The sequence below is a fragment of the Oxyura jamaicensis genome, chromosome 1 (assembly GCF_011077185.1).
Source record: "Oxyura jamaicensis isolate SHBP4307 breed ruddy duck chromosome 1, BPBGC_Ojam_1.0, whole genome shotgun sequence".
Lineage (NCBI taxonomy): Eukaryota > Metazoa > Chordata > Aves > Anseriformes > Anatidae > Oxyura > Oxyura jamaicensis.
Window position 1 is genome coordinate 93345680 of NC_048893.1, and position 124592 is coordinate 93470271.

A 124592-nucleotide genomic window follows, 5' to 3' on the forward strand; every position below is an offset into this window, starting at 1 on the left:
GACAGAGTTGTGTATCTATTTGTGCATGGCAGCTGTGAAAAAGAACATTATGAACCTCTTCTTAGCCACCAGTTTTATGTAGTGGAAGCTTTAAATGATACAGAAAAGATAATACTAAAAAGAGATTTTTGTCACAAAGAAATAGTCCAACATCGTACCTTGTCTACTTTCTCATAAGTATGCATATTATCTTGAAACTTTTCAAAGACTTGACATTTTTATGGTTTCATGTTCATTGACCAGATTAAGCCTAATCTCATTCCATTACATATTTAAAGTGGGATTTGTGGCTTTGGCTGCGTGACTCCCATTGAAGTTAATGGGAGTCAGTAAGCTAAATCCTCACATACTATTTTGATAGTTTTTTCCCTGTGTGTTTTAATCTTCTAAATAAATGAATCTCAGACTAATAAATAATAATAAACAAAATCCACTTTGCTGTTTGACTAATAAATTATGCTTCCAGTGACACCTGATGAGATTTTTAAAACCTTTGAAACAAGATCAGTAAAAAATAAAAATGCTAATTTTAAAACATCATTGGCTCTCAAAGATTAATAAAGCAATTCCCCTGACTTACAAGTTCATTGCAGCTAGTTTAAATATGTGAATGGTAGTGCTGGTCAGGAATCTTTTGCTATTTTTTTTTTCGTTTTGCTAAGAAAGAACAACTTCTTAAAAAATGTATTTTTCTTTTCTAAGAACATTTTAATTTTGACTAAAAATATCATTAAATATTCAGTATGTGATTTCTAAAGGAATAGGATAAAATTTGGAAACATCTATGCTCTTCACAGAACACAACAGAAGATGGCTTGGTGATTAGGTGATGGACAAAATTTCTGATCTACTATGTAAAAAATAAGTCGAGCATCCTAATGAAACTAAATGTCAGGAAAAAAAAATAGACATGGTGGTCTTTCAGAGTTGTTTTTGTTGAAAAACTTTGTAAAATTAAGAATAAACAGATTTTGAGAACAAACTATTGTCATCCCCTTATCCCACTGACAATATTCCAAAACAAACTAAAGGGTTTGGCAAATACCTCTGAGAGCAACAAAACCATGCTTATCTTGTGTGTCAACTTGACTTCATCCCTGATCAAAATTCAGAAATTCTGTCAAGCCTTCTGGATATCATGTCACTGGAAGTATTTCTCCTTCCTGACTTCACAAATAAACACTCAATGACTACAGGAGTATGCATCAAGGGGGGAAGGAAGGGAGAGAGGAAAGCACTATGTTATATATCCTAGAAAACCTTCTGATTGTCCAGTAACTGTTATGTCCTACTGTGACATGGCATTTAGTACCCTCAACAGAATAAGGTTTTACTTTGTGGCAGAAATAGTGAAGAAAAATATTCAGTATTACAGCTTCTCAAAATCAGACCTTTCAGTGGCACATGAGAAATCAAATAGTAGCATACTTACAAAGGAATGGCAAAAGTCCAATAGGAAATGGGCCAAACATTATTTGTGAGGCTTATAGTAAAACCTCACAACATCTTTCAAGAAACCCTAAATGAGTTCACCATGGAAATCAGTACAGTTTAATGAAGATGGTTAAGGGTTGGATTTGCTGATTCTGTCATGTCAGTCACTTTGATAACTAGGAACCAGCTGACATATTCTCCAGATCTGGAGTTGTACATCATCAGAAGTATACACTGAGAGACAATGGTACATACAATGGGCTATCTGAGGCAAATTGCACATGACTACTCTCTAGTGTTCTGGCATTTATTTTGGCACGAGTGAAGGAACAGCTCACTACAGTATGTAAAAATGGCTGTCTTGGTTAATATATTTGATTTTGTCCGCATTATGCTAGTTTATTATATTTTTATGTATGTTAGACGTTTTCCATTCTTCTCAATACAATGCCTAGGCCATTACGAATGATTTGTGTTGATTTGGTATTAATGTGTACTGTATGTGATCATTGTGCTGCTTCTGGAATTAAAGGTGTAAAGTGCTGCTTAATGTTTTTCAAACCTTTATCATTGCTGCTTCACTGTGCATAATCTTTACTGACCCCCACACTAATTTCATTTTAGAATCTGCCTGAAGGGAATAGCTAGAGGTGTGAAATAGCTGGAGGAGGATAATACGACATCTTATTATGAGGCAGCCATTTGAAACTTGTCAGCTTGGTCCTTGGTTTAAAAAATACAGCATCATGAGATAGCTGTATTTTGAACAGATGGACCTAGTTAGAGTATGAAACTGAGAGGCAACCCCAGGCAGACTTAATAAATATGATCCCTGTTCAGATTTACGCATATTATTATTGTTTACATTGCCATTTGTATTATAGTACTGTGGTAGATAGCAGTCCCAGACATAAACTAGATCTTCATCACAAGAACCAATCCCAAAGCATTCACAATCTATGAATGAAATTTAAAAAAAAAAAAAAAAAAATCACACCAGAAGGCTATAGACAGAAGAGTAAAGAGAAGCACGAATACAGTATTGATCACCCTGACCAAACAGTTGGTGGTTGATGTACCCACAGCCTGAGTGTGTATTTAGTTCCTTCTGGACAACTAATACACCGATGTTAATCAATTGCTGCACAAAACCACATTAAAGGGCAAATCTCTTTTGTGGCTGCATATTTCTGAATGAATATGTTCAATTTCAACTGTCAATACTTGAAGATCTGCAGACCATCTAAATAAAAGAAGTTTGCCATGGACACTTTGCATAGCTATGTGTCTTTGTCATGTGAAGAAGCTGAATCCCACAAGATACAGCTGAAATAAAGATCTGCAAAATTCTGTTCAAGACCAGTGACTGTCAGCTCATGTCAGCACCTTGACTGAAAATCACAGTTCCATCTCCCTCCTTCTGTCCTTCCCTCCCTCTCTTCCAAGTTCTTTTCTTCCTTCCCTCCCCTCTCTTCCCCTCATTCCCTCTTACATTATTAAAGATTTATAATGTTTATAATTTTTAATAGTATCCTCCGAGAAACTACATGAAGGGCAAGACTTGATTAGCAGGAGTCTTGGCCATGAACAGTTATGTCATTGCAATTTTTCTATGATGCTTTGTTAACCTGGTAGCCAGAAAGAGGTTTATGGTGTGAGATAGCAATTTATTGGACCACGAGAAGCAGCACAAATGGCAGATATTTTGTCTCTTTAGCATTGAAGCATTTTTATGCCATTTTCCCACAGTGCAGAGTCTACAGGGCTAGCCTCGCGTATGATGCACTTGAGGATAAAACATAAAAAATGACTCTTCACCCTGAATGGAACAGTTTACCAGCCTCCATATTCTCCAATCTTAACACCTAACACCACTTGAAAGAATTGTAGCACAGTAGCTCAGAAACATTATTTCTGCCTATTTTACATTAATTTCAACAGTTAAAACAGCAGCTATGAGATGTGCGTTTGGGATCCATCTCTTAAACTCCACTCAGAGCATCATTGTGAGCTATTCTTAACATTGGCTTTGAAAAACTAAAATAGAATTGTAAGCCTTGTCCTCCAAAGGTGAACCCAAACCTCATCCTTTACCCCACTTTTTGGAGCAGGGATACAATTTGCCAGTTACTGTGTAAATCACTGTTGCATACTGGTACAGAAGAACAATTTGTATTTCTTTTTTTCCCAGAAATAACATTTGACAAAACCTGATAGTTAAGGAATAAAATCCTTAACTAGAAAAGATCCCTGAAGTCTTGTAGGAGGAAATAGAAAAATACATAACACAAGCACAAATATGGAACAGTAAAAAGGCAATCCAGAGAGGAACGGATTTATTTGATTAATACCTCATGAAAACCAACACAGACAGTGAGCTGAATAATAAAGTATTGAGAAGGAAAGCACTTAAGCAAATTATTTCTATTAATGGCAACAGGGATGTGTTATGAGATACAAAGTCAGGAAAATCCTGGCATAGATAGGATTAAACATTTAGATGGCAACAGATTTATTCTTGCCATTTAAAACACAACAGATAAGTTACTTCTAAACCCAAGTTATCTGTGCAGCCTCCATTCTGTTCTGAATGATAGATTATACATAAATCATATTTTACTGCACCCATCACTGCAGCATATTACTTAAATTGGAAGAAGGATCCCTTACCACTGAGGAAGAAAAAGTAAAGAATCACTGAAAATTAACAAGGCTTCTACAGCTTGGGTGTGCAGCTGGTATAAAATGGATGCCTACTGACTTCACTAGAACTACACCAGGAGATGTGACCCCTTCCTGTCCAGAGCTTTAGAATAAGTTGCTTACAAAGAAATTGCCATTTTGCATGACCTAAACTTGAGCTAAGCCCCTCTAATGCCCCAAAGGCCTGAACAGTAGAAAAGCATATAGTGTTCCTTCATCTGCCTCAGTTTGCACCAACTTTCTTCAGACATCTCATCAATGCTCTCTGGAAAAACAAACAAACAAAAAACCACAAACAACCAAACCAAACCAAACAAAAAACAAACAAACAAAAACCTTTCCTATTACCTGAACTATAAAGTATTTATTTCAAACACTGGGACAAAAGGAATACTTGAAACCAATAATGCACATACTCAACCTGACGAGTGGAAAAGGCCTTTCATATTGAATTTAAAAGACATTTACAGAACTCCAATTGACCAGAAATATTACTTTTTCATAAATCCCACTTTTGTTTCATAAATACCCCTTTTTTACGTGTGCAGGATGTCACCATTCAGATGCACCAGCCACAGATTCATACAAGTAATTAACCATGATAATAAGGTAATACTGAAGTAGCCACACACTTCTGTTACCTGAAAACGTGTGAATGGGAGACTGCCTAGAATTTTACATATTGGATCAACAAGACTAAAATGTGTAAGCAAAACAGGTATTTTCTGATGGCTTGCAACTGTTCCAGTATAAACCTGGCTCATGTTTGCCATCACTCAATATGGAAGGGAAAAAAAAAAAAAAAAAAATCAAATAGATCTTTCCAGAACAAAATTCTACTGCTCTTGTAGGGTCACAGCCATGATTTATGCTGTTACGTGGACTGGAGAGTATGCAGTAGCTGCCCAAGAGCTATGTATCTACTATTCCGCACTCCTGCATGTCACAGAGGGCAAGTCTGAAGAGTCATACTTTCTGACTTCAGCAATAGGACAGCCTTGAAAATAAGTTAAAAACTAGTGTTCAGTTCTGTATCTGGCATGAACTTGTGCTAATGTAAGAAAGGGCCTTCTAATTTCCCAGTTTTTGCCTGAGCTGTACGGCTGGTAAGCTGCCCTAAGCCTTCATCCTCTGCTATGGCTGATGGGTTGACCTCAGACTTACCTCAGCTGTCACAGGGCATCTGCTGTCAGCAGGCCTACTCCGATCTTCTTCACTAGGTCCCATGTAGCCACAGGCATGGTCTGTCTTGTACCTTTGGCTCCTCTTCCTTAGGCTCCTGCCCTTGCTACTCTGTCATAGCCAGCTCAGTCATGGACCCTACCCCAGACAGAGACTCTAGGCCAACAGGTCGAACGTGTGTGTGTGAGGCTGGTCAAGGCAGCCAGTGCTTATAGGTAGGTGCACTCAGTCCTGATGGTTTTTAACAATGACCTTCTATCTGCTCACTCTCCTGGTTTCATCCTGTTACTATGCTTCTACTGTTTTAGTTCCAGAGTCGGGAATACATGTCACTTATTAAGATCTCTAAGGATATCCTATATGCAAACCACTCTAATAATTCAGTACATCCATCATCTGGCTAAATTTCAGCTCTTTCCTTCTCTTTGCCAGTAACACCTTCTTATATACAGTTTGCCGCAATTTATGCAGAGCTGTAGCAAATTCATTAATGCAATTAATGAGCATTAATAAAAGTAGTTCTGATTTCAGTTTGTCCCCCACGTTATTTCTATTAGTTTCAGCGAACCTTCAGTTAGTCAGACATCTTCTAGCACTATGGTTTTTTGTTGTTGTTGTTTTGTTTATTTTTTCTGTTGTTTGTTTTTTAACTTATACTAGTCATCATTTCTTTCCAAAACATTCAAAAGTTATTCTGGCACTAACAGAATTTCTTTGCTGGGAATATGGAATACTTATATGACTTGAACTTGGTTATTGTTATATTTTGATAGCTGAAGACAAACAGGGTCTAGCATCTCCAACTGGGATAGGAAAATATTGTAGTACCATAGATGTTCTTCCAAATTAGCAGATTTAGGGCTACCAATAAATACATCATTAATACTTAAGAATGAGGAAGGAAATTTCTTCTCAGTTACAGACACAGATCCTCAGGAATATACATTCATATCACAGATTCCCACAGAACTTCTGTATGTTTCTAAGCACATTGTTCAAATATATATATATAAATATATTCACCCCAAATAAAGCTGCTTTTCTGATATCTTGTGTTTTTTTGTTTTTGTTTTTGTTTTTCTTAATTACAAGTTAAGCCTTTAGCGATACCGATCTTCTTTCAGTAGGTATTATTGTAATAAGTATTAAGGAGCACATAAAAGGACAATAATGCCAAAAGGTCCAGTTGGGCATTTAATTTTGTCAGCAGGGATAGATTTTGCTAGTTATCATAGCAGCAGGCTACAGCTACAAACCCTCTGTGACAATTCTCATAGTTCTTTATTATTATTATTTTAAAGAAAAAATAATCAGATTTATGTTTTAAAAACTCTTTAACAAGTTTTTACTGACATATCTGTATTGGTCCAAGATCATACAAAGAGTTATGTAAAGAACAATGTCAATTTTTACCAGCTTTTGCAAATTTGAAATCCAGTCATGCAGAAGTAGCAGAAAGATGGAAGTAAGGCATTGAAATAATGTCTCTTTCTTTATGCTGTCCCTTTGTAACAGTTATCCTCTTATTACCTAGATATTTCTAAATCCTGACATTTCACATGCATAGACATTGATTTGCTCTCATGAATCATGAGACAGGTTGCCTTCAAGCAGCTATGTTTCTTCTTTCTCAGACTAGTAATAGGATAGACACTTTTTGAGTTACTGCTACCTTTACCAGCAATCTTGCTAATGATATCCCAAGCATCAAAAATCAATAACATTAAATTATTAGAACTGATACTGTAGTTAAGGATAATAAGGTGGAAAATATCTAACCAGGAAGACTTATCATGAAGGTGATATGACGCTTAGCATAGCCAAGGAAAGAAATATACTTAAAGTCCTGGTGAATTAGAAAGAGAAACATGCTGTGTTGCTTCTCTGTATCAAGGTGCAATAACTTATGATATACATTCTGCAAATACTTACATCTTCATCTATACATACAATGAGTGGCTTTTTTGTTTTTGTTTTTCCTCAAAGCTTTTAGACTTTTTTACTTCATGTTAAAGAAAAATAAAAGAATGAAGAACATGATCAAACCTAAGCTTACTGTTTATATTATTTACTAATCAAATCTCATTTTCAGGCATCTTAGGGGCAGGAAAGCTCACTTATCATCCAATTTGATCTTCTGTTTACAAGGAGCATGTGATTAAAGAATAATGTGTGTCTGACAAATGCATTTGCTGGAAAGGCACCCACCTTGAAAAGGCACCCACCCTGAAGAATTGATTTTCAGTATAAAATCTAAAGTAAAAATGTAAAGTATTAATTTACCCCTTTTATTTACCTTTAGATTGATGTTAGGGTGTAGTAAGTGGTAGGCCAAGTATTTTCTCAAGTAGCATTCGATTTTCCTCTCATTTCAATAAAGTTTCTTCCTTGTCAGCTACTTTAGGATCAGCCAATTAGCCAGTTCTTTAGTAAAAAAATTCATTCCCTATGTCAGATCTAAGTATAGTAACTGTAGGAAGTTATTTTTCTCAGCCAGTTTAATAATCAAATCAACAAATAAAATCCTATTTATTTATCTCTCAAGAATTATTTTCATACAGCCATCCTTATGTCAAAATATGCTAGCAGGGAATATCGTCATTCACTGACAATCAAAGGGAGGCTGCAGGAAGAGAAGCACTACAATCTGATCAGCCTCACGTTACTGAGCTAATGACAAATTAATGCATGTATCTGGAGGACAGCTAGCCATATAGTAAGAATATTTGCCAATCTATGAGCATGACTGCACAGTTTTAAAGTAAGCTACGGGTCTGGTGTTTTAGAGAAATATGTTGGGAAACCAGGGGAAGGAACTATGTCAACACATTCAGTAGTGACTATCTATATAAACAAATACACTTTAAAGCAGATCAATGAAAAGGTGACTGCTACTGCATCTAGTATTCACATCTAAAGTCAGAATATTAATACACTAAAGCTCGAGAGTTAAAAGGGCATAATGGTTGGGATTAATTAAACAATTAAACTCAGGACTCAACATGCATCCAGTGATGTATTAGAAGCTTTGTTGCAGATATTTAAAGAATAATGTTTGTGTGAGGATTCTCATGGAGATTTTATAGAACAGGTTTTACAGGGTGACACAATATGGTGAAGTAGACGACACAGTGAATTAGTGAACAAAATCACATTCATTTGAACTAAATCACATCTTCAGTGTAGAGCTGTATATTTCTGTTATTTTTGACAAAGAAGCATATCTATCTCACTATTTCATGATATTAATGATAGCTCTTAAAACAATTTCAAAGAAGATAGATGAGTACTCTGAAAACATATCAATTAAAGCTTCTGAAAAAATTAAAACCAAGGACAACTTATTCTCCTCTGAGTCACTAAACTTCTTCAGCAGAGTTAGACGTGAATAAAATCAATGCACTGCAGAGGAAAGTCTGGTGGTACCTATGTAGTTTGCTGGTGTAAAGCATCACAAACTTTCGTGTGTAATCTATAAATTCAGCCTGTTAAACTACCACCTGCCACAGCCCATCATAATTTGGTTCTACATTCACATGTTTTCTAGGGTAAATCTTTAAATTTAAACTTCTGTGGATGACCTCACAACTGCTTGAGTATTAAATGCAACAAAAATAGACAGGGACAGCAGAGGAAATCAAATCAGTTTTGTTAAGAATCACATGTATTAAAAATTTAACATCATTTAGAAAAAGAGTAAACTATGTAAAGTAAACTATGTAACTTTTGAAAAAAAAAAAAAATCTGTCTCTCTATCCAACCTTTATGGAATATCTTGGAAGGGATGTAGAGAAAGGACCTGGAAGACACTGGGAAGTTAGAAAGGTAAGAAAGAACAAGCCTGGAAGTCTGCACTTGTAAGCAACTCACCAGGCATACTGCCAAGAAGGTGATTAGAAATCTCAGAAGGCAGAGTCCTCAGCTCCATTTGGACAACGTGGTGATTCTCATCAGATTTTCCATCATCATATGTACTGTTTGGATTTTAATAGACTGGTAAATTTTAAGCCTTTATTTTTTTTTTATTTTATTTTTATTTTTTTTTTTCTTCCTTACATTTATTTATTATTTGGTGGTATCTCTATAAACTGTAACTTAGATGTACTTTTTCAGTGTACTTTTTAAACAACTGGACATCACGCTAATCTAAAAGCAAATAAGGTGGTTATGGTTTTGCATGGAGTTTAGGGCGTAAAGATCACGTAATTAAAAAAATAACAGATCAGCCTTTCAACGTTAAAATGCTGTCTTTTACCATTAACTCCCTTATTAGACATTAAATAAGCAAAGTAAAAAAATATGTTTAAAAACTTTTCCTTTTGAAAGATCCATTTGTAATTCATCTATATTGTAGAATAACTGTTTAAACAACTCTGAAAGCTACTAATGGTTCTCACTTCTAGAGGATGACTGTCACATTAATACTCTATCAACTGCTTTTGGCAGTTTGTTATAGCAGTGTTGACTCAGAGAACATTCTTTAATCACATCATGGACATTGTATTCTTGAGCTATTTTATTTGTTGGTTTCCACTGAATCTTAAATAAAGAACTACCTATATTATACATATATGTAATGAGATAAAAAAAAATGCAGACTGCAGTCATTTGTTGTTAGCATGAATCCAGTTTAAATTAAGTGGCTACACTAACAGTGTTATAATGAAACTGTTCAGAATGTAATTCTATCCTAGTGTACTGAAAAAGTGTTTGTCTCTCCCCGTTTCCTTGTGGCTCAAATTCCTGTATCTAAATATTTAATGGGGAAATGTATAGAGGTGGTCTGTAAAATCTAACAACCTTTAAAATCTTTTCAGCACATACAAAGAAAGTTTTGGTGCAGATAGAAAATAGTACTCCTTATTAGCTGACACGAGTATGTAGTTTAATTTTTGTATTACACAAATATGCATATACAAGGATGTAAAGTTTTAGTACTGATATAGGGCTAATTACAGTGTGGTGTGGGCCCAGCCCAACTCTGTTGAAATGAAGTACAACACTGATTTTGTTCTTTCTTCTCAGAGTAAGATAAACAAAGCATGAACTGAGAAAGGACCAGAGAGTGGGTTTGAGGGAAGGAAGTAAACAGTTTAGCAGATTTTCAGTGTCAGCAACATCTGTTCACCTCTAGTTCACCTCTACTTTGCCATGACAGAAATGTTAAACTTTTTTTTAATATAAAATAATTAATACTGCTCATATAGGTATAATATTTCATTAGTCTACCCATATTAGTATTGAATTAACTTTATGAGGCAGATAGAGAGTCTGAATTAAAATTCAGATTCTCCTGCAATAGCAGAAAACAGACTCCTCTAAAAATGGGCCACAATCTGACTGTCAGTGGAATGCATGTGACAGACTCTCTTACACAGGCACACTTGTGAGGACACTTTTCCGCCTATTACCAACTAAGGGAATTTGCACTGCATTGCAAGGACTATTTGATTTTACTTCCATTTGGAAGAAACGATGTGGCAGCTACAGAAGAATATACTTCTATTAGATGATTACGAGTCATCTACTTCTACAGTATTAAAAAATTATATATGGTGCTACCAATTATACTTAAATTGGAAGAAGAAAGCATGAAGAAACAGGATTGAAGAAAAATCTCAAGGTGTAAAGGTAGTGGGGTAAAAAGAAAAATGTCTGTGATGTAAAGCAGATATAAACACTACTGCTCCAGGTCAGCATTAGAAATAATCAGAGCATTTTACTACCCTTGTGTCTGAAACAAAGAAAAGGAGATGGGAGAAAAAAAATAAAAAATGTTCATAGATCACGAGAAATGTATAGCAACATGTTTTACCTTAAGCTTACTGATTGAGGATAAGTTTGAAATTAAAGGACATCAAAACATGAAAACAGACTATAGTTATACTGCCTATGAGTAGAAGACCTAATAATTATTGTTCAGTTACTATAAGGAGAAGGTAAATCATAGGTTTATGATGCCAGAGGGCCAAATGGCTTCTTGCCACAGGAAACAACTGGTCTACTAGGTGCTGTGAAATGGCAACAGGAAATAATTACAAGGCTAGGGTTGGATTATAGGGTAGGGTTCCTGCCACCAAAAGAGGTCACGCTCCTCTTCCAGTCCCTTTGCAACCTTCTTCCTTCTACTGCTCCCAGACATGAAGTTCTGCAGCCACTCTCTCCCACTCCCTCCTGGGACACTATCTTCAGGAACATTTGGCTGGGCACAAAGAGACTCTGAAAGCAGAATGTACACAACATGAAAGCATAAAGCAATGATTTATTGGTAAACCCACAACAGATAGCTAAGACATAAAAGGAAAAAACAAACAAACAAAGAAACAAAAAACATTAATTATCCTCTCCCCTCGACAAAACACCGGAATGGTGTTTTGTGAGGCAGACATCATTCAAGAGGGAAACAATGGACGTGTAATGCTCACTGGGAAAAATCTGTAATATTGCTAATTGCTATCTCCCATCATATCCACACTGCCAACCACATACACTTTTTTTTGTTTGTTTTTGTTTTGTTTTGATTTCCAGTAGATTTTATACCTCTCTACATGGCTGGTTTTTCTTCCTGAATACCTGAGCTGTTCAACAACTGTAACTTTTGCAGGTGAAGCCTCAGGGTAGTGAGGAAAGATTACAGAGAAAGTTACAGACTGTAGTCTCTGGTATTTGTTGGACATCTTAGAGGTTTGATTTACCTCACTGATAAGGTAAAAGAGATGCCTGGCTTTTTTCCTCTTTTTTTTTTTTTTTTTTTTTCCCTGGGTTTATAAGATGTCTCAGAAGTGCTGTCAGAAGCGTTTTCCTAGTGCAAGGTTATTGGGGAGAAAGGGGAATAGGCAGTGGGAATTCCATGTTGTGGTAGCAGTACACCATAAAGTCAGCTCACATGTCACAAAGCCAGATTTGCAATAAAGAATGTTCAAACTGATGGAGTCCTAACTCCCTTTATGCTTAGGGAACTGTGTGAAGGAAATTCAAAGACATTCAATTATCATGATAATTTGTGGGAGATTAGTAAAATTCCAGAAGACCAAAAAAGGCAAAAAATACTACCTACTTTTAGGAAAGGGAATAAGGATAAATGGGAATAAAAGACCAATCTGTTTAACTTTAGTTTCTGCAAAAATACTGGGATATATCAGACAAATGAATCATAAGAACCTTGAAGGAAACAAGGCTAATAAGCGCTAACATGCTTTCGTCAAGAATAAACAGTATTAAAACAATTTCATTTCTTTATTTGAAAGAGTTCATTGAGAACTATTAGGACTCTCATGTATCTTCTGATTAGTAAGGTTTTCCTCACTCAACATTCATACAATCTAAATACAAACCAGACAAAATCTACTGCAAGAGTGAAAATGTGATTAGAAATGCTCCTTTAGTGTCCAAATTAAAGATCATTTTATGCAGTTATCTGCACCCGGTATTTGTCAGTATTTTTATTAATGGCCTAACTGAGAGTATATTTATGAAAGGCCTGCATAAACCAGCCAGTAAAGACCACAAATATGTTAAATTTAGTAAATGGGGGAATGATTTTTAAAAACTGGAAAAATATCCTGCAAAACATTGAAATAAATAAGCATTAGGTTCTACACTTTAGCAGAAAAAATAAGCTGTACAAATTCAAAATGACTAATAACTGGTTAGGTAGCAGTTTTCCAAGAGAGATCTAGAGGTTTTAAAGGATCATAAACTGAACACTTGTCAAGAGTGTTAGCCATTATGAAAAAGTATACAAGGAGGTATAAACACAGCCTTCAAAATATGTAGCACAATCCTTTCCTCTCAACATTGGTAAGACCAAACTGTGTGAAAGATGTGGGCTAACTGGACACCAGAGGAGAGCAATGAAAAGGAGAAAATGTGATTTGGCAGAGATGTTTTGTCTAGTAAAGAAATGACAGTGCTGATACTGAACAGCTTTCAAGTAGAAAAAAAGCTTTTGCAAAACTCTCCATGTCCATGGCAATAGAACAAATAGTAATGAGCTGAAGCTGCATTAAAAAAAGATTCTGGTGAGACATGATGATAAATTGTCAATCACTGGGACAATGAAGACTACTAGAATAAAATGCCTAGGGAGTCAGTGCAATCTCTAGCATTAGCAATTTTTTAAAGAACACACTTAAATAGATAATTATCAGGAATAACACATGTTGGGCAAGGAAAGGCATTAGATGTCCTACCGATGCCCTTTCATCCCTGTCATTTGTGATTCTACTATCAAATTTCAAAAGAACCATATTCCAAAGTAAGTATGGTTGTAAACAAAATTAGACTACTGGTTGGTCTTAACCGTTCACTCCAAGACTGTAATGCACTTTGATTTCTGATTAAGTAACCTTGACATTTCTCTGATCTAGTAGGTTGAAGTGGGGATTAACATCTGTGTGTAGTATATTTCATCTGTCAGTCAGTAAAAGGTACCATCAATTACTTCATCATAATGCAAATGGGAATGAAAGCACTGAGACTTTTCTTTAACTAAAAGCTGTTTGTTCAAGACATATCACTGCACCATGAAGACTGTGCCATGTGTTTATTCGGTGGAATGAGTGTTCAGAAAAGTGTGTCAGGAGTAAAGAAAAAGAGAACAACCAGAGAAATCACTAAAAGTTTTTTTTTTTTTTTTTTTTTTTTTTTTTGCTAAAATAAATCATTAATGAGATCTGTTAAGTGTTTCATGATTTCAGCCATGAAAGTTATTGTTAAAAAAAAAAAAAAAGTATTCCACACTGAGAAATATCCATGTGTCATTGACCAAGAGGTTGATAACTGCAACAAAAGCAGATGTTTCATTTATTTATTTATTTATTTATTGCTTTGGGTAGAAGAATTCTTTGAGGCTGAACCTGATGCTGTAAACTGTTACTCGTTAAATTTCAACTAAAGTAGTCATATCAGCTTTATAGTGCATTAAGTCCCTATCTTTCCAGCATAAAAGGGCCACAGCAACTAGGCAGGGTGGCCATTTGCCACCTCCAATGGAAGGAAGAAGTTGGATGGATAGTGAAGAGTCTGTGAAAAGTCTGTGGATAGTCATAACAAACAGTCAGGCTGTAAATGTTGATAAGGAGACATTTAAGACTCTATAAGAGTTTTGTTATGAACCAGCTTTGGTACACTGGGAAAAACATGTATTTATTCACAAATACTGGGTATATAATATAATATAATCATTTTCCTACTGGGCAATGGGGTTGTCAGTTCTCTGAACTTAGCTATACAAATTACAGATTACTTATTATATCCTTTTAAAGCAGCAGACTGGGGGGCCAGGCCCCTTGCTTCATTAAGTTTATACTTAGCAAATGAGAAAGGGAGAGGCAGTCAGAGAAAACTGTGAGAGTTTCCTGATCCACTGTCCAAGCCTTTAAACTGGCCCAGGACAAAGAAGGTGCCCTTCAGGTAACCACCCCATAGCTCAGCACTGCTGGCAGACCGCCTGCTGCCTGCAGCCACCCTCGTTGATCTGGCCCATTCTCACAACAGAAGCTCAGGAAAGTGGTGTATGATCTAATTGTGCTAGCTAGATCAATGTCGTAGTTAGACCACCTTCTGGGAACTGGTCTATGTCTTCTTCCAACTTGCTATTGTCAGAGAAGAAGAAATTCAGTCTTCAAAACAGATCACCGATTAAGTGAAAATGCTAGGAGGAAATCTGCTGAAGAATCAAACAAGTGCAGTACCCTGGACAGCTCCCACTTTTCAAACTTTTTTTTTTTTTTTTTTTTTTGTCTGAAGGACTCTGGGAGATTCCCACAGTTTTGCAGTGTAAAACAGACTTCTTTTTTTATTTAAACTCAACAGAGTCGTGTTAACTATATTCTACTTCTACAAATTCAAGGTGTTAAAACTGCCTATGTACAAAGAAATACATAAGAATACTGCAAGTAGGCACACAAAGAAAATGACTAACTGGTAAAAAAGGAAATGTAATGATTTTTGACACAAGCTTCCAATTGATATTACTTAAAATGTCCTAAACTCTTATTTTTCTTTCTTTAATTAATCAAATATTATCTCATTCTTAATAGATATTTCAGATAGTAAAACACAGTATTTTAGTGTTTCACTAGTTATCACCGCAGTTTAATTTACTATTTAGCATCATTAGAGATGGCACAATCTCTCCTTGTAAACAAGTGTGCTTCTAAATTTAAACTTTAACTATGCTTGTGAAATGATCACTTTGTGACCGTCTGCAAACTACTGAAGCTGAAAATTTGAAGTTTCCTGTTTGACCTATTTGACAAGTCACTTAATCTAACTTTGTTTCTTTCATGAGTTTCTGTTCTGAAAAGCTTAAATTTTTAGACAGAGGAGGATGAGGAAAAAACACAATGCCTTTGATTTTTCAGTAAGTATGTGGTTCAGGGAAGAATTATTTTGGAAGAAGCAGACCTAGGTTTCTTCATGATGTCAGAAATGTCTTCCAGGATTTGGGTGTGTATATTGTTCCAAGACATGAAATATTTTGGCTAATATCTACAAGTATCAGACTGATAATGTGTCACTCTGCTACGCTCCTAAAGCGCCAAAGCTGCAGCAGAACCTAGAAGTTCAATACAAAATGAGAAAGTGAGATCTTTTCTCCTCTACCTTGCTCAATTGCTTGAATTTTAAGGCTTGGGAAATTTCTCCAAAAACAGTAGTAAAATAAGCTGTCTTGCACAAAGACACAATGTTTTTTACATTATTATACAGCAATCAATTCCTGACTTTTATTTTGAGAGATACCAGTGCATATCCCCCCACCCATAAATACATATAAATGAAGGAGAAGATGATGAAGAAGATGACAATGAAGAAGTAAAAGAACACAAAGAAGATTAAGACAAAGAAGACAATGAAGAAGAAGTAGACAACGAAGATGATGAAGATGAGAAAAAAAGAGAAGAGAAGAGAAGAGAAGAGAAGAGAAGAGAAGAGAAGAGAAGAGAGAAAGAAAGACGCCAAAGGATTTTTCTGAAGTCTTTCAATTCAGGCCTTTTGTTTGTTTGTTTGTTTGTTTGTTTTATCATGCAAATGTCAATACAGTGTGTAAATAGAGCAGGAGAAATAGTATCCATTATTGTTATCATTTCAAATGATAAGGCACTGCAGGTCACAAAGTGCTGAGTAAATACTGAATCACAGAGAATATTTTGAAATTGTATGATTAGACCAACATGGCTTTCTACCTTTTAACCCATTAGATTATCTTTGGAATGAAACTTGCAAAATAAACATTGAACATTCATATTAGAAGTAAACACAGACTTTTTACATTCCATTATTCCCTAACATGCAGTTCTTCCAATTGACATTTTATGAAGGACAAAATGTGGATTTACATTCTTTCTGCACCAGGGTTTTCAGAGAGAGGCAAAACACTCAGGCTAAAATTATTCAGAAACAATATAGTTGCACACATTTCAGAAAAAGGAAGAATCGGAGATGATTATTACCTTATATTTGCCTTGGTTGTGGAGGCTAACCATGGCCTTCAGAGATTTAAAAAAAATATGTCAATCAAAAACTTATAGGATAAATTCAGCCTGCAAATGAGGATACATTTTCTGACAGCAACAACAGAGAGTTTCTTTAATAAGGTGTTCAGTTTGAGATTACATGAGAACATAAGAAATATTTTATAGTTCTTTGATGCAATTAAAGAGAAGGTAGATTAACCAAAACCAAAGATCCTTATTACCTCAGTGATATAGTATATGACTGACCTGAATTTATGCTGATCTTGGATATTGTGTTGTGCATATGTGTATCTTCCTTGTTCACCACAAAAATAGAAATCCCAATTACTTAGCTTTTGATCCTAATTGTTTACTGCCTTGTAACAAACACACGCCTCACTGCACTACACATTGTTGAGCAAATGCAAAAGAGAACTCTACAACACAAACAGAAGAAAACTTAATAAGGTTTATAACACCAGAATAAACAGTGAGTTTTGTTGGCTTTAAAACATATCAAATATGACATATTTCTGAGAGAGATTCACAATAAAAGATCAAAGACAGGAAGAAGAAATACATATGAAATATAAGAAAATTAAATAAAAGAGTACCACTGATAAAGGAAAAGATAAGCTGCTAACATAGACAAATACTAAGGAAAAAAAAAAAAAGGTAAAATATAAGGTATAAACTATTACACTGTTAAAATATAAGCTATAAACTATTACACTGTTAAAATATAAGCTATAAACTATTACACTGTTAATATATATATATATATATATATCTTTTTTTTAGAAAAGAGACCAGTGAGACCAGAACCGTAGAAATTATACGTGTAAATACATATAGAGACAACAGAGCAACAGAACTCAGCTGACACATCTGTTTCCAAAAAGACAGACTGCTGGGGGTTTGAGACTTGTTGGCTTATGGCATTGGTCATATGCTTATGGCATAATGTTTATGGCATTGAAGCAGAACAGACTTGCAGCTCACCCAATGTGTGAGACAATATTAAATAGGATGAATCACTGCTAAATGAGATTTACTAGCCAAAAGAGACCTGTTGGTAACTGTCAGAAAGAAATATTTTAAGTACTGCAGGCTTCCAGTCTTTTAATTCCTGTGCTGAAATGTGACATCTTTGGAACACCCAACTTGTACTTCCTAGCATCTGATGTAGCCCGAAGATGTACTTCTCTTTCCACCTCTCAAATTTGTTCTTTAATATTTACTATACTTCAGCTGACATGTTAATGACTCAAGTGGCCAAACTGACTTCTCATTAATCATAACATAGTAATATCAGAAGGTGAAACTTTGTTCAGTATAAACACTGCTATTACTGCTAAAGTACAGTTTTCAACATAGCATAAAAGCATACAGATGTGTGTATTCTGATTGTCTCACTTTAATGCTTATGTAAAGAAGTTATACAGATTCTTAAATGCACTGATTTGTGTAATTATGCTAGCATTAGATTAACTGAAAATAGTACCATCAAAAATGAAGATAGCATAGTTATATAACTTTTCCCCTCTCTTTCTTTAGAATAATATACAAATTTCTAGATAAATGCTTTTGAGAAGTAACATTATCAACTCAAATTTAACCTAAATTTGAAATAATACTTTAAATCCTACTACAGTAAAGGAATGTCAGTAATAAGTAATACCCTTGATGTCAGTTCTTAAAGAAAAAGCTAATCATAAAAATTTGCTCCAGTAAAAACTAGGTTAGAGTTAAGGATCAACCTTCCCTCTCACCACGACTAAACTGCTCTTGTGACTTAAGGCTCTTAAATTAGAGGATGTAGGAGAGCTGTGTCATTACTCATAGTTTCTATATTCTGCATGATTTACAAATTTCAATTTTTGTCTCAATTTTATCCCTGTTTTATTTTTCCTTTGCATTATGTCATTGTAAAACTATTCCCCTATAACAGTATTTCTACTTGTGTAGCAGGATCTTCCTGCTTTTTTTCTCCTGCAGGCAGATATGCAAAATACCTAGATGAAATGAACCAAAACTAGGAGCTAGGAGAGACTATATATTGTAACAGAAAATTCACTCTGTACTAGGAAAAAAAAAAAAAAAAAAGTTGTTTTTTTGTTTGTTTTGTAGGTCTGAGAAATTTGAAAATTTGTTTGTTTGCTTGCTTGGGGGGAATGCAAAGGTTCCTTCAATTTTTTGGACTGCAAGATAATGGACTCCAAAACAATTTATGAATTCTTTAAAGTTGAAGCCATCTCCTGCTGAACAGAGATTTCAAATCCAGCAAATATGTTTTAATGTACCAATGAATTCAATATCACAAACTAGGAAAAACAAACAAACAAACAAACAAAATAAAAACAACACCAAAAACAAATCAAGCTAAACCAAACCAACACCATAATGCTCTGCATATTTTAACACAAAATGTAAAAATACACATCAGAACAACTAACCAAACCTAGTTACACATTGCATTTTCTGTTACCTAGTCTCTACATCAAGATCAGTGTCATTTAAAAACAGGCATGTGTGGCTTTAAATTCAAGCTGTGGTCTTGCAGTACAAATTAATTGAATCAGGTACTTAGTGCAGCTAATGCAGGAAGTCAGACTTAATAATCAGCATGCTCCCGCCTGCCCTTAAAATCTATGAAATGCCAAATAAATACTTTAACAAGAGATCTACTACACAGGATGTCCCCAGGAGAAAAATCTGGCCTTTGATTTTATGTATCTATCAATACCTTAAAGAGATAAGTCTTTAATATATGGTTGTGGTCAAACTAAAGCAAATCTCAGGCGTATAGAATGCAAAGGTCAAATGGCACTTAATAAAAATTCCAACACAGGAAAAGTACAAAAATTAAGGTTGCTTTATAACTGGCTTTCTCCTGTCTGAAAGAACAGTTGGATTCTAAACAGTAAATCTGCGTATTAAATGGCTTTGCCTTATGAGCTCTGACAGACCACAAATTTTTGAAAACTGGGCTGAACACCCCAATAAAGTAAACTTATAAAGACGTGTTCTGCAATGACAGGGAATTTTATTTCCAACATACTAACTCAACATAGTTGGCCACAAAATTCAGGAATAAGTTTTTAAGGTCAAGATCAATTAAACATACTGTAGCATTTAATTTATGAATATAGGATAGTCTTGTCATACCTCTTTAAAGTGTAAAGATATAGGAATAGCATTAACTACAGATTCTTTGCCTCACAAATAGGTGACTTCCCAAACTAATTTCTCTTGGCAAGACAGCATTCTTTGAATTGTCTTTCTGATGTTAAACCACAGAGGACTTCTACACCTTCTATCTCAAGATAATAAAAGAGTATTGTTTTCATTTATATGTAGAAGGTGTTAATAGCCAAATGAAAAAATACATTTTTTTTTCTAAACATATTTTTAGAAAGAATGAAGGGAGGCAGTAAGAGGGGTCAAGATCCCAAACACTCACAAATCCATCCATGCTTCATTCCTAGTATAATCCTATCAGTTGAGGATTAATCTAAAGGAAAACTTCCACACCCTTTCATCCCTTCCCTCCACCTTGGGCAGGAAACTGAAAGAAAAAAGGCAAAATATTTTCACTTCCCTCATGGGCCAAATGGGAGAACTGACTATGCCTGAGAAGAGTGGACACTTGAAGCATAAACAGGCAAGATTTCACCATTATAAAGCAAAGGCTACAGTGTGTACGCTGTGTAGCAAGACATAAAACTTTGCATGTGCGTCTCACATGTGCCAGACAGAATAAGCTGCTTAAGAGTCTCATATCAGCTCAGAGACTGTGTCCAGACCTCCATCATACACACTCTCCCAAGTGCTGAGATGATGCAGCTGTTGGCAAACCTGAAACCAGAGTGGCTAAGGTATGAGTAGCAGCATGATGCAGGGCTAGTGAAAACGGCGAGTATAGCAAAGGTTGAACCATGGAGAGGAGGTCAGAGATGTCAAAGATTTATTTATTTATTTTTATTTATTTATTTATTTTAGAATAGTGACTAGTAGAGCCCTGCAAGGTGTGTCCAGAAGAAGTGGAAGCAGGTAATGGTAGCAGTTAGTGAAGAGAGGCTAATGGAAACAAGCCATAGTAACAGATCGGGTCACTTTAAACTAGACCTTTGTATTCAGCAAGTCTTAAAAATCTTTGAACTGTAAATAAGTTATTGAAGCAATCTAACAACAACAAAAAAAATAGCTGGTCTCACCAAAGGAAAATCTGTGAAATTGTTTTGATTAATCTTTAGAAATATTAATTGCTACTGCTTAGTTGCCTTGCATGATTTTCTTTTCTCTCAATAAAAATGTGGGTTTTAGTCATTTGATTCATGATTCCAAGAAAATTAACTCACAGAGTGATAGAAAAGTTTAACATAATTTTCCCCGTGGTAATCAGTATTTTGGGTTAATCTTCTTAAACAAGCCCTGGTAGAAAGCTCAGAGCAGTAACAGGTATAAGACGGAGAAAAGATGCCTGTATGACAATATGTATGACAATGCTCCTTTCTGAATCCAGTAAACCTCAAATGAGTAGGCAGGCAGTATGCAGAACCTGCTTACCTGCATATCAGCAATGGGAAAGAAAATGGAGCTTACAGAAATTGGTCACTTTCTTTTCAGTCAACTCATACAAGCTTCAAGACAATCAATATGCAGCATTACAGCATATGCCAAGTGATGACATTTATGGAAAAACAAAACAAAACAAAACCACAAAACCCACTATAATTTTTTTCCTTACTGAAGTTTGGTTTTTGAATAGCTGGAATAAAGGACCTCTTTTTCATCATGGTGATAGGACCATTTCTCTTTCAGGAAGGTTTCAGAAGAGGGCAATTCATAAACTGCTCATTATATGACAAATTAGAAATTAACTACCCTTCTCATGGCTTTAGCCAATAAAGGAGCAGAAGAAAGTATGTGATAGCTTTTCTATGCTGCCAGCTCATGACAACATGACAACCATGATAACTTCTTGAAAATGCCAGTCCCAGTTTTCTCTCTACCACTGATAACATTAAATGTTGGCTGATGTCACACTTGGTGGACTGCTGCCTGCTTGGAGAAAAGTAACACCATATAATCTGTGCTGATACCCTGCACATATACACACACATCTTGTTAGAAATATAATCACAGTGTATTTCATGTTTAAAATAGTGTAAAGTAAATGTGATTATTAGAGTATGATTGCAGGTGATAACATTTTCTAAATGTTTTGTTAGACTGTATAGATAGATATATTACTCAAATGTTTCTGGAAAACCTTGAAGAGGAACAGAGAAGAAAAAAAAATCACTATTTGAGGACAAATTCAAATAGGAAAAGATGAGAGACAAAACCAATTAGAGCTAATATGGATTTAGAAAACCCATTTTGTGATTAGGAGAATGACCTGTAAGTTAGAAAAAAAAACAAACAAACAAAAAAAAAAAAACTGTAACCATGTGATCAGATGAAAGTTAATGTTTCTGAACTGAATTTTAATAGGAAATTGTATTTACTAAGTGCAAAGAAAAGTCCTTATTTTAAAAAATGAACATTTTACAGTTTTTCTCTAATGCTGCCTTCATCTTTTCACATTCCTTCATCTTTACTGAAATACATAAGGTGCCTGCATCTACAGGGTAACCATTAGGAGCACACTGACCCTGTGCAGTTAAGACTTCCTATTTTGTTGTTTGAGTACTTCTAATAAGTTTAGGAAAAAAAAAAAAAAAAAAAAAAAAAAAAAAAAAAAAAGCTCAATAGATTGAACATACCAACAGATATTTCATGACTATATGAGCAAAACAACAGTCAAAACCAGTGACCCACATTTCTATCATTACTCCTAAAATGGGCAGAGGTTCCTACAATTTGTTATAATTTATGAAACAGAATGAAGCAGTTTGTTTTCAAATGTGACCTTAACCATGGAGAGATGTTTTTGACCTGAATTTGATATGGAATCAGGGATGACAAATAACCAATGAACAGAAAGATGTTATTTTTCAGCATGAGTTGACCAATGTTTTGCATTACCAATCTTCTTTTCATCGCATCAAGACTGAATCATGTAAAATGTACCAGTCCCCTCAATGAAAGTAGTAGCATGTTGTCTACTTTAATCTAAGGAGCCTCAAAAAAAGAAATGTATTTCATTGTGCTCAGTAGTGTCTTTCAAGCTGGACAAAGGCTAGCAGACTTAGTTTGAAGAGTAAATACTTCATTTGTGTGCACTGATAGGATCATTACTAACAATATGCCTGTAGCTCCACAGACTACAGTAGTAGGTGCTTGCTCACTGTCTTAAAAAATACTATAGTAAACATAAGGGTATTATTCCCTTTAATTAATTAGAGGAAGGTTTCATTTATTATACAATAACATACTGGCAAGCTTTCATGTAACATTTAATGCCCTGCAAAATACATGTTAAGCTACATATGTGAACTGAATAGTACTGTAACTGCTTAACTTCAAATATATTTTATGCCTTGGAAAAGAAGTGGTAAAGTATGCATGTTCTTTGATTATTTACAAAGATTATTTCATGTGCTTTGTGATGGAGCAACAAAGATTTTTTACTCACTTTATATCACAGATTCACAGAATTGTAGGGGTTGGAAGGGAGCTCAAAAGATCATCGGGTCCAACCGCCCTGCCAAAGCAGGTTCCTTATAGCAGGCTGCCCAGGTAGGCGTCCAGACGGGCCTTGAATATCTCCAGAGAAGGAGACTCCACAACCTCCCTGGGCAGCCTGTTCCAGTGCTCCGTCACCCTCACTGTGAAGAAGTTCTTCATATTCTACGTGGCCTTAGTAAACTTAAAAAATGGTACTTTTGAAGAAATGGGAAGAACTACCTCTCTATGTTGCTACACAGAGGGCTCATAAACAGTGTTGGTGTCACTATAACATCTATAGCTACACTTGCTGCCTGTTTGTCTAGCCAGCCCAATTCCACACTAGAGATGAGGGATCCCTGAGGAGCATGGCAAGTCTTCTGGGAGATCCTTCTGTGATATGCTATATGCAATATATGCCTCTTGGATGCATGAAAAATACTATGTAGCTGGTAAGACCAGGAATATTTTCCTGCCTCACCTTATCACTTATTGGCATTTTAAAGCAAAGCTGCAGTGCTCCAACCTGAAAAGCAAGTATGCAATCAGAAGTAATTAAGACCTCAGGAGGCTGTCTCTTTCCCATAGGAACCCCACTAGCTCCCCCTGGTAGGTAGCACAATTAATATAGGCTATACTTAACTGACACAACCAATGGTGAAATCCATTTTCTTGTGCCAGTGTGTCAAATAACAAGTTCACAGGGATACACATCTTTCATTACCTTTGGTGCATAATATGGGGTTAATCATGGAATTGATTAACTGGGGATGACATAACAAAAAAGGGCACCATTACAGTTTCAAGGCAAGATGAGTATCCTTTCTGATTCTTCCTCAGCCTTCATTTATGAATGACAGTTTAATTCCCAGATTCCATTTAAACTCATTATTAGAATGCAGTTATTTGTACAATGCATGCCATTCAACCTCTAATATATTTTCCCACAAAATACTGCCTGACACAAGACCGACCGGAATCTAGAGATCAAAATAAAGAGGGTCATTATTTTTTCTTACATTTTGCTGATAAGAATATTCAACCTGATTAAAGAAGTCTTTGAGTAAGCTAGCTAAAATTTCTTCCTCAGATGTTTGAAAAAAAATGCAATTTCTTTTTACAGTGGTAATCTATTTAGTCCTCAATTAATCCAACATCACTGAGATTTTCATTATGGAAAATCATAATTTCATATTTCTGAATCAGTATATAAAGTGACCGACATTAGGCATGCAAGCAAGGAGAACATGATTATTGAGAACAGCTGAGGTCAGCAAATACTGAAAGGGGGCTACTAACTCTCTGCAGCTCTATATGGCTGAATTTGTTTTTGTAAAGGAGTTTAAATATTGATTTAGTTATATAAGTGCTTAAATTGGAAATGGTTGGTATACATCTCAATAAAAAACTTTGAAATGAAACACCAAGCAATGGGTTAAATGTAAGCATGTGCATTTTGAGGACAATCTGTTAAGATCCTAAATAAAGAAGAAAACCTTCTTTACATTCATATTTAACTGCTCTAGGAAGCAATTTTTTCTTTCACATCTGTTTTACATGTATCAAATTCCATTTGCATAGGACGTCATTGTGGTAAAATTCAGAAATCTGGTTAAACTATATAGGCAGCAGTATTTCTAGCACATACATTCTGCAGAGTTCTTAAATATTGCTCTCTTTGTAGAGCAGTACTTTACAGAATACATAAATAAATCAGCATACAACCATTTGTTTAATAACTGCTTTAGGATATTACTATAGAGTGCACAAATACTATGTAACCTTACATTTTATTTCAGTAGTGGCCTAGATACTCATGATTATACATTTCTTTTTGTGATGAAATATTCATGTTGCCATACAATTTATAGAAAAAAACTTCCCATGGATTCTGTTGACAGCCTTGCAATCTGGCTACATCTGGCATTTCAGAACTGTACAAACACAAAGTCCCACTTCAGGAAGTTGGACAGTGAGAGTAATGAACATGTAAAGGACACACAGGTATACTCCCCTTCCTTTCTTTCACTTCCAAATGGCTCATTTATGGTTCACATCTCTGGGATTAATCCACAAGTATGTGACCTGGCAGTTTACGGTATTTAATTCACCCCTTTTCTGTTCTATGTTGACGGATTCTTCATCCAGCAATCATATTATTTAATGTTGGTTGGTATCCTGTTAACACAACAGAGGCTGTGATTTCCACTTCATATTTTGCTTTGCTCAGGTCAGTCAGTGGCTCTACATTTAAATGGAGTTTTTTGATAATCTGAGATACTAGATTTAAAAGGGAAATGTGAAGACTTTTGATGTCACAGGGATAATAGGTGTGATTCTTCATCACTACTGTTAATTATCATAGTCTCTGAAGCGCCAGATTTCAAAATGTTTAGAGTGATATCCAGTTTCCCTATGGACTGTCACTGCACAGTGCAGAATTCCTGTGCTGTGCTTCATAACAAAGGACAGAGAGGGTGGCACACTATCAAAATACTTTGTAAGTGCTCTGGGCATATGTTATACTTAAAGATGAATATATATATATATATAAAAGTCATTCCAAGAACAAAAATGGAGCAATGGCTTATATCAGAACACAGCTGCTGCAAGGGATGACAGCCCCCTCTCCCCCCACCAATGTCATTGGGATCTTGCTTGCAACCATCAAGAGAGTATACGTTGCCTTGGTTTATGTTGGATCATATTGAGGAAGATCTACAAGTATTCTTATATAGTATTATTTTCCCCCATTTTGAGATTCCCACAGGAGTCTACCCCTGCAGGGTGCTCTAGTAGCTCATGGGCAGTAAATGCAACTGCTGGGACTTTATACGGGATCAACCTCTTGCTAATGGCTGAGCTGGGTGCCACTGGAAGAGAACCTGAATATCACTGTATGTTTCCTTTTGTAACTGCGTAAGTGACTCAAGAACAGACTGTGCAGGTTTTCTGTGCATTGCCCATACAAAACGGTTCAATGACTGATACAACGATACAGTGCAATCCAAAGCATACTGATATTACAGTTAGATTTCCAACAGTTAGCCACAGGCCTTGGAGCACCTCCTGTGGTGACCTCTTTCAGAAGTCAAGCTCTACTTAATCTTGCCTACAATGGTATTTGTGAAACCAGTGTCTCTTTCTATAAGCAAGGGAAGGACCAGGCTGCAGAGATCTGCAGACGACAACAACAACAACAACAAAAAAGGAATGTGGTGGGAAAGCAGTCTAAAGTTTCTTACCAGCTTAAATGGTGAGACTTACTTTAAAGGCAATGTTCTTCATTGTCTATAGCTTCTGTTGCCCCTTTCCTTATCTGGATACAGAAGCTGCTCAGGAATGAAGAAACAGAGTTGTACAGCTATCGTTCAAACAGTTCTCAAGCAAGACTACATGGAGTCCAGCTTTACAGAGGTGTAAATAGACACTTGGCTGGGGCAGCAACATAATTCTACAGAAACTGAGGGATACTGTAAGATACAGAGGATTCAGAGAGGAATAGGGGGGAAGACACAAGAGCTAGAGAAGTGGCTGCATCACATATCTAGCATGAGGTTGGCCATGTCCGAAGTTGCTAAATTAAAAAAGATTAGGAAGCATACTGAAGTCATGCTGAACAATGATCAACAACTGTAAAATTCTTTATGTATGAGTGTTCCACTGTATACAACTGCATTCAGTCTTGCCAGATATAAAACAACAACAACAACAACAAAATGCCCATCAGAAGTGGATGGAAAGAGAAAGATAATTACATATGGCCCTAATTACATAGCACACATTAAAGATAAATGGCACTCTCATTTTCCAAAGAAAATAATCATAATTACTATACAGATTCAGAATCTTTAATTGCCTTTGAGTAAGTATCCATTTCTCTTTCCACTATGTTCAATTTAATTTGTACAATAATTAGTAGAAATAAAATGCAAAAGTAAAAATATTCAGATTTTCTCTTTATTTATTTAAAATTGAGAAGATAAATAATCCTAGATTTTAAAAGCTGTTTTCATCATCCTAGTTATTCATTTCCTGATCTTTATTAGTATTTACTGTCATCAATGCAGAATCACCTTGCAAGTTCACATATTAATAGAGATAGCTATAACCATTTTAATGGCTTTATGAATTAGTAAGGTAATAAATATTAAATAAAGGTATTCTCCATCAGTGTGTTCCTCATTCATTTTTCTTCTGCTGACACAAGTTTAGTTTTTAATTATGATACTATGTTGTGATGCACTGGTACCATCACTGGAAGAAATAATAATGAAGTTTTCATAATGGAAGACTTTGCTATGGTGCTCACAATTGAACAGTCTCCAAAAAGCAAGAAAGAAACTGCCATTTATGTGTGAGAGTGATGAAGCATATGATTTAATGAAGTGTAAATTAGCTACAGTTTTGTGTGGATTTTATTATTATTATTATTAATATGGAGCATATTTCACAAAATCAGTTTGAGCTTTTTGTGTCCTTTCCTTTCTCCATAGAATAAACCTATTTCCTTTTGTGCAAAGTGAATTTAATGAACATCGTTTTCTACTGTCTTAAAGTGGAAATTTTATTCAGCTGCAGGGACAGAGCCAATAAAAGTGGATTTTTCTCTATCCTTTTGAGAGCATATTACAAAGACTTTTATATAGAATCAATTTGTTGTTTTCTTTTTTAGTTCTAGGGGTTCAAACAAGATAGAAAATTCTTTTCAGTTACATCCCTTGTTCATTTTGCACGTTTTCTCAAATTATTGTCTGTTATCAACATACTTACTATATGCTTAGAGTCAATATACCTCTATGTAGCAATAGATGCTTTAAAATCAGGCAGCTGCTGGATGTGGATCTAGTGACTCAGGCAACACAGGACTGAGACATTCTTGCTCATTAGAATAGAGCAGAAGCTAGGTGCAAGAGCAAGCTGCTCCCTATCTCCAGGCCCTTCACAAATGATCTGTGAGGACAGAAGAGACACTTCTGTATAGTTTGAACTTGTTAATGAAGTTTAAAAATTTCCAAAAAGTGAATGTAGTTTAGACACAGCTCTTCCTCAAAGATTAGTTAACCTGAGTTTGTGCAGTGTAGATTCTGTGGATGTGGAAACAGCAAGGCTTTCTTTTGTCGGTCTGACATGTTAAGTGGGTCTGGTAGGAAGCACTGATGGCCAGCATCAGCCTTGCAGTAAGTCTTCACATACCTATAAAGATACAAATATAATCTTTTCTCAAATTCACCTCTTCCAGTAGTTTTGTATATTTGCCATATACATTTGATGATCCTTTAAAGGAGGGAGAATATCATGATTACATGAAATTGCTATGCCATATCTTAAGCTGGGTAAATGATTTGCATTTTGTCAGAAATTGGTGAAACTTTGTGTTAATAAAACCTTTATATAACTTTTCTTCTTACATAGGCTGTGCTTATTTGAACTAATCTGGAATAGGTTTCAAATGGCTGAGTAAAACTGTTTATAATCTGAGTACAAATCAACAAGGCATAACACAGGTCTACTCTGAAATAACCCGAAAAACAAAAATGGTAAAAAAAAAAAAAAAAAAAAAAGAGTTATTTGATCTGAAACTGACAGCAGCCAGTTAGTTTCAGGTCCAAAGAAAGTATTTGCACGTTTTGCACACTTGCAAAACTGTCTGCAAAACAGGTCATGAATAAAACATAGAAATAAGTTATGGAACAATAGGAATGTATATAGTTAAACATAAATACAATACAGTTGAATATCATGCAGTCAGTTCCTCATCTCAGGAGGCACATCTATACATATTAGCAAAAGCTCAGTTTCAAAGCTGTATGTTTCAGAAGTGAAGGTAATTGAATAAAGTCCCTTGACCTCACTATAGAGCTAATTTAAATGCCCTAAGTCTGTAATTTCATTTTGTGAGAGAACTTTATTTATCCTCTAAGGCCTGTTAGTAATGGCTTATCAAATTCTGTTGAACAGTCTAAGTATCTTGCAGGAAAATTCATCACAGTGTTTGTTTAGAGTTTTTTTTTTTCATGTTCTGCCAAAGCATCCAGTGTTTATAAGATCTGCTAGCATTGCTTGGAGTGATAAATTGCAGAGATCATGAAATATGGAACCAAGACAGGCTTCTTACTAGGGTAAGAAGGGTACTTTTAAGACAGAGTATCTGAAAATATTTCTAGTGCAATTAAAGGGTTCGATTGTACCCCAAGGCACAGCCCCAAGCAAGAGCTAATGTTTAAACCATTCCACCTCTGTTCTTGAGATGTCTATACACTGAAACTCCTACCAGAAACCTTTTTTCCCCTCTTTGCAGCTGATAGTATATGAGAAGGAAGTTAGGGTAAAGTCAGAGAAGAAGTGAGAGCCTGCAGATGTTACTAATTACACAGTCCTGTTGGACCTTTCTCCCAGTTTTCTATGCTTTCCTTATTTTGGATAGATAGAACCATCCTATTATGAACTGAGATTAGCACTCACAGTTTTGTCTCCTGAAAGCCTTTAACATCTGTGGTAAATGTGCAAGATCTGTCACTTGAACTACAAAAAGTGTTCATTATCTATTAAAAGGACATTACCCTATCACACAGTAGAGGAGTTCCAATTTAATTAAACAATCATTTACATTTTACATTATGTCCAGATAGCACTATGTATGTGCTAACTACTAAACAACCACAATAAGGATTGTACAGATGTTTTCCAAAAGGAAAGCAGAAATAAATAATTATATTTGAAAGAAATTGTAAACATAGCCAGTGATCAATCTTAAATGCAACCTTATGCTTGAAATCTTTGGAATAAGAGTATTCAGTTATCTAAACAGCAATCACCTTCAGCAGAATCCTCCTCATGCTGCTGTATTTATCTGGATCTCCTTTAAAAATATTTTACTCAACTAATATTTCTTATAGATCAAAAGACTGAAATACGAGTAAAAGAAGTGGTTGTGCTGACAACCCAGTGTTATTTGTCTGACTTTAATTCCAGCTAATTTACTGCTCATATTTTGATTTTATCAAAATAATATCATTTATCAAACATTTCTTCCTGTATTACACAAAAAGAGAAAGACAAAAAAGTGCCACAGCAGATGGTATTGTAATAGACCATTTACTTATCTCTGCAAAGAGCACAATGGCCACAGAACCAAGTCCTAAGAAGCCAAGATGCTCTTTCCACAGAAGAAAGAAATAACCTTTCTTCCCTTTTGTATGAAATTGCACTTGATACATCACTCAATAAATTCACGCAACATTTCTACGTACTAATGACAACCCAGCAATATGTTAAACTGCTTAATTCCTCCAAAGCAAGAAAAATTAAAGAAAGGCTAACAATCCATGTTGTTAAAATAATCTTCTAAGGGAGATCATGCATTGCACTTCCGTTACATCTCAAACTAAGAAGGATCACTATTGTGACTGCTGGAGGGAAAAGCGATGGCTGTTCTGCCCATGACTCCTGGCCAGGAGCCCGACATGCTGTGCCATGGTGAGATCCCATCAGGCTTGCTCCTCAGAGAGGAGGCATCTCTCAGGGAGAAAAGCAAGGCCTGATAATTCTCCACGCTTAACAAACTTCCCAGTAAAGCAGCACAGCTGCCTTGGGAGAAAAGTCATGGTTCAGGGAACCAGTGTTATCTATGACCAGTTCTTGATAAATTCCGGAAGTGTGAAGTCTGGAATTGGAGGAAAATTCTCATTTCCATATGCATGCATTCATTGCCTGCAACACGGTGCTCCAGTCTCTGCTTTCTTTTAGGTATTTATGTAATAAAAATAGTATCTGCAAATGCCCATGAATATAGGCACACTTTTTTTTAATGCAAAGTGTTAACTTTCATCTGAAAAGCTGAAGTAACAGATCTTAACCAAGTACAGCATATTTTCCTCTGATTTACAAAGTAAGGCAGAAAAATGGTTTAGCCCCCCTTGTTTAGTAAAATCACATAGTGTAGCTGTAGAATGAATATAGGTAGCACAGAGATCAATGAGCAGAAATTGTCACAGACCCTTTCAGAAAGTGGCATGAATAAAAATGAAAGTCAATGAACTGAATTCTGAATTTTTAGCTATCTTATCATGAAAGAAGTCACAGATGGCCCACTGAAGAATCAATTATGGATGTAAGGTCCGTGATCCAAAAGCTTTGTGCCAGTGAGATGAATCTTAAAGGTGTGATAAATGATGATAATATTAGGAAGGAGATATGTAGCCCAGGAGAAAAGATAAACTGAAAATGGCCTGTAGGATGGAGCCTCACTCATTTGTCACAGCTGCTACAGAAGCCACAAAAAATGTCTGCTTATCCCCCTCCCCACCCCACCTCCCTGCCCCAGCTGGATCCAGATGCTTCTGTATTCTGGAGCTCTACCTCAAGGGGATGTACTTTAATATGTTGTTGGGTAACAAACATCATCATTTTTAGTAGCCTGTAGTTCACAGGGAAATTTGCTCATGCCCACATGGGGAAGTGAAGAAATGCACTCCGACATATGTGCTCAGTTTTCCTGCATTTTAATATAGCTGAAACTGGAAAAGCTTTACATTCCACATTATTGAACTTGCTTAAAATTCTCTCTATTTGCCATCTGAGCTTCTGGTTGAATCACAAAAGGAAAACAAAAGCTCACATAGACTATATACAGTTTTGAGGGAGAAGATTACGACAGTCACCCCCCTGCAAAACTATTTTCCTGTGTTGATGGGACATGAATATATTTAATTAGCATTGTTGATGATAATAGAATAGCATCCATCCTACCAGTAATCTGAGTAACTAAGTGCATGCTGTTGGGACATCTGTGTCCCATCCCTGTCCTGATGATTTCTTTCTGTAAAATTGCTGGGTTCCTGTAACACAGACCATTTGTTAAATGTTACCAGAGAATGATAGCAACTTAGAAAAGATGAAGTTTTCCATTAGTGGCAACACAGGGAGGGAAACTGTGGAAGAAATCTGAAAGTGCTAATATTAGGAAAATATCTTTGGAAATAAGCAGAATTAACAAGGAGGAAACATATCAGTTGCTTCTCCAAAATGGCAAAAAAAAATTACTTTTAGGAAGGATATTCTATTCTTATTCATCTTGCTTCCTTTGTGCATTTGTAAACTTCTAAATAAAGATAGATAAAAATATTTTTTTAAAAATCAATTTCACCTCTGTTCCTACAGAAATCATGTATTTCCATTGACTACAACAACAGATTCAGTTTTGCAAGTTGCACTTTACAAAAAGTTATAGTCCTCATTGCAAATCTTGATTGCAATTTTCTGCAAGTTTGCACTTTTTACTTTTAAACAGTAGGACAGATAACAGAGGGTTGAAATTTATGACTAGAACATGGCCGAGAACAGTAACATTACCTTTGACATAAGGGAAAATGTGTGTTATTTCTGTGCTATTTTTCCTGTTTATTAACATCTGTTACACACTGACTATTCTTTTCAGCGAAATGTTTTGGGGTCTTCTGACATGAAACAAAACAAAACAAGTAGCGTCAAGTAATCAGGACATATTCCAGAAATAGACAGAAGACTCAATCAAATTCCCCTTCACAAGGCTAGCACTGGGTTATACTGGCTCAGTAAGTAAGAGTGGTAAGTAAGAATAGGTAAGAATGAGAACAACCCTTAACAGTCCTAATATGAATGGAGGATAAAAAATGTGAGACATGAGCTACGCCACACATAGTAGTTTTTGTTTATTTGTTCATAAATTTATATGAGCGCAAGGTAATATTTCAAAAATGTTGGTAATGTTCCTAATGGAAGTTTCCAGTTAATCTCAGCATTTGCCATGTTGCTAAAGCATTTTTTTCCGTTTCTAAAATGCTTCATTTACAGTCCACCTGAAACTCGAAACTTTTCAGTAAATTTTGCCTGGACTCATCAATTCTGAAATAACATTTTTCAAGAAATAATTTATTTGCCTGCACAGCACTAGGTGTGTAGCTTTACTGGTGGTGACTGTCAGCGGGTAACAGGGTGAGAATGGACATAACTGGAAGATAGCAGAAAATAGAACAGTTTTTTAGGAGACAAACTTCCTTATACAGTGAAACCTGAGTCAGATTTTCTTCTGACAATATTGTCTAAACACCGTAATGCTTGTTTTTATCTTCTCTGTCATGTAAACAATTGATTGTTTACACCTTATGAATATCAATAGACCATCATAAAATATTTCAAAGTGTGTGCAACTAATTTCTTTTCAACTAGAAACTGATGTACTGTAAAACCTCAACATCTGCTGCCATTCAACATGGGGGCAACTATACATTATTTCTGCTGCTGCTTAGAAAGAAGAAAAATATGTAATTTCTGCAGTCTTTCAACTGCTATTCCTTTCTTAGTCTTGTTTCTTCTACCACAGAAATCTCACCTGTTCTGCAACTGGAAATTCTCCAGTATTAAGAACTGAGAATATATGACAGCACTGAACAGGGACCTTCCGAAAATTACTTCTCTTTCATCTCTGTAAGCCAGAAAAACTTTTAGTGAAAAGGTTTCTGAAGCCTCAAGTGAGCGCAACAGACAATTAGCCCCTGAAGCTTGTAGGAGTCACATGAAGGCTGATGGCTGCATTCAGCCCCTGGCTCCACCTTCTCTTTTGTGCAAAGATTAACGGAATGACTCAGTTAGGTTCAGTAGGAAGACTTACAATTCAGCAGGTGCTGAGACAGGTAGTAAAAATAGGAATAACAAATAATAGCATAGATGTGGGAAACCACCGAGAGAGATTTAGTCTACCTGTACAACAAACAGCACCTATGTAGAGGGGGTGTAGGAAGTCAGAAATCACAGGCTGCAAGGGAGCAAGCAACATATTTTCCATTTAAAATACCTTGTTAACTCACAGCTGCCTTTGAAGAACTGATTCAGAGGACAAAATAAGAACAATTCATTTCAAAATGTATTACAAGTAATATAGAGGTAGGAGTTCTAGGCAGGAGTTCAGTCATAACCTTAAGCACACGTTTTTCCTCCACAGTTATATTATGAGACAAAATCTCAAAGTCACAGGGCTCTGCTAAGGTATGCATCCTGAATTCATTTTATAGGAACACAGTATGAGGCAAGCCCACAGAATGGACGATGTCAGATATTAACCCACTTGTAAATAAAACACAAAGCATCCAAACAGCTTCCCATGTGGGAGTTTAACAATTTGTTATAAACAGCTTCACTCCACAAGGATGAATCTTAAAAATATTTAATCAATACTTCTGCAAGATCTGATAAATTGTAGATGTTTTCTTGCATTTAATAATGCCAGCTGTATTAGAGGAAAAAAAAAAAAAGTTAAAAAACAACTTCAACGTATATTTGTATTTTGATCTAATTTTAGTTTTGGAAACTGATTTCATGTTATCTTGTGAAAAATGCTTTTAAAATTACATATGAGCCAATCTGTTTTTTAAACTATTTAATTCTTGTATGATTATTTTCAGTTCCCTTAGGGAGTGTTTTATTATGAACTTGTGTAAAAGGGTTGTAGAGTTTACCATCTCTGTTCTTACTTTTCTTCACCCCTTCTTTCTGCTGTCACTGAACATGTTCTTGTTCTTCTCAACTTCTAGCACTCATTGAAAAAAATATATCCTTTCATTCCAAGTAATAAGACCTCAGCAGCCTAGAACTCCTCTTAGCTAGCGTAGGTTGAAAATAGTATTTAAAGACTTGTATGCATAAGGACAAACTATGTTGCACAGATTGCAGCCATATGCCAATCATGCAGCGACCATGATAGGAGATGTGAGGGCTCATGACCACACTGTTCAGGGATAGCTCCATTTAGATCAGAGGGCTTGCACTCACAGTGTAGCACTTCATCCAGGTGTCCTCTTGGCTCTCTATGGTGAACCCCTGTCTCTAGTAATTATGATTTATTTGTATTTCTTGAATTCATAGAAATGTGAGGCCTGTGCTGCTGCTCACTGGAACAGCACTTTTCCAACATGACACCAAGGATATGTGTTACATGCCATGAGGAACTGGCATGGCACAGGAACTTTCTAGAAATAAACAGAACAGGTTTATCTGAGGGTACAAGGCCCCATGGGAGAGTGCCGGAGTGCTGTGCAGGCACAGGCTGCCACCCTGGCACTGCCTTCCCACAGGGTCTGTCAGATGCTGTCCCTCGTGCTAACCAGCTCCTAGAATTCAGTCTCAGAGGGACAAAAAGTATCAGTCCAAAAGAGAGAGATATACATGAACTATGGATGACCAAGGAACATGGAGTAAACCAGAGAATCATGTTATTTGATAACATGGATGCATTTCTAAACACTAAAATGTATTATCTTTTCAATTCTGAGTTTTTTTTTTTTCCAGCTTTTTTGATATTTATAAAGCATATACATATATGCTTATAAAATATATATATATACATATATATAAATATATTTATTTATAAAGCATATGCACTCTGTAGCCTAGCTTGTTAAGAGAGCTGTGATATTTACTTCCCCCCTTGCTGAACATGTTAGAGTGCTTTTCTTCCTTCCTTGTTCATTTCCAGAAAATCCTGTTAAACACTACTCACTGTTAAATAGTTTCTCTTAGCCCTGCCATTCTTCTCTGAGCTTCTTATGTGCATTTAACAGATCTCTCAGTGAGTGACACCAGCAGAGCTTCAGTATCTAAAAAATAACAGAGCTCAGCATTGGAACAGAGTGTCATGGAGCAGACCCCTAAACTTCTATGTACTATCTTGTCCCAGCTGGGGTTCACAAGAACAAAGTGCACATAGAAGCCTTATTCACACACTGCCTGTGGCATGCTGTAGAGGTACCATCCTCGTGAGCAGCTACCAAAAAGCCCCAAGAAGCAGACTGGCCAGGCTTGGATGATATGGCCATGCAGCATTCCACATTAGGAGCAGGGCTATTGCCCTTAATGGATTAATGGAACAGGAGTGCAGCTGCAACTTAATAAAATAGTTTATTGATTTAATTGTGCACTCAGCATTAGTTGCCTCTCATTTTCCTCCATATAGTAGAGACAACACATATTTCCTGACTGGGAAGTTCAGCCTTATAAACTTGCTTGTTTCTTCTATTTTGTATGTGTCATTTGGTCCTTAACATGTAGTAATATTCTCTTTAGATTAATCTCTCAGTGTTATCACCCCTGCTCTGGCCTGATTTATCTTTTCTAGATACTCTAAACATATTATACTCTTTAATATATAAGTGGAGCTGCATCAATGGCCATAAATCTTGATAAGGAAGTCTTGCTGCATATACTGGAAATTATTATGATACAGAGCAAATAAGGGACTGGCTACATGAATGGCTATATGGAATAACTTCAAGTTATCAAGAGTTATCAAGAAGAAGATAGGCTGTAATTTTACAGCATGTCAGCTACTCTGTTACAAGCAGTCTCAGTGTGTGTCCTTTCTGTTTTGTAGAAGGGATTCCCTACCCTAATTTCACTGAATTTATTTCACTTAATTAAATTCCTTGAATTTACCATAGGCTAAGAGTAACCACAAAGAGTACTGTTGAGCATGTATGTGCTATAAACTACAGATCAAATGAACTCACAGTAATCTGTTCCAGCAGCAATATATATATACATATATATTATATATATATACATATATATGTATATGTATATATATATATATAATACATATATATATATATATATATTGTCCAGGACAATGTGAAGACAATAAAATAAGCTTCTGGCAAGTCAACAGTATAATACTGCAATTATTTTTTCTTTGGGGTCATTTTTTAAAAGTTTCACAGGGTAATCCCCCAGTATTGGCAAGCAGTTCTACATTTTTTCCTTCCACACACGTCATCCCTTCTTTTTTACTACTACATGCAACAGAAAATTAACTTTTTTTAGAATAGAAAGTCACAGTAAAATGAATGTTCAAACTTTACTCCCCATAACATCAAATACCTCTTGAAGGTGAAATCTAGTATATTGCTGCATAGGAACATTTATTTATTATCGCCTATTTAAAAACATTAAGTGACAATAATCCTTTTTAATGAAAAAAATATATATATATATTCATTAGGGGAGGAATCTTAAAAGCAATGGCGCTGAAGGAGACCGTAGGGCTAGGGAATAGCGTGCAAATAATGAGGCAGAAAACACAGAAGATGTAGTGTTGTGCTGCTTAGATGTCAAGAAGAAAAAATACTCAATTTTCTGCAACTTTAGTATATTAAATATACCTAGTCATGTATACTTCTGGGAAAGAAAAAAGTGACTCCTCAGATACTTCTTGGGTATTTGCCATTTTCAATCAGGTTTTTACTAAGAACAATTTTTTCAGGTACAGATACTATGACTTATGACTTACTGAGTGGGGAAACATAACAAGGAAAGCTTCCCTAGTGATGTGTTCCATCATATAAAGAGTAGGCAGGACACTGACTTGCTCGCTTCTGCAAAAATTTCAGAACAGAAAATGGAAGGTAGGTGTGTGTGTGTGTGTGTGTGTTAAGAAATGATCCCTGTCCTACCTGAACTCATGCTAGCATAAAGATACTAAATACCTAAAGATTAATGTATAAGTAATTAGACAATTGCCAAGTACTTGATATGGTCTTTCAGACAAAAAATTGCTATAACAACAAAGTTGAGAAGCAAGCAACTAAATCATGTTTAACTTCAGATGGGAGAATGCTTACACAGATTAAATGTATGGGTGATCATGAGCCATTTTCAGTAATAGTAAACACAAAGTCTCTCTTTCTTGATAAAACTTTACATTTTGAAGTACATCATGAATTCAAACATTTAATCGATATTTTTTTTCTTCAACACTTTTACTGTGTTAGTAAGCTTAAAATGTTCTTCCATAACTTAAGAGAGGCTAAGCCAACAAACAGCTTCTCTACCAATAAACCTACTTTGTTAACTAACTTCTACAGCTCTTCAAAGAAAGTGTGCATGAACTACACCTAGGGCTTCCATAAGGTACATGATTATTTCATGATTATTTCGACCACACACCCTGATAAAATGACTTGCAGAACATAAAGAGTGCATTATGGAGTGCAGTGCTGAGACCTGCAGTGACTGATGACTCACCTGGCAGTACCCAGGTACCCAGCATTTGTGTTGATTTGAAGGTGGCACAGCTTGATCTTGAACTCGGTATTTTAGAGCTAGCCTGCAGAGCTTACCTAGAGGACTGCTACATGATCTACCAGATGCTACAGGTATGACCTAAGATTTCTCGTGGTGTTGATGAGTGTAGTACACAATCAAAATAGAAAAAAATGCCCATTTAGTTGCTTTGAGACAATCCATCAGTTTTAGAAAACACCTGTATGGATGCATTTCAAGAGGGATCAGGCCAATGGATGCAACAGTACTGTCTGGCTTTTTGTTCCTGAAAGAAAACTGAGGATAGAAATTTTTTCAAGAGCCATTTCAGAGTTGGTAATACAAACATTTTCTATTTTCTCACTGAATACTGCTGGCATAGTATCCTATTTATATATATATTTTATAATAGCGTCTGCAGGGTCAACTTTGAGTTATCATGCATCAGACATTATACAAAAGGATAGGCTGCTTGAATATTTTATAGACTACATGAGTAATAGAGATAGGAGATGCAACTGTCATACAAAGGAATGTAGTGTCTGGACTATGGCAGGCCTTTAAATAACAGGGCAGTGTGACCATTATGTCATACCCTGGGGAAAGCAGCATTGCCAGATATATTTCAATTACGATTTAAAATTTTTGTTTGTTTCTTATTACACTGTAGAAATGAAGTTTCCAGAATTACCCAAGTGATTTCAGAATTCAGTTTGACTGAAAATCAGTGACATTTGTTTTCCCAAATCAACGAGGACAAGATTTCTAAAGTACAAGTACAATAAAACAATTTTTTCCTATGGAGTCCTAGCGTTTTAGCTATACCACTTGTCCCTACTGCAGGATTAAATCCAGAAACCCAGCCAAATCCCCTTCACTAAAACATCACGTTACCATGTCTGCAGGAAACGGAAACAAACTGCATCGCAGGAACGAATACTGACAGAAACATTCATAAATTGTCTTTAGGTCTCTGATTCCTCACATATCCTATATTGCAGATAATTATGAATAAATACATGTCATAAAATCCTTCTGCTCATTGACAACTGTGAAGCAACAAGAAAGACAATAGTCTTAGAATGAATTAATAGAAAAAAAAAAAAAAAAAAAAAGAAAATATTTAGCCATATCGTCGTACTTGGTAGTTATCAAAGCAGTATCACTATCCTTACCTACCCCCAACCCACCCTTTTTTTCTTTTCTGATAAGAAAACTTAGATATATTATATGATTTTAGTTAATCCAGAAACTGATAAACAATCTCAGGTGTATGGCCAGTACCTATCCAAAAAGAAAAAGCCTCATTGTTCCTTTGTGAGAAGGCTTGAAATCCTGAAGAAAAAGCACACTACCTTGTATATCTTTTGTACTATGAACTGCAGAAGACACTGGATAGAAATTACTGTCTTTTCCCCCTTGTACCTAAGCTTTAAATATTATATTATTTATTAAAATGATGTATTAAAATTTACTAAAAACTTCAGAAGTATTTCTACATTGATCTTTTTTCCTAGGAAGATTTTTAATAAAAAAACGTTGGCAAGATTGTAGGTACAGATAAAAGTGTATGAGTCATACTCCCATGACAGAAGAAATACTTTAAGTTACTTCTCTCATATCTGCTTCTGAATTTGCAACTGTCTCACAGCAACAAACAAGCTTACTTCTCATTAGCTATATGAGAATCAGGAAACCATTCTTCTGTGATGAATAATGAAGGCTTAAAATAATAAATTAACATATAAAGCAGTTCTTTTACAAACCACAAAAGCCAATGACCATAAGTTTCTCTATTGCTATTTTTGTATTTTACACACATTATACATTTTTACATACATTATACATTTTACAATTTGCATTATAAGCTATATGACAGCACTGGGCAGCCAGAAAGGCAGGACACTCTTCTCATAGATGAGTCCATTGTCACTGTAGAGCTCAAGTAAGAACTTTATGCCCGTTCCTCAGGTAGCAGTCTCTCAGAAAAGAGGCCCTCCTTGGAGGAAACAGCAGTGTCCTCCTTCCTCATCTGCCATAGGGCCCAGGGAAAGTGCATAAGCACAAGAACAGAAGACAGCAGTGGAAGGTTGATCTGAGACTGTCTAGGAAGTGGAGGAGGTTTGGTAAACAGAAACTACATTAAAAAACACACTGCAATCCCAACTTCTGTCTCCCACACTTGAGTCAATAGGATAAGAACAGTGACAAACAATGCATGAGTAGCTGAGAGACTACCCATCCCGTGTGCAGCCTCTGAAACACCTTCCAAAGGGAAAGAACAAGGCTGTCAGTATAGAGAGAGAAGCTAGCAACTGCATAAGACTGTGAACCAGGTGTAAAAAGAGTGATTGTATCTAGCCATCAGTAAAGGACATATTCACACAGATCTTTTATGTATTTTTAGTATGAAAGGTACACATAAGAGAGAAGCATGCAGTTAGCTTCAGATAGCCAGGACCAAAGGCAGTTCTTCTGGTTACCTGACTGATTTTGAAAGTGATGTCTGCAAGCAGCCTTTACAGCTTGGCTGCTATTGCTTCTTCACTTATATTTCTTTCAGCAACTAAGGAAGATACTCTGGAAAAGGGAAAATGGTTCCACTGATCTGGCAGTACAGGGAATCTGCCTTGTGTTTTTTAATTGTTCTGTCTGCTCTCTGACTGCATTTCTTACTCTGTTTATGCACATTACTGTAGGCAAATGGCTTTATCAACCATTTCATACCACTTTATAGCAAACTTCAATATGGGAATAAAAATAAACAAAATAGTTCAGTCAGTCTGGAGAAGCAAATTATGTTATTTAATCTATTTTCAAATGACTATTTTGGGACCTTCTCAATGTTTCTTCTATGTCCAAGGAGGTAACAGCCTTCCCTAATGTAATATATTTACATTTTTTGATGGAATTATTTGCATGAGATTTGAAAAATGCACAAATACGATTGCCTGCTTAAAGTGGAGAAAAGACATGAATCCAAATTTACCGATGGTGGACTGAGGTTAAATAATATACTCCAAATCACACAGTAAATCGGTAAAACAGTCCCTTTAGCAACAGTGATTCACAACACTTCTTCATTTTTTTTTCCAATTTTATTTTAAAGAAGTTGAAAACTTGAAACCAAATATTTGGTTCACAATGAAAACTACTTCATGAGGCTTAGGAAGATTTTTAGTTTTGAATTTGATAAAAATAATTGGGCAATAATAATTTTGGATTTCCTTTTATGTTATTTAAATTGTCTACATTTGCTATTGTTAAAAATAATAATAATTATTATTATTATTTACACACTTCTATTAGCCTCTGAACAATTCCAGTTCTGAAAGATAAACTTCTGCTATTCTGGTCTGTTTTGATGACTTTCTGTACTGCCAACCAAACTACCAGAAGGTTTCCATTTCCACTAGCAGAAATACTGATCTCAAGATAGTTGTTTGAAATAACTTCATACCAAACTTTTCCAGAAGACATTTTGATCTCTTTAAGATCTTACTGTAGTTCCTTCACTATACTAAAGAGGGGAGCCGAAGGATGTTACATATAGTCAATATCTGTTGTGTGATTTCTCAGCACCTAGACGTGTCTCACTAGACAGAAGGTATTTGTACACATGTGCTTTCAAAATAACTATCAGTCTCAGCGGCACACTGTGTTAAGTTAGCAACAGGTTAACTTTTAAATGCAAATACTTTTAAAAGCAAAACTTACAGATTCTTTTAGAGCTTGAAGTAAAGACCCCTGAAGTATATGGAAGGGAGAGCTTATTGCAATGAATTCGAAGGAAACTTACAATTCACTAGAATATTTTTCAAAAAATAATCTTTGTTAAATTCTGAATCCTTGTCTTGTCTAAAAATCTGCCTCAACTTAAAAACACCATTAATTTCCTCCCATGATATTAAGACTTTATTGGCAGCTGAACCATGATATTTTGAATTAGTAAGATCATGTGGCACTCATGGCTGAACTGGGATTTGAAATTCCTCCAGTCATTCTCTTGCTCAGCCTGTTTCTGAAGTCGTGAAAGTTGGGTACTTATTTCCGCTCTCTTTACCAGCTGGAAAGCAGACAAACAATGAGAATTAACTAATTTCTGGCTTAAAAACAACTAAGTCACAGGTACAGCACAAGTCCCAGGGCTGCCCAGGCAGACCTGACCAACAGGGTAAGAGCACCCTTACTGTAAGGCAGTAACAGTAATAATAATAATAATAGAGTTAGTTTTACAGTAAGCCTAGAAATATTACCAGGTTTAATATCAATTTGTTTCAGTAAGTTTATGTATATTTTTCAGCATAGTTTTTTTGAGTCACTATTTCCACTTCAAAGCCTACTGCAACCCATTTTTCCCCCTTTTAGTAGTCCTGTTTTTGTATTCTGTATACTAATTTAAAGCTTTATCCTTTCTTCTGCTGTTGAGGAAGGTTGTTCTGTGTTTGTCTGGTATTAATAAATTTGAGGAAGTCTGGTGTGGTTTCCTTTTCATACTAGTTACTCTGCAAAGAGGAACAAGGGACATAAAATATACGTTATCAATAACGGACAAGACATTGAATTATATGTACAGTATCTTTGGAAATCTAAGTTGCTTTTAGGTGTTGTTGCATTCCTTTTTTAAGTTCTTCTGGAAAAACAAACAAAAAAACATCTAAAATAAGATGACGGCTATATCACACTAGACTTGATCTCCTCTGTCTAAGGAGCTGGTAGTTAAATTTTTCAGCAACTCTCATATCTGTGTTAGGCATTTTGCTCACCTAGGCTTGTGAATACTAAGACATACATATGTTATCCCTCTTCAAACATGCACAGAATTTACAGGGAAGAGAAGACACTAATAATTTTTAATGGCTGGATATTCTGGATTTCTTTACTAGCTCCTGTATCACTCCAGCATTATAAACAGCAAATTATATACATTTTATATATTAGATAAATTAGAAAATTACATATTGCAATTTCTATAGACTAGATGCATGAAATGAGAGAAAGAGAGTGAGGCTTAAACTTTCAGCTGCACTGATTCATTTTCAGCTCTATAGGTTTTTGTTGGAGTTTAGAGAGACGCAAAGCTGTTGAACCACTCATAAGTCCTGTTAATCTGAATAATGGAGTGTTATGAATGCTTAATCCTCAGTAAAAGGAAGGCATTAGAACCTTAACTTTTAGAAGCAGACACTGATATTGAGGTATCTCATTGCTTCAAAAGTAGGCAAGTCTTCAGACTCTGAGTCTTAAGATTCTTTCTTAATTCTGACCAAAAGCTAACATAGCTTTGGTTGGCAACTTGTGACTGAAGTAAGCTTGCCTTTGTAGTCTGTTCAGTTACACACCTTACACCTTACTTATTATTATGCAATGCTAGCAACAGATGTCCAAAGTGGACCTGCAAAATTTGAGGCACCCAGCATTTTTAGGAATGTGAGCAAAATGATTTCTACAAGGTCACTGAAACACAAACAAACAAAACAAAACAGATCTAAACTCACTATCTAGTTCTGAACAGCTGTGTGTCACACATGCATTCCCTAGCCACTCCAGATGATGTCTTGGTAGCTCATTCCTAATTATAAGTATATTCTCCAAACTTCAGAGCTCTGAAAAGGGATAGCCTCTGAAAATTATGGAAATTGAAAGAATTGTACCTTTGTTTTAAAAATGGAAACCTTTCCTCACAGAGAAAACCATTGGGTTAGCTCTCCTGAAGGGAGGTAAATGCCAAATCTATAATATTAGGCAAATCGAAACAATTAATATTAAAGTTATTTAATAATGTATTGTTTGGGTCCTTCTCTGGGTTGTCTCAGTGCAATGCATGGGACTTCATGGTGGCAGCTATTCAGCAGAGAGAGAGGCAGCACAGTTTCCCTGACAACAGAACTCCAGCTTGATGCATGAGATGTAATTAGAAGGGCTAGAACATCTCCCTTGCAAGCCAGCTCTCTTCTCATTATAAGGCTTCACATCATAGATCACATGGGTGACCAAGCACCTGTGCTCTGTTTACTTTTTGCTTTCCCTAGCCATGCTGAAGAGCAGCAAGTAGAAATTGTGTTCCCCTAATTAGGGAGTTCGCTCACCTTTCAAATAGCAGCCAAGCTGTTGAGGCAGAATCTGTCGTTACAGAACTGCCTCTACACAGGAAAGGGGGAAAAAACACTAAAAGACAGAGAACAAGCTGTCATCAAATATTTTCTTATCTGGCCTGGCTTTTTGGAAATGTGGTCTTTGAAATATATTCCTTGATTTTGGAAGCTGAAAAAAAAAACACGACTTTTTCGATCTGCCTCGTCAGCGTCTCTTCTTTGCATGAAAAAGGTTAGGTGGTGTAAGTTCTGCAGAGCTGCAGCTAGTGCAGCTTGATCAGTAACATATCCCTTTCAAAGTCATAACTAAAGAATTTGGCTGGGTCCTGACACCAAAGTTACCATCCACACATCACACCACAAAGATGGCAGAATCTGAGACGCTTTTTTATACTTCATTGAATATTATACTACTATTTCCTAATTGCTTGGACTCTTGCAATTGTTAAAATTACCAGAACATAAGCCTGGTCTGTTACCTAAAATGACTTATTAAACACAAAGCTCTCACTTCAATTTAACTTTTTCTTTTTTTTTTCTTTTCTTTTTTTTTTTTTTTTCCCAAAGTAAAATAACTGGGGGGGGGGGGAAGTTACCATTGAAAATTTCCATTTGAGGTGAAAGCTAATATTGCAACCACATGACAAAATCTCTGGGATGTTTTACCACAAAAGCATCACACTGCAAGAATTTAGATAGGCTTCTCTGTGTACCTTGAGAAATACTGCAAACCATCCCTGTTCATGATATCAGAAGAAAGCAGTACTTAAAACATTGTCCTTTTATGCTTTATTGGTTGAAGAAGCAGTTAAAAGTCTCACCTTGCACTAGAAGGTGAAATTTTCTTTTGGATATTTGATATTTTGGCATTATTGGTCATCTGCCACTTTCATAGCCTTATGCTGTTATTTCCTGTAAAGATTGTATCATTTGTATGTATAAAAATGAGATTAGAGTATTTCATATCTGTAATTCATGTTGCAAAAATAGCAGAAAGCCAATTATGTGTATGTATATGAAAGAACATTAAAAGAACAAAAAAGTTCAACAATATAAAGAAATGTTTTTAAAATGTACTATTATATTTTATTGTATTCTGTGTGCTCTAAACATTCAGCTAAAGCCTCTGAAATCCAAGTCACTTATAAATTTAAAAATAATGTGGATCTTTCTGACTAAACTGATGTCTAGAATAATTTTAAAGAAACTGGAAAAAATGTTTTTATCTCCTTTGCGGAAAAGATATTTCTTCCTATTTCCTCCAATTTCTCACAATCTATGAAGACCTAAAAATTTGCACTGACACTGAATTGCCTTTTGCCAAGTTGTATAATCAAATGAACTCTGAATTTTTATGTCTGAGAGGCAGTAGTTGAAGTTTTGAAGTTAGTCTTCCATTACCACTTATAAGTAATGAAACTTTTTTTTCAAAACTGCAAGCTCTCAGAATCAAGCAACAATTTTGCTGGAATGGTCCGTCTTTCATTTACTGGAGTTGGCACTGTAACTCATTTAAACAAAAATAATCCCATGACAATTGCTTCCTTGAGATCCTAACAAACTTAAATATTTTTTTTAATTCCTATAAAAACTTTTCATGATCAAATACAAACATAATTTGGAAAAAGAATGAAAAAATGGCTTCCATAATGATAGTGACCCCTAGATTTTTAGAACTGCCCTCCAAGGTTCTAATTATAAATATTTTAAAACCCTGCACATACCTTAATATTACACACAGCTGTTCCAATCACTGCTGGGTTTTTTTGTTTGTTTGTTTTAATGGCTTTGTTGTGAAAATGCTTGAGGTCTTCTTGATATTGTTATTTAACACAGTATTCTCCTTTTTAAAATACATATAGGAAGATAAACAAGTAACAACACTGGATGTATACAGTAGCTATACCGTTGATGTGTATATTTGTTTGGGTAGAGTTGTGATCTTCAAATTAGGCTCTAGATTTGCCAAATGCCAGGTCAGTAATCAGTAGCATAATTCCATAAACAAGACTCTCTACTGAAGGAAATTATTTTTGGTGAATTAAAAATTGAAAGTTGCTAGATCTATTACTGCTACAGGTACTGGACTAATTACTGTGAATGGCAAAGCATGAGAGAGTGGGTGCTTTCTCTGCTCGCTGCCTTCTAATTCTAGCAGAAGCAACAGCTTCTCTGCTTCTTCCCTGAAGATAGCAGAAAATTTGATCTTTCAAAAGTTCCTCCCATACAGACTGGATGTCCTCTACCTAATAGCATAAGTATTTTGCAAACACTGCATGAATTAATATTCTTCAAAGAAAAGGTCACATTAATCCTTTCTAATGGGAAAAGCATTAAGTAACTTAGCTGCCCCAGTTGATAAACACCAGCTCCCATGATATTAGTCAGCAGTGGTTTCAACTTAGTTATTAACAGTACTAAAATATTCAGTGGTATTTTTACTGTCCTTTGACCTAGTGCTAAGTAGGGATAGTATGATTCTATAACTGGAAGCTGCACACAGACCTTTACCCTTTTTAAGTCAACTTAGGCATTAGAGGGTGAATGATGTGTACCGAATCCCTAAACATCATTTAATACCATGTTTTCAGCTTAGAGGAAAGCTGTCACTTTCAGTTTTTAAATAAAGGATTCTTGACATTTCTACATTAACACGTTGTAGCTCCAAGTTACATTTGTCCTCATTTCCTATTCATTACAAACTTTTTCCTCTATATTCAGTTCTCAAAAATCAAAAGGACATGTTTTGTTCCTGATTTATCTCTGTCACTGTTAACACGAAACCATGTAAGTAACCAAGGACAAAATCTGAATATGCATGCAGTAAACCCCTTAAAATACATATTGGAAAAGCATCATCACAAAAAGTATCTGTCTATAGACCAGTCAGTACAGATGACGGCAGAAGCTAGAGTGAATTCTCATTAGTAAGACTTCATTATCTTGACAATAGATTACCAACATTTATTAGTAGAACGAAACATTGTTATAGTTAAAATTATACCTTTCAGGATAAAGAAACACTATGGTGCAGTAACTTTAACTTTTCATTATGCCTGTTCATTTATTCGCTAATTCACAAAATTTAGTAAACCTCTGTAATTCTCCAAGTGGGTTGTGAGATTAGTGAGATTCTAATGTATTGTAGTGATAGCATTGTTCACTGTGTAATAAAGAAGACATTAATTAAGTAGTACTTAAAATATACAGTCAAGCCCACCTATCAGCTCTCTTAATGAAACAGACCTTTTAAATGAATAGTTTTTTGTTGTTGTTGTTGTTGTTTTTTCCATGCAGCAAAACATCTTGCATTAGCTCAGTGTAAAAGTGCTCATTTAATATCACTTGCAATAATAGGATTTCCATTTTTAATGTCAAGAGAAAATCAGTTTTCTTTCTCCACAGAGCACTTTATGTCCATTATTGCACATGGCACAAGCAGTTTTGCAAATTTAACAGACTTTTCAGGAACAGTCATTGACTTCAGTGTAGTTGGACAGTGTGGGTATGGTAAGAAGTATTATACATTTAGTCATATGCATAAAAAGATTTGAAAATCTTTAAGATACAGAAAGTCTTTAAGGTTTTAAGAGATTATTTTTAGAATAACAGGGTCATTTAAACATACAAAAGTGAAAATTCCCTCTATGTACTGTACTTCAACTGCCATAAATAAAGTTGGTTGATGGTGACTCCTTACCCTCAACAGTGTGTCTACTTCTTCCCTAAGACTACCAAAGAAGGGACAGAGCATCAAGGGTTTGATGATAAAACCAGCACTGCCAAAGATAACCTACATGGATCAAGGAAAAAAAGCTTCCAAGATTTATGATGTCTGTAGGTATATGTCTCGAACAACCTCAAGCAGGCAAAGCTATTATAATGCAAACTTAGAAAATGCTTAAAGAATAATATGAATAGTGTTACATCAACAATGTATACAAGAACAGGCAGAAATAGTGTTGACGCATATTCTGCTCTTAATCTTATTAAAAAAAAAAAAAAAAAAAGGTAAAAAATGTGTTTGAGAACTGAGGAGCAGCCAGCAGCCGTAACACAGTCACCGTATCCCTTTGTATTCTTATTCTATGTAATTCTCAGTACTGGCTTCTCTGGACATTTGTGGTAACTTCTTACACTCAAACATCTTGGTACCCCCACTGTATAGCAGAAACCTGAGTTGCTGAATGTCTGGTAAAAAAAAAAAAAAAAAAAAAAAAAAAAAAAAAAAAAAAAAAAAAAAACTTTAGGTAGAGCTGGAAGGTCTGTAATGATGATAAAAAGCTTAGCATGTGAATAATGTCTCACAAAACAAACTGGGCTATTTTATGAGTCCAAGAGTCCACATGAAGTTTGCTGGTACTAAATCTCTACACAGGTACTGTGTAGTACTCTCCAATTTTAGAATAATTACTGCTTTCTGGTATGGGGAATTGTGTTGTACTCAAATCACTGGGGATGCAATCCATCTGGACCTGCCCATACCCAAGCCAGCTACCCATGCTACCTTCACACAGGGACAGAAACAGAAATTTCTGTGGCAGCATTCATCTTGCTCTAAAGCAGATGTTGAAAACAGGGTGAATGACTCGCCCCACTGTTTCTTCTTCTGACTGCAGTGTGGTCCTGTAGGCTTCTGTATGTATCAACACTATAAACAACTTAAGTGACCACATATACAAACACGTTACTTTCTCTTATTGGTCTTTCTGAGGGTTATCCTCTGAATGTGTAAAATTTTAATGGAACTGTTGTCTCAACTACAGACAAACTTGCCTTCAAGGTTACACTGAAATTATTTCTGCAGTCTAAAGACCTCTGTATGCCAGCAACAATCATACCATTTGGGGCATTTTGCCATTTGCATTGTATTCCATTGCTTTATTCCTTGTACTCCTTGTCCATATTATATATATAGTTCTTTGATTAGTGATGGTCCTTGTGTTGTAACAGATGTAGACCACTGAACACCAAGTTATAGAGGTCAAATCAATGTTATGTAGCATGATGCCCTATTGTGACCATGTCAGGTTCAGCCCCTCACTTATACTTCCATGGTTGTTTATGTTTATGATGAAATCCTCAAATAAACAGGAAATCAATACCTCAAATAATATTACCTCTGGACAATCAAAAGAGAAAACTACATACAGATGGAAAGAGTTGCTGGCAATCATATATGGAGAAACAATAAGGGAGCCCTGTGACTTAATCTCGGTACGTCATGTTGTACTTCTTTCTGACAATCAAAAACTTTATACTCTCAACACATTGAGAATGGCACACACCATCCTTAAATTATGTTGTTTTTTTTAGACTCAGAACCTCTTTGTATCATCTAACAAATGTGGGTTTACAGATCTGTTTTTATATAATCCTCCACTGCCAATTTAAGATTGTGAGCAGTATTTTTTCTGTACTCTTCTTGTGGAATCTGACTTCCCCAGAACTTTTTGGTTTGTACTGCTTTCTCACTTATATATATGTACAATAATGGATTTAATTTAAATTTAACGTTATTGGGTCAATACTACTTTCCCAAAGAGTTTTCCACTTGATATTTACAGCAGTCTTAGCAAGGCTACATTTCTGCCAAGAGATAAAGTTTGGTGTTGTTTTTATAGTGCTATTATGTTCTCTATACATGAAATACTAAGCTTATGACAGGCTGCCAGTCTGGAGGCAACAGGCTGGTTTAAATGCCTCAGGGGTGTCATGCCAATCAATTCTCTTGTCTCTTTTTACCAGCCATAGAAATATGTATTAATGAAGGGTGAATAATTAAAGAGAGGGGATGAATTATAAGGGACAAGACAATGTCACAAGAGTGGGAATTCAATAAAAAAGAGTTAGGAGAAATCCAGTCTGCTGAATCTAGTTCTCCAAACCGCAATAATTTTCCTCACTTGCCTCATTTTACAACTTCAAAAAATCTAGTTTGATCTGAAGATATCAAAAGCTGATGTGAAGCGCTGCAGAGAAATGAAAACTATCCCTCCATGCAAGTCCTGTAATATTCAGGAATTTTTTTTAATTGCTGTTACTAACTTTACATCAGAGCAGCCCTCCTAGTTCCTTCAGAAGCATCAGACAGGAAAGGAATAAACCTTCTCCAACTTCTTAGACTGAAGTTAAAGAACACAAACTTCAGGTATGTCAGAGGAGAGTATCCTCCACTAGTTAAGTTGCTTTAAACATACAGACTTCCTCACATCTCTAAGAAACATTGGACAGGAAGGAAAAGACAATGAAGTATTGTCAGGCAGTTTTGGCCTTCAGAGAAGACCAACTTCTACCTACTCAGCAGGGTCCCTCTCAACTTGTTTTTTATGTATTTTAAAAACCACATGGATCCACCTAGAGCCTGAATCTGGAAAGGACAATTATCATCTCTCTTACTGTTAGCATCCTCAATCAACCTAAGCTTTATTTTCTATTCCATTTATCTAACCACTTCTTTATCTCCCTTCTGTCTTTCCCTTCTTATCCTCTGAATTGCACAGTGAAAGCCGAAACAAATTCTGTAATGAGTTCCCCATATTTATTGCCATGTTCAGCTCTGTATTTCTACCACACTCTCAGGTAATCAGGAAAGCATAACAACCACTTCTCAAAACAGGTACTGGATTTTCTTATCTCATTTTGAACATAGAAACATCCGTGGCAAAGGCCACAGAGGCTCAGCCAGAGCCATTGTAGTGGTCACTTTAACAGTACCTTTAAGCATAGCTCCTTTCCATACTCACGTATCCATATTCACATCCATTATTTATTTATAAAATATCCATTAATTAATATTCCAAATTAGATACTAACTTATATGTAGCTGCAAGGTAATGTTTTCTCCAAGAGTACAGTGAGTAAAGAATAAAGTCAAGGACAACTCAAAATCATGACAAGTACAGATGAGGATCAGATATTAAAAACAGCTTAATAAGAAAAGTTGAAACAGCTTGGACTCCAAATAAATTCTATATAAGCTTTGTACACAGGACTATAGTGTTTTGTCCTAGCAATTTTCAAAAGTGAAGTAAATCCAGATTTGTGTGAAATACTGATTAAAATAATAAAATTGTTTATCCAGTTGACAGCCAGAAACCTTGTTGTGTTTTTTTTTCCTACTATGGAAACAAAACCAGCTTAGCATTATAAATATACCTTAAGAAAAATTACATTTTTCATGTTTTTGTTGGTCACAAAGGCTTATGCTAAGGAGATATATGCTAAGGTATTGCACTCCAGCACAATGCAAAACGAACTTTACTTATTCTTAAAAACAGTAACACTTATTTACAAGCAGTTCCTTAATTTCTGGCCATTCTTATGTCACCTCACTTGCTAAAATGCTAACGGTGTTCTCAAATATTATTGCAAGAGCTCAGCTGCATACAGAAAACCTTAGCTACATCCAGGTGCTCATTTGTATGTCCAGTTTTAAAAATCAGTTACTTGCAATAATTTCAGATAATAGATTATTTCATTAATGGCCAGGTAGAAGCCAGTAATTTTCTGTAATGGATATTATTTCCTTATAGTCTGTTTATAAGCAGTTGTTTACAATTATATAATTAGCACTGAAGTTACAATAACTTCTACAGAACTGAATTTATCAATAACTGAAATCTTGGAGCACTCAAAGGCAGTCATTTGTGGAGTACAGTGCCATTAAACAATCTCTCTTTTTTTTGTTGAAATTCATCTCATACAAAAAAAAAAAAAAAAAAAAAAAGTAAATATCTGGAAATGATATATCAGTAATTTTACTTTGAACCTTAACCTTAATATATGGAGTATTTTTTCGCTTCAATTTCACCTACATTTGCAGCAGAGGCTCAGTGGCAAGATTTGTTAGCCAAACTTTTCATTGCAATCCCAAAAGGATAAACAGTAGCATTCAAAACCTTGCTTGCCAGCACTCTAACCTCTAGAGAGCCGTTTCCTGAAAATATAGTAATTATTTATAAATTGCATTTAGGTCCCAGATACTTTGTACTCCAAATTAATATACATAAAATATGCCCAAATTCTAATTTTTTTTTTTAATTTTATTTTTTTTTTAAAAAGATAGCTACATGTAGATTGTGCTCAGTTTGCCCAAAACGTTTTCTTCCTTTCCTTATCTCTTTTTCTTGGATGGGTAGTATGTAAAGTATTCAGTGTCATCTGAAGGGGTATTAACAGGCTTTCTACAAGTGTATCAAACACTGTGAGTATAAATTCATAATAAAAATTGGAGCATAAAGACTAAAATCCCATTACAAGTGCTGTCAGAGATTTTGTAAGCATTCAGAGATTAAACTCAAAACACTGTAGACCAGCAGAATTACCATAACCATGGAACTGGACTGTAATCTGATGTAAAGGATCATTATCTTTCACTCACCAAGCTTCAGAGTACTTTGGAGATATGTGGTGAAATGCGCTGTCCTGAGGAAACAATGCTTCTGGCTCCATTATTTGAAGACTCTGAATCCTGATCACTCTATTCTAATACCCACACATCTTGTATTCCTTTGGGTTTCTGAATTTGAAAAAAAACAAAACAAAAACACATTTGGTTATAATTACCTTCAAGTTATCTATTTACTTTTGCCATCTGAATTTCCTCATGTCCCACTGTTCATAAATACCTATATCTATATGGATCTATCTTTTTAATCTCCCCAGATACAACTTAATACTAAACTGAGAGCTTAGTATTTCATTTTTGAATCGTTCTTTTCATTTTTTTTCCTTATAACTTAGAATATCTGTTAAACTTGTAATTAATTTTAATTAGCTACAGGCTATCAGTGCTAAAGATCTGTAATTTATACCTCTTCTTCATGCCTGTGGAAAAATAACTCTAAATTTGACCTACTTAAAAAAGGTTATCATCAAACTGCTTTGCTTAATAGTGAGCTTGCTCTGAAGGAATACTATAGCTGCAGCAGAGGGTAAATGTATCTGGAAAGGGTAGTTTTATTCCCTCCACAGGAAAAAAGGAGGACACTAATGTGTTATCAAAGATGATATTCTTACATACTGAAAAAAGTCTGAGAGAATAACAGTGTTTAACTGGTTTATGATTTTACTATTGACTCTAAAATACAAAGGAAATACATAAAATCCTTCCAATGTAGCACAAAGTTAATCCCTGTAAGAAGGTAATGAAGCTGCTAATGTTTGACTAAGTATCATCCTTAGCTAACACACTGCTATGCAGACATAGAAGAGCAAATGACTTAGCTCAGTGTCTCACAGAAGTGAACATTTATTACAGTAGGGCAGCAAAGGCCAGTAAGAGTATCAGTCAAATTACTCTGATGAGGGTTGTCGTTACACAAGACATAGCACAGCTGAAACCCAAAAAACTACTTCTAATTATAAGCAGAGGAGACACCTACACTTACAATGAAATCCCTACAACAGGTTTTCTTCCTGCTTGACCTTCTTAATTCCTCTTAGCCACTTAAAGCAATTTTCCTTATTCACACTTGATTATTCATCACCTTATACCTAGGCTTGGCAGTTGAATCAATGTTTCCAATAAGTTGTCATACAAAACAAAAAAAAAAAAAAAAAGAAAAACAAGACACAAGAATACATACAGCGATTCTCTTTTGATTGCTATTTACTGTTATTGCACATTTTGTAGAGATTACCTTGTGTACCTTGCAGTATTACAAGACAGCAGGGGGCCACGTAATGTAAGACATCGGGAAAATGTCTGAACTCAAAATTGTTCATAAAAGGTAGTCACAAGTACAGAAGACAGCAATAAAATTTTTAAATGTAAAAATGTGAAAGAATGATAGTAGCAAGGAAGTTAAAATTTTAATATTTACAATAACATAATTTGAAGTGCCTAGAAAAGCAAATATTCTTCAAAGCCTTTAAAGTTTGGTATTCCCATAAAATTAAATACTACAGCAAAAGAATCTTAAAAGACACCATTATGGAATAGCAATTAGATTATTTGTTGCAAGTAAAAGTCTTTTAGACAACCTCCTGCAGTCTTTCATAAGGGAATCTCATTCAACTATTTTTTTGCAAGTTAGATATTTCTTTTCCCAAATAAATATTTGTTCATGTCACAAGTTGGTCGAAAATGACCACCACTGATAATGAAGTATGTCCTGAAACATCATAAATGAGAAATAGCGATTTTCTTAAACTGCTAAGGAAACTCCTAAGTTTGAAAGACTGCAATCAATTAATACATTTCTGCAATCACCACTGTGAAATCAGTAAACTTAAACACAATTACCATTGTTTTCAAAAGTTTACATGTTTGAATCCCTCACTGAGAAAACCCCACTCTGGAATAATAAAAGCTCCTACAAAAAAATATGCACTTCTCAAGTGTGATTTGTTAGTAAGTATGAGGACTCTAATGAAAAAAATACATCTTTAATTGTTGAATTCCTTCAACCTGTTCCATAGAATTATAGAATTTTTTAGGTTGGAAAAGACCTATAAGATAGGTCCATGGTCCTAGTCCAACAGTTAACCTAGCACTGCTAAGTCTACCACTAAACCATGTCCCTAAGCACCACATCCACACATCTGTTAAACACCTTCAGGGATGCTGACTCAGCTACTTCCCTGGGCAGCCTGTTGCACAGCCTCACAACCCTTTCAGTGAAGACCTCCCCTAGTGCAACCTGAGGCCATTTCATCTTGTTCTATATCTTGTTGCTTAGGAGAAGAGACCAACCATCACCTTTATACAACTTGTTTAACATCAGTTTTTACAAAAATTTCAAGAACTGAACAGAATTAGCATATATTTCTCCATCATACTCAAATCTTACACAAGGTGATGTAAGCTCTACTTGATATTTGCTGTGGGCCTGGTGTCACTACAAAGGATTTATCTGCTTTTCAGAATGTGGTTCCAATACAGTGATTTTCTTAGATGAAGTCAACCAAATATACACATAATATCTGGAAATACATTCTCTTTTTATTTATTTTAGGAAAAAAAATAAAAAAATAAAAAAGAAAAGAAAAAAAAAAGTTAAAAATTGAAAAAATTGATGCAAATTAAACACTGGCTAAACATAGAAAAAAGTCAAACCAAACCACAAAAACTTTATGTCCTTTCTTGGAATCTTGAGAAAGTGCCGAATATACCAAAAAAAAAAATAAAAAAAAATCTGAGCTATTGCTGTACACTAAGGTGGATAAGTCTCGTGATAAATTGTACAGAGTCACGGGGAAAAAAAAATAGTTGCTGTATGTTGGAACAACTTAAAAAACATATCATCTAAGAGATATGAGATATTGCCAGTAGTAATGAATAACTTAATGCATTTGAGAAGTGTGCTGTATGCAGAGATATAAAGGTTATAAAATTTGGTGGGTAATAGGTTTCTAAACAAAGAACTGAATAAGTTTTTGAAAAATCAGGTATCAAAAGACTTGGAGCCATACAGAATACTACTGTTGGTGTTTTGATATAATCCTCATAAAAATGAAAGTGATTTAATGTTCCACTTGATAAACTTATACTCAAAAAAATAATAATAATGAGATAACAGTGCTAAGTTATTAGAAAAGTGAACAGCAATTATTTCCTGTGTTTAGTAGCCTTTAGTACATGTGCTATTTCTGCCTGTAACATCTGTAACTGGTGAGCATCTGCATAGTTTATTCTGGAAAGTTGAAGAAAATATTAATCTTGCTATCTACTCCATTCTACTGCAGCTGAAAAATCAATGCTTTAGACAATAAAAGGTGTTTGATTTAAAAATTTTCTGGATTCCAAATATTTACTTTCTTCATAAGTGTTGTATTGACTTTCTGCATTATTTTAAAATAATAATAATAATAAAAAGATGGTGGCCATTTTATTTATTTTCCTCCAGTTGCAAATTTTAGTTACAGGTAACTATGTACATTTTATAATAATAATTTTATAATAAAATTTAATAATATTTACCTAAAATGTTTTAAAAATATATCTATATGATATATTGACTGCATTTTCACTGGATAAGTATTAAATATACAATATGTTTTAACATGAATATTCAAAATACATGAATTTTAGCAAACAATTTTCATTACAAATGCTAAATTCTAATACCTCTATCTTTGCTACTACAGTTATAAGTTATTGTCACTCCTCTCAGAATATACCAGGATAATACTGTTTAATAATTAACAGTAATACTGTTTAATAATTAACAGTAGGATAATACTGTTTAATACTGTTAATCCTATATGTAGATGGGGGACACCAAAATGAAAACACAAAGAGACGTAAAATGCTCAGCAAGTCAAATTTGCAAATATAAACCAGATCTGAACCCAAGTACCTTCCAGATTTTGAACTTAGACTAGCATTCCAATGAACAAACAATGGAAAATATTTTAAGTTCATCTTTTACTTCCATTTGGGGCTGAAAATCAATTCTGTGGTTATACAAAATCAAAAAGCACATGCAAGTTTTTTGATGCATAATGTTTTCAACTTCTCAGTTTCAATTAAAAAAATACAACTGAGCTTCAAAAATAAATAAAGTCTTCATACATTTCAGTAAGAAATACAATGACAATACAATACTATAAGGTGAAACATTTAACACAGAGATGGGAAAATATGACATTAATAGTAGCAAATAGGGACAGCAGAATGTCTTTCCTAGAGATTAACAAAAACCTTAAGGTGTTAGAAAGCCAAAATATTGTAGAGAAAGTGTGGTAGGTTAGTCAAATGTAAAAGAAAAACTAAAAACAAAACAAAACAAAATGATAAAACAGAAGTGTAAAACCACTTATATTTTAAAAGGACACTTAGTAATCTTTTGATCACTGAAGAGGAACAAATACTATTTTCAATTTCCATTATAGTGTATGTTTTCTATATATTTAATCTGATGAATGAAAGAAAACAGAGGAATCTGATATGACGGCATTGCATCTGAGTCATTACAGATTTATGTCTAATGACTTTCCTGTTCTCTGATATGGAAACAAAACAAAACAACAAAAAACTTTATTATCATTCCTTGTACAAATCAGTATGACTCAACAAATCTCTTGAACTTCTACATACTAGGGAAAGCAAATTCCAAGTGTAAGTATTTCACAAATCATCTATTTTTATTGTATGTATCAAGCATTGTGTGTACCCCATCAACATTCAAAAAGGCTCGATAGCTGTGATAATATTTTCACAGTTGAGAGCACAGTGTTCAATACCAACAATTCACATCAACAAAGAGTGAGTACTCATATTTCCTAACAAAGTCAAAGGTCACGTAGTAATTGTACACGAGAAGAAGACACAGAACTAGATAGATGGACAAATAAAATTCTTATGCTGCCACAACTACAAAATTAATCAATACAGGTCATTTTGAATGATTCAGCGAGACAGTTGATAAAGTATTGAGAAGTTTTATGCCTTATTAGGTATAAGAAGAATAAAATTAATAAAATAACAAAAAACATGTAAATATTACCTGCGGATAAGAAAATTCCTTGCCAAAAGCCCTCCTTTCAAAAATGTACTGATTCAATTTACTGCAATTAGATGAGGTACACCAGCTAGTCTATATTTTGACACATGAAGTGAAGGCACGTACTGGCTTGTAGGGTATTAGAAAGTTCAGCTATTTATCTGTTAAAAGTAGCAATGAGGTCACAGGATTATTTTTCTCCCTACTCCTGTTTTTGACTTTGAAGTCACTAGCACAGTCAAAAATAATGTAGACATCACATTTAACTACCATTTTTTTCCTTTACCAAGAAACAAGATAATTTTTATTCAAAATAAACAGACAGGGATTCATTTGACATTCACATTGCAGGACAATGGGCCACACATAGAACTTCCAACACAGGAAAGTACGATATGTTATTAGGGAAATAAATCGCTGTGAGGGTATTCAAACACTGGAACAGAAGGCCCAAAGATGTTATCAAATCTTTATACATTTTAATATTCAAAACTTGATTAATCAAACAATCTGATTCATCCTTAAGTCTCTGACCCCAGATGACCTTCAAAGGTTTTTTCTAATGTATAGGAAAGAAGTGGGCACTGATGGGTTAGGGAAACAATAAAAAAGGTGACAGTGATTCTGTTCCTCTCTTGGAAGAAACTTCCAATTTCCAGGAACAGGTGGCTCAGAAATCTCTACTTCTTTTCTATTAGTTTTCCTCAAGACGTGGACAATGCCAAGGAACTAAGAGGAGGGGAAGAGACATATTCACACAAAAACAAGTTTTCATATTCTCTCATATTGTAAACTTTATATGCAAGGCCTGCTTTAGATTAAATGTTACATGGGGAGCTAGTGAACAGAACAGGGCAGCACCAGGGGCACTACTGTTTTCTTGTCAACTGTGTTTTTAGCATTCACTGTCCAGTATATGAATTCTCTGAGGAAATAAAAGTAATGCCCCTTGAGGCAGAAGAGCAAAAAGTCATCACCAGTCTCAAACAGACTAAGCAAAGTTGTTTAATTTATTGAGTGTACTGGTCCTTCTGTGTCTCCAAGCAGAAAAGTCATGTGCCAGGAATAAATATTAAAAATCAGTGCCAGCTTCCAACACTGTCTTTTTAGTGTCTGAAAACAAAACTTCTTTCTTTAAAAGGACAGGCTCCTAGCACTTCACTAAATACACTTTATCATGAAGAAACAAAATAGCATCAAGGTTGAGTGTATGTAGAGAAATTCACAGAATCACAGAATCGTCTAGGTTGGAAGAGACCTCCAAGATCACCGAGTCCAGCCTCTGACCTAACACTAACTAATCTTCCACTAAACCATATCCCTAAGCTCTACATCTAAACATCTTTTAAAGACCTCCAGGGATGGTGACTCAACCACTTCCCTGGGCAGCCCATTCCAGTGACTAACAACCTGTTCAGTAAAGAAGTTCTTCCTAATATCCAACCTAAACCTCCCCTGGCGCAACTTTAGCCCATTCCCCCTCGTCCTGTCACCAGGCACGTGGGAGAATAGACCAACCCCCACCTCACTGCAGCCTCCTTTCAGGTACCTGTAGAGTGCAATAAGGTCGCCCCTGAGCCTCCTCTTCTCCAGGCTAAACAGTCCCAGCTCCCTCAGCCGCTCCTCGTAAGACTTGTTCTCCAGACCCTTCACCAGCTTCGTAGCCCTTCTCTGGACTCGCTCAAGCACCTCCATGTCCTTCTTGTAGCGAGGGGCCCAAAACTGAACGCAGTACTCGAGGTGCGTTCAGAGCCGAGTACAGAGCCGAGGTACACCAGAGCTGAGTACAGGGGGACAATCACTTCCCTGGACCTGCTGGACACGCTGTTTCTTATGCAAGCCAGGATGCTGCTGGCCTTCTTGGCCACCTGAGCACACTGCTGGCTCATATTCAGCCGACTGTCAACCAATACTCCCAGGGAGTATTAATTTATACTTTAAAAATTAAGGAAATGTACACATTATGGCCACAAATAAGATTGTCTCTGAGAAGATACTTATGTATTTAAATAATATTCTGAAACTAGAATTTATTTTAAACCTAGTATAGCAGGACGAGTCATTTTGTTATGGTCCTTCAGGCTCATATATCTGCATTGTTCCCAAAATTTAGTATTTGCCTTAAAGTTCAATGAATACTATCAAAAATTACCTGCCAACACACTCATTATGAAAAAATGACTGACACTGGTGGCTATAATTCTAAGTTTTATAACAAAAATTTTGAAATTTGAAAATGTGTGCACTCCTGCTAGTATTCACATAACACTTAAAATTCAGTTACCTCTTCGGAAGTTGGCATAAGATACACACTTTAATTACTGAAATTGTTTAAGGCATCTATTCAGGCATCAGAAGCAACAACATACATATTAGATCTTTAAACATACCAAATGCATCAACAAAGTACATGTAAACTTCTGTCTGATTTTATTGTCTAAATAATTTTAATCTAAATTATGATATTATATAGAGAGTGCAATCTAAGGCAATCACAGAAGTATCTAGAAAGCATTTCTTATTCAAAGGACAGGCTAAATTTACAAGGCTGTTATTTTTTTATAAATAGTTCTGCCTTAGTAATCACCCTCATTTGCAGTAATATTTAAGAAAGTGAGATTACTGTTTAGCTAGTTTTAGTCCAGAATCTGAAAATCTGTCTGACTTGCTTGTTTGAGAGATGAAACTTTGTGAAATTTTAAGATCTGAAAAACCTCCAGAATTGTCAAAGGAAAGAAATCAAGAAGCCTGAGGATAACTGGAAGTTCCTTTCATGTCTTCTCCACTGAGCAAAATCATTTAGGGGCCCTGATGGGAAGCGCAGGGTGTTGACTGCCTTTGAAAATATGTGTTTCAGGGCCCCACCTTATGTAGCAACAGTTCTAGTTCAGGATCCTAATCTTCAGGTGTAAAGCATGGTTGACTGACTGACCAGAATGGGGATTATCTATAGAGGCAGTGGGGACAGAGGTGAAAACCAGAGTTTGGAGAGCCTTTTAAGCTCCCGTTTCATTCTTGGAAGGAAGTGGCCATAGAATTCTCTTCAATGCTGAAGAAGTTACCCAGAATACTACCCTTCTTCTCTCAGTCCACAAGTAAACAGGCCACTTTAGACCTTCACTTTAGGCATAATTCAATGGTTAATGTTATTTTCCATTTTATTGCCACTTCTGAAATATGTAAGTGCAATAGGAATGCTATGACAACACCGACAATTTATTTCAATGTAATGGATGTCTGATGTCATTGGTACTTCCTCTGTAATTCCAGTTATTGACACTAACACTAGTTTTCACTCCCATTATGCCACTTTGATAATTATTCTGTCTCAGCATGGCTTATACTCTGCTCATTGCTGCAACCTGGCTGCACTGCATTCATTACCTGGCAGGTCATGGCCTTGTCCTCCAAGTTTGGAACCAAGACTGATGTGTTCCAAGAGTCAAGATTTCATTCGTTTTGTGTCTCTAAGCAAAAGGATTTATCCACTGACATGTTGTTTTTGAGTATCAACCTGGGATTGTACAACCTATCCTTACAGCGGCTTTCCGTTGCAAAATCTGCTTCTTCAATCTTTTATTGGCTAATAAAATTCTAAGGTACAGCAAATAAAAACAAAACAAGTCTGTCAACATGACACCACATTTCATTGTGATTCACATACAATTGCTCTGTCATGAGTTCAAAGGATTTGTTATATCATCTTGATATCGTATCATGTCTTGATTCTAACTCCCAATAACAGAGCATGTTTCAGTGATGTTTCTTTTATATCATGGTGTATTTTAAGGTAAAATAAAGCCTTTATCCATCCTGGTTCATATGTTTTCCTGAATTAGCATTAAAACTACCATGAGTGGTAAATAACTTAGAATGAAATCTAAGGCACATTAATTTTTAATGATTTTCCCACACTTCATTTTAATTTGGCTATATGCATCGTTTGCCTTCTTAATTTTTCTGTTTAGTGAATTTATTCCCATATAAATCTATAATGCTTCTTTTATAGGGAAAAGATATTGAGCAAGTCCTTTCTTGCACGGAAATCATTGATCATTTATTTACAAGTTAAGTAGTAGGTAGTGGAAGAAGATTAACACAGAATGCACCCTATTACATGTAAATACATGATTATTTTTGTCTTCTACAACCTCTCTTCTTGTTGAAGGTAATTACTTTTGGGTCTACTATATTAACCATAATTATCAACTAATGTGGAGGAACATGCATTTAATTTGTAATTAAGTGATATTTACTGAGTCAAACCTATCAGTAGCTAGTATTTAAAGGAAAAGGTCTTCTACTAAATGTGTGATTATAAATTTTCAGTTTTATCTAGTAGTTCTGGCACAACATTGCACCGGTTTTCCAAACCTTTTCTCATGGTAGATTCATGCTAGAGTAAGCAAGTTTACAGTGGCAGAGTGAAAAGTTTTGAGGGAAAACAAATAAACAAAAAATACCTCACACAATAAAGATGAAAATTTCCTAGATGTCCTTTTTCCTGTCTAGTGTAAGATTAAAAAAAAATAATAATAAAAAAAAAAATCAAGACATCAACAGCATCTATCTTGTCTATAACTTACAAGAAAACTTCATTTCATTTCAGCCTGTTCTTACAAAATTGCACCTGGCCCTCAGCTACAAGAACTCCTATTTTGACATATTGAAAGTATATCTCATGTTGTTCTTAGTGTGAAAAAGTGTTTTCTAATCAGCAGTTTCACTGTTACTTGTTTGTCTACACTTGTCTTTCCAATCTCTTATAGCCCTTTTACTCTTAGATAGCTGTAGTCAAATACAAAACAAATACATTATACAGAATGCAAATCTAAAGGTCTCCAAGTACCTCAGTAATGTTGGATCAGCTACACACTGAATGATACCTGAACAGTTCCTTTAGAGGTTTGGTTGGTTGGTTGGTTGGTTTTGGCCAATGTTATTTTTCTTAAGTGTCCTGGTTTCAGTTAGGACAGTTATTTTTCCTCCTAGTAGCTGGTAGGGTGTTATGTTTTGGATTAGGATGAGAACAGTGCTGATAACATGCTGATGTTTTAATTGCTGCAGAGCACTGCTTATACTAAGCCAAGGACTTTTCAGCTTCTCGCTCTGTCCTGCCAGCGGGCAGGCTGGGGGTGCAGCAAGAGCTGGGAGGGGACAGACCCAGGACAGCTGACCCAAACTGGCCAAAGGGGTATTCCATACCATCTGGGGTCATGCTGAACAATGCATAGCGGTGGCTAGCCGGGGTGGGGGGCCGGCTGCTCAGGGTTGGGCTGGGCATCGGTCAGCGGGTGGTGAGCAATTGCATTGTGCATCACTTGTTTCATACACATTATTATTATTATTATTATCATTATTATTTTCTATCTTAATAAACTGTCTTTATCTCAACTCACAGGCTTCACTTTCCCATTTCTCTCCCCCATCCCAGAGAGGGAGGGGGTAGGGTGAGCGAACGGCTGTGTGGTGTTTAGCTGCCAGCCGGGTTAAACCACAACATTAAGACATAAAAGTTTCATCCCCCAAAACAAAGCCCAGATCATTTATTCTGTTATCTTTTCTGTTCCTCCTCATAAATTATGACGTGTAACAGACAATGAAAACAGAGAAATTGTTCAAAACAGTAGTTTGAGCTTGTAGCTGATATTTGTCAAACAATTTGAGGCTCATGTATGTCTGATTTCCCCTCTCTTATTCACGAGTTTCAGTGAAACAATTTCTTGAAGTGTGGTCTTGACAAAACGTAGTACAAGCTTCCTCTTTTACTTGTTCATGCTGTCATCATTTCTTCCTTAGTCTACGTACATGATGCATTCCTTGAGACAAAGCTTTCTGCACGGAGAGTACACTACCAGGCAACTTGTCATCTGTTACCCCTGCTTGGAATCAAGTTCCAGGCTTTAAGATTCCTTTTTCAAAGATCCTTGTGCTCCTAGTTCAAGTGATTTGAAAAGCTACCTAAAGCTCAAGATTATGATGCAAATTTTCATGCTGTTCTCTGTTGCAAGGGAACTCCTTCAGGATGGCTTAACTCACCTGTGTGATAGTTTAGCTTTTTTTGGACTGGAAGGACAAAAATTCTTATTTTCTACTGACAACTCAGGATTCTTTTGCATATTCCTGCTTTCTATATCAAATACCTTGAAATGAATTTTAAAAACCAGAGCTATTCCTAAGAGATAAAGATCTCTTGCTCTGTTCTAGATCTTAGAGGACAGGAGAACATAAATCCAACACAGATGTTAAACATGCTCTCCAGAACAATAACTCAAAGAAATACAGAACAGTGATTACTGTGTATGACCCTGTACCAAAGAGAAAATTAAGTATGCTTGATAAGCCTCATCCCTAGGTAGGTACCCTGTTTTCTGTTGCTGATGTTTAAGCAAACTTGGATGTTTCCAGTGTAATATAACTGGAAAATTACAAAGGCATGTGAGAAATGTAAAAAGAAACCCTGCACAATAGAGAACAGTAAAGAGGAGACACTTTTGAGAACTAAGAATAAAACATAATTCTGTTTCTATCAGGAAAATGCTCAGCTAATGCTAAAAAGTTTGTATTTTACTACATATTAACTTGAACTTTACAATGAGATTCTGAACAGATAATATTTTATTTTTAAGTCTGCTAGAGTGAGAAAATTGCAGTTTCTACACCTTTTGATACTTTTTCCTAAAGGGAGAACATTTGTTAAAGCTGACGTTTTCTTGAGAAAGGTGTCGATTTTGATGAACTAGCTTTTTTCAACAGAAAAGTATCTCATCAAAAAACAGACAAACAAACAGACAACCTTTACCTGCTCAAAAATATAAGCTATTGCAGTCAGTATCTCTCCTGTATGAAGACAGCACAATTCTGTAACCAGGCAGAGAATGGTAGAACATGTTCCTCGCCAGCAGTCCTATGTGCAAGTTGAGCACCACTGAACACTTTGGGAATATTTCTAACCTGCAGATTGATTTGCCATGTTCTGCAGCAGCACCTTTGAGCTCAGAAGACTGAAAGGAAGGACAAAATGTAATATTCTCATAGATCTTGAAGGTTACTACCTTAAAAATTTTCCATTGTGTACTCAAAATTTTATGAATGAGAACATTGAAGAACATGGCACTGAACTTTACTGATCCAATCTGCTCTGCATGGATAGCCACACAACAATCATTAAAACAAATTCTCTAAAGTATTCTTCAAGCACGCAATTCCCAGCTTGGTTGTACACCAAAGAATTCAGCTAAGTTTAACTTTCTGATGTTTACCAAACTCAGACTTTAAAACCTTTAAGGACTTTTTTATAAACAACTTTAAACCTTAAAAAAACATCCAGCATAAGTTTTTTCAAAAACCAACTTTACTGTACAGTTTAGCAGAGCCCATATTTGCCATTCACTTAGTGTCAGCACCACTTATTTCACCATGTCCATTAGCAATATTTTTAATCTGCGTTTTAAGCCAACATAAATTAATTGACTTTGTGACCACCAAATGACATACAAAAGGTAAGTCCTGACTGAAGTCCTATGCCCCTTGTAGAAAAACAAAGTGATACATGACTGAACCTTTATAAAAGTCATACAAACCATTGTATGCTTTAGAATTAAGAATAACTATATTAGTTAAAATGTGGAATATTTTCAGAAAGATCAGAAATCAATGATGTATTTTTGAGTGTCTCTGCACACAGATTGGTATCTTCCACCCACAGCTGCATGTGTGTATGCATGTGTGTACAGATGTAATACATAGGCATACATACACACATTAACATGTGTGTGGCATTGTCCTGCAGTATCTAATCAACCTCCCATTATTTCCATTTCCATCTCCTTGTCCTCCAAGCAACATCACACTACTGTTATTACTACATCACACTGCCTAGTGATTTTATATGACTCCCTTAGAGCCCTGAAATTTTCCTAGACAGCATATTTCTCTTGCTTTTGTCTCCTTGAAAATGGGATAAGGTACATGATGTAAATAGAGAGCAAAGGTAAAATGCATTACTTCCAGAGTTACCAAACTCCCAGCATAAAAGCACTTGGTATAGAGTGAATGTTTTGGTTATTAATGTCTAAAAATTAAGCTGGGATATAAAAATATTTTTTCATAACATATTTAAAAAACAAATGTGTATTGAATCATACACTGATTAACATAACAATTTATAAACGGCTGCAAAGTAGCTATTATAAAATCTTCCATCATTGAGTCACTTATTAATCTCTAAATAGTACAGCACAAAATGTGTCAATGATCTATTAAAGAAAAATTCTCAGTGTAGTTCTACCAACAAACTATAGAGTATTTAAACAGTTTCATATTGTAATGGTGTAGAATGTCAAGACAGCATGTTGTAAGTTAGTGAGATGTATCAGGAAGGAGCAGAATTATGAGCCCCAGTATGATCTGATGTACTTTAGGAGATTTCAGTTATGGATTCAGTCCTGCAGACACTTACAGCTTTGCTTAGTAGTGTCTATACTGCTGCTGAAATCAAGAGATTCAAACAAGAGGTAGGCATCTGCAGGATCATTGTTTGAGCATCCAGCTTTCCAGGACAGGCTAGTATGTAAGATGTAATTAAGCAGACTCATTAATTTTTCTCCAGCTTGGATGCTTAAATTTGGTTCCTATATCTATAAAAATGACCTAATTTTTAACTATGCTGACTGCCTGCAATTCCCAACAATTTATGCAATCAATCATCATTAAATTGCACGAAAATACTGATGAAACCAAAGCTGCCTGCAGGCCTGTATTTCTGCTCATTGTTATTACTAAAGCAATACCATTTTCTCTCAGAAACACTCCTGCAAAACTAAGAAACAAAAATAGATTTTTAAAGTGTTCAAATGTTGAATACCAATGTTAACTTTTTTTTGGGTGGGAGATAATCCTTACGCTATGTGATTGCAGTGCATCACTGAATAATGAAATTAATCCTATTTTCCAGATTCAAAATGGTGAAAATATATAGGGGCTTTGGAGGATTCTTGAAAGAAGGTATTTTTGGATTGCCCTGATTGGACTGAGAGAGACATGTGTGGAACAACAGGACAGACAGCTGCTGAAGTCTCTTAAAACCTACAATCACCTTCTCTCCCCGGCATCTTAAGAGCACTAGATTTCCCTTCTTCAGTCAGTAATAGCAACTAGATAGCAGAGATGTGATCCTGGAAATATCCAGGTAGTCAGTTTATGGACTGTTAAGTTTGATTGCAACAGAAGCATACTCTGAAACTTGAAACATTCAAATGAGGTTCTGGCCAGTAAAAACATCCTCTAAAGGGTAAGAAATACAGGTACCTATAAAATAATTTCTATATCAAAGCAAACACTGTTATTTCTTCATTTTCTATTTCTTTTATATATGTGTACGAAGAAATAGAAAATTGAAATTGGACTTTTTCAGTTTCCTGGGAGAGCAGTTCTTCAAAACATGGCATGAATACATGCAGTGCATGCAGTTTTTGTGGTAAGACAACATGCATACTAATACTGTATTGGCCTGATAAGAACCTATTTCCTTAATAATGTGTGAGGTTGCTGTCACTGAGGTGGCCTGAGCAGTCAAGTGAACTAGGAGGGTTAATCCGTGGTTTGAATGCTCTCTTTTCAGGTGTCTGAATACCAGCATACCTTGGTCCTTGTGGATATATTCTGAATGCAAAAACAAAGTTAATGACATTTATTTACACCTATGCTGACATTTTTCTGTATGCAAAGGAAAATCATCAACGTATTTTCTTAAAGGTCAAAAGCCTTAGCATAATATATTTCACTGCATGGAATGGATACCCTCTGATGCAATTCAATTGCTGTGTTTACCATGTCTAACCACTAAAAAAACAAGTCTTTATCCTTTTTAGTATACTGAATTATTTCTTTTTTTATTTCCCATTTTTACAGACAATAGAAGAATAATATTCTTTATTATCTCCACCATGTAGCATATGCTTACTGCTCAGTTTGAGTGGACTAATTTTAATTTTCATTCCCCTATCCAGTCTCTCCATCATAATTTAATCTACTGTGACGAATATTGGAAGTAATGTATATTTGTTCCTCACATGTTTTCAAACACAGTATTCTAGATTCTACCTGCAAATTTCCTTATACTTACATATCCTTAGATGTTAAAGCCAACACCATTTTTTTTCCATTCAGATGGATGTAGGTAACACTAAAGATTTTTTTAATTCAAACAGCGTTTTCTTTAGGGACCTCACTTGTGTGCTTTTTTTTTTTTTTTTTTTTTTTCCTGAAAAAGCAAACTGCAGTGAAATATTCGGTACTAAGAAGAACATTGGGGAAAAGACTTGACTGGGAATGAGTACAAGGCTGGCATTAGATATTTTTATTTTAATCAGTTATACAGTGCAGGATGATATTTCCAAACCTGCTGTGATATCTGTTGTTCAATCAGAAAGTCTGTCTTAATCATCTCTTGCATTCAAAAAAACAAGGACAAGCTTATTCTGGATGTCTCAGAAACAGAATTTAGCTGAGATCAGAATTTAACAGAGGGAAAAGGAAAAATGCAGTAGAAATTACACCGTGTGAAAAAAACCTGTCTCTCTCACTAATTTTAACTTAAATACAAAGGATTAGTGCAACTTTTAACTCCACGTTTACTCTTTTGCATTATTAGCCTTCATCATTAGCCTTCATTAGCTTCTTTTTTTAGTTCACTTTTTTTTTTTTTTTACATTTTTAAAGTGTTTTATAAGATACAAAGATACAGTATTATTTTATAAGGAGTATATATTAAATCAAGCCCTTCAAAGCCCATCATCTGAAGTGCTCTGAAAAGTTTATGACATAGACAGCCCTCCTCTCTTAAACATAAGTCTAATCAAGCTACATTTGTGCATTTCTGTGAAAGCATAACAATGGTTATTTTTTTCTGCCAATGACATAATTCTGGAGAGACCATACTCTAATGGAAGCAGTGAGTACGTCAATTCAATTGTGACCGAAGGCTTTATTTAGGCCAAAAATTAGGTAGAGCTTTCTCAAAAAGTATGACCTAACACCATCCACTTCTACCATCCACTATCTTTTGCTGCAAAGATAATTTCTGTAATTATTTTCAGTGACAAAGTTAAAGGCTTTTGAGCTTAAATAAAGCTTTTTCTTTTCACTAATGTGTACTTCTCCTTGCATATGTGGCAGTTACTGCAGTAATTATTTTGGTATTAAGTAACAGTGACTGCACCTGCATTAAACATGATACTGTTTGTAATTAAGTGGCTAAGTTTCCTAGGTCCTGATGGTGGTTAAGCAAGTGGTGGCATTTGGGCAACATTTATTGTTTCGAATGAATAAATGTATGCAGTATATTAAGTAACTTGTCTGATTTCTCACCTAACAGTGTTCCTTGCTAAGGAACCACCTATGAATCACTTGCTTGCCAGAGGGGGAGAAAAAATAAATTAAAAAAAAAAAAAAAAAAGTAAAGGCATAATAAGGCAGTTTTGCTCTGGGATTGAGTTTACAAGCTTTGTATAAACACATACTAATTCCCATCAAACCTGAATCAGCAGAGAAAGAGCTAAGGATTTGAATTCCTACATGCCAATACAGAATTAATTGGAGAGACAGAGTAGCAGAGATAATTTCTTCAGAGAACATGCAACTTTCTCCTCACACACACTAATTGCATAGAGCATGTTTCTGGAACTGAGAGAATATTAAGTTAGGGTTACAGGGAGGCACATGAAAGCACTAATATGCAAGCACACTTTTTCAGGTAGAAATGAAAGGGGATCTTGGCCTGAGCCATCCTTCAGGCTTTTACTTTATTTCTCTCAACAGTGGTTTAGGCCAACTGAGATTTTTAAATAAAAAGAAGGATCATAGAGAGGTGTTACATTCAAAATCTAGCCATGGGCTAAAAGCACACCTTACATACAAAGTCAAGTATTTATCGTTTTTATGCCTGAAATGTTAGTAGTTCAATCCATGAGTTATTATTAATTCACATCTAATTATTACAAAATCAGGGGAAAAAAGAATACTATTACAGAAAATATCTTAAGAATAGAGTTAAAATAGTTTTTTGCACATGCCTAGTATCTATGACTATTTTCTTCAGGCCTTCACTGCCTTCTCTGGATCCTAAAATCAATTGCTTTGCTTTGATTGCTGTGTGGGGTGGGAGGTGTACAGTGACTCCTCAGCATCCTCAGTCTCACTCTCTGGGACGACTATGATGACCACAATTTCTTCTTCCTCCTCCCTCTAGGATCTGCTTGGGGCAATTTCTGATTATTTATTTACACATTTTTTTCCCTCTTTCACAGGCCTGCAAGCAGACATTACAGCCAAATGGTTGATAAGGCATGATTTACATATGTAGGATGCTGCTCTTTCTTTTCTGTACTGTCCTAAAACTGGCTGTACTCAGTTCCAGGTCTATGTTTCTTTAACTGACCGTTCAGTGCCAGCCTTTGCCCCTTTTTCCTACAATCTCATGTCTGTACTCCTCTACACTGTATTCTATATCCCCACATTTAAGGACTTGGCTAAATGACCAGGACTGTATTTCTCCACAATACATCATTATGATAAAACCACAAACATTTCAGTCTAGACAGAATAACCACTTCTTGCTACTGCCTGTGTTAAAATCAAGGCTATACCACAAAGCAAAAGAAAATGTGAAGTCCTGCACCTTGGGAAGAAAAACCCCAGGCACACAGTGGGCTGACCAGCTAGAAAGTAGCTCTGCAGATGAGGACCTGGTGGTGCTGGTGGACCCCAAGTTGACCACAAACCCTCACAGCACCCTCACAGCAAATGCAGCTGACAGCCTCCTGGGCTGCACCAGGAAGAGCACTACCAGCACCGAGGGAAGTGGTCCTTCCCCTCTGCTCAGCTCTGGTGAGATCGTATCTAGAGTGCTGTGCCGGGTCTAGCTCTCAGTAAACCAGTACAGGAGACACACCAGAGTGAGACAAGGCTCATAAAGATGATAAGGAGACTGGAGCATCTGTCATATGAGGAGAAGCTGGGAGAGCTGTGACTGTCCAGCCTAGAGAAGAAAAGCTCAGGAAAAACCTTAACAATGACTATGAATTTCTACTAAGAGGAATAAAGAAGTCAGAGCCAAACTCTTCTCAGAGGTATCCAGTGAATGGACAAGAGAAAGCAGAAAGAAAAACAAAATATAGGAAACTGAATTTAAGCATACAACTTTTTGTTTGTTTGTTTTCCCCCTAACACTGTCACAGGCTTCCCAGAGAGGTTGTGGAGTCTCCATCCTTGGAGATATTCAGAACTTGACTGGACATGATCCTGGTAACCTACCCTGGCTGACCCTGTGTGAGCAGAGGGTTGGACCAGATGATCTCCAGAGTTCCTTCCAACCTCCATGACTCTGTAAGTCTGTGAAAAGCAAACTAGGCATAGCCAACTGATTTTTAGGAAAATTACTATTACACCTAAGCAAGCTATAACAAAACTCCAAGGCAATAAAAGACAAATCCAGACAAAATAAGGTTGACAAACTCCAGTTTGGAGGGCCTGCAAATTCACTACTAAGCCTACAGTCCATTACATTACATTGCCTATAGTAAAGGCAATTCTTGTTTACTAGCCTACTGAGGTGTTCTTTTCCATTCATATAAATAAATAAATAAATAATGCAGGTGTAATAACTAATATATGAACCTCACCTCACAAATTTAATTTCCTGTATTTATCTTCACTGTACCCACAGGCATGCTATGGAGAATGACCTTTGCTTCTTTTTAATTAATTTTGTTTAGTGGCACGTGTTTATGCTATAACTTATCCATTGATCAGGAATTATCTGTCTGCCTTGAATAAATCATCCTTGGAACATCAAGAGGAATATAAAAGATTTGTACATTACCATATCAGTATTTCTGTGTTTATAGTTGCTATTTAGTATTCATTCAGTCTTCTAGGGCTTTTTACCCCCTTACTCCAAATCAAAAACAAATCCGTCTTTTAATAAGAAAGATCTGATGGTCCTTCTGTGCTCTAGGGCAGCATTTTTATACCTATTTTAGAGAAGAAACCTAACACTGAGATATGTTAAATTTAGAAGAAACACCTGTACTACAACAGAGTTGGAAGCAGAATTTGAACCAGCATTATCTCAGTAATACCGGCACAAACCCCAGTTTTCTTCTCTGTTACCTTCTGCATAACTTGTACACTACTACTACAAAGCAGAGAGGTCAATTTATTGAGACAGACATGCATGGAGCAGACACTTGCCTATGACCATAGTAATAATCTTCAGAATGACTTTAACAGGGCTTGGCCAGCTGCAGGGGGCCTCCTTTGTCATTGTTTTTAAGCAAACCTCTTTTTTTTTGCACTGCAGGAGGTCAGAGATCATTTACAGTAAGTTAGCCAAAGTAAAGGTTACTAAAAAGCCCATGTTAATGCAATCAAACGGATCATCTGACCACACCATTAGGAAATTCTTCAGTACGGATATCATAATCCGCTGAGTATTACAATTTGATAAAGGTATGCCTGCTGTAAGATTTTTTTTTTTATATGCTGTTTTACAATTAAAATAATGAATTATCTTAAAATCATTTTAAATTAAAGAAAATATGGACCCAATAGCCGTGAGTTTCACAGTCCTCAAGAATTTGAATTTTACTGTTGTGTGCATTTCATTTAATTCTGGAAGGTTAGCATTTCTTCCAGTGAATTTAAGCTCTGTTTCACTATATGTAAATGTGTAATCCTACCCTGTCTTTTAATGTCTACCATCTACACAGGAAATGGTCTAATTAATTCTTCACTCCTAAGTACCCATTAGATTTTTGGAATCTTCATGTATCCCTAAGCAACTTTAAGTAAACAATCCTGAAGTGTGTGGAGCAATTTAACTACAATTTATGTCTGTGGTTAGAAGCAAAACAATGATGAAAAGATGTAATGATATTCACCAGTTTGCTTTTTCTTCCCATCATATTGAGGTAAGGTGATCTGAACTGGCAGATAATGAAAAGAACCCTTGCAATTCATCATTGTTAATGGAACCAACCTTCTAAACACATATTATTAAAATTTGTTGATCCTGCATCAAACTTATTTTCCCTTTTTTTAAAAAAAAATTTTCAGTTTAACCTACACATTCCCATTAGCTGTTGCACATACTACCCATCTAAAATTTCTCTCTTTTTTTTTTTTTTTTTAACAGTACTTAATTTACATATGCGATAAAAAAGTATAAGTTGATGAACATGTGCCTGCCAAATCTGTTTGGAAAAAAATGCTTGCAGCTCTCTTATGACAATGAAAATATTATTATTATTAATAATAATTAATACTGTACACATTTTATAAGGAGTGTAACACAGAAGCTCATACCTTTTACTAAAACAGTATGACACCACGAGCACCACAGACTTCACAAAGTCTATATTCTTGACTTAAGGGTAGGATTTGCTGGAGGTCATTTATTTTTTTTTATTTTTTTTTAATTCAAACTTGTATCTTCTACAAGAGAATGTGACATATCTAAAGGTGCCCTATCTAAATATTCACAGTCACTTTCTAATTATTTTCAGGATCTTTTCTGCCACGACAGATCATGCTAACAGCTTCATTAACTCTGCTATGCAGTACCACCGTATAGATAATATTCATAGCTTAATATATTCAAGAAAAACTATACAGCTTTCCAACTTCACCAGAATAACTACTTTTCTCTTGCAGTATGGTACTGAGATTGGAAAACTGTTTCAAGCAAAACTATCAGAATACTATCATGAGCTGTACTGGTTCTCTGTAGTTTTACTTTATTTATTTTTTTTCTTTTAGAGGTTGTGTTTGTGCACAGTACTGCTGTTTAATTAGAGATGACAAGTAATTATACCCCTGAGAGAGTTCCTTCCTTTACAGATTACACAGTAATGGAGCTTGGTCTCTGCTGGTAGTCATAAAGACTTCATTCAATTCATTATAGCTACAAAATATCTGATATTCGAAGTAAAATTTTACCTAAATGTTTACTACAACATGTAATGGATGGCACAAAGATAGCATATTGTTTTCTTCCAGGAATTTCTTCAGGAATTTCAAGAAAGTTCATCTGTGTAGTGACAACTTTCTAAAGTTTCCATAGCTATGAACTTCCATAGCTAGATTATCACACAGGTAACATAACTCAGAAGGAGGCACAGTTAATTCTCAAGTCTAAAAAAAGCCTTATCAAACACTTGTAGAAGGTAACAGAAAGACTTCCTCAGATGAAAAACACTGGATCTTGAATCACAGCCAAACTGGAGTTGGAAAACATGAAAAAGGCTTGCAGCAGCAAAAGAAAACAGAAATCCTCAACTCCAAATACTTCTTGCACCTTAAAAGTCACAGGGGATTCCTAATTTCTTCCAGACTCTCAGAGGAATTTATACTGCAAATAAATTCTAAGTATCTTCACTAAAATCTTAAAAAATGCATTTCCATTTTCACAGTATATATATAGAAATATATACCCAAATTATACCTGGCCTAGAAAAAAGGGAAAAGATAACTCAAATCCTGATCAAATTAGAGAGGTGAGCACAAGGGGTTCTCACCTGAGGGACACTCAGGTGTCAATAATCACTTGAAATGAAGGTTTGGAACAATATACTTACTACCACATAGGGTCAATTCCTTCACTCAGTCTTCCTGAGTTATTAAACCTGCTAGTAATTTTATACTGGATTGAAGATAAATGTGTGTTTCAGGACTACTTTCATTTTTATCCATCTTTGAGTATAGGAAAAAAACAAACAAACAAACAAAAAAACAACGACAATCATGGCACTCTACATCCCTCAAAAACAGTTTTGCAACCAAACATTATGCAAATAATTCAATTAAAAAAAAAAAAAAAAAGGCAACAAAAAATCAATTTCTTGGAAAGTAAAATTATAAAATTCTGTGATATTATTTAATGCTAAACACAGAAAATTTGCTTTTTTGTTTATAAATTCAATATTTATCACAGAATAGCATTCCTTACTGAACTATTAGTATATCTTCCTTCTCCCTAGCCAGGTTAGATTTTGGAAAAAGATTCCAAGTTTTAAGAGTTTTCTTTTTCCCTAATTTGAATGGAGATTATTGTATCTACATTGGAGCTCCTTAACCGTTTATACAGATGTTCCCTTAGGAAATGGGGTGGGCAAGTTTAGTATATTAAACTTCCCATTAGTATTTCTATGTGGGGAGATGGAGGGAGAAAGAAGAGATCTGCATTCAGAGAGTGACAATAACTCCATGAAAGCTTCTTTAACCTTTAAACTGAACTCAAGAATACATAGAGAGTTCTTCTGTCTAATAGAAGTTGTTAATTTTTCTTTACAGGAGACCAAAGTGACCATCAGAAGCTTGTATTAATTTGTAACTCCTCAGCTGTGATAAACTAAGCGTTGGACCTCCTTATGTATCAACACTGTCTAGAAGTCAATCCTGTGTGGGGTACGTTCTTTGTGGAATGGCCAGAAGCCTAACCCATACGTCTGCAGTTAAACATCTTTTACAGTAATAGATTGATAAAACATCAGCTTCTCTGAATACGTCAGTCCAGTCAACTTAGCTTGTACAGCAGACTGTCTGTCCTTCCCTCACCTCCACTTTTCCCTTATTACATGACCAAAATTAATTTGCCTGAAATTGCTTTGTTTGTAGAATAATAAATACTGTCCCTAAATAGCAGCAATCTATGTTTTGTGTTTTAGTAGAAGCAGAGCCCATCGGTATTTTTAGCCCAAATTCTGAGTTGTTAAATGTTCAGTAAGTTAGCAACTTAACAATATTAAAAAAAAAAAAAAAAAAAAAAAAAAAACCTTGATAAATTACTTAATATTAGTAGTGCTATGGAAAAAAGTAATACAAGACAAAATCACCTTTTCCATGAAAAAATAGACATGACTGACCTAAAATATATTTCATATATTCTGATTACATGCAGACACATTTTAAGAATCCAGTTAATATCTGAGCTGATTTCTGCTCTAAATATGATGTTTTTTGCCAGCTGTTGGCAAAAAGCTGTGTCAGACTTGCTCATCTAGTAACGTTTACAAGACCTTGGCTAGACTCAGTTCATTTTCTGTGCAGTTTATATATTGATGCTGTGGTGTTTTTACCGTGCTAGGCAGCTGAACACTACTCTCTCACTTCCCGTCCTCAGATGAGGAGGGGAAGAAGTAAAGGAAAGAACAACTCATGGGTTGAGATAAGGATAATTTAATTAAAGGGAAAACAAAACAAAACAAAACAAAGAAAAAGAAAACTATTAAAGAAATACTATTATTAATTAAACAATTCAACTAAAGGGAAAAAAAGGAAAGGGGAAAGGGAATAACAAAACAAAGCAAGTAAAGGCTATGTGGAAGTGCAGAGGAAAGAATTTACTCTCTACTTCCTACAGATGAGTGATGCTTGACCACGTCCTTAAAGCGGGGCCTGAACGCACGTAGCTGGTGTTCAGGAGGACAGATGTTTTCGCAATGAGAGCCCACTCCTCCCCTCTTCTTCCTTTTTCCACTTTCTATTGCTGAGTGTGACATCATATGGTATGGAATATCCCTTTGGTTGGTTTAGGTCAGCTGCCCTGCTGATGTTCCTTTCTCACTTTTTTGCCCACTCTCTAGGAGGGTTAGAGAGAGCCCTGATGCTGTGCCAGCACTTCTCAGCAGCAGACACAACACCGGTGTGATACCACTGCTGTTCTAGCTACAAGTGCAGAGCGCAGCACTGTATGGGCTGCTGCAGGGAAAGTTAACATCCCAGCCAGACCCAGTACAGATGCATAGCATAATCAGACTGGGATTGTTGTGGCAGTGTCAAAGGGGAATCACCTTCTGGCCAAGCCTGTAAGATCTCTCTTCAGTTTCCATCTGAAATCACTGAGCCAAAATCAGCTCTGGGAGAAATAGGCACAGATTCACTAAATCAATGAGATAATCAAAACTTTATAATTGGATCAATGTAAAGAATAGCAGCAAGCTCTAGCAAAAATCTGCAATGGACTTAAACCCAGATATATCCAGAACCTAATTTGTCCTAGGAATTTTTCATACCTCTGAAGAGCTGCACTGAACCAGCAATTCAAAGCTTCTATGGATCCTGGTGATCCTAGCCAAAGAGCATCTGCAGAGGCTGGAATATATGTAAAGGAACATATTTCGGTGTTTCTTGATACTTCAGCATTTAGTGTCTAATTGGAAGAATCACAGCAACTATGCAACTGTGGTGGTCTCACTCTGATGGGCAGATAAACTCCACCAGAACTTCTCTCTCACTCCCCCTCCTCAAAGGAAGAGGGGAAGAAAATATGATGGGAAGGGCTCAAGGGTTGAGATAAAGACAGGGAGATCACTCAACAATTATCATCATGGGCAAAACAGACGTAGAGTAGGGAGATTAAAATAATTTATTGCCTATCAATTAGCAGACTAGAACAGTGAGAAACTGCAAGCAAACTACAAACACCTTCCCCCCTCACCCTCTTCCACCTCCTGCCCCCGAGCGGCGCAGGGGAACGGGGAATGGAGGCTGCGGTCAGTCCCTGACGCTTTGTCTCCACCACTCCCACACGGTCCCTCCCTGCCCCTGCTCCGTGTGGTATCCCTTCCATGGGATGCCGTCCTTCCAGCCTGGGGGGGCTGCCCACAGGCAGAACTGCTCCCACACGGCTCCGTACCACGGGGTCCATCCCCCAGGAGCAAACTGCTCCAGCACGGGTCCCCCACGGGCGGCAGCTCCCCCCAGATCCCCTGCTCCTGCGTGGGCTCCTCTCCACAGGCCGCAGCTCCGGCCCGGAGCCTGCTCCTGCGGGGGCTCTCCATGGACCTCCTCCAGGCCACATCCACCTGCTCCACTGGGGGCAAATTTTGTTTCCAGAGAGGTAGCAATTACTCAAAATTCAGTCTACTGAGACATATACTTCAGACAGTGCTCAATGGTTGCAGGTAGGAACCTACTGTATAGCTTAGCCACAGTTTCTGAATTTAAAGTTATTCTACAGAAATTCTGAAACCTTTTAAGAGGATTGTAAGTTGTTTAGGTTTCTGTTTCTTTTGAAGACTAGGGGAGGAGAAAAATAGTGACAATATTAAGCATGTTGCTTTGGTTCCAGTCTAATTCCCCTAGGAAAAAGAGTCTGATTTCAGAGAACCCTTCATCAGAAAAGGTAGGAAATGGTATACAGAGCTGTATATTCTGCTGTATATTCTGTATATACACTCCTGCTTTCCCCCTCCTTCAGGAAAGGTTCTTTGATTCTCAAAGGCATCATCTTCAGAAGCAGAATTCCATCATGCCAGTATTTATGGAAATGTGTACTTTCCTTGACAGACAGAGGTGTGTACAAAACAACAAACTTTCAGAATCATGAAACAATCCACTGCACTGTGCATAGATCCATGGCTGTTTCACCTGCTATAACCAAATATAAATTTGATACTGCAAATCTCACCTGTGCCATGGCAGATTAAGTGTATTGGGAGCCTTGAAGAAGTCATTGCTTTCAAGGAGTTATTGATCTTGAATTGGCCACACCTGCCATACCATGCCTCTTACTTGGAGCTGAGAAACCAGTATGTTATTACTATAATCTGTAATTTATAATGTATTTGGGAACAGTGAACTCTATGTGTACCAAGAGTACAAATGCATTGATTCTGACTGGGAAAGCACTGCAAGTTAAGGTGTTTGTGCTCCACAGTACATTTAACCTGAGCACACATAGGCCTGTGCTGTACAAATCCCTCGGCAGCAGGATAACCTCAGCCAGCTCCTTGCAACTGAGGAGCATGCAGGCAGCTCCTGCCATGTACAAGGCCTCACCTTTATGAAACAGTGCAGCAAGAAGTCCTCATGTGAACATCCTTTAGCAACAGAGTTGGTTTCTTGTAAGAAAATTATTCAATAGCTTGAATGAGCTTAAGGGAAGAGCTTCTCTCCATGGATGGGGTTTGCACAGCATGCCCCCTTGGGAAAGATCTAGCCAGGATTCATCCAATGTTGTGCAAATGCAAGGTTCCTGAAATCTGAAGGGAAGTAAGATTGACTCTCTTCTTATTCTGTCTTATTAAGACAGCTATTTTAAAACTATTTTTGTTGGTCTTTTCTCATTGAGATCCAGAAAGAATCCTGCACTATCTTTCTCTCACCTCCCTCTCAGATGCCCTCCAGTACAGAACAGTAAGTTCTTCTCCAATGTATATATATTGCTTAGCTCTCTATATACATATGTATATATTTGAGTTCTGGATAGGGCTACATAAAAATATGATATCAAGACAAGTATTTGATTCATTTTTCTAGAATTTGCTTGAAGTATTTAATGCTCTCTGGCGTCTGTATTGGTATCAAAATGCTGAAAGGGAGACCTTTATCAGAAAACTTCTGCAGGCTCAAAGCAACACCCTAATTGATATAATCCAAAATCTCATTGCAAGTAAAATATTTCACTGTATAATATTAAGTTTTATTCCTGCTATCAAGAGAAAACTTATTACTAAGGAAACCAACACCATCAAGTATTATGTTGATCATCTTATCTGACAGTTGTTGTAAGCATGTTGATTCTTCATCTCAGATTTCCTCAAAATGAAAAGAGTGTTATGTGCTCACTGGATTTTGTATGCCCAACCAGTGATAAGTACTCTATTAATAGAATTAAAAGTACTAAGTCTGTTGGGAATCTTGTTAATAGAAGCTGGAATTCTCAAATCACATTACATTTAAGTTATTTGTACCACAATGTGCCATTGTACCTAAAAGCAGGAGGGAAAGCTTTTTTTCCTGCTTTTCAGGTGTGAAATACCAATGCTTCTAATGTACTTCTACTCTGGTATCAGTAAGAGACAAGACTGAAAATTAGTCACCTTTTGTGCAAACCAGAATAAGCCGAAGGTATACGATTTTGCTGTGGTACAGTAGAATTTTCTGCTTTCAAGGTTTGGCTTAAGAACTGTTGGTTGAAGGAAATTGAGACAAATGGGTTGCTCTGCCAATGCCATTAAGATAAAAGAAGGCTTGTATTAAACAGGAGTGTTCCACTTAAATCAGGCATCCAGCTAAAGTGGGTCATCTTAACCTACCCATCTCACATAAAGGCCACCCTTATCCTTTCCTAGGAAGCCTGGCTGATTTGAGCTGTAGCAATTTCTGTACTACAAATGCTCTGAGTTGATTTGGGCCAGCTGCACTGTAATCAAGGCCAATAGGCATTAACTACTTCACTGCTGCTTCACTGATGTCTTACACTGTGCACGATTTGTCTCAAGTACACCACCTCTTGTGACAAGATACAGTAGACCTGAAGTGCTACTGTTCCAGTGGAAATTAGCATAATTTGCCATTACACAAAAACAGCAGTAAAAGCCATCAAAAGTAAGGGCTAATAAGCAGAAGAAAAAAAAAGCAACTGCATGTATTATTTTTCCCCTTTGAACAGAAAGTATTGTTTGCAGCTGTTTTAAAGTGCTATGTTACATACTGAGACATATCAAGATAAGCCTTTTAATTTAGGAAACATAAGTGATGATACACAGGGTCACAGTGAGCAGCAGCAATTCAGTTCAGTGGGGTTTCTCACATGATTAGGAACTAATCAGCAGGCTCAGCTCTGATCCCTATTTCAAGTTTCAGCCAAAGGAATCAAGAGGTCAGGAGATTGCTTTGGCATGACATACTTGCGTAGCTAGATGCTGCTCAGCATGACAGGTCACCTGCTGCGAGGATTACGCGTCCCCAGTGCAATGAGGCACAGAAAGAGAAAAGGAGAAAACAAGAATGTTTCTTCAGCAAACCTATCAGGGGCAGGACGGGAAACAAGACTGCTCACTTAGCTTGATAATGTGTTATTAAAATGACACAGAGATTAAGTTTTTATGAAGGTCTATATGTGTTCAATCAAAATACATCTTCAATGTGCAGTGTCGGCTCGTGCTTTCCCACACCTCAACAAGCCCTATTAATGTTGCCATCCCTGTGTATCATAACATCCCCAAAACATATCTGGAACATGAAGAAAGAGCCTCACATGTATATGCATCAGAAAACAGAGCATTCCAAATATTTTCGCATTCTGAAAAAAAAAAAAATAAGTTTTCTTCTAAATTTTATCAGTGGTAAAGGAAGCAGGATGCATGAAGACTGCCTAAGGATTTTAAAACTTTTAAGGAAAAGCTGAAAAGATATCAGCCAAAGGATTACAATGCATTAATCTCACAGAATTTTGTTCTTCTCAGGTATGTGTGTTTTGCAGTTAGGTATCACAGATTGCCTATTAATAGATGTACAGTAAAGCCAGAGAACACAGTAGAAGATTTTTCAAGATATGTGGTTATCCTTAACTACATGTCAGAGAGAAAAATCAATTCCCTTTTTGTATTAACCTTCCTTTCCTAAGCTTCCTTATTGCTTTCTTTCCTACATAGTTAAAAAAAAGACTGAAGGAGTAACTATTTTATTACCTTCAGTTATTTTATAATACACATCCAGTTCTTGCTAATAAGCCTGTGAAAAAATATCATGATGGACAGAAACAAAAAATTCATGCTAAAGCACTGCAATTTTCTCTCTTGGAATTAAAACCCACAAGCACATGAGGTCAATGGTCACTGGAGCTTGAGCAAGCCTGCAGAAATGCCTCTTGGCTGACATGAGAAACAAGGGAGGGACATGCGGTAAGTGCCATATCAATGTGTATACCCACTGCCATTTCTGAGTTGGGATTGTTCTCTGGACTTCAACTCCTTTAACACACTGCAGGTAGTTCTGAGAGCAGTTGTTGAACTCAAGTTTCTGTGCCCTAAACAGATCTTGTCAGACAAAGCAATGTCTGCTGGCTCCCATACACATTGTCGTTTGTTACAGAGCATCCACTGAGGTCTGTTATGTTTTCAGCAGCATATTTTAACATTTTCAGGTTAGTGATAACCTTATTAAGTTTTACTAGCCAGCAGATTCAAAGTCTAAGCCTTTTTCAACAACTGGCACAAGATACCAGCACATTTATTTAAAGATATATATTGCACGTATTAAAAAGAGAAGTAGAAAAGATAAAAATACTCTGTCCTTCCTCTAGAGCAGATTGGTTGCAACAAGAATTTGAAATCTTGTTAAGAGGAATTTATGTATGCACAAAATACTCCTGTTATGTGCAGTTTAATTAATCACCTGCATAAAACTCAAGGCCATCTGTTCAATACACAGGGAATGATAAGATGAGATAGCAGAGGACTATTACTGCGATAGCACTTAAGCGTACTTACTGTGGCTGGCCATTGAAACACGAAGACACTTAATACTGCTTGGCAGAACATTGAGGAGAATATCCCCATACCTAACAGGAAGCTTCACAGAGAATATGCACATTTCTAGCGAAGCAAAATCCTAAAGCAATAGTAGGCTCTTATGCAACTATAACCAAACTGTAGATCTATTTGACACACTGATAAAACTTTGAGTCCTAAATTCAGCTGTGACAGTGGTCAGCTAGCCACTGAACCCATTAGTTCGTTCTGAGACTGTGCAATGGGTAGGTTCTGCCAGCAACTCTCACTCTAAGCCTTCATTTTCTTCCAGTTTGACAAATTCCTTAGAGGCAAGCACAAAAGTGCAAAAATCTGTCACAGTAAATACAAAGTACAAAACGATACGAGATCAGAGTCCTCACTCTCACTTGAAGTAGTAGATTACATGCATTTCATACAGTGGTAATATTTGGATAATACAGCTGCAGCCACTGCTGAATGCTACTGGTCCCAGCAGCATGCACAGGCTTATTATCTTAGGTCTGTTTTTTTTTTTTGTTGTTGGTTGGTTGGTTTTTGAGCAACAGAGCAATGCAAAACAGGAAGCAATTGAGAATCCATGCTTATTTTACCTTCTTCCAAACTAGTTAATTCATACCCTGAATAAAGCTTATCATAATAAATTATTCATCCACCAAGAATATGTTTAGAGACTTCTTACCTAATACACAGTTTCTTAAGAACAGTATTCAGCCAAACTGCTATTCTCATTACATAATTCGATATTTCAAAGCACATATTTTTTTTTTTTTAATCTTCCACAAAAAAAGACTGCTCTAACTGCCTTTGCTGGCAAAATTGTTACTCAGTGTAAATATTAACGTAATTGACATGTTGAATTGATACTTGAAACAGCTCACAGCTGGTAGCTTGCCTAATGATTTTATTATTGTTATTATTTTGCATATCACAAAATGCCTTCTCAGAAATATTTTCTTTGAATGTACACTTTTGTTGTCAAAAAACTAACTGGAGGGGTTTGTTGTTGTTGTTTGTTTGCTTTTAATTTTTCCATGATAATTAAAAACATTGTTTTACATGTCTACAGCAGATTACACAGACACATGTCAGACTGTAATGCTGCTGAGCACTTAAAAGCTACGATTCCCCTATCATTAGTACTGGGTCTGCACACCACAGATACCAGCAGTAAAAAAAATTACCCATCTCAGTCATGGCAAGCAACATGATGGATTTTCTACCAAAATAACCACTGCACATGATATGCAATCAGCCAACTTACTGCTGGTAGTGGGAAGTCAGATATCACCTGATGCATTTTTAGAAGAACACCAAACTGACAGGCTCAGTGCAGATCAACACTTTTCTGCAGCGTGGGTGCAGTTATCTGTCACTTGGTATCAGGAGCTAGGCCTAATGCCAAATTCCCTATATCATTGAGCCACAGCCTAGCTTTATTTGACAAAGTCCTCCAACACCATAAATCTCACCTACTTCAGTTTTGAGGTAATGCCACAGCTGCATGGAGTTTACTTTTATCCCTTCCTATTTTACTGTTTTGTTTGTGCTTTGTTGTTTGTTTCCTTGGTTTTTTTTTTTTGTTTTGTTTTTTTTTGTTTTTTTTTTCCCAAGTCCTTCCTTATATCTGACCTTTATTCCTTTCTCTTTTCTAAATAAATGGATCAAACTTGAAACTTACCAAACAAGCTTGCCAGTTTTCTTTTTCCTTATGACATTTCCATCTTGCAGCAAATTCATCCCAGTTTGCAGTAGTCCAAATTCTTTATTCATCTTTATTTTGTAAGATATTAATACCTTTTACCTGAAAACAAAATAGGATGAAAGTATGAAAATGGGGCAGTAATCTTCTATCTTGTGTGTTAGAAATAGCAATCAGAACTGGGATTTCTGTTATCCCTTCCCAGTACTTTTAGGTTTCTTTTTTTTGCCTAAGCAACAGCTCAGGAAGAACAGACTATACTGGATAAACTGGGTAAATGACTTCTGCAGTCTTACAGTTCTTCCGTCAACCTACTTAGCCCAGATGCCTTCTAGGAACACATTTTCTAATCTGTACCATTAATAATATTTTAGATTATTGAAAGTGGGAGAACAAAAAAGTTATAGTACATTTATTGTTCCAATTTTCTTCATTTTCTTTTGGCCAAACAGATCCAAAACTAAGCTACTAGTGTTCAAGACCTTTCCTACTTTCAGAAATAAAAAAAAAAGGGGGGGGGGAGGGGAGGGGGGTTGCCAATGCTACAGTGAAATGTTATTTAAATATATATACATATATTACAATGAAATTTGAAGAAAATCAAACATTCTAAATATTACATTTCAAGCAAGGATTTTTCCACAAGACATTTGCCATTTCACAAATAAAACAATATCTCTAAAAGCATGCAAACTAAATCTGGTGGGTGAGTCACAAAAAGCTTGTAAAAGTGTGTTTTTAGTGACTTATATTTAGGACCAAATTAAACCTGACAGTTTCTTTTAAATCAAATTACTAAGTTAGAGGTCATAGTATAAGTTGTGCTTCATCAAAAAATAGCCTTTTTTTCCCCCCAGAAATGTTCAAAATTAGGGAAAAAAGATTTTACTCTGCAGCTGAATGAAAGCTATCAAAATATTTCCTCTACTTCTATCACTCCAATGTCACATGGAGTAGAGCACTTGACTGAGTTTCTGTATCCCATGCTCATGTCCAAATAACTCTAAATGTGTAGATAACATTTTTTTTTTTATTATTTTTTTTTAATAAAACAGGTAGGAAAGTCCAAGTTGATGCAATGTAAAAATACAGCTACATGTATACTTACATGCTGCTTTCTAGGAATTAAAAAGTCTTTTCACATTGGGCCAGATACTATGCATTTGTGAGCAAAGCTGTGTTCTAGACACTCAGGGCAGGACGAAGTGATCTGAGGGCACGAGGGCAGTCCAAAGGCAACCAGATTATCTCTTACTTTGTGCCCAGACACCTCCATGGCCTCACAAAAGCCAGCTGAAGTGTTGTTTCTGGTCTGCCAAAACGATTCCTTGACACATGTTGGGGCTGCAATGAAAGAGCAGCCTTGGAGCTGGGCAGGTCATGATCCACTGAATCACAAGGGCATTGCTTCACAGAGAGCCCTTCTGCCTATTTGGTTTTTCCTTGTAGCATGAGGGAAACCTCGTGCTACACATGCCAGCTGTAAGGCTCTTTCTCATGGTTGTGCTACCTGTCCTAATTTATGGTTTTGTTGTTGTTGTGTTGCTTTTTTGTATGTACTGGGGGGGGGGGGAAGGAAAAAAGGAAGGAAGAAAGACATACTCAGGAAAAAAAGAGGAGCAAAAAGTCCTACTAGATCCATACTACTCTAGAAAGAAGGACAAAGCAAATTATTGACATCATAGCAGGAAGACTTCTCACAGCCTTTTCCTAAGTAAACACCTGCATAAACTCATTGCTTAAAGCAAAATCAATGAGTTGTGCCTTATCTCTCAACACAGTTATCAATTAATGAGTTCTCTGTACTTAAAGCTTCATTATTAGAGTGATATTCTTCATTGTATTAACTTCTTTCCTAATAATTAAATGTTTGCGTGTGTCCCCAAGGCTATTAAAAAGATATGAGGACATTCACAGTCCTCTTTACCTCAGAAGAGATAAGAGATTTTCAAGGAAGTTTCTTTAAGTTCACAGTTTCACTGCTCATAGCCTTTCAATTGAAAAATAAAATAAAATAAAATAGAATTATTATAGCTAAATGGGCATTCCAGTCCTGGAAGTTTCACGATTTATAAAAAATACAAAATGGGAGAGAACAAGGTCCCTAAAATGTCATGATTACAGAAATACTGAATAAGAGAACTTTTTTGCCCTGATGACAGGAAGACTAAATCAATGGTAAAACATTGTAATGGGATGGAGAGTTCTTGACCTCAGTGGTGGATCACGAACAAGAACAGAGTAACTCTCACGGGGAGCTCCTTTAAGCAAGATCTGTATCAATACCTGATGCAGATGGATAATATTGATATTGCACTAGAAAGTCTGCCTATGAAAATGTCAAGATGCCTAATTTCAGCTTTGCGGTATGAAATGGGATTTTAATTCTTCTGACTTTGGCATAACATTATCCTGCACTTGTTTATTGTCAGTCTGTTAGCAGTCTGTTTCCAAGACACTGCTGGAAGCTAGGACGCAGTAGGGGAGACCATCGACCATCCAGGATTATTGTTATGGTTGGGCTGGGGATTTTGTCTTCCCTTTGTACATGTTTAATACATTACAGACTCCATTAGCTCCAGAAGATATATTAGTTGCCATCAGTCAATATTAGTGTTTTTGTTATCGGTCTGCCCATCAGAGCTGCAGAGCCCTGGGGACAAGGTCTCCCCTCCCAGTGCTTGGTTTTAAAAGAATCCTGGGATAGGTCACTTCTCTCACCAAGTAGACCTTCTGCTATTTAGTTTCGGTAAAAGCAGTGCAAGTATCTTGGCAGTCCAGTGACAATACAGTAGCTGACAAGCTGAAGATAGCTTTTGGGAATGGGATTTGGACTTACTCCTCTGTAAGACTGATTAATATGGGAAGTGAAGGAGAAAATGAATCCATTTTCAACAACTTCCGTAGTTCTAACTCACCTGTCTGAAACTGGAAACTGCAATGTGTATTTTTGGCAGTAGAAATCTCCTTTTGTTATAAATTGAGGGGAAGGTGGACAGCTCTGGAACTGTGATCAATGACTTAACTAATCTTTACTGTCCTACAAATCCCAAGGGATGTGTGACATTGGAAACAGATCTTACTGGCTACCTCTAGGAGACAAATCCTATTTAGCTTAGAAAACACCCAGGCAGCACAACAGGCCAGAGGACGGTTCACAAGCTGTAGTGATGAGTGAGTGGTTCCATTCAGTTGTCTCATTACCCTTAACTGGTTCTGATGGTATCTGTGACTTTCCTGTTTCCTTTCCCTGTCATGTTAGTCATTTGGGGGCATATTATCTTCTCAGTCATTTCTAAGAAACCATAGCCTACCTCCTTGAAATTAGCATCGAAGCCAACCCCCCAAAATGTGTACGTATTTTGAAAATACATCACTCTCAGTTTCGTCCCTAAAATTCTCTTAGCCAACATGTATTTACACTATATATTCTTACATTCTAGAGTCTTTTCCATAACAACATGAGTTATTTAGGACTCGTAGTACAGTATATATGTGTTAAATCAAATATAATTTGAATCAAAATAGGAAAGTAGACACAAACCTTTTATTAACAGTCTAACCATTGGGATTATGACGTTCTCTCTCTCAACATCATCTATACCTAAAGGTCAACCTTCCAGTATAGAATGACCTTGTGGGATCTTATTTCACCTTCTCACTTCTTCCTCCCAAATATTCTTATCAAAACATTTATCTGATTATTCCTCCTTTCATCTACTTTAAGTGGATCATATAAATAACACACAAAACTTTTTTTTTCCTCCAAAATTATGAAACAACAAAAGTATGCTATTTGAAAGCAAATATATTCCCTGATTAAAAGCAAAGCAACTCTATCTGCTCCATCTATGTGCAGTTACAGCATTCAGATAGAATATATGTAAAAAACCTGTCAACACTCAGAAAGAGTGGGAGGCATACGGTTTTATCACACAATTTCACTAAATTTCAAAACTAACCATACACAACTGAGTCTAATGCTGATAGTAAAGACAACATTATACTTGTATTGGGTATTCTTCTTTAGTATAGAAGCACCCACAACAGGAAGCACAGCTGAACAACAGGAAATAAATTAAGATGAGTAGGCGATAAAGGTGCCGTATCTCACAGAAATATCAGATGCCCCACAGGGCCAGAATATCAGACTTGATTAAAGCTGTGCACGCTTGTCATTAAGCTACTTCTGCAGCCATCACTTTTGAACTACATAGACCAGAGTCTACTCTTCTACTGCATCAATTCTATCTTAAAGAATGTGTCCTTATAAACCCAGGAGGGGTCACACAGAACTCCTAAGGCCAACCAATCCAGGAGGACAACAAATACTAGCTGGCAGTGGAAGGTACTTAAGCTGCTAAACACTGGTGATTTGGTAATTAAACTAAAAGGTGAAATTAAGCAGCAAGAATTCCCACACTGAGATACTCTCTTTCATTTGGACTTAAAATGCCTTTGAAATAAGATTATCACCAGGTTACCACAGTCTTTAAATTTCCATTTCTTCTGAAAGAAAAGCCAATTGAGAATCAAACAGTAGTCTACTTGGTAGCCCTTGAGCCAAGTATGTTTCTATACTTAATGCTGAAAAAAATATGTCTTGTTCCATGTACATAACACTATATTTGTCTGAATGTGTGTGAATGACAGAGATGCTATAACTCCACCTTTTGTCACATGATAAAAACACAAACAATGAGACATTTGCCCTGCTGTTATTTGTTTTACATTACACACACAAGGTTTCTACTGAAAAAATGTGAGGGAACCAAAGGGGATGATGCAACAGTAACCAATGCTTGGGATATTACAACAGAAATGAGTAGTTCTTGAGTATGAAAACTCTCTCCTGTGTTTAGCTGCTGGTTGAATAGCTCCACAAACCCTGGTATTCTCTACATTTTTTCATGATTCTTTAAGATGTTGATTGTTTCAATTAATATTAACTTCTTGATCTCAAGTCATCCTTACAAAAAATAGGATTATAGCATCAGGTACTCTGATTTTCAGTAGTTCTCACTGCCTAAAGCCCTCTCTTCACTTATTTGTATAAATAGTTACAGATCATTACATTTTCACAGTATTTTCACAGTATAGTTTAATTAAGAACATCCTTCATTCTGTAATTCTTGTGATTGGAGGTATCTTAAAATAGACTAACTGGCACATTAAACTACACTAACCTCCTTCACAGCAAGAAAGAAACCAGGCTGTACATCACCAGCCTTCAAGGACAAATCTTCAAGGCTTCTCTCTGTCCTGTTTTGAGCTCTCAACTTATCATTCATAATGAACTTTTTTTGCCATCAGGCACAACTGTCAACAGGTGACAAATCATTGTATCGAGTGGCAATTTTTCACTTTTTGTTGCTCCACTTCCCTTTCTGACATCCTCTTATAGGTTATATATTTGCTCTAGAAACAAACACATTATGCATTACCAGCCTTTCATTTCCCAAACTCACTCTCCAAATCACAAAATAAGGAAAAGCAAAAATCCAAAGTTTAACTACCTTTTAACCACAGATAAGTAGTGTCTTCCAGATCAGGGAAATATAGTGGGCATATATTGTGCAGGCAGAAGAGTAGCTTATTCAAGAGCTCAAAAAAAGTGCACACATTTTGAAAGGCAAGGGTTATTTTCTTCAGGAGAAATAAACCTCAAGAAATAAATTAACCTCAAGAAATAAACCTCAAGAAATAAACCTCTGTGAGTTAGGATAGGAGAAGGGGAAAGACGGTATATTCATTACAGAAAAACCACTGAGATTGTCTTCCAGAATGATCACAGATGATATCCCAGAAAATAATGCATGCTATTTCCTTAAAGTTGTGTTATTTCACTGTTTTTGAAACAATGCTATCAGTCTTAGCATGGTCGTTGCATCCCTGGATGAATAAATCGTCTGGATTCTCTGGTAAGCCTTAGGCCTGCTGGTGCAGCTGCAGGAATGAAGTGCACAGGATGTGAACCACTGATCCTGGGGCTGACTCCACAAAGCCTGAATGTTTTAAAAAGGAAGGCTGAGCACAGTTGCTCAATATCAGTATGTTAACCTCAAAAAATTCAAAAGGTAACCATGTCCAGGCTACATATCCAGCAAGTCCTTAGTACAAAGCGACAAGGTGCACATGTGCAGTGATAGCAGTTGGTTCCTGATGCTTTTGTTGGCTTTACTAGACCATAAAAAATATGCAATTGCTTACCTACAACTGGGTCTTCAAACACAGACAACAAAAGTATACAGTCTTCTTTTACTAAAATTCTTACGCACATTTCCTGCTTTCCCCACCAGCCCTCTCTTTTGATGCTTCCCAGGACCCCTCCAAGACAGTACTCTCCAGTCCCTTTGAATTCTTGTATGCTAGGACCTGCTATACTCCCCGTCTTCCCCATGTTATACTGGGGAAATTCCCCACAGCACTGAACTGTACTAATACCAACTGGCCTCCACCCAACCACTAACTATTATGAAACGTCATACCTTCTAACCCTCTACTTTTGTTGAGCTAGTAATCTGTCAACAGTTTCAGCCTGTATCAGAAACAGGAGTGGCAGACAGATGGACAAAGACAGCACATTCATACACCACTAATCTCCTTAGAAACCAAGGTAAAAATATTTTTCTTAAATCTAGAATGAAATTCCTATTTAGGAGCAAATGGAAGTGCTGTAATAATTCTCAATCAATTCCTCCAATCACTTCATCCTACATGCTTTAATTTTCCTTAGTAATTTTTGTGGTTACTTAATACATGCAGAAAGTCTTTCAAATTCTCTTGGTTATTTTATTCTTAGACACCTACTTCGCAAACCTGTACAAAAGTTTTTGCTGCTATAGTGACCTGCAGACTGACAACACTTAGAAGGATCATTTAAAGACTACATTTTACCTAACTCCTCCACATGAATTAGAAGGTTTAGAGGGGTAAGCATAACGCAATAGGATGCTCTCCCATCTACCCAAGCTGAGCAGTGTCTGGGACAGACTTGTCATTTCCATCCCTTTAGAAATACAAGGGTAGCTTCAAACGCCTTCCCAGAGAAGTAGAGACAGCATAGCAATGCCACAAAACCTGAGAGCTGCACATTTAGCAGTTCTATCAACCATTCCTCTGCTCATATCTAGCTGAGCAGTGGGAAAACAGCAAGCATATAGCTAAAACCTGCACTTTGTTCCCCAGAAATGAACAAAGAAAGGCATACAAGCATCTGCTGAGTGCATAGCCTGTAATACCTTCCCTTTCCATTAAATCCTCATTATCAAAACACAGCAATCTACCTGATCCATCCACTTCCCTCACAATTTCTGCAACTTCCTCTGGTCATACTACCAACATAATTTAAGGAAGCAAAACTAAACAGCATCCAACATCATTGTGAGAGAGAGAGGACAAGAAAGGCTGTTAGCCTGGCATGTGAATAAAGACCACATGTAGAACTACCTGCATCTCCTGATGCAAAACAACCTGTCTGCGTGGACAGTTGCAGTTGCACAAGTCTTAGACCACCATGAACAAACCAGTCCTGTGGTGCTACTTCCTTATGCTTAGTTTTCATGTATTGATACTTTAAGGAGGACTTTTTTTTTTTTTAAATCAATAAAAATAGGTAAGCAATACTACATCTTTCAACACGCTGGGCCCTTATAATTGCTGAAAAGACTAAAAGGCCAAGAGTTTCAGTGGAATGAAATAATAACTTTTCCAAACCAAAAGATTTGCTGCTACTTTGCAATGGAGAGGAGTAAGAGAGGGATGGTGGAGTGAATCAGAAGATAATTCCATATATAAATTGCTAACTTATTCACATTCAATTTGCAGCCATTAAGGCAATCCTTCCTCCCCAGTTACTCAAGAGATTACCCTAATGCTTCCACTGGGATTCTCAAGAATGAATCCCTGCAGTTTCACAGGACTGCTATGCTTCGACTGTTTTGTCTGCTCCCTCTTCTGCGCACAAATGTAAATGCTTGTTACAGCTAAAGGGGTTGCACAGAAGCTGCCAAAGGAGAGAAATATTGCAGAACACTGGTCACATAAAGTTAACTGTTTACTCTATGTTATGCAAAGTTTCATAATTTACAATTACTTTGTTGCTCAGAATTGTGAATTTCAGTAACACTTAAGAAATATCAGCTGTGAGCACATGAAGCCAAGGTGCATATTTATTACTGAAAAAGGTGAGAATTAAAAATGCAACTGGTTAGCAGGCCCAGCCACTGGTTTTCCAGTGATACCACTGACACAGAAGCGGAGTCCATGGACTTCCTCAAAGCCAGCTGCAGCCACGAGTGACGTGGTGACAGAACTGTCACACACTCTGTGTGACCTCAGTCATTCTTCCGCATCCCCAACATCACATCAGCCTTCATCAATGAATAACTAGGAACTGCCGTACAGTTGTTGAGGGAAACATCACAGTGTTTGCAATGGTTTTGCTGTTATATTTCTGAATCCAGAGGTTCCTGACACAAAGTTTAACATTAGTTGAACAGAGGAAATGGCACAATGACTGCCCTGCGTAGAGGGGCTGGCTCACACTTTGGTTCTTCAGATTCTCACACACAGACGTACCTTACAGTTCTAACAGATAACTCCCTGATTATTACAAAAGCAATGGAAACACTATTATTATTACTATTTTGAAAAAAAAAAAAAAAAAAAAAAAAAAAGTCCAGATTAATCAAATAAGGTGGTAGTAGAAGTATGCTTACTCATAAGGATGCTTTTCAAAGACAGGCTGAAGTACAAGCTGAGAGTTATGGCACATTCCTCTAGCCAGTGAAAAATGAAATTTGAGACTAATAAAAGAAAAACAAATTACTCATTTATCCCAACTCAAACTCAAAGCTTTTATTTTTCAGGAAAGACAAAGAGTGTACATGGTTCACAAATGAGTTATATGTCCATACCGAAGTCTTTTTTCTTTATGGAAAGCACATTATCAGAAAAAAAATAGAAGTATAAAGCAGGACTTATTAGTGAAAAATCATCATTGGTCATTATATGTTGTATTCATTTGGAAAGTGCCTTGGGCTTGCTGAATTATATTATAAGGCTAACAAGGGGTGAAATATGTGAAAAACACAGGTGATTTTTATCCTTAAAAGCTGAAAAAAATGTTTTCTTTTTTTTTTTTCCACAGCCCAGAAAACCAAATGTGCCATTAATATGGACTGAGTAGTTAGAATGGATGGTAGGCATTACCACATATAAAAGAGCAGTGCACGCTTTACAAAAAAATGGGTGAATAAAAGTTTTCCTCCTCCCTTGGCTTGACAGAATCAGAGCCATTCATTTTTTAGAGTACGTTGTAAAACATTACGAATACAGCTTTTGCCCTTTCTTTTCCTCACATAAACACACACACACACGGAGGTCAAAAAGTTGAGGTGGCTTGAGGGGCAGTCAGTTCGGAGATATTAGCTAGGGACATAACTATCAGTTATGGACACTAATCAAAAATAATTCACAGGCACATAGTTCAAAAAAAAAAAACAAACAAAACTTTAAAAGTCACAGAATACTCTTTGATAGATCAGTAATACTGATGTAAATATATTACAGAGTAATTACTGATATAACACTGATGTAAATAATACTTGGGCAGGAATTTTATTTTCTGAGTTCCCGATTGACATTTAGATCATATGGAGGGGTTTTGTTTATTTTTACTATTGTTCTTCATGCATCAGGAGTGATATGAGAAATGCATCTTAGAAGACATGAATTGAATACTTGTGCTTGTTTGGCAGGAGTAGCTGATTACCAGATATTGAGCCTTTCACTTTTTGGTCACTGGTAAAATTAAGCTCAGACAAAAGTGAAGCAAGTCCCTGCCACCTTTCAGTTTTTCAGTGATCTTTGTGAAGCAAAGTTGTGCCTTCAATTGAGTTTATAATAACCAAACCTCCATGCTTCAAAGGAAAACATAGAAAAATAAACAAACAAAAAAAAAAAGACATTATTATTGCCAGCTTTAAGAGAGTCTAGAGAAATTCATGACCCTGCACATCAGATCTGTGCTGCATTTCCAGGGTTGCCTCTCTCTATACTTTCTCAGCTCTATGGATACAGAAACTGCACGTGGCTACAGCTTAATCCACATGACAGCCTACAGTTTAAAATAAAAGAAGAATGTTTCTAAGCTTAACGGTAATGCACTTCAGTCATTTATCAGTAAAACCTAGTATTGTCTGTGTAAAAAAAAAGGGGGGGGGGGGGGGGGAAGGGGCATGACTTTCACCATCAATACAGTCTGAGGGGATTACAGAGAGCCACAGATGTCTTCTTTAGAAATAAATGCAAAAATAGAAGTGCCTGAACAGAAAGACCTCCCACCAGCAATGTGTACAAAAAGGACTCCACACCATCTCTTCAAAGCGTATAAACCCAGACATTGCAGGCAGAGAGTTATGGCGACGTTGGTAGCATGAGCACAGGCAGTGTGCTCGGCATTGGCTGCCACCAGGACAGACACAATCCCTTTCCCTGGTGTCCAGCACGAGCAGCGCAACGCTGGGCACCTGGCTGGTTACAATCTGGTAGCATTTACAATCCCCAGCAAGATCAAAAGGAGCTCCTTGGATCAGCAGGAGCTTCTGTAATCAATCAATCAATCTTTTCTTTCTAGCTCAATTGTGAATTTCACAGATACTGCAAAGCCCCTCTGAGTTTGCGTAAGTAGCTCGAGAGTTTCTCTTTTTTTTTTTTTTGTTTGTTATTGCACCTACTTTTTGATAGAGTCTAAGTAGTTTATATGCTCTCTTGAGAGCGACATTGAGAAACCTGCAATGCAATTAAACATTAAATCTCATCCATAACACAAAGCATATGGATCATGCTTTAATTTCAGCAAGCTCTAAATAAGTCTTTGCTTCTGCGCTCATTTAAACCAGAAAGCAGACCAAACACACTTCCCCAGCAGCACCCTGCATTGAACAAGAAATCTGCACCATCCGGTTGCTTATGCTGGCACCTGCTACTTATTTAGCTGCCACTACTCAGAAACTCAAGCTCCTAGAAAGCTTTGTGCACAAAATGCTTGGCATCGATGATTTTTGCCTCAGTTTAGACTTTACCCTCATATCCTCAAGCTCCACCATATAGTGACGTTCATACTCCTCCACTTCAAAAATACCTTGACTTCAAATTTTCAACATGGAGGAATTCCCTAAAGGAACAATAAGGTTGTAGAAATTCTTTCCCGTTTGGGAAAAATGAAATACACATTTATCTTCAAGGCATAAAAAAAAGTATTTTTTACTCTGATCAAATGCATTTCAATTATATTAAAATGTTTTAGCATACTACATTTTGTGTGTATATATATTTCAAAGTAATTTTATAATATATTATTTATGCAAGGAGATAAAATTATTCTGCTGGATGCCTGAAATATTTTGTAGTAGAATAAATGCCATCTCTGCCTCTGCTCAATCTGCTCACCTTTTTTTTTTTTTTTTTTTTTTTTCTTCCCTTCAGCACCTGTCAGACTGCAATTGTTTTGAAGCAGTCGTTTTGGGAAAAGTATTTTCCAAAGGTTTGAAGAGATTCAGCTGTGATCCCATTTCATATTAACTGTGGCTGATGTAAGGTATTTCTGAAGTTTCACAACATGTGAGGTGCCACGACATTTATTTGGGCATGCTAGTAGCATAAAGTGCTGCACTGGGGAAACAAATTTTGAAGTGATCCTAAACAAATTATTTAACTTGTTCCTGCAGAATGAAAGATAATGTTTACAATGCTAAAAGCTAATATACTCTACTTTTGAAAAAAAAATAAAAATACAAGCCTTCATCAATTAAGACAGTTGCACACAGACACATGGAACAAGAATGACGAAATGTATGGTCAATCAACGGTATTTTTAGATTCCACTTCATTGCTTCACTTTTGACTGAGCTTAATTTTTACCAGTGACCACCAAGATCCGGGGAACTGAATATTGAACAAAAACGATTACACTGATGTGAACACCTTCATTCCTGTTTTGTTAGTGGCAAACTGTTTTCATTTTTTTTTTAATCAACTCAACATTTTTATCAGCCTTTTTATCAGCACAGAGTCTAGCCTGGGCAAGTAGGTGCTTTACAGATTGCTCTTTTGTAGATGTGCAGGAATGCAATTTTGCAGATGTACTTTTATTAATTTCTATTATTAGCATTTTTCAGTTTCTGAAGACAGTGTGGAAGGAAAGCTGTCGAAGAGATAAGTTATTAGTGCTCCAGCAGTATAAACATCATTTTAGAGAAGAAAAAATAAAAATTAAAAACTCCAAACATTTTGTTGCTGATAGGGGACCAAATTATGCTTCTGGCTACACCACTGTAAACTTCAGAAGAAACTAGGTTAGAGGTAGTTTAGACATAGTTTAAGCAGGTGTCTGCCTCCATGAGTAAGGCTAAGCATGCCAATACAGAGATTCAAGTAATATTCTTTTATTATTATTTTTCTGATCTTTCATACTGGAAAAATATACTCACAAGATGCAGATCGAAACATTATATATATAGCCACTACTGTGAAAAGTAGTTTTATTTTGATATTACATTAACATTTTAATTTTCCAGTAAATTCTCTTTTGTGGATAGCAGTGCAATTATCCACATTACAAAGATGTCTTTTATAATTCTCTCTTATTTTTCCAAATGAAAATATGTAATAAATTTTGCATCAAGTGTGTAAAATAAATTTTGTCAAAGATTTTCAGCACAAGCAGGCAAATTTAACTTCAATACTAACTTCTGACTTCGGAAAAGGATTTCAACCTCAGCCTTAAGCATGGTTTAGCTTCATATAATATGCTACTTTCTATTACATAAGATGTCTTTAAAAAGTGAGCCCTTAGTCCTGAACAAAGCATAGGAGTATTTTAAGACTCTGGAGAGCCACAGCTGATCTGTGGGCAAACTGTGAGCAAGAGCTGTGATTCAGCTAAGGATCACAGTTCTTATCTGAAGGACTTCCCGAGGCAGTCAGCCCTGGAGGGTGAAATCCAGGAGTAAGCTCTTCTGGATGAAGCTGCAGAGCAACTAGCGGCTCAAGTATGGTCTCAGCCCCAGCAAATATCTTTCCTGCCCCTATGGAAGAAAGGAAGAAACTCTCCTAAAGACAAGTGGAAGACAGGAAAGATAATAATAGTATTCTCACTTCTCACCAGAAAATAAAGAGATCATTTCTTCAATATGAGCAGTTGTGTTAGTCATGGCAGTGTATCCATTTGTCCAAGCACATCACTTTAACCAGTCAAACAAGCTCATTAAGTAAGTAAGACCCTGATCTGTTCTGGAGATACTGAAATTTCATTTTCCACTCAGAAAATCATCATTTTGTCATTGCTCAACTAGGAACCAATCCTTCTCCTCTTCTCTTAGCCAGGGACAGGAGGAAGACTGGAGGCCAGGATCCTCCCTCCCCTTTACCTGCTCTCTGATCTCCAGTCAGTTACTTCACACCTTCCAGCTTCACTTTCAAAGACAAAATGTTCAACCCACTCATCTCTGCCCCTTGAGGTCAACCAGATCAAGGATCCAGCTCACCACACATGGCTGTCTCACCAGATCTACAGGAACACTAAGTGAAGGGTAAGGGAAACGCAATTTCCACCATGGAGGGTGAAGGCAGTCTCACCACTGCCAGGGGACAAGTCCCAAGGTATGTGTAACACAGTTTCTGTGGGCTTAGCTGTAGGGACAGGGACTTGAGGTTAAGCTTCTGGGGAATTCTGTGTACGGACCCCGGGCACATCACCCCCACTGGGGGTTTGGCTGTGGCATTCGGGGAGCTCTGTGGCTCCCTGATACACTTATGTGCTTGCACAAAGTGCAGCCGCAAATGTGGCCAAAACCTGTCATCACTTTCATATTTAAATAACATTTCCACAAGACATTCATATTTGAGGGGACTACAGGGAACTCAGAAAATTCAAAGGATTTTAGGCTCTCTCAACCTAATCAGTGTTCAGCTATCAGTTCACAACACTTTCAAAGCATTTATTGCCAGCAGACATTACAAAAGACAATGGAATTGATAACTTACTGATTGCATTACTTTACTTCATCTTCACTCACAAATTGTTTATTTTCATCTGATTTTCTTTATAGTGATCTAAATTCCTTCCTATTCTCTCTGAAAGTAATTTCAGTAAAGCACTGGTTCTCCAGTCACTGCTTCTACACCACCACTTCTCCTTTTTGTGGCTGAATGATCACTGACCTTTTGAATGCAGCCATCAGCTCGTCAACTGAAGCACAGAAACAACACATATTTTTTCTACCAGAGCATGGTAGTGCATATCATGTAGCTGTGAAGCTTCTTTGTAAATGCCTGTGAGTCTGCTGCACACAGCTTGTACTTGAATGCCAAGTATCCACAACTGCAATGACATTTTGGATAGAAAACATCGATGTTAGCAGACTCAGCAGGGCTCTGATCTGGATCACATGTGCAGCGTCATCCTACTTGCAGCTATTTTGGCTATGGCCATCCGCTGTCCATAGCATGCAAACATGGTGAATTCTGCCCCTCTGAGGAAACATCTGTCCCAGAAATGAACATCATACATTGAACCAGCTTGTGAATCTGAAGAAGGCACAGCAGGCACCTGGTCTACACAGAATACTGTCTCATCTTTGAGTGCTGGTATAAAGACAAGGGCTACAATCAATGCTTTTTTTTTTTTTCTTTTTTGGAACAATTTGTCCAATTTCCAAGATGCTACTTGGTTGCAAAAATTAGTGCACGCAGTGTGCAGAAGGGTGTCATCAAGCAAATGGTAAGACTCTATTAAAACTAAAGATGTAGATATCTACCAGTCGCACCTCATAACAAGAGCTATTTCATACCAATAATCCTCCCAATTTAAAGATGGGAGGAGAAGGAAAGGAGAAGGAAAAGGATGGTGAAAGAAGTTCATATCCAGAAAAATGCATTAATGTGAACACACACTAATAAACAAGCAGAAATAGTTGTGAATCTAAACTAATTAATAAAATTTGGTAGCCTCTAATGTCAAGGCTTACAGACTTGCCCAGGGCAAATAACAACAAGCTTTGACAGTATGATTTCAGAGTGTATCTTAAATTGAACAGGAAGAGAAGTCCTTACTTCTGGTAAGGATTCTGGTTGCTAGGATTATGTAGCACTTGTGTAGCCTCTTCTCACTACGGTACAAAGGAACCAGCTCGGGAGCACAAGCAAGGGAACATATCCCCATTTAGCTGTCCAGTAATCCTCCCAATTTAAACAGCAGGATACTAGTCACAAGACCACAGTTGATTTTACTGAGCTGCTCACAACAATTATAGCACCAAGAAATTTTAGGAATTGTTTAAATCAAGGACAATGAATTGGCTCAGTGAGCATCCATATAGAACCTCCCACCCAGAAGGGCCACACTGAAGAAAGTACTGCATTTATTCTAGGAGAAACCAAGACGAGCAGAATACTAAAGCATGTATTCACTAAAGCATGCAGAAACAGGGCAGTAAGGAACCATTCTACTTAGCTGAGCATTACAGGGGAACAGTTTCTAGGAGAAAACAAAGTTGTAATGACAGCACAGTTTGTGCATAAGGGATTCTGTAATCTTTTTAGTGGATGAATAATAGTTGTTTCAACTTACTCAGAACCCAGGGACTGAAACAGACAGCAGACTACTGACTGTATTAGATACTAAAAACTTCATTTCTTGCTCTGGATAGCTATTTAGCACTATGACAGAATAAGAAATAGGGAAGAAGTAAGAGAGAGGTTCACTGAAATGGACCAAATTGGAGCACACATCACTAATCCCAAGTAATGAATGATATGGGCTCACTCTGCAAGGCTCCATTTGTTTAAAGAGATTCATCATAACCTGGTGGCTGAGAAAGTTCTCTGCAAGCAGGAGGAGGGCATAAATACCTAAGCAGGTCTTAAAAATTCATAAATAAATTCAAGAAAATCAATGATCTTTCTTCTCCCTACCAAAAACAAACAAGCACAACAATAACAAAGACGTAAGAAGACACCAGCAATAAGATAAAGGATTAGATAGTCATAAAATCTTTCTACATTATTTCTGCTCCTTCCCCCACAAAACCTTGACACATCCATCTTTCCTCATCCCTCTCCTTTGGCATAAAAGTTGTGATTGTGATCATCTACCCACATAGTTGGCAGGAGTGTTTGGGGAAAAGAAAGTGAGGAAACCTGACTTTAGCATATGTACAATGCCATAGAGTTTTTTTTAGAAGTAAGGTTCTGCACATGGAAGGAGGGAGCAGAAGCTTAGCTGAGACACCAAAGGAAACTAAACATTTTGCGGATTTGAATTCAAAACAAAGCAAAAAATAAAAAATAATAAAAAAAATCCTCAGAAAGAAGAAAAACTTGCAATGGAATATCAGAGAATCAAAAAATAAAGTAAGCATATTTAAAGAACGTAGCAGCAGAAGACAAAACCAGGTCATCTTCAGAACCATGTGAGGTCTTACCCAGCATCCTCTGTGCATGTTAGCCCATGGAAACCCACCAGCCTTCCAGATCCCTCAGAGGCAGAGTGTGTCCTTGGTGAGTGATGGTAATATCCCCAGGCATCCCAGTTCACCCCCCCCCCCCCCCCCATACATGCACACAGTTGCAATGTAACACCAGCCTCATCTTGCAAAATAGCTGTGCTGAAGATGTAAGAGTCTTTTTGCAGGGCAGAGGCACACAGCTGGGCTCCAGGGGATGTTCCGAGGATGCTCCATTACATGCACTGTAATGCTGTACCCATTACAATCATTTTCTTCTTCACATTCCTGAAGAAATAATTAGATGAACTATGAAAAATCACATATCTGACTAAGTGCATCTAGTGCCTCCTCCAGATAAGCTTAAAATAAAATCAGAAGTGCAGTTTGTATAGAGAGAATTCCAGTCCCTTCAGAAGAGGGACTACAGAGACTCAGTTCCCAGGGACTGAGAGGATAAGGCTAGCTCTGCTTATCCAGAAACCAGGCAGGGCCTCCCCTTCCTTAAGACTGCTGCTCTCCCATCTACATCCCTTAGGTGCCTACTCTGCTTTCATGACCACAATGATCCTGTTTGTCTCAGCCCTGCAAGTGGCTTGGGCAACTCTGTGCTGACAGCAGTTGGAGGGTCAATCCCAAAGAGGAGACCTCTTCCTTTGCCCAGATTTCCAAGACTTGCCATATTTCAGTTCAGAAAAAGGAGCCAAGGAGAATCTTTTTTCTCCTCTGATCCTTTGACCTGACACGAATCACCCCTCTAACCTTTGATAAACACGGCAGCAGCAACTTGACTGGCTCTTTTTCAGCCTAGCTGAGAGCTATTATGGAACCAGCCACTTGCTTCACTTCCTCTGATGAAGCTGTCACATTTTTGCAAAAGAAAGTAAACATTAACCAGCTTTCCAGCAGAGCAGGAAGTCAACTCTGAAGTTAATTATTATTATAATTATTATCTCTCCAAAATGATCAAATAGATTAACAGGTAAGGGATAACTTGCTGCTAACACATATCTTGGAACCATCCCTACCTTAAAGCCAGGTTAAGGTAAAACATCAATGCAGCTATTAACAACATCCAAAAGAGAGAACTCAAATTACAAGTATTATATTATTATTATTTCTGAGACTCTCTCTCTCTCTCTATCCAGCTCATTTGCTGATATATTTTCCTGACTTACATTTCCAGAGGGATTCTGTCTTCCTCTACAGTCTGTGGCTCAGGTTGTATCACCAGGAGCAGCCCATTGCTGGGAGACACTTTAGCTTTTATAACTGAACTCCTTCTGGGAGTCCTCCAGGTAATGTAGATAGAATTAATCTCCCCTTCCTGCTTTCCCTGCAAGAGTAACTTGCTTCTAATTTGTTAATGAGACATGCCTAGCACAACTCCAACTAAAGGACTGTGGAAATGAAAACATCACTTTGCCAGATAAGATACCATTTTCAATACATAATTTGCTAATTAACAAGGTAAAACTCCTTTGCCACCCATCTTAAGATTCCGGCGGATCAGTACACAACATGCAGGACAATGAGCTGGAATAGCTAATCCCCATATACTTATTGTTGGTTGGTTGTTTTTCTCCTAGGGATACCATTAAAGCCAACAAAACCAACTTTCGAGCTATCTTGTCAAAAGTAAAAATTAAAAAGGCTCTTCAGAGCTGGACATCTGCCTTAGGGAACATAGTACACAATCTCAGTCCAACAAGGCATCTATGATTTTCTTGATATCTAATTCCTTTAAATAAGAACAGGCATGTAAAGCTTCCTTATAAAATTGGTTAAACTGGACAGTTCCAAAGACTTTCTGCAAATCTATTTATTTAAGAAAGGGAAAAGGAAAAAGCGTGTATTAACCCTCCAAACCTACTAAGGAAACAGAGCTAACCTTCTTAAATATTTAATGGCAATGACACTGACTCTCAAAACATATTCAATACAGCAGCTTAATTTCCTGAATCTAGCTATTATCATACCACACAAATTTACTCCAGTTTTAAGAAAATGCATTTTTTCCCTCTCTTTATTAATAGCATTACTATAAATTAAAAACGATGTTGTGGTCAGAGGTTAAAAATATTAGGTACTGATTTTGAAGCAGGAAGCAAGATTATTATTTTGAGCCAACTAGGCTTTTTATGACTTAGCAAGTTAATTAAAAAGCAAACAATAAGAACCCTTCTGCGTTTTCTTTTCACCCTTTGGTTTATTAATACCTACTAAGCTTTTGAGGCCAGAAAACATATCTTATTAATTCTCCATGGAAAACTTGATATGACAGGCATTCCATCCTGTACACAATACCTCAATTCTGTACACAATACCTCATACTGCTTCAATAGTGACAAATCTGGTAGCAATAGGAAAAATAGCCTAAAAAGCTGTATGCAGGACAGAACCAGGAAAATTCAGAAAAGTAAATAAGAGGATCATTTAAAAGTACACTGTTCAGTACATTTATTACTGATAGTTATGAAAGTTACTAATTTTAAATAGAAAAATAATATTAAAAAACCACGATGACTGATCATTTAATTACTGTTTGCAGCAGATAGTTGCAAACAGCCCTTCTTTTTTAAAGGCATGGAAGAATATCAACCACACGGTTTTGACTTCAGATGCATCATAGGCAAGGGAGTTATAAGGGAGTCTGGTTGACACATCTAGCCAGGACAATTTAACATGCAGAAGCACTGTTCTTGGCTAGAACAAAGTACAGATGGGCCTGGAAGTGGGAGATGTTTACTTGGAAATAGTATGTAAAGGGTATGCAAAATGATGTGGTGTGTCTGTTAGAATAATGAACCATGACTCTGAAAAGTGTAAACAGTGCTGGAAGGCATCTACTTACAGATCAGATCCTGGCACTGTAAGGCACTATTTGGCTAAAGGAAATAAACTTAATAAAAGAGCTACACAGAGGGGAAAAACAAAACAAAACAAAACAAAAGTAAAAAAAATGATTTCAGAAGCATACTATTTTCTTTCCTCTATTGTAGCTACATGTACATGTATCTACAGTCCTCACGCTTAGGTGGAAGTGTCCCCTTACTAGTTATGTCAGCATCAGACTTTTAAATTCTGTTTAAGAATTTCACACTGTTGGGAAGTTAAGCGACTATGAACTGAGAAGCAATAAAAGAACATCTCTCATGCCAAAGACACTAGGTAAATAATAGAGATGATAGGATCTATTCTGTGAAACATTGTGGTAAGAGTGTAATCTTTGCGCTCACATGGGATATGGATCAGAAAAATAAACCTAAATATTTTCTCATTGTGCTGTTCAGATCAGCTGCAATACAATTGCAAAAATAAATAAATAAATAAATAATGAAATGACTGTTGCAAACACTGCTGGAAAAAAAAAATTGCAAAGAGGGAATCTCAACTTTAAACTATTCCTTGACCATTCAACAGCTGGCATTTCCAAGAAAATCCTATATACTTCCTAGTTATACCTTCACAGCTGTTGTGTTCAGGCCAAATTAATTTCTTCTGTCTTGTAGAGTCATCTTTAAAAGAAGAAAAGATACAGTGACATTTAATTGCTAGACTATCTTGAACTTACTACTAAGCAGCACTAACAGCTTCACAATAAAAGGAAAAAACCTCCATTTCCTAGAAGGCTTATAAAAATGCATACATTCACCAGCTGTGCAGTGCTGACATTGAATTATCAGCTCTGCACCACTTGTTTTACTGTAAAACAATAGAAGACTCTTCTAAATGTACTTTATCAGATAGTTGAATAGCAAAATTTTGTCTTAAGACAGCAGACAAAGTCTGTACTAACTGGACATGATTGGTGCAGTTCACATCATGAGAAATTAGATTCTTGGCAGTTTTTCCATCTGTCATCCAGAACACTGAAAAAAAAGTAGTATAACCATAGAAACCATAACCAGAAAATCAAAGTATTATTTCTAATATCATAATCAATTTGGTACTCAGTGTACTCATGACAAATATTCATAAAGAAAAATCCTGACCTTCTCTGTAGCCTGCTCACATCCCTCCCTTTCCAGAACAGCGGGCACCACAGAAATGACTTTTGAAGAGGTGTAATTTAAAAAGGCCTGAGAGAACTCACAAAGGAGCCGACAGCTGCTTCTTTTCCACCTGCAGGCACAAGGGAAGCACTCCTGGAAGGGGGCTGAGAGCGTTTCTGTACATTATGGGTTTCTCTCAAGCATAGTTAGCAGTGGAAACTCTTCTCACTGGGTCATTATTCTTCCAGAATTGAAACAAAACATATCTGCTGTTCCCATTGCATCAGGGAGGCAACAACTCTACCTTGCTGTCACTTTCCATTCTTGCTGGGTCCTTCTGCTTAAAAATGGCTTCTCCTCACCCTCTTGACAGACCAGCATAGCTTCAACTCCAACAAACAGCAGAGGAAATAAAATGAGACATTTTTCTAACGTACAAGAATTCAGCCATCTTCAGAATGGTAAAAACAGGACAAAGTGGTTTCTCAAAAAAGCGTATTCACCAGAACTACAACTAGGGTGGGGGGAATACACCACCACCACCACAAACAAACAAACAAACAACAACAAAAAAAAACACCACCAACATATAAAGCAAAACATAAAGGGAATACATACTTGCCAGATAATTCTGATTTTCCCAAGCAACCAAATTTTGATGAGTCGGTATTTGCTTTGACTGTTCCCCCTTTCAGAATCATTATGTATCACATTAAATCTACTTACGATTTTAGTCACAAATGTAATAAGGAAAAATAACCTCATCACCTTAATCAACAGCAGGTTATTTCCACAATCTAAAGCTAATCCAAAAGCAGACAGATGGCTCTAAGAAATGTTCCTTTTATCACACAACACACAGATGTTTCCGAATTGTTTTTTTGGTAATTGTCTGATAACCTTGCGTGTCTTGTACACCCACGTGTGAACGGTCTCTGTGCTTCTAGCTTTAACCGTTGCCATTTAAGCCTTGAAAAAAATGAAACTGACAGCGTGAAGATGGCAATGCCTTGGCACCATGGAAGTTTCACCGCAGCCATGGGAAGGAAAAGCAGCTTCCACAAAGGGACCGTGCAACTGTCGGAAGTGAAGTAGGCCATGCTGGAGCTTCAGGTAATAAAAAGAAGATCAGACATTGTCAGTTTCCAAGTCTGAAAACACTCACTGGAAAATACATCCCTAAAAAAGCTCTGAGCCTTTATTTATTTATATTTCTATTACTGCTGTAGCACTAATCCCAAATTGAGATTTTAAGTACAAATAGAAGATTAAAATTACAAAGTTAAAAATGCAGCAGACCCTTAGGAAAACAGACAGACATATATGCGTCTCTTGTGGAAATGTGAAAGCTGGCAGTAGAAATACATTCAGATGCTGTAAATCCAGAAACACAGCAAAAAAAATTTCCAAGTAGGAAAAAGCATATTTAATTGCTTCAAGGACTGAAATGTAACAATTTACTTCTAAAGATCTTTCAGGCTTTGAAGATCATACTGATGAGATAAATTGGAAAGGAAAAATGATACAATGGCTTATTTATAAAAATGCTAGGAGATTCTGTGAACTACTAAATCACAGAAAAGAATACAGACTTCTTCTTTAGATGAAGACTTCATTTAACTCTAGAGTTCACTTAACTCTAGTCACGTATGAGTTTTGGAAACATTCAATATGACTATGCATTATTTATTATGCATCATAATGTGCTTTTAAGTATTTGCTTAGTACACCTCCCATCGTAGTCGTTATTCTCTGTATATATTCAATGTAATACAGTAAAACTATTTAATCTGCTGTACATATATATTTAGCAGTCATTTCTCATAAAGCTGTGAACTTTGAAATTTTGAAATTACAGTTGCTGTTCAAAAGTCATCATTTAATAACTGAAGTCTCTCAGATACAAGAATTTTCCTGGTTATTTTACTGCACAGTGAAATCATACTACCATTACAGATGTTGGCAAATATTAATATGTATATCTTAGATTGTCCCAGCCAGATACCTTCATGATAAAACTCTGCCTTAAACTGAAATCAGTATATTCTTATGGAAGTATAAAATCAACTCTACTTTTCCCTGATGAGAAAACAGGCAATCTCAGGTCTTTTTCAATATTTCAGCCAAGTCTCTGACAATGCAAACTGGCAGATATTCAACCTAGAGCCCTACTCTGAATTATGCCAACTGAGATTCTAGCCTGCTGACAAATATCATAGACATAATTTACAGTGATGCTTTAACTTTTTTGCCTCAAAAAAGCTCTAAATTAAAGAGGACTTTCAATCACAATTGGAAAATAATAGTATAGCATTTTTTTTTCCTTAAACAGATGAAGTAATGGATGCTTAATGAAAACAGCAAATAGGTTTAAATTGAGATTTGCCTTATCTTGCTAAAGAAAAGTACACATACATATACACGTTCATTCTCTCCTCCAAATACATTTCTCATAATGTTGAATGCTTTAAATTCAACCCAATATCAAAATCATCTCTGAACTCCCAAGCTCTATTTACATTTGCAATTGCAGCATGCAGTGTGATGAACAAAGACACAGTTTGAAACCCTGGTTTTCCTTTCATTTAGCATCCATTTCAAGCTTTAAATACACTCAAATGGAAATGTCCATACCTCTAAAGGATTTTGAGAGCATATATAAAAATTAGTTAGATTTATAACAAAAAGTACCCAACCACCACCATAATGATTTTGCACAGGCACACTAACAGCAGAACATGTGAGGGCCCCTGTCAGAGCAGCTGTGCTTTGCAACATCATGTATACGGGAGGATGTACAAAAAACTGTCACGGGGATCCTTCTGTGTCTATTGCTGTTCAATATTCTCAGCAGCAGCCCAGATAATGGAGTAGAAGCCAAGGTTATTAAACTTACAAATTACACCAAGATGGGGAGGCCAGGATATAGTGTTTGCAGGAATAGACCAGAATTCAAGATGTTTTTGAAGAACTGGAGATTTGTTTGGGGGAGGAGAATAAGAAACTTCAGCAGCTGTGCTACATGGATGTGGAAAAATACTGAAGTTGAGTAACTGGTGAGATGGCAGTTACGTACAAATAATGTTAAAAAGAAAAAAAGAAAAAGAAAAAAAAAACGACAAGGAATTTGGGGCTGTAATGAACAGCATGCAAAAGATGGGACTTTAATACTACACTAGTTAAAATAAGTATCACCTACAGGACACATGAAATAACTTTCTATTAATTATTTGTAAGGCCTCAGCCAAAATAGTCTTGTTCTGACAGCACATCAAGAAAGATATTGAGCAATGGTGAACAGCACAGGCAGTGAAACACTCAAGCTGTAAGAAGGATTGATTTGGAGTGATTTAACCTTAAGAAGAAAATACTGAAGAAGAAGAGAATGCCTCTGACTGCACACCATCACCACCACCAAGAAGGAGACAATTCCATGGTGGATAAGACAAGAATTCCTTGATATTAATTACAGCAATAAAGAGTCAAGTTAGATATCAGAAATACTTTCTATGATATCAAAGCACCAGACTATGTTGCCAGTGGAGAGTCTTGAGGTAAAGTCAGTAAGAAAACAAACTGGTCAAGAACAACATGCGTTTAGGTTATTCTGCCTTATGTCCAGGGAACAAAATCAATGTTTCTTGAGACGCCTGTCAGCAATATAATGCCATGATGATACTTGAGTGCTGGAATACTCCAGTTCAATAACTGCTATATGTTGCTGCTGAACCCACAGCTCCTCAAGAGCAATTGTTGCCGCATGCCATCTCCCAGCAATAAGGTAATAGTAATCTGGGGAGGGAAAACATACAGCAATTATTTCCTATGAGGAGCAGTTAACTGAATACTGGGGGAGTGCAGCAATGAAATCAGGCATTTGAAGATTATACCAAGTAGCTACCAAGTAGCAAGAAAAATTAATAAAACCCTTTTGTGGAGAGCCCTTTCTAGACCTGCCTAAAATTGCAGGTCCAAGAACATTTGCTTTGCTTGTCTACTGTTTCAGGTAGTAGATTTCTTTCAGTTCTTAAAGAGTCAAAGGTCTCAATCTTCTTTAAGGTAAACAGTGACAATTAAAATTCTCAGTTAGCCATGGCTGCCTTACTCCACCTACAAATAACCCACTGTTGAGCTGCAGCACATGCTCGGGACCACCAGAGTTCACCATCTTGAGCACACTGCTCTTTTGCTCCTGGCTGAGGAAAGAGGGATGCTCACAGCATTTCATAAGCCTGCAGCTAGAGTTCTGCCAGGCCAAGCTGGCCCAGCCTACAGCCATACCAAGTGTTTTTACCCCAAAAACCAGGGACACCCCTCTAAGCCAGGCCTCAGCATCCCCAGAGACCTCACAGCCACGATGGCAAGAAGTTGCCACAGCATGGCACAGCAGCACATCCACCACCAGGGAGCCCCGTCTCCATAAATAACTTAATGGAAAGTGGACGTCTGTGAAATATGTCCCTTCCATGGACATATCTACAAAATCTTAACTCTCAATTCACAAGATTTACATGACTAGTACAATTAGCCATTTAATTTCTTTTGACAACCAATGAAAACCAATCCCTTAATTAACTGCTACACGTTGGAAATTCCCCCTCAGACAATCATATCCTTAGCTGTGCAAGGATAAAAGCGTAATGTAGGATGAGGACCCACAATTTCTTGAACAAAATGTTTGTACATGCTACCTCTTTCCTTAACTCCAACGTGTACATTTAAGTTAATTATGTACATTTATGTTAAGACAGAGTGATATGACAGAATATGGAATAGCATTTTAAATAACTAGGCCAGATAAAAGTTCTAAAAGCAAGTTTTTTTCCTCATAAAAATATTCATCCTTTACTTTTTTCAAAATAATACCAGTCCCTGTATCATTGTCCTTCTTAATCAAATGTAGAAATTAAATCAAATGCACTGATGAGGAAAATATCATCAAAAATACACTTAAGATTATTGCATAATACGTTCTGATTAGAGCCCAGCAACACTTCATAAATTGAGAAACATGATTATATTTTCAATTTGGGAAGACTGATTTTTTTTTTTTTTCATTTCAATAAATGAATTTCCTATCTAAAAAACAGAATGTAAATCAGAGCTGAACCACATTCTGCAGTTTTATAGAAAGCTATACATGTACAGTGCTAAATCTTCATATTTGTGTGTTTCCTATTCAAAAAATAAGTTGCTTTTTTTTCTTGAAAAACCTGAGAAGAGTTTGACAATTCACGGATAGAGGAAAAAATGTAGATTGTTAAGATAGTGGCAGACCACTTTTAGGAATGAAGAACATCCTTGAAAATTACAGGATCTGGTATTTTGCTCCACTCACTACAAAGAAAAATCTAATTTTTAAACACACAAAATAATACAGTATAGTGTTTTACTTTAGATTGCATTTGATATCTTTCCATAGCTCTATTTGCATCTTATTTTTGAACATCCAAATAGATTTATGAACATTAGAAAAAAACAGATCCTATATTTGAAACATTTATTCTGACATTTTCCAGAAAATGTCGATCACACAACAGTTTTCTTTATGTAAAACTGCTCTACATTTACAAGGAAAAACAATGGAAATTAGAGATAGCTGTGTGCAGCATGTATAGAAATAAATATACTTTCACTGTGAACTATGGCTTATAAATCCATACCATTATGACTTCCTTATTAATCAGTTATTCTAAATGCATTCTCCTAAGTGCATCATCATATCATTGTGATATGGATACAGCGAAAAAATAATAATTTTAATTTAAACTTTTTAATAATTAACCAGCTCTTAATTTTCACTGTTTTGCCACAAGACTGACCTCTAGCATTTCATATGTAAGAAGATGTCTTAGAAGAACCTCTACTATACTGTCTTGATCATTTGTCTTCCAATGAAAATGTAAATACTTCAGCCACGACCTAAGTAAAACGACAGCTCTTGAACTGCAGAACACTTGCCTTTTAATGCTGCAGCTGAAAGGAAAATATGCTAGGTGAAAATGCTAGACAAAGCAGATCCTCTACAATGATGCAACCTACATTGATACAGGAAGAAAATCTAGCCTGCTGCTTTTATGCCGGAAAAAAAAAATAATTCTAAAGACATGACACAAACTTGCAAAACCACTGCCACAATTAATCTCCACTAAAACGAAGATCATAGGATATACTTGGGGAATGGAAACCTTCACTCTGCTAAACTCCCTCTCAGCACTCAAAGCACTGCATGCCAAGAGCTGGCACACTGAGCGGACCCGCGTGCCTCCCACATGTGTTGCACAGATTTATCCGGCTCAGCAGGCAGAGGATGAGGAGTTTTGGATGCCAAGTAGTAGGCTCCAGGTAACAGTCATTTGTTTGTTGTTGCAATTTTCCCTTACTTGCTCCTTTTCGGTTTTTCAATTCCATGCCTTGCCTGGTGAAAACCTTTCTGACCCTCTCTTCCTCCAAAAGGCTTAGCACCAGGCAACGAGAGGGGACCAAAAGGATGCACGCTGCCTTATGGTGGCCTCATGTTTGGTTCCAAAATGTGGCTCTCAGTTGAATGGACACACATTAGGGAAACAGTGTGAAAGGAGTACACAAGCAGAAAGTTAAAATACTCTCTTTGCAGGAGCATTACCAGCTAACTTCAGCTACCATTCCAGCCACGTACCCACAGACTGATTTCAGTGCAACACGTTCTTCCCACAACTTTCACAGTTCTCCACAGCTCACATGCACAGTGCCTTAACTGGCACTTCCTCACCTTATTCTTCGCCCAAGATTTTTCTTTCAAAGCCAAATCAGTGGGTGCTCATGTACTTGACAGCTGGTCCACATGTCTGTTGTCACAGTAAGCCAAAACTGCCTTTTTAACAAATCTTTCCTAGTAAACAAATGAGAGCAACAATAAATCCTCTGGCGTTGCTATCTATTGGATGCAATTGAATTATGGTGAGAAAGACATGCCATCTTTATCAAAGAGGACGTTATATTTACCTGCGCATCTCTTACATTCACAGGGCAAAACACCAAGCACAGTACCAGGATTTCTTTATTTCTCCCAAGTGAGGATTTCTGTGTACAACACTAAGTATCAAACTTACATAAAACTCACACTACAAAAATATATCCCAGCGTGGCTGTTTCTCTAACTATTTCAGATATAGCTCCCCTAGACCAAATGATTTTAAATGGCTTCTGCATAAATTCCTAGGTACATCCTCATAAAGAGACAATAATGAAACTGGAAGAAATTACCTGCAATCAGGCTGTGATGAAATCAGGCCTCGGCTGTGACCCTGCAAATAATGACTTGTGTGTGTCATTAAACATTATAACTCCATTCCAGGCTATGGCACCTTTCAAAGACTACAGCACCTTTGCAAGTCAAGGAATTAAACTGTACAGATAAAAGCAAAAAGGACCTACTTGCTGCCACCTCAGTAACAGTTTAAAAAAAAAAAAAAAAGTCACATGAAAAATATTGTATGAGGAGGCGAAATTGTCCAATCCATTAAGTAAGAAATTGGGCTTGAAGTGTTTTGAATGGCGAATCACATACTACATGCAGCTCTGATTGTTACATTCTTTTTCATCAAAGTGGCTGACCTCTGAAGGTGACCCTTAACATGACAAGGAAATCTATTGCTTTCACAGTGAAGGACTACACATGGAGTCAACTGAAGCTGCAAGATGATCGCTACCCTTTGCAACTCAGCTGCTTATATAAACATCTACATGTGGAAACAGAAGCCAAATCCACTTTTTGCACCTACTTTGTAAAAAGAAGAAAAACAGCTTGACTAGAAGATGATGCTCCTAAGAAAAAATCTGCCATGAAATTCCCAGGTGTCAGATTTTAAGTGAAAAAAGTGTGACACATGTAGCAATTATGACGGACTGAAACTGTCTGGGGGAGATGGCAAGGAAAGGGAGAAGCACTCAGGCACCCACTGCCATGTGCTCTGAGACACTATCTGACATGCTATGGGGGTGGCAACACACACTTGGGGGGGATGTCCTCTCCCTTCTCCCAGTTCTTGCTCTGAGGAGCTGGGATGTGATCCAAGAGAAGGGACACCTTAGAGATAGGAGCATAACTAACACTGCCACCTATGATGAACAAATATATATATATATATTGAATGATTTCTATGCCAGACCATTAAACTCCTCAAATGACATGGTAGAGGGAGTCAGAGCCTGGAGAGCAGGAGCAGAACTGGAGCTATAGGGAACCAGAGCTGTACCTAAGCAGAAACCGGTTACAGGATGAGAGGCGTTCCTGGAGAAGCCAAAAATGCAGCAGTAACTATGTGAATAATATTCTCTGGGCTATGTAAAGCAAAAGAGTCATGGGATGTTGCTGAAATTATTCCTGCTTACCTCTCGGCCTGCAGAAAGGCTGGAAGGAGGTAAGACATGCTTTCAAGGGAGCACACAGCATGTGCTAAGTGCTCTATCCAGCGGCATATACATGCAATGCTACACATAGAAGTAGAGGGCACTGTACCCACACACTGCTGGCAAAAGCATGTCTTTAGGCATACCTAATGGCAACAATTCCAACTGAGAAAATAACTCTGATAAGGATCCACGTCTCATTTTCTTGGTGGCTTTTGCTTTTTAAAATATACTCTTCCCTCTCATTATGCTAGAAATACTACTTTATTTGAGCCATATTGTATATTCTTATCAGCAGATTGCCATAGTTTAGAAGCCTAGCTTACCCCTCTAATACCATTTGAGTCAGAAACTACAGTTTTATGAGGCTGTCTCTAAACAACAGCACTGTAATATTAGTCTGAATAATGAAAGAGTGGATTGCATTCTTTTTGTCCATTGAAGCTGTCATACGCAATACAGATACTGCCAATACAATGTCTAACTGCAATGACTGAGACATAGCTAAGGATATTTCTGATGCTTGGATAGTATTTATTTTCTTCTCAATGCTCCCTTAAAGAAACTTCATAAATGACAGACTCTTCTGATTCCAATCAAGGGGGAAAAAAATCCCTATATTAGCATAGGTATAATTTGGAAATCATTGTTTTCCCATGGTTCAGTAATAATACCATTTCATACATCCTACATTTTAACTCCTTTCCAAATGTCATTACCTAATTACTGCCTAGGGCATCAGAATACATGGTTCAATGAAAACAAAACAAACAAACAAAAAATGCCAGGGTAATAAACTTCAAAAAGCAAGTATTTTTAACCTAGTATTACTAGAACTGGATCCAGATTTTCTGATAAAATAAGTTCTTTTGTTTGTTTGTTTAAATCAGCCTTAACACTTGATATACAAAATATCCTTTGACTCGTGGGAAGACAAGATTTGGATTGTATTTGATTTCATCTGATCTAAGTTCAGAAAAAAGAAACAACTCACCCCAAAACATTTTTGGCTATAGAACTGATCGATAACATGAAGAGATTATAGGAACATCAGGGCCAAGTTTAAGTCCATGTTTGAAAAGATGCTTGAAAAAAAGCTGCAAAGGATAGTTTTATAGTAGGTTAGCCATCACAAAGTAGACCAAGATAAAACTGTGATTCTGTTTTTGATGTCCTGCAATAAAAGATAACACATAAAAGAAAATAAAGATTACTTTGTGGAGAGCAGCAGGAAGTAAGAGGCTTTAGGATGGCTAGAATATTTTGACCTGGAGTGACTGAAATAAGAATAAAAGGAGTCCTATCTAATGAAAGAAAAAAAAATAAAAATAATAAAAAAATGTTTTTTCATACTAGAATAAACTGATGGCATTAAGTGATGCAACTGTGCAAAATCTCACAAAACAAGAGAGGCTTGAAAACAAAACTCAGAAAAGTCTTTGATTAGCTTTTCCATGTCCTTTCTAAACAGATCTTAAGTTACATCATGACCCATTTAGTCTAAGAAGTTCAGTCCAGACCATACTACCATTTTCAATCTACCATAAAATTTGTTTTACAAAAAGCTTTTTTTTTTTTTTTTTTTTTCCCCTCCTTCTCTCTTCCTTGCAGGAGGTTTTTGGTTCCTTTATCCTGTTCAATTCTCATTAGTTTCATCTTCCTCATTTTTAGAATTCAAACAGAGGCAGGATTATCTACACCTTTGTAAGGAGAAGGGGGAGGCTGACAACAAGTAACTGCATGATGTAAAACCATGTAGATCTGCAGATTCTGCAAGAAAGAGAAGGGCAGTAAGAGAAGCCATCAGGACTGGGGTGGTCACAAAACCAGAAAAAAAAAAAAAATGTTGAAATTTTGATAGCCTTTATACTAAAAAATCAGTTGAGACTTTTTTTTTTTTTTTTTCAATTGAAAACTTCAAAGAAAAAAAAAAAAGTAGTGAGCCAACTACTGGTTAAAGTTGAGACCAACTCTGTGACCTACCCCATCAAATATGCCAGTGGCACACTGGTGCTGGCATTTCTTAACTCGATTCTTGACTTAAATGCCCTTTTAACGTGCTCATTAGTGAAATTTTCTAATTGAAAAATGAAACAGCAAAAAAAAGAAGCCCTCTCCCACACAAGTCACATGGAACCAACCCGAACACCTACACAGTTCATTAGCTGAATTAGCAATTTCAGATCCCAGAGCAGTTATCTACCACTTCCACTAACTGAATAACTTGTTAACAGAAGTAGGTTACCTTTTTTACACAACTGTGACAAAAGGCAGAACATAATTTATTCTATGGAAATAAAGTTTTTGCTACGTAGAAAACCCCAGGAATCCAGCAGTCTAGAATAATTTAGTCATTTTTAAGAACTGTGGAGGAAAGCGTTGTAGCAAGGTTACTTATCTGCCTCTTCCAGACACTGTCTGCCACCTCCAACTTTCACCCTTTAACTTCACTGTCTGCCATGGTCCTCTGCATAGTTAGCATATCACTTGGTTTCATACCCTCTTTTGTCTCACTTTTCTTTTGCCATGCTCTTGCCTCTTTTAAATCACTCCTATTCTCTTCCTTGTCCTTCCCGTTCTGATCAGCAACATCAGGATCTTACAGATACCACTCCAATTCCTACGTGTAAATTACATGCGATCCGCAAGACTAATCTGCTTTTAATCACATCACCACCACCACCTGATTCACACATAATTTCTACAATATGCCTGGTACTGCTGTGTAGTTTTCGTTTTTGTTGTTAAGTTTGTAGCAGTTTCTCAAGTACTTTCTCATTATATATTTTTAATGATCTAGTCCCCACATGACCTACAATACCTGTAGAACAAACTAGATACTGTTAACAGCGCCTTCTACAGTGCCTTTCCATACACTTCTGCATGTTAGCAGCTCCAGATTTCTTCCCCAGTCTTCTTGGAGCTGTAGAGAGCTGGGTATCTGATGAATCATCACACACATACCCTGTCATCTACTGCAAAGGTAACCTCAGGCTGCTGCCCGTTTCACAAGATTGCCCAACATTACAAGGCAACATCAAGTCATTCACTCTTTTGTGATAATAGTAATAAAAAAAGTAGTAGCAAAGCACAGACAAAAAACACTAAACATTAGAAAAAAAAAAAAAAAAAAAAAAAAATTTTGCATTCACCTCCTACTTCAGCTTGTGTCATGGCAATCGTTCAGCCCTTGTGGTCAGGCATCGACTTTTCCCTCTTAATAGCTTCAGGAAACTAAAGTATTTCTTGCATCTCTCAGTGCCCTCTTCAGGAACAGGTCACATCACATTTAGTGATTTCCTACCAACAGGCTCAGCAATACCTTTAAAGTTCAAGCCACAAATTGCTCTTCATTCAAATATTATAGTACAAAAACCTAAACTGTGAGGTAAGTAACTGTGCTAGGCATTATACATAGTTGCACCTGTGCTTCCTGCCTTGGGAGCTGTGAACATAAAAAGACAACCAAGAACGCTTTATGAAGATTTTCACAAAAGCAACTACACATCATTTTTTAAAAGGACATCTATTAACATATTCTAGCTGCTTTCAGTGAGAATTAAAACATACATAACTGTACCAGGCTCAGGGGCCCAGGTGGTGGCAGAGGCCACTGCGTGAGGAGAGACCAGGGCTGTGCCATGCCAGACACCACTGTCTCCAGATAGCTTCAATGGCACCACACAGGGCTTGGCCAGGCCCCACAGCCACCCTGAGGTGGCTCTGGCAAAGTGTGTTCAGTAAAGGAAACAAAATGTGGAAGCAAGGACTGAGGGAAAAAAAACTGAGAGAAACGGCCCTGTGAACACCACAGTCAGAGAAGGAGGAGGTGCTCTAGTTGCTAGAGCAGAGGTTCCACTGAAGCCCGTGGAATGGCCCTGCTGGAGGGACAGGGCTTTCCTCAGCTCAGGACAGCAGCCTGTGATGGAGCAGGTTATGAAGTACTTCGGCCTATGGAGGGGACTCATGCAGAAGCAACGAGTATGAGAATAAAGAATATCAAAGAAGTGCTGTGGACTGACCATAACCCACCCATTTCCCATTCCCCTGCACTTCTTGTGATTTAAAATCCCCCCTTGTGAGTTAAAATTTAAAAGATTATAGAGGTATTTCTATTTTACAATAAAGTTTCTTAGCCACTGGGATGTGGCTATATGCACCTCCCCATATGCTACAATTGGGTGCTACTTCATCAGTCCCACTGTTTGATCAAGATCTCTTCCTGCAGGCACAGAAACCACATTTTAAAATCGATGTGGACTCCCTATTCATACCAATATGCATTTGCTGTGTGGCCTAATGACGGTATCAACATTTACCCTCTACAACATTTACACTAATAACTATGGAAGAATCATCATCTTACTCAAGTTGTGTGAGGTACTTGAATGTCAGCTTTTTTTTTTTTTTTCATCTGCTAAAAATAAAGCACTTACCAGATGTATAAAAAGGTAAGCTCTCAGAAAGCACTTCAAATGCCTAAGTATCGCATTATTTCTGTTCCCATACTTAATGGTGCAGATATAATTTGTCCCAATAAAAAACTTCAAGCACGTACAAAGCTGGTGACCTGACATCTAGATTTTAGGTACAGAGCAGCCTAAAGTTCATTAGCAGCAGATATTCTCTATACAGGATATGAAGGGATTAAGCAATTCAAAAAAGCATCTCTCTCAGACACATAGACAGCTATGCTGCTATGAAAAAACTTAGCAAGCACAGGGAAAGTCCTGAAATCCTGCCACTCTCTACAGCCTAAATGCAGAAACAGGGCTTCAGGAAAGAAAATTGCCCACTCAGTAGCCAAAATCCAAATTATGCCTTTTTTTTTTTTTTTTACTGTAATCTGAAATATATGTATATATATATTCACTGTATAAATAATATGTACCAATGGAAAGCATTTGCCCAGGCACTAGAAGACTGAGACCTAACACCTTTCCCAGCCTTAAGGAGCCTAAACCAACATTTCTAAGCCTCCTACGAGAACACTGATCATCAAGCAATGCACAAAGTTGAAAGAGCTTCCTACACTTCTCCCAGTGAAGCTATGACACATTGCTGAAAAGTACTGAAGATCTGTGAAAAAGAAAAATTTGAGAATCTGGTCCTTGCTCCCAGGACTTTTTCTCTGGTTTGTATTTGAGAGTAAAACACAGAAAACCTCTTTTCTCCTCCAGCAGCTGCAGTTTCATACAAAACAATCACAACTGCACAGTAATGTCTGCTCACATTCAACTCACTCTGAAGCTATCTTGCCCATTAGGATTTGTCAAGGACCCTTGCAGAGGAGCACATAATTTCAGATTTCTGATTGGGCTTAAGTAGGATTTAGGTGCTGAGATGATCAGATAGAAGCAATTACAGCCATAAAAATGTGTAAGTGTAGCCATTTTGAAAACTCTCACATCAAACAGAGCTGCTAATGAACTGAGACTGATTCACAGTTCAGTGACAACTGATAGGAGGCTTTCAGGATGCAAAGATTCAATTAAGAGGTTTTCTATTTCGTCAAATTGAACAACTAGATCTTAAGCTAAATCTACGAGCCTGACATGCAAAATCCTTGCTGCAGAGTCACATATTCCCTGATGGCCACATAACTCCCCCCCAGCATTAAAAGTTATCAACAATGACAAGAACCTGACTGCCTATGTACACTCACTGCATTTCTGCTACTGTTCCTTTTAGTGATTTACGATCAGAAAGCTACTGCAGTAATTTCAGTACTCCTCCTGGTCTTTCTGGAGTGAAATATGTATCTTCTGCAACAATGACAATGTATCCTGTTAGTTTGATGCATTGTGTGTGCTTTCTCCAGAGAATAAAATGACATAGTCCAAGCTGGACAACACAACACATCTTTGATTAGAAAATCATAACTCTTCTTTGCATTATTGTTGGGTTTAAAAGATTTATTTCATATGCAAAGGGGTATTTTTAAAAGTCCATTGGAGAAGGATTTTCTAAAGATTGGAAGTATTTTGACCTTAGTTGCATTTTGGTCCCATTCTTTTTCCATACTTCAGAAACAAGATGAGTGACCAACAAAATAGAGGAAAGCTAAAATCAGTTATATAGGACTCCCTATAATTTTACCTCAAATCTATTGAAAATATGTACTTGTTTGCTCATCAGAAATATGACATTATTCTCGGACACAATTAAGATGAACAACTTTCCAACTGTAGAGCTGACTGAACTACCAGCATGACAGAAAAATATTTTATGCCTATTACTTAACAAAAGTTTTGCTAAGATTAAAATATTATTAAGAAAAATATGTCTACTGTTCTGAAGATAGCCTAGAGGCTTCATGAATTAAGAGCACACTGAGTGTAACAGTCAGTAAAGGGTTAAAAACAAACAAACAAACAAACAGCTTTCACCACAGTCACCACTTAATTTGAACCACCTGGAAAAAGAACTTTGCTTTTAACACATCTTCCTACACTTCGTTCAGCTGTATTCTGAAAATAAATTCTACTCCCTGATGCAAATTTCCCTTGCCCATTCAGCATTTCAAATCTACATAACAATCTATACACTAATGGACTCCTAATTTTCTAGGGTAGTCAACCACACAAAACACTAACGCAGGTCATTAAAAGAAGTGGAAAATCTAAACAAAGACATAACAATTAATTCAATACAAGCAATGGCTTTACCACAAACCTTTGAAAAAAATATTTATAGCACTGTTTTTCCAAGCTGTGTCTAATTTAAATAGCTAATTCGTCCATCAATTTATTTTATGACTGTCACATCTTTAATGTTTTAAAGAAACAGTATCTAAAAACTGTCTGTCCAGCTTCCAACATTTTTGTTTTATTTTTCTTAGAATTTAGGCAGATTATTCAATCGCTTGTTTGGCCTTACTTCATTCTTGGTTAGTGCTTCTGAAGTTAATTCCCCTTGGTGCTTTATTTATGCTCTGAGATTGAATTCATTACAATATTCCATGCTGCTAAGGGGTTAGGATAAAGAGACTTCATCTAGGCACCACACCAAACTTAACAGGAAAAGTGAAACATTGCATTATAGCATTTCAGTTCACCCTTTGTTCAAGTTTTCTTTATCAAATAGCAAATTTAGCAGTGACTTAGTGCCCTCTGTGCCTAGTTTTGCAGTGCAACTTATCTGCTCATCTGTGGCATACGTTAAAAGATATTTATAGTGGCAATAATTATTTGTGGGATCATGCATTCCGCAAGTATATTTATTTCATGTTAGACTTTATATTTTAAACATCATAACTTACTCATTCCTGCAGAGAACTAGTTTCACAGTAAAAGGAAATTTATTTAATTATCACTTATTTACCAGCACAGCATCAGAAACTCAGAGGACAGTTGATTGGTTCCTCAACTACTTATTTATTCAAATTTCATGGGGATACTTCTCTGGTAACCTGGGCACAGGGTGCTCATGTATGCTGATGAAGCAATCAGTGGAGACTAGATGGGTCAAGTGACCTACTGCCGTGATCTAAAACCCATTTATCAAACAGACACAAATGATCTAAGTACTATTTAATGTAGTATAGATATTTTTTGCCTAATAGATAATGAAAATGCTGCCATATGAGTGACACTAAGGGAGGTTTCACTGATGTATGTGCTACCACTGTAGCCTGTTTCCTAAAACTGCTGCCAGGGTCACGATTGCAACAAACATGTCTTTAATCTGAGAATTGTCAACAAAATGGCCTCTAAATTTGTTTCATGACTTCTGCAAACTGCTATTATTGACTTCTCTGTTAATTGAAGCTGCACTTTGTCTGTAGCCAATTAGCCCAGGGAGAAATTGGGCTCTGTCTTTTCTTAGCCACACTAGCACAAAAAAAATAGCATAAGAATAGGAGCCTTGTCTATGACATCACCTATATAACACAAAAGGCCTCAGTAGGACTATTTCTTTTAACTTTTTATATTGGAGGGCATAAAGGAACACAGTTACAATATTATGTGAATAAGATTGCTGTCATATCTAAGGCTCAATGGAAAAATCACGGCTTAAAGCTACTACTAAATCATAGAGCAACAAATAATCCATAATGGCATCAATATGTATAAAATGTAATTTTACTTGGAACACAAAATGTGTTTTTGATTAATTTTAAAAATGTAGAATATGGAAAACAAAAGTCAAGAGATTTCCATTTACCAACTAAAATGCTGAAAACCTAAAGCATTTCCATTTTTTTTTTTAATTTTTATTTTTAATACAAATGTGTTGATTTATCAATCCTTACTGCTCTGTAACATTCACTTTGTCCAAAAAATAACACAGTATCTAGTAATTAAGGTTCTTTCTTTTTGATAAGCAATTCTAGATAACTCATAAAATGGGATTGCTAGCAAAAGAATGAAATATTTTCTTTTTTATTGCATTGCTTTGAGGTTGTCATGGTCTAGAAAACACCATTAAGGCAGACATAACACTTGGAGTCAAGGAATCTGAATTGCTTTGTTTTCATTCACACTAGCTCAACATATGTCCTAGATATTTACAGAGCTAGAGATTATTTGTCACCAAACACATCATTGATTTGATCCATGCAGAACTTCAAATACAAGCAGATCACTCCACTGAATTTTAAATTTATATGATAAGATATGTTTCCTCAAAAAAATTTCCAGAGTATTTATTTTTTTCCTGAGGACACTTTATTTAATCAAAGAAATATATATATATATATATATATATATATATATATGTGGTATCTTCCAATTTCTTTGTACAGCATTCTTATTTATTATGCATGTTTTAACTGATTTTTTTCAGAGTTACCAATATCATCAAAAAGATAATAACAAAAATGGAGACAAACCCCTAAATATAAATAAAATATTTGATTTCTTTAAACAAGACAATTTTGGTACAAAATTAATTCTAGTGAAGTTATTGGGAATTAATACCTTTTTTTTCCAGTTTGCCCAGATTGTCCATAAATCTCTTAAAAATACAACAAGTTTCTCCTATGAATACACAGCATATTTTTAATTACTTTGCCTGCTGCAAGAACTAATATATTTAAAATGAATGAACTAGGGAAAATTATTATTTATAGATGATCCATCTTAGAGAAAACTGTATACACAATAGACTGTGGAAGGGAAATAAGATGTTGATCTTGAAGATATTTGTCTACATGTTGAATTATAAATAATGCACATTCCCAATTATTTCAATATCCAAGCTGAGGAAAACTTACCTTGAATATAAAACACTTTCTGAATTATGCTCGTGATATTTATACTGAAAAAAAAATAAGTGTTTATATTTAATAACTGTTCTAAACTCACTGGTAAAGTAGTCAGCATACTTTGAAATTTGGCCAAGAAAACAAGATTTAAACCGTGAAAAGTGGTTTCGAGAAAATCATGTTCTGTAAATTTCTGGTAAGACTGCCTACCAATTGCCACTAATTGGCAGTTCTACAAACAGGCAGAAGTTTGACGGTTCCCAAGAAATATCCATCTGAGCTTAGATTTAGGAAGCAAGTTTATACAGTTAGTATAACTGAGCTGAATCATGATTACAGAAAAACTGACATTAATGGCCCACTGTTAAATCTGACATGGCTTAAACAAGATTAAAAAACAAGTTCACATTTCCTTCCCTCTGGTTACAAGCTTCACCTATACGTCTTGAGGACGGATCTGAATTGCCTCATTCTTAATGGATACTTGGCTCTGTGTATATCTGTATAGAAAACAGCTTTCTCACCAAATGAAAATTTTTGGATTTCAAAGGAAGTCAGGCTGACACGTCAAAATATGTCTAAGCCAATGAACCATTTAAAATTAATTTGAGTATTTTTTCATTCTTAGCAGACATAAAATAAAGCAAAAAAAAAAAAAATAGCCTATATCAGAGAAAATGAAATAAAGACAATCTAGAATCTTGGAAAAAAAAAAAAAAAAAAAAAAAAAAACTGTTTTTCATTTAGAAATGTTGCCACGAAATAAATAAATAAATAAATAATCTGTATGAAGCAATTTACCAAAAGGCATTACCACAACAAACTTTCTTTTTGTCAGGAAGTGGACTTGCCAGTTTTGTCAACAGAATTAATTTCTATTTTGTATTGTGGGGTTTGTACCTTGGTCAACTAGAAACTGCAAGCAAAAGCTGCTTTTGTTTTGTTGTTTCTTTTTATACTGGTGCCCACATGTGATGAATTTCCAGGTTTCAGCTGAGCTCCCAGCAGGGTGAGAATCAGAAATACCACCACCAGTCAGAATTAGCAAGCAGGCTGGTTGGCAGGCTCTTGGGAGAAATACCTGAAAGTGAATGAGCCTTGTAACTAAGCAACAATTTTATTCAGGAAAGATTTTGCTGTTAAATGGGTGTAGTTTGGCACTGTTGATTGCCTTTAAATGTGTTTGTGTGATTCAGCAGATACCTCCTAGACTAAGTATAGACATATGTTGAAAAAAAAATAAAATAAAAATGACTTAAAGCGTGTAATTGAGTTATACACTTACACACTAACATCCAGGTTTTAAGTCTATATTAAAAGTCTATTTAAATCAAAGACTCGGTCTTACCATACTATTGCAGGATTTCATCAAAAATATATTCTCCTAATGGTACTAGGAACAAGAATAGGCTGAAATGTAAAATAAGTATCTCCTCTTCAGAGTCCTTTCACACATCTCCTTTGTTAAAGTTCTCTCAGTGGCCGTTAATTAATTGCTGTGATTGAGGTCAAGTTTGAAGATGATATGAGGTTAATTTTAGACTCTCTCGAGTGCAGGCTAAGAAACTCATTACTGTTACTGACGCTCAAGTCTTGAGTTAGATAGGCCTATGGTATCCTAGCCTCTAAATGATATTGACCTTTCCATAAGGAAGTACTGCTGTAGCCTGTGTCATAAAGGTCTGTTCTTAGTACCTTTTTAATTTCTTTGGTTCTGCTGCCAGATTATAAATTACAAATGAGAGCTCAGGGTTTCTAATTAGCCTGATGTTCTCCAAGGAGGGTAATGAATATAACGTAGTAACACATGTAACTTCAACCACCACTGAAAGTGCTTTTCACAGAAAAACAATTAAAAAGAAAATGAAGAAAGAAAAATTGCTCTGTGCTTGCTCCTTGCTCACTTCCAACTGGCTCACTAGAAATCACATTACTAGTCTGACTGTTTGCCTGTAAGTATCTTACAGATTATAAAGTAAATTTATACTTGGTAAATTTATTAAAAGATAAGTTTATACTTAAACTCTAATCCATGTCTAGGTTACAAATATTTCATAGCAAGTCTGAATTGATTACACATTGCCCTACATCTACTGGTTACAAAGAGAAAAACAATTAGAGCAAGCACTTCTGACATTTTCTTTTGTGCCAGAGTTAGAAAGCAAAGGAAAAATATGCAGGATGCTGGCCAACGATTAAAGGTTTTGGTTCTCTTGGAAATCATAGCCCATTCCTAAGACATACTTATTAAAATAAATAATTACCTGCATTTCCTGTAGAAGAATGAGCTGAAATATAGGCACCTCCCACTAGACCAGGTTGCCCAGGGCCTCGTCCAACCTCATCTCGAACACCTCCAGGGATGGAGCATCCACAGATTCTCTTGGCCTTCTGTGCCAGTGCCTCACCACCCTCAGAGAAAAAAAAAAAAATATATATATATATATATATATATATATATATATATATATATATATA

The 124592-nt window shown here is 36.4% G+C and overlaps 1 long non-coding RNA gene across 2 annotated transcripts; it reads right to left on the reverse strand.

Moving 5' to 3' along the window:
• Positions 1 to 38653: 38653 nt before the first annotated feature.
• LOC118160666 lies at positions 38654 to 100847 on the reverse strand. 2 transcript variants are annotated; one of them, XR_004747619.1, is made up of 4 exons: positions 100500 to 100847; positions 83992 to 84114; positions 52944 to 53081; positions 38654 to 38762 (listed from the first exon to the last, which is right to left on the reverse strand). It is a non-coding gene; the product is annotated as an uncharacterized LOC118160666 (long non-coding RNA). The 2 variants fall into 2 exon arrangements; XR_004747618.1 differs by lacking the exons at positions 38654 to 38762; positions 52944 to 53081 and adding an exon at positions 72261 to 72367.
• Between the last annotated feature and the right edge of the window lie 23745 nt (positions 100848 to 124592).